Source organism: Haemaphysalis longicornis, unplaced genomic scaffold, assembly GCF_048455015.1.
Source record: "Haemaphysalis longicornis isolate Haplotype H1 unplaced genomic scaffold, Haemaphysalis longicornis Haplotype H1 scaffold_3, whole genome shotgun sequence".
NCBI classification, from domain to species: Eukaryota; Metazoa; Arthropoda; class Arachnida; order Ixodida; family Ixodidae; genus Haemaphysalis; species Haemaphysalis longicornis.
The window spans coordinates 182,685,174-182,829,042 of NW_027526335.1; the positions used below are offsets into that span (position 1 = coordinate 182,685,174).

General features: G+C 47.6%; 3 protein-coding genes and 2 long non-coding RNA genes across 5 annotated transcripts in view; 3 read left to right on the forward strand and 2 right to left on the reverse strand.

Moving 5' to 3' along the window:
* Positions 1-4,855: 4,855 nt before the first annotated feature.
* Positions 4,856-7,628, reverse strand: LOC144173608 (uncharacterized). The gene is made up of 3 exons (XR_013323333.1): positions 7,470-7,628; positions 5,862-5,970; positions 4,856-5,353 (listed from the first exon to the last, which is right to left on the reverse strand). It is a non-coding gene; the product is annotated as an uncharacterized LOC144173608 (long non-coding RNA).
* Positions 7,629-37,110: 29,482 nt separating this feature from the next.
* LOC144175859 (lysine-specific histone demethylase 2-like) lies at positions 37,111-83,490 on the forward strand. The gene is given in 19 exon segments (XM_077704881.1): positions 37,111-37,423; positions 38,426-38,650; positions 41,565-41,654; positions 41,741-41,975; positions 44,183-44,224; positions 45,748-45,892; positions 48,288-48,359; positions 49,489-49,613; positions 50,116-50,358; positions 51,703-51,887; positions 62,204-62,394; positions 62,991-63,049; positions 73,080-73,280; positions 74,688-74,813; positions 74,815-74,904; positions 76,555-76,695; positions 78,257-78,379; positions 80,129-80,281; positions 82,721-83,490. Coding segments are annotated over 19 exon segments (2,616 nt in total). The 5' UTR covers positions 37,111-37,376; the 3' UTR covers positions 82,844-83,490.
* Positions 83,491-96,803: 13,313 nt separating this feature from the next.
* Positions 96,804-102,016, reverse strand: LOC144175861 (biogenesis of lysosome-related organelles complex 1 subunit 5-like). Its single transcript, XM_077704884.1, has 4 exons — positions 101,887-102,016; positions 101,633-101,715; positions 99,814-100,002; positions 96,804-97,058 (listed from the first exon to the last, which is right to left on the reverse strand). The coding sequence occupies exons 1-4, from the start codon at positions 101,933-101,935 to the stop codon at positions 96,864-96,866; spliced, it is 516 nt and encodes a 171-aa protein (XP_077561010.1). The 5' UTR covers positions 101,936-102,016; the 3' UTR covers positions 96,804-96,863.
* On the forward strand, positions 101,890-110,297 carry Rps8 (ribosomal protein S8). The gene is made up of 6 exons (XM_077704883.1): positions 101,890-102,019; positions 102,587-102,693; positions 104,780-104,879; positions 105,706-105,881; positions 109,181-109,310; positions 110,146-110,297. The coding sequence occupies exons 1-6, from the start codon at positions 102,016-102,018 to the stop codon at positions 110,253-110,255; spliced, it is 627 nt and encodes a 208-aa protein (XP_077561009.1). The 5' UTR covers positions 101,890-102,015; the 3' UTR covers positions 110,256-110,297.
* Positions 110,298-136,604: 26,307 nt separating this feature from the next.
* The window catches only part of LOC144175862 (uncharacterized), a 10,130-nt gene continuing 2,865 nt past the window's right edge, over positions 136,605-143,869 (forward strand). Inside the window, exon 1 of the long non-coding RNA XR_013323705.1 lies at positions 136,605-139,079. This is a non-coding gene — a long non-coding RNA (uncharacterized LOC144175862). The remainder of the gene's footprint in view (positions 139,080-143,869) is intronic.

Here is a 143,869-nt window from a genome sequence, read left to right on the forward strand (position 1 = left end):
AAGGACCTCGAGATCGTCGTATGGTTGCTCACTGTATTCTATGATGTCGATGCGCAGGTCATGTGGAAGTAGGACTGTGGCAATGTGGTACCGCTCAGCCTGCGAGTCGATGCGCCGTAGCCGGAAGTGCGCCGTAATTTCGCGGAACCAGGCTCCGGGATGGCGGTGCTCGAAGGCTGGATAGGAGGCAGATTGAAGGTGAAGCGGCGCTCCATGCTGCCGACATCCGGGTCACCATTATGTAGGCGGCTGATGAGACGGTGCGGCAGGGCCTACATTTATTCAGAGTCGCGTGGGGACAACATGGGCCCGAGAATCGGAGAGCCCCCGTAGAGTGCGGCCAAGCAGCGGGGAGGGTATCGTGTTCTGTCTGCGTCATCATCTGCATTACTGATGATGATGGGGCGCGGACGCTGACGATGGTGATGTCGCTACACTATCATTGTCAACACACTTATCAGGCGTAGCACGCTAGGCATTTCACCCCTGCTAACATCGCCAGACATCAATAAAGATCCTTCTCTCTCTCTCTCTCTCTCCGAATCAGAATGGGAAAATGAGGGGCTCGTTGAATTAAGACAGAAATAAGGGTTGGCAGTCAAGAAAACCGGCCGGGCATTTTTTCTCGACTTTCTTTCTGTCTTTCCAAATTCGTCATCTCTTTCAATGACCTACCACATTCTCCCCCTTGCTTTCCGAGGTTTTCTTGACTGCCAACCCTTATTTCTGTCTATATATATATACCTCCCATCGAAATATACGCCGGCCTTACGTCGACTTGGGCATGCAGCGGCCATACGTCAGCCTCAACGGCGTGGGTCTAAAGCTCTAAACGGTATCCGCACCTTGACGGGCATTGAATTTGGCCTTGCTTGGCACGTTGTTGGCATCGCTGTTAAGGTACCTTAACATTTGCAATGACTGTATGCTTAACGAGGCACCGAATCATTTGGATATGCGAGGGATAATGACACGGAGAACCCCACAGAGGCTGCTGCGGAATGTTATTTACTAATTAGATGCGACAGGAAGAGGCTTGTCCACATTTTCAACATACCCATCCAAGAAGATTGGTTAGTGACGACAAGAGCTGCTGTTAGAAGCTAACGACCAATCCCCCAATCCCCATTTTCCTGCGAAGTGAGCGCATCATCCCACCATTCTCGTCCGTCCAATGAGAGAGTGAATAACAATGACGGCAGCTGTTTGCCATCGTCAAGCGCAACGACGCTTACAGCGCGCGTCGTCGGTTTCGTTTCTGGTACCGGCCTCATCACGGGGACGCGCTGTGTGTTTTGTACAGGCGCACGGTCCCCCGCTCGTCCCCCGAACAAAGTAATGCACGCATTTAAATGCCTCTACCGCGTCAAAGTGACGGCCGTCGTTTTAGAGAATTCGGCCCCGTCTGATAGAAACTTTTCAAAGCGTTCCCAAAAGGGTATATAGGAAGCCTGATCGGGAGAAGACAGGGATAACAGTAAATCGAAAATACTTGCGCCACTTAAAATTTTCGGATGACACCGACCTTTTCTGTGATACGGAGGAAGACTTCCGGGAAATGTTCAGGAATTGCGCCCAAAAGTCCCTGTCATAGGAATTAGGATATTCTAAGGCCCTTGCCCAGCTGACCAGCTCCGTCGTTGCATACCACCATCGGCTAGAGGTGAGGACCGGGACAGCCAGTGGGGATCAGGGCTACCTCGACTAGGAGATAACTACCCGCCGCGGTGGCTCAGTGGCTAAGGCGTTGCGCTGCTGAGCACGAGGTCGCGGGTTCGATTCCCGGCCGCGGCGGCCGCTTTTCTGATGGAGGCGAAAAGCAAAAACGCCCGTGTGTACGAGATTTCGGCGCACGATAAAGATCCCCAGGTGGTCAAAATTAATCCGGAGCCCTCCACTACGGCGCGCCTCATCGCCTGCGTTGCGTCGGCGCGTTAAACCCCACAATCAATCAATCAACTAGGAGATAACTCTCACCGGGCGGGCGCCCCAACATGAGCGCTTACTGCAAATGTTTATATTTTCTCTCTCTATCTCTTTCTAGGGCCCATAAGCACTCCTATTATTTAGGGAATGCGAATGAACTAGTGTTGAATTGTCGAACGGATGATCCGGCAATGTACACAGCACTATGTTGTGCTGGGGATAACATCGCGGCGTGTTTAATTCATCTTGTACAATGTATCAAACATTTTATAAGGATAGCAAGGGGGATGTAAAAGACGTAGAGATGAACAGAATTGCAATTGTAATCCCAAGAACGTGGCTTCTGTGGTGGTGGCTAAGCCTTCTCTATCAGGTCTGGTCGATCCTGTAGGCACGTGATCGATAAGGCTGTTCCCATGATGCATCGGAGGTTTGTGCAAAGAGGAATAAGCGAGGGCGTGCCCACGTTGTGTGAAACAACTTTCTTATTTCTCCTCAGAGCTTGCAATGTTCGTCCAGGTCTGGGTTCTTGCAACAGGACATTTGGAACTCGTGGAAGTGGTGAAAAAATGCCCGCCGGGTGGGATCCGAACCCCCCCGGCGGGCATTTTTTCACCACTTTCTTTCTGACTCAAAAAATTCCTAATCTGTTTCTATGACCTGCTGCATTCCCCCCTTTGCTTTCCGAGGTTTTCTTGACTGCCAACCCTTATTCTGTCTTAATTCACCGATCCCCTGATTTCCCATTTCTGATTATATATATATATATATATATATATATATATATATATATATATATATATATATATATACAGAAAGAAATGCCGGCAGTCTACAACGCCAAAGGAGGAATAGGGGAATGGTAGACTATTTTTGACCGTTAGTGAAGTTATATTTTTTTATTAATTTACGTAGAAAGAAAGAAAGAAAGAAAGAAAAACACGCGCCCAGAGTGGGGACCGAACCCACGCCTTTCGATTAGATCTCGAATGCCTCGAATCTCGAATGCATAGAGACCCTATGCCTCATTTGGCGTTGTAGTCTGCCGCCCTACCTTCAGTATTTCCTCGACGAGCCCCTCATTTCCTAACTACATTATTCTGCGAAAGCCTAGCGAGGGTCTCGGTTCTGGCAGCCTTGATGCCAAGGTAGCATAAGAGGGTTTCCCGCCAGTTACCCGCTCATGACAGGCTGTAGACGTTCGAGTCACGCCCCGGGGGTTCAAAAGAAGATCCCCTTCTCCCCGTTTAGTCAGAGTGGCGCGGGCTACCACCCTCAAGCGTCAGATACAGTTCTAGTAAATATAAATACCCCAGAAAGTGAAGGAGAACGCAGTCGCCCAGATAGCCGAAGGCATTCGAGATATAATCGAAAGGCGTGGGTTCGGTCTCCACTCTGGGCGCGTGTTTTTCTTTCTTACGTATATTTAAAGTGTTAACTTCACTAACCGTAGTAAAAAAAAAGAACCTAACAACACCCCTATGCCTCCTTTGGCGTGCACTCTAAACTTTTTTTTCCTCCCATATACTCCCTAGAGGTTCTTTTTCGCCTGTCCTCTAGTGGTTCTCCTTGTAGGAGTTTTTTTACTACATGGAACAGGGAGGTTTTGTTTACCTCCTCAAAACAGGGCGTTTTTAGGTTATAGAAAGGAGGTATTTAGGGAGTGTTAAGAAATGTTCGGGAGAATTTAAGGAGGTCAAAATGGAGTATTCTTTACTTCCTGAAGGGCGTTTTTAAGTGATGTTTATGGACTTTTTAGGCGGTTGAATAGGAGCCTATTACGCCTCCCTTTGGAAGTACTTATGTTAATTTAGGGGCGTTTTTAGGAGGTTCAAGGGAAGCATTTACTTCTTTTGAATGGAGTTTGACGAAAGCTTGGGGAGTTTTGTAGGGCTTCCGAGAGGAGGTTTTCAAGGCCACAAGGGAGAATTTCTAGTTCCCTGCGGGAGTACTGATTTCACACGGTTTTTCTCGATTTCAGGTTTATTTCAAACGAACTTTCGCAGACAAGTTTACATGGTACATGGTGTACACAAGGAGGTTCCGAAATAAATACTTATGGCGACCTCATATTAGAAATCACAAATGGTACATTGCTAAATAACACGCCAGTTAGGAATTGAAGACAGCAGTACGATGCTAGTTGAACAAACCGTAGAAACAATATTACTACAAGAACTGGAAATACGCGAAAAACAAAGATAGGCACAAACACAACCGCATGGTAAGTGAAATCATTATAGAATACTAGCGGATCGAGAACGCGTCAGTACTTATCAGAACTTATCAGTACGCATCAGCGCTCAGTACACAGTGAAAAAAATGGTTGCAGTGGTTTACAACAACAAAAAAATTCAGTAGGCGGTGAAATAAGCGAGAGCTGTGTGCTAGTTGAACAAATTGTAGAAACAATAATAATACAAGAACTGGAAATACTTGAAAAACAGATAGGCACAAACACAACCGCATGGTAAGTGAAATCATTATATAATACGAGAGGATCGAGAACGCGTCAGTATTTATCAGAACTTATCAGTACGCATTAGTACTAAGTACACAAAGTGAAGAAAAAATGGTTGCAGTGGTTTACAACAACAAAACAATTTTTCAATTTGTGGTGAAATGAGCGAGAGCTGTGCAACGATTTGATATTGAAAGGTAACAAGCATTTTGTAGGTGGTAAAGGCACAAGAGATAAATGATGTAGGAGACAGACTGCAGTGAGATGGCTATGGATAAATGAGTAATATAAAGAACGAAAAATATGCTGCGGAAAATACCAGTGCGTTTTGATACGCCAAGACAAATACGCCAAGACAAGTGACCGAGTCTGACGGGTTAATTGCAATGATATAGAACAGAATGGGTAGTATCGCGACAGCTTCTTTAGAGTGAGAATAAAAAGCCATGAAATTCGTGGTTTTCGGATAATTTTTAGTTGATTCATTTCACACCAGTTACCAATATTATTTAGATAACTGTTTCAAGTTAAATTAGTTTGTTAATATTATTGCTTCACTGAAAGATAGCTGTATTATCAGCATACAGAACGGCCCATCAAATATCCCCTTTTCAGTAAAAAAAGAAAAAAGAAAAAGTCAGAAATATAATACGGAATTCTTTTTGACTACTATCCAATGAATACAGATTGAAAACAAATATTAGTGAGCGATATTGATGCGATAAAAGTTAATTAGTTCTAAATCCTTCACACGTGGTTTGGTGCTGGCAAGGTCCAAAAAGGCATGTTCCACAAACGTTAGAGCTCTGTGTGCCTTCTTGGGATATTGAATGTTGAAAACCCAGAACGATGCAGACTACACAGTCCTCCCAGTAAAGATGATGCAGTCAAGACACGCTGGCCATCGATGTGGAGGCTAACTTCCCCGTTCACGGAATGCAGGCAGGGAGTCAGAGGAACATCTGCCTGAAAAAGCAAAAAAGAAAAAAAATGCCCCACACGTAAAATTCAAAACAGACACTATGGTTAAATGAACTTAATAATTCGGTACAGTAATAAAATTGTAAGGCCAGGTTCCCTGCGAATTCCAGTACCTAAATTATGAATGCAAAGGCTTCATAAAACCAAGTGCCAGTACATTAACCGTCGTGGCTTTTGCAGCAATAAAAAAGATATTACTTCCGCACAATATACTCGAGTACAACTTTAAATGACAGTGAAGATAAAATGCAAGTCTCTGTAGGTTGATAGATTAGTTTTTGTTTTTGACTGAAAAACACTTTGGTATTGCATGATTTTGTTAACTGCTGTCTCTTGCTTTAAGATTCCAGCTTCCATCTATTCAAGTGAATGGGCACACAGTTAAAGATGCAAACCCTTACACTGCCTCTCCCCTACCATGGTGGCTCACTTTCATAGAAAAAGTGCAGCTTTTTCGAGCTGGACGGCTGTTGCAAGCCGCGGCAATACTCACTTCTGCTGGAGGGGCCAACTTGGTTTCCGAATGCAGCCTTGCCTTGTACAGCACAGCCTATCCTGCCTCAAGATCTATGAAGTCATTCAACTCGATCATGTATCAGGATCTGCAGAAGAAAATCGTGTAAGCAAATAATGAATTCATGCCGGACAGGCACCCACTGTTTCAGTTATACTTGCAGATACCTCCGCCTATTTCCCTCCTGGTGTTACATCCAAAGCTAATTTGTTACGGCTTGTCTCATCAAGTATGGTCATCTGTCATAACACAGCTAGTCATACAGGAAAGTCCTTCACTGGGTCAGAAAACACTTTCTTTTTTTACAGTAGTGATAAACTAGGCGACTCAGTCATCCGTATTCAGACAACTTAATATTCTGTGTCACCGAGCTGACAAGCATGATTGGTGCATAAGGTCATTTGTAGCCGCAACCCTTACTACAGCTTTGTTAGCTAACGTAAACCTCGTTCATGGCACCAAATTACTTGTGATTGCATGGCAACCAAAAAAAAAACAGCTGAAATGGAAACGCTATTCTCGCAAACTTACCAACGCTGCATGCCACACACACCTGCCTTAGTTAATTTACCGTGATTGTAGAAGTTTCCCTCACGAAAAACCACAGTGCACTTTTCAGAGCTGCAAACTCCGTGTCAAAATCGAGTGTCAGATGAATCGAGTAATTTTTGTGTATGGTCTTACTATTGATTATGACAAAGTTATTACCAACAAAACAAGAGTGTGTGCATTGTTCTTCTAAAAAATGATATCCTTTTTTATGCCCGGCAGACTTGTGTCATGCTACGGCAAACTCGGTTCTCTTCCATAAGGGCATGAATTTGTGTTTATTACGTGGCCGTAGCTAGCGACTGACGGGCCCTGATTGTATACAGACCCCTCATTATCATCCGAAAGGGAATAAAAACATTTCGGTTTCCAACCACGTCGCCGTCGTGGTCCACACTATATGCATTTAATCGTTCGATAGGCTCATAGCATCTTTTACGCATGTCACCATTTCCTTAATAGGGTACGCTGTTAGATGTGAAGAGTCGACTCAAGCGAGCAAACAACCCCACCGAATCTACAGGGCACAGTTTTCGAAGGGGGTGGCCGTCTGATCTGCGGCTTTCGCCGACCAGAGCGCTAAGAATGAGTCACAGCCTTGAACGAAAACAACACAAAGACTTATATTTGGACAGGCAAGCCATCAGGAGCGTTAACAAATAGATATTACAAAGTAGAGCAGTTAACTAAAAAGAACACGAGCAGTTCGATGCATATGAGAGACAGAGTCCCACAATATTCACCGACGTGGCCCGACGATGCACCGCTGTCGGAGGCGATTCGGCTACCTGAGTAACCGTCACGTTGCTTTGAAACGACTCCGCGCGCGACAAACGATTTCATCTCGAATGCCCTGTTACAAACCGGCCTACAAAAGAATGCGAATGCATACCCCAAAAGCCACAAACAAGTACAATAAAACGAGTGTGCGCTTTTTTCTTTGCCCGTGCGTGTACGTGCTGTGTGCGGCACGGGTACTTCGCAGTTAACCCTATCCAAACGTTTGACAAACGCATCGACTCATAACAGACCACTTACCAGCGAGCGGTCCACAGCTGTCGCCGTATCCAAATGCTGTTAGCGGCCGTTCCTCGTGTGACAGGGGCACATAAAAATCTTTCCACCAAATGGCACTACTAGTCCTTCTCAAATAAGAAAAAACGATGGCCCAAGGCGAGGCTTGAAGCTCCGGCCGCACCGAGCGACCGAGCCACCGTCCGCGCTGCGTTGATAGCACGGAGGTTGTTTACATCCGGGCAGCAAGTCGTGCCGCCAGGGCAAGTTGAGTCGCTGCAGTCGGGTGCGTTGGCGCGCTGGCACGAGAATTTCAATCGTCTATATATGCGCAAGCAAGCGAAGCAGATGAGCATTGCAATTGTTTGCAACGGCGAGAACTGTCTCTTTGTTATCAGCAGAGTTTGACAACACCTATCGCCAAAATAAACAGATTGAAACAACACGGTGCGCTGTCTGCCTGTGATCGCGCTGGCTGAAGCATCTATACGGGTATACGTACGGTATCGGTTTTGTAGCTGCATGCAACCGTCGCGTCCTGCTTTCTCATTCAAATTAGCATTAGTCCACGGTTGAAGTGCTGATACACGGAAACAACAGAAGACTAACATGGCGACCGCCCGCTTGAGATGATTATCCCAGATGGGGAGTTTATTTTGGACGTGGTACTATACAAGGAACCGAACGCCATCTCACAAATGGTGTTAAGTGGTTCTAAATCCTCCCTTTTGCCACACGGATGGGCAACGGTACTACCATGGAGGTTCGTCCACATTTTTAGACCATGCCTAGGGAGTACATTTTTTGCTATAAGTACTTTTCAGGGCACATTACTTGATTAAAACTCCATTTCCGCCTAGTTTGCGTTTACAGTGTGGTAGACTGCCGCCCTACCTTCAGTATATATATATATATATATATATATATATATATATATATATATATATATATATATATATATATATAGAGAGAGAGAGAGAGAGAGAGAGAGAGAGAGACAGAATAAGGGTTGGCAGTCAAGAAAACCTCGGAAAGCAAAGGGGAGCTTGTGGTGGGTTATAGAAACAGATGCAGATGAAGAATTTTTTTATTCGGAAAGAAAGTGGTGAAAAAATGCCCGCCAGGTAGGATCCGAACGATATATATATATATATATATATATATATATATATATATATATATATATATATATATATATATATATATATATATATATAAGCGGGGGTTCCAGGGCAGATGATACAAGTATACAAGATCATACAAGTGATGATACAAGTATCTGTATCATCACTTCGATCCCCTCTGCCCTGGAACCCCCGCTTTTGTTTCTCAGCCTGGCGCATGCATTGCTGACGCACGCTCACTGATCGACTTTATCCCTGCCTCTGCCACTACAGTTTTTCTGCATGTTGGTACTAATGATCTCAGCTCTACTTCCGCTGAACATGCTTTCTCTGACTACCGCTCACTGACTGACCTCATTCTGGAATCTCGACCGAACATTTCCACTATTAACGCCAGTCTCATTCTTCCCTGCTCCGCTAACCGCCGCCGCGACTACCGCATCTCTCGCTTCGCTCGCTGCTGCAACGAAAAGGCACGCCGTTTCAACTCACTTCTCCGCGAATTTTGCCGCCACTCACGCTTTGTCCGCTTGCTTCGTCGATCATGGCTTTGAGAACCTTCCAGCCTGCCGAGTACTCGCTGCGGACGGCTTACACCCGAGCTTCGAGGGTGTGGCCTTGCTGGCCGGCCACATTCGTGCACTCTGCTTCATGCAACAGCGCTGCAATCCTCTGGGCTGGCGCGACTTCGCATGCACCGCCGACCCAGTTGCAGCCCCGGCTATATTGCCAAATGACAGCGACTTTCCACCACTGCCTCCAATTCTATCCAGTGTAAGGACCCCGGAGCAGTGTCGTGCCAGCAGCCCACCGCCACCGCCCCCCAGATCCAACCACGGCGCCCCGGGCGAGCGCCAGCGCCCCAACCCCGAAGTCCGCGGAGGAGCGTCGCGCCAGCGACATGCCATCCCCTACTGGCAAACCTGCAGCGGCCACAACGCCCCGAGGGAACGCTCGCGGCGACACCAAGAAGCTCCCTGACCGGCGCCGCACCAAACGCATGCCACGCCCAACCTCCGCATCTTCAGCGACCGCCGAGCCCACGAAAACCAACAGCAGCGCGTCCGCCGGACCTTCCGGGGTCCAAAATCCAGCCCTCCGTGCCACATGCCCTTACAACCTTCGAAAGAATCGGCATAGCAGCAACTGACTACAACACAAAAAAACAGGTAACGCGGCCTCCTTCCCCGTTTCAAGACAGTTTTTAACGCTAAGAAAAATCACCGAAAAGCGCATACGTTCCGAATTGCACGTTTCCGCTCTTGCACAGTACTTGACTGCCGCAGTCGCTCCTAGGGGTCTTAGGATTAGAATAAAACCTGCTACGACCGAACTCTCCCCGTCCAACATGAATAAGTGGAAACAGGTACTCGATAAAGCATCTTTACAATTAACTGAAATAATCCTCAATCACTACGAAACTACGGCCCATTCTCTCCGAAAGAAAGAGGAACTACTTAGTCAGGAACTAAGCAAAAGAGAGTTGAACCTTTTAAGCAACTACGAATCTAAGACGGCCTCCGCCATATCCCGAACAAAAGACCGAACTTTTAACCGAGATAAGATATCTAACACTGGCCACATGCGTAAGTACCTAACAAGCTCCGGCACTAGTAACTGCCCGAACTCTGACAATACGGCCGATAATGTCACTACGACTGTAATAAATGCTTCGACTACTGCACCCCAAACAGTTCAGTTAAACCCCTGTACTAATATTTTTCCATCGCCTGCCATCACAAAAGAAAACCTTACCGGGAATGTAATGAACCTTTCAAGTATAACCCTCTCCCCAGCTCAGATGAACGTCTTGTCAAAGGGCCTAAACTTTTGCCCGGCTACTGGTGGTTTTGATGAATTTCAACTTTTTAAGGACTTAGATAACTTCGCCAGAAACATGAGGCTACAAGAATGCTTCTACAATCACCCCGCGACGGAAGAAGTCCGCAGAACCCTACCTAGCTATAAGCACTGGACCCCTCCCACACAGCGTGATAGTTGCCTCGACATGTACATCAAAGCTGTCCAACGCGATGTGCGAAAAGCATACCAAACACAAATTTCTTTCCACCACAACATGACTACCAACGAAAAGAAAGCCCTAGAGGAACTCGCAAGCTGTCCCGACATAATTATTAAACCTGCCGACAAGGGAGGCGCAATCGTAATCCTTGACAAAACCGACTATGTTAACGAGGCCAATAAGCAACTATCAGTATCGACGTTCTATAAAGCACTACCCAATGATCCCACTCACGATTATAAGCAAATTGTCAGAGATAAACTTGCTGAGCTTGTTAAAAATAAAACAATAAATGAAACCACGGCTCGTTCCCTGATCCCCTTAAGCCCAGTAGCCGGTAAATTCTATAGAATTTACCGGCTACTGGGCTTCTTCTTCTTCTCCCCAAAGATTCACAAGGTGAACAACCCAGGGCGCCCCATTGTTTCTGGCATTGGCACTGTTACCGAAAACCTCTCGCGCTATGTGGATAATCTCATTTGCGACATTCCGCCCAGCTTTCCCTCCTTCATTAAGGATACCAATGACTTTCTCTCAGACATCTCAAAAATTGAAATTCCTGATAACTGCCTTCTAGTCACCCTTGATGTTGCGTCACTGTATACTAACATCCCCCATGAAGATGGCATCGCCGCTCTATCCCTTGCGTATGAGCAGTCATCGTGCGACAAACCTATCGATTCTTCTGCTCTCCAAACATTCCTTAGGCTTATTCTTGAACTTAACAATTTTGAGTTCGACGGAATTCATTACGTGCAAGTCAGCGGAACGTCAATGGGAACTCGAATCGGACCTAACTACGCTAATATCTTTATGGCTCACCTCGAATCAAACTTTCTTGACACCCAAAATTTAAAGCCAATGTACTATAAAAGGTATATTGATGACATATTCATGATCTGGCAACACGGTGAGGCGGAGCTCCTCACCTTCATTGAGGCATTTAACCTAGCCCATCCTAGTATTTCCCTTGCTCATTCCTATTCGGAACACAGTGTAAACTTTCTGGACGTCACCGTTACTACCTTCCAAGGTCGGCTTCAAACTAAACTGTATAGAAAACCGACAGACACGCGGCAGTATTTGCACTTCCGAAGTAGCCATGTCAGACACTGCAAGACAGCAATACCTTACAGCCAAGCCCACCGATTTAGGAGAATTTGCTCAAACCAAGCCGACTTTGACTCAAACTGTCGAGAACTCAAGACCGCCCTCCTGAATAAAAAATACCCGGAAAAAGTTATCGACGACGCTATTGTGCGAGCCAACCAATTAGACCGTAACGAAATCTGTAAGAAAAAAGCCCCCAACGGGAACCCTCAAACTAACTTAGTTTTAACCCACTCATCCTCCGCTCCAAGAGTGTCAACCGTGCTAAAAAAACATCACAATATCCTAATGCAAAGTGACCGCTTAAAAAGCATATTCCCCGAACCACCACGCTTTGTCTACCGGCGTAATAAGAATTTAGGTGACTTTCTTACTAACTCTCGTATCAACCGACCGGCAACTAGTGGCTGCATGCCCTGCAATAAACCCCGATGTAAAGTATGCCCACACATGACCACTACACAGCGCGCCACCAGCACGGCTTCAGACTACTACGTAAATATAAAAGGTAACTTTAACTGTGACTCCGCTAATGTCGTATATCTTCTAGAGTGCACTGTTTGTAGGCAACAATACATCGGCCAAACTGAAACGCCCTTCCGAATACGGTTCAATAATCACCGCTCTCATGCAAAAAGCTGCCCTTATTTGCCCCTGTCAAGACAGGTGAACAGTCCCGGGCATGCATTTGAACATCTTAAACGATTTTAGAATCCGCCTTCAAAACGCACCACGACCGCGAGGTTCGGGAATCTTATCTCATTTATAAGTTTGGGTCAGCCACACTTTGAATTAATGAAAGTTACGGAAAACTAACGTGCTTATCCCTCGATTAAAATTAGCGGCTTCATAATTTTTATAACTATGTTCATTATTCCTACCCTCGAATTTCCCATCAGAATTCGCAGAAACTCTCCTAATACAGCAGCTTTATTAGCCTAATGCAGCTCAACAATGCCATTTGTCCTGGGGAAGGAGGCCTCGTTCCCACCACCACTTAAGAATGTTTAACTCTTTGTGATCTATTCATGTTTAACCTTTTGTGACCCTACCTATTTCCTGTTCCATTGCTAGCTTCTGTGAAATGCTCTTTTGTGCCCCCTATCTATTCTCTTCATCCGCGGGGGGCACACCCTTCTTCGCTTCCCCCCGAACCAGTCTCCCCAGCCACTGAATACCTTACTGTATACTCTTCCCTTTCTTTTCAAACCGCGGTTGTCCAGTTTCCCCCATTGTCTGAACTTGCAGCCCGCGCGGCATACGTTGACCCGTCATGGTGCAACCTTGAACGCTGCATTGTTAACACGACCCCTTTTTCTCTCTCTCGCTCCCCCCCCCCTTTTTTTTTTCTTTTTTTTTTTTTAACATAGGCGTAGCCTGACTGTATGCACACTCTCCATTTCCGAAACATTTTCCGCTCCTTCTCACAGTTTTATGCAAACCTATATAAGAAATGTGTTCGAAATGTTTGCGACAGCAAAATCATGTAACTTTACTCTGATGAAGGCAAGTCCCGTTGCCGCTACGTAAGTAAACATTGTTTGTTAATAGAGAGTTTTAGCATAGCGGCTCCCGTACGCTACGCTAAAGTTAGCGGGTAGCGGGACCGGACTGCGCATGCGCGCGCGGGGAGTGCGAGGAGGTTGCCCCTCAGCGGAGGGAAAGAGTGGGCATGGCGAAGGCAGGCCGCGCGGAACTAATCCACCCCACCGTGACGAATTTGCTCTCCCCAGTCGCGCCCCGCTACCCGCCGCCGTAGCGTTAGCGGACGGAGCACGCTATGCTAAAACTCTCTATTGTTCTTGGTGTGTATCCGACTCTTTACTTATACTATTTCTGCGCGCTTTGTGAGTTTATCATTCTCTATTTATATATATATATATATATATATATATATATATATATATATATATATATATATATATATATATATATATATATATATATATATATATATATATATAGCGAATCAGAAATGGGAAAATGACGGGCTCAGTGAATGAAGACAGAATAAGGGTTGCCAGTCAAGAAAACCTCGGAAAGCAAAGGGGGGAATGCGTTGGGTTATAGAAACTGCATTTTACTAGCTAAAAATAGACGCGGACGAAGAAGAAGTACACAGGACACTCGCTAGACTACAACTGAAATTTTACATAGCGTCCGTGAAACAAAGAAAGATAACATATCACCACGACCTGCCTCTACACATCCCCACACACGCCAACCTATGTGTCACACATGCGCCCTCGTAGGTAGCATATCTCCTTATCTGTAAGAGCGATTGAAGGGGTGCTGACACAATTAACTCCTTCCCTGTAGATCTGAAATGCCTCGTTAATCTCGCGACTAGTTTGGTCACGTCCAGATCCTACAACACGTGTTTTATCGAACGCCGGCGTACAATCAGGGCACCGCCTGCAATGATCGGCCAGATGGCCTCCCGCCGCAAGCGACGAAACTGCTGCACGGTGCTCTCTCAGCCTGTCGTTTAAACACCGCCCCGTCTGTCCCACGTAGCATTTTCCACAGGACAGCGGAATGCGGTAGATGACACCTTCTTTGCAGGTTACAAACCTGGTGCCATGTTTTTTGGTGCAGGCTTGGCGTGGCTTCTCGTTTACGGCGGGGCACATCCTCATCAGCTTGCCAGGCGCGGTGGCCAGCACTTCCACGCCGCATTTTTAAGTGCGAATGCACTTTATAAGCGACCCCAAACCTTCCACCGGCGGCGGCGGCGGCGGCGGCGGCGTCCGCAGTCCTCCTCTCTATATAAAAAAAAAACAGCATCTGGCGCCAGGTTTCGATCCGAGGACTTTGAGGCCGCAGCGCGACGCCCTACCGACTAAGCCACGGACGCGACGCTGATGTCAGTGTTAGTAACGCGCCTTATATCTTTAACGCATTCAAACTACGTCGTCAGCGGCGTGCGTTGGCGACTCAGCGGCGTTATAGCGGCTTGATAACTGCGTGGTGTACACGTGATACTACAAACCCGATGGAAGAGATGGAAGAGAAGGCGGCGAGGCGGTGGGCTGCGGGGGCCGAGCGCAAGCGCCGCAAGCGGGCCGACAACCGTGCATTCGCACTTTCACATTCTCCCCCTCGGGGAAGTGCGGGGGAATTTTTTCCCCACTTTTTTCAGGCGGTGCGTGAGCTGATGTACGTATGGCACGGCTACGCGTCGCAACCTCTCCCGGTTGGCGTCTTCTTCCCTTAAAGGGCCCTTACCGGCTTTAACCTCCTTGATGAGGCTTTCTGCGACCGAAGCCACCAACTCCAAGCCGGTCTGGTGCGATAACCACTACGCTACCGGCGGATCTGTTTCCCCACCACTTTCTCGGGTATTCATGTTAAGGTATTTTTTGTTTCCTGCACTTGGGCGGCCAGCGCCACTCGGACCACTCGGGGTGAAGGGGACCTTCTTTTTAACCCCCGGGCCATGACTCGGGTGTCTACGACATGTCGAGAGTGGTCGACCAGCGTCGAACCCTCTTAAGCTACCTTTGGCACCCAGACTGCCAGAACAGAGGCCCTCGCTAGGCACGTAGCGAATCAGAAATGGGAAAATGAGTGGCTCAGTGAATTAAGACAGAATAAGGATTGGCAGTCAAGAAAACCTCGGAAAGCAAAGGGGGGAATGCGTTGGGTTATAGAAAGATATGAAGAATTTTTTGAGTCAGAAATAAAGTGGTGAAAAATGCCCGCCGGGTGGGATCCGAATCCACGACTTCCAGAATACCGGTCTGGTGCGATAACCACTACGCTACCGGCGGATCTGTTTCCCCACCACCTTCTAAGGTATTTATGTTTAGGTATTTTTTGTTTCCTGCACTTGCTCCCCTTTGCTCTCGGAGGTTTTCTTGACTGCCAACCCTTATTTCTGTCTTATTTTCAACGAGCCCCTCATTTCCTATTCTGATTCACTATATGTATATATATATATATATATATATATATATATATATATATATATATATATAGTGAGTGAGAGAGAGAGAGAGAGAGGGATTTGTAAAAGATTTGCTCCTGCTTGTGATTGTTTGATTGTTACGTATTTCTGGGTGAAGCAGTCTATGATGTCTGCAGCCTTAGCCGTCACCACAGTCGCCGGTGTCGAGTCATTGTAGCTTTCGGCGTCGGCGTAAACGGAGTTTATGTGGCTTTGGTACATTTTACGGAGTAAAGTCTTCGTGGCTGCTGCTTTAAAATGGGTTATTGGAATTATACCTTTAATTCATTAGACGTACTAAAAGTATTTTCCTAGTCTTCTTAATATCCCATCTATGAATTTTTTTTAAAAAATCACGATGAATGTGATCTATGAAGTCTTATTTGTAGAAATAAAGCGAAATTGATGACAAACGGAGTTCTACCCGCCGCGGTTGCTCAGTGGCTGAGGCGTTGCGCTGCTGAGCGCAAGGACGCCAGTTTGACCCGGTACGCGGTGGACGCTTTTGAGAGGGAAAAAAATTAACAGTGGTTTAGCTCGGCTATGTCAGGATATGCTTAGCGTGTGTTGTAAATTGTATTTGAACATCGCGCTGAACTGTCACGTGGTTGGAATGAGCCGCGCAAAAGAGAGGGCGATGAAGAGGATCTGTACGTGCAGCACGCAGTGCGTGCAGTGCTTTTACTTTGTCTTTTGGAAAGGAAGACGCCGGGTAGCGAGCAATGTTCTGGGCGCCGTGTGACGTCACTTCTCCTTGCGCATGCGCAGGACGGCTCTCCAGGAGCCACGCGAAACTGCTCATTCGGGCGCTCGTAAAAGATCATTCGAAACATTAGGGCGTGCCTAAAAGATGTCCAGGTAGTCGAAATTAATCCGCAGCCCTCCACTACGGCGCGCCTCATAGCACAGGCGTAGCTCCGGCGGGTTAAACCCCCTGATGTCGTGTGGCTGGTTTTTGCGGCACAAATAATTACAGAGCTAACGTTTGCTCAGGGCCACAGTACATGCGAAGCTTATATACAGACGGGGATATACAGACGGGGATAAACTTACAAGCCAATGAGGGGGAAAGTTAAAACTTCAAAATATGCGGTAGTGTGGTCCAGTGTACTGAAAGTATTCATCAGATATCTCGTTTCGTATAAAGAGGTAAGACTCACGTGTCGCGAACTGGGTCTGGCAGATCTACAAGTGATTATACATGCACGTCATTCGACTACTGTCATAAAGCATGCCAAGCAGTAACATAACTACGTCCTCCTGAGACCCTGCGGATATCCAGGTCTCCGCAGGGTATCCGCAGGAGGAGGGTATCCTCCTGAACAAACGGTGACACCTGTCCAATCTAAATGGGATACTAACAGCGGGATATTTTCAGCCAGTCTTATTGTTAAAACCCTATACCGTCAAAACTCGACATAACGAAACCCAATCTTGCGAATTTCCCGATCCAACGAACAAATTCAGATCTCCTCCTGAATGCCTATACGGCTCAATGCTTTCATGAACTCGGACTAACGAAATAGATCCAGCGCCATTCCCGATTAACGAGGTACCTGCATTTCGAGAAACAAGCACATTTAAAAAACGAGCAATTTCGAATGTGCTTCTCCCGAATGCCACGAAGATTATTGTTATTGCGTCACGTCGTCGTCAACTGCCCGCCGGCTTCGTGGCGTCCCCTGCTGAGGCTGTTTCAATTGTTCCACAAGCCCTCAACACGAGCAAGAAGAAGAGAGTAGCCGGGGAATGAAAGGATAGAGGAGAGTGTTAGCTAAGGAGATAAGTTGAATTCCAAAGGCAGATCCGGAGCACTTTCGGAGCAACTTTTCTGCTCTGTCTGGAGCAGGCGCGTTCCAATGGCAGATCGGGAGCAACAAAATCCTGTTCCAAGGGTAGATGGGGAGCGCCGTCACAGCCGAGATCGCTCCGTGGAGCAAGAAAAGTTGCTCCGCCGAAATCGGCGGAGTCGGCCGGAACTCACTAGGGCGCTTACTTTTGCCGCGTGACGTCGCGACGTCGCCAACGTCGCCGCCATCTGCGCTTCCCCAGCTTCCCGCCAGTGCTCGCCTTCTCTGCCTCCTCCACCCGCTCAGCGCGAGATGAACGTGCCCGCGAGAACCAGACGATTTCGGGAGGGCGCAACGCAAAGAATGCTGGGGATTTCCTGTTCTGGTCACAGTTCGGCACTTTGCTCCGGCGGGAGCGGCTGCGTTCCAAAGCCAGCTTCGGAGTACCAGCTCTTCGAGGAGTCGGCGCGCTCCGAGCTCAATGACCGCTCAGGATCTGCCATTAGAACTCAACATAGGGAAAGAGAGAGGAAATAATAAAAGATGCGTGCATCCCAGATGAGCTAAAGCATATCATCATCATGGCGCTGACGCGGGCGGTACGCTTATCACTACGTAATTGCAGGGGTCGCTTACTAATCGTGGCTAACTTACGCCACAGTCGGTTTAAAATGGCTATAAGGTGGCATAAAAATGGCGATAATAAAACGGCAATAAGGTGCCCGCTCGCCGTTTTTGCACTGGTGAAGAGCTTTTCAAAAAAAATTGGGGGGGGGGGGGGGCATTACATTATGGTTTTCTTGACGCTGAATACGAAAAAATGTTTATTTTATGTGCAAATACACCCAAACCATCTTTTTTCGTCAAAACAAACGACCCCTGCCCGCGGGTGCGGTGAGAGCCCTGGCTGCCTTTCGCGATTGGCTGGCGGCAGATGACGTCCTATTCGGAAGTGCCGGCGCTGCGGTGACCGCTCGGCCTGAAGATCTCATTCTGTTCCCTTTCAGATACGGGCCAGAAGTTCCTCGGATGAATGGAGGGCTCACACAATATTTCCTTAGAATAGGAGAGCCTGAGGGAAGTATAAACGCAACAGGTTCGCTCGCGGCGAGCTTTAGAAAGGGGTTCTCTCCCACGACTCATGGCCGACTTGTTTCTTGGGTGCAGGGAAGTTGTGCAGATATTGATTTGCCGCTTTCACCACCAGCGCTGGTCACGATTCCTAGCACAATTTTTCAACCCACCATCATTCCCATCCTCGAATGTGGAACTTTGTTTTTTACATTTGGACAGGCGGCAACAAGCTTTGTGCAGCGGCCTGCGATGCGCACAGGCAGCGCGGCCGTCGCCGGTCTCCGCGAGTGCCGGGTCGCTGCTCGGCCGGTCAGCGGAACGTGGCATTGCTGCACATGACCTATCAAGAAGATTGCAAGAACACCCGCCTACTTCAAAAACTGGACTCATCCACTGCTCAGATAACGAGAATGATCCGCAGAGTATCGACTCAAAAGTATGGCATGAAAGAACAAGATACGATAAAGCTCGTTCAAGCATTTATAATTTCACGCCTCGCATACGTAACTCCCTACACGATCCTCCAAGCAGCAGACAAACAAAAAGCTCAACACCCTTATTAGGAAAGCTTACAAACAAGCCTTGGCCTTCCCACCGACAACGTCCACCGAACGTATTGCAGCACTAGGGATACACAACACCATAGAAGAAATCGTGGAAGCCCATCTCACGGCGCAGCAAGTCCGGCTCGGCCTCACGTGCACCGGTCGATCAGTGCTGACCTCTTTAAAGCTTAACGCTCTCACGGAGACGGAAGATGCGGGCATAGTCCCTCTAGAAATCAGGACAAGACTGAAACTTCACCCCTTGCCGAAGAATATGCATCCCGAACACCATCAAGCACGAAGAGCGGCTAGGGCAGAAGCTCTTCAACGTCAATACGGAAAATCCGAGGAGGTGGTATACACTGACGCCGCGGACTATGCCCGGTATAAAGTAAAAGCTGCGGTAACCGCCACACCCCACTATCTCCCCAGTAGCTTAACATTACGGAAGGCAACAACGCTGCAAGCAGAAGAGACGGTAATTGCCCTCGCAATCGCCCAAACCCGAGCATCCACCATCATCACGGACTGCCAAGCCGCATACAGAAATTATGCGGCAGGAAGAATTTCCACAATCGCTCTCGGCATCATCCTTCAACACCCACCTCGGATAAACATAAGAATAATCTGGACCCTATGCAGCCCACTCTTCTCTCTGCGGAAACCAGGCGGCGCACGCCTTCGCTCGAGATTTGGTCAGCCAAGCACCGTTAGAAGAAGATGAAAAGGCAGTATACCCCCTTCTCACGTACAGGCGGCCACAGAATAAACCGGACCAAGCGAGCGGCGCGCGAAAACTATCGGCGCGACACCTTCCGGCCCAGCGCCTGCTGTCGAGATAGCGGAGGACGCATGCGCGACCCTCCCTATAGTTTGTGCATATCACTTTCCTTGATTTCGGCTGCAGCACTTCGTTTCTGTCGAATGCGACGCGCGGCGGCGCCTTGCGCGGCGCGCCTACCGAGCGGGCGTGATGCTTGGCAAGAGCCGGCAGCGTGCGCCATGCGCTCATGCCGCGTAACTGTGCGTTCATCCGTTCATCTGAATGTTCGTTCGCCGCTCTTTTTATCATTTTATTGATTGGAAGGAAACTGGCGTTAAAGAAAGGCTGCGATAAAGATTCACACATGACTGAACCAGTGCTGGTCGTTATGCGACAAACACAAAGTTGATAGCAAGAACTGAAAACAGCGATGGCTTGTTTGTTCGCTTCGTAAAAATAGACCGAAATACACAACTGTCGGTGTGAGTGAATTGCTATCGAAAAGCAATGAGGCGTTTCGTTCCATGTCACCCATTGGATAGGGATAGCTACGAAGCGTATAAAGCACGTAACCCGTCCTGCATGGCCATATTCCTGAAGAATGCCGTCCCGCGTCCCCATCCAGCAACGAAGGCACATCGTGCGACTTTTCATCGAAGAGACTACTCAGCAAGAAATTTGCCACCTAACCGGGAGGTCTAGGACTTCTGTAAGCCGCATTATTCAAGCTTACCGCTATGATCAGGGCAGACTCATTGACGCAGAGCGCAGCGGGCGGCCTAAAGTCACCAGTGAGGAGCAGGAACTACTGATTGTCGCAGCCGCTGTGGCAGATCCCTTCCTGTCTGCAAAAGAAATTCGACAGGAGATGTCCTTGAATGTCTCTTGCGAGACAATTCGAAGACGACTGAAGGAGGCGGGACTCGGGAGTTGCGTGGCAGCGCAGAAACCACACCTGACGGACTGCCAGAGGCTGGAAAGTCTGGAGTTCGCCCGGGCGGTGGATCAGTGGACAACGGACGAGTGGAAGGGAGTTATATTCACAAACGAATCGACTTTCTCCACTCGCTGGGATCAACAGCGGCGTGTTTGGCGTCCGATGAGCTGCAGGTACGAAACTGAACTGTGAAACGTAGCTGGTAATGTGCATTCTAGACGATACATAAACTACTACAGTGTAAGAGGTCAAATAGGGAGCACGGTTTAATGTGACAATTGCTGCGCATTCCTTTGGGTGTCCCAAGTGCAACGCTAAGCGTAATTGTTAAGGCTAGCAATGCATAACTTCCTGTTAATAACTATATTTCGGAGCAACTGATATATAATGTGCATGTAAATTTTATTCACCTGGGTTCATTTGAAACGTTTTAATCGTAGTTTTATAAGCACCGTTTGTGAAGCGTTTCTTGTCGCTGTTTTTTTACGAAACACTTCAGGTAACCCGTATCGGCTAACAGGGAATTTTGTAATTCGCACTGTGGAAAGCGGATGAAATTGATGCATAGTTTTTACAGTATACTGTTCGCCTACATGGCAGTAGGGGTGCAGCCTCCCGCTAAAAAATGTGCCAGTAATTTCAATCGATATAAACTATCAAACACGCGAATGTCCTTTTATTGATTTATCTTGTTTACCCTCCGAATATCTTTGGAGATATCTTTCCTGAATGTCTTTCTGTATTTAGAATACGAGTTCGCTTTATTCACTTTTCAGATACCAACCCGGCTACATCCAAAGCGTACTTTCCAGTGGGAGGCGCAATGAGTGCGGACAACTGGGGCCCCTCGTCAGACATTCAATGCTTCCCAGTACTGTAACATAATTTCGACAAGTCTGCTCCCCTACGTCCTGGACGGCCCGTTCATGGACGGGTGTTTCATCCTGCAACAGGACCGAAGCCCTGTCCACACAGCACGAGCCGTGAGATCACTGCTCGAGGACCACGCGGTGCGACAGCTGCGGTGGCCTCCGTGCTGGGCAGACCTAAATCCGATAGAAAATGCGGGGGGGATAATGAAGATGAATCCTGGTAAACGAAATGACTGCGGTCGCGCGGCGGACGAGTTGTGGTAGGCAGTGGAAGCTGAATGGGGACGCCTGCGCTCCCGCCCCGAAATCATAAAGTCGTTGATGAGTCGCTCCCCCCACGCATTCGTGAAGTTATCGAAAACAACGGAAACGTCACACACAATTAATCAGGGGAACCACTCGGACAATCACCGATGTTTTCTTTTGTTTTGTTTTTTTGTTCCGAACCGAATAAACCTTCGCTGTATTCAGTTCTTGCTATCAACTGTGTTCGTCGCATAATGACCAGCACTGGTTCTGTCATGTGTGAATCTTTATCGCAGCCTTTCTTGAACGCCAGTTTCCTTCCAATCAATAAAATGATAAAAAGAGCGGCGAACGAACATTCAGATGAACGGATGAACGCACAGTTACGCGGCATGAGCGCATGGCGCACGCTGCCGGCTCTTGCCAAGCATCACGCCCGCTCGGTAGGCGCGCCGCGCAAGGCGCCGCCGCGCGTCGCATTCGACAGGAACGAAGTGCTGCAGCCGACATCAAGGAAACTGACATGCACAAACTATAGGGAGGGACACGCATGCACCCTCCGCTATCTCGACAGCAGGCGCTGGTCCGCAAGGTGTCGCACAGATAGTTATCGCGCGCCGCTCGCTTGGTCCGGTTTATTCTGTGGACGCCTGTACAAGGACATCACACAGCATTACCGGCTTGGCCGAATGCGATACCCTCCAGTTTCTGAGCAACTAACCAGGCCCCAACAGACTGCACTTCGTCAACTCCAGACGAACACGTACCCACACCCTACGAGGCTGCACGCTATACACCCTACCCTCTATGATCCCCTGTGCAGACACTGCGGCGTCCCTGCCACGCTTTATCACATGGTATGGGAATGCCAAGTTAACCCCCCCCCCCCCCCATTGACCCCATCCCAAACCCCTCCCGAGAGCAGTGAGAGAGAGAACTCGCTAGCTCTTGCCCCAGCAGACAGCTGCAGCTGATCGAACGGGCGAAGACGGCGGGTTGCTCCAATGGTGCCCTGGACTGAGGGCTCCACCCACAAGGCTTTTCGAAGCAATAAAAGTTGTACTCCTCCTTCTCCTCCTCCTCCTCCTCCTCCTCCTGCACCCGAACGTTGGTCGCCCCCCAAAAGGTAGAGGAACCCAAGTGCAGCACGCTGGTCCCCGACGCCTTCCCCAACAGCTCCAGCCGACTCAGGTGCACGGATCGCCGCTGATGTTGGGAACTTTAGGCTTAGCACCAAGGGAGATAGTTGGTCGCTGCTATCTCTCTACAATGGCGAATGACTATCCTTAACACAGTTTTTCACCACACCATCATCCCCTTTCTCGCATGTGGAACCTTATTCCTACGTTGATAGTCATTCTAGCGAATGGTGCTCATTCTCGCGCGCAGGTAACGCCATCCATCGGCCTCTCGACGCATCTCGTGCTCGGGCAGGTTCGTTTGCTGCCGTCGACGAGCCTCCGCTACCGGTCGGCGCTCCGCATCGCGATACAAATTCGATCACCTCTTTCGAAATCACCTTGGACGACAATCCCTAGCACAATTTTTCACCACACTATCATCCTCTCTTGCACGTTCATTTGCTTTTCGCCACGGCCTTGATTCTGGACGGCAGCGAAGAGCGGTCGCTGCCGCGGCATGCGTGGTGCGAGCCGTTTCGTGCGCCGTACGGGCATGTACGACCGTCGAGTGTGCGGAGCGCTTCCGCGCGCAGAAAACGCTTCATGTTTTCAGCTTGCTTGATTTCTTCTTAAAAGCTAGCTATTCAGCTAAGCTGTCGTCACAGCCAACAACGTTGATCGGGAAAACGAGCAAGAAGTTCGGGAAGCCCAGAGCGCTGTGTTCCCACAAATTTTCTAATTCCCTTATAATAATGGATCAGGAATTTGGGGTACCTCCGTATTTGTTTGAGCCAGTCGCTTCGCGTATGAAGCACAGAACACCCGACGACATGGTCGGCCCCGCGACTACTCGTAAAGGCAACGCAGTAGCCACCGGTGCTCGGGTAGGAAATCTCTGGTATCTAGGAGTCAATCACACAGTAGCATCACGGTTAAAAATCGACTCGCAAGCAACTCTACACAATAAAGATTAATGAACTGCAGATTACACGCCTGCTTAATTCGGAACTTCGTCCAGAAAACTGGGACACAGCGAAGCGGCGGCGCACGTCGCTGGCCGTCTTCCGAATATGACGCTACTTCCGGTCGCTGCCTCGGTTTTTCGCTCTTCCGTCGATGCGGGAGGGAGCCGTGGGCGGGGCGTAGGGTCAACTTTAACGACGAATGCCGCTGTCCCCAAGCTAAAAATGACGAAAAAAAACTTTACAGGCATAAACTGACCAGTGCAATAACTGTGAAAAGTAGAGTTTTGCCCGGTTTTAAGAGCGCTTCAGTACCATTCTCCCGTCTGTCTTGGCTGTCAGCTGCGCGTACTAATCCCTATGATATCTGAGCATAGTTGCATCGTTTCCATTTTGTTTTTGTTGCTGTGACGTAAGGCGGGTTATTTGAACCCGAATATGATCCTCAACGCGCTTCCACATGTAATTTAAACATGCCCCATTGTTTCAATTCGCTCACGTGACTTCAGCCGGTTAACTGATTAAAACAATTAATCGCGACTAGCGCATTAATCTATTAGTCGGTAGGTTAATTGATCGATCGTCCTCCCTACCACCGGGTAAAAACAGGGAGCCTTCCCTGTGCTTCGATGCAGAGACATCGCCACAGGTGGTGATGGTTGCAGAGCAGCAAATGGCTTCGGCGATGACAAGACCCGGTCGCGTCGTCACGCGTGCGCAACGGCACCATTGAGCAAGGGCGTCCTGGAGGGTCTTTTTTTTCTACAGCGAGGCTGTATATTTCTAATGCTCCTAGTTCTCAATCCGACGAAGGCGCTTTAATCGCCACCGCCCTTTACCTCCTCCTCGCCACCACTGATGCCTCTTTCACAAGTATAGCGCGATCGGCTGAAAGCGGCGCCAGCGCCGTTAACAGCTGTTGCACTTGCAACTCGCTTTGGGACGGCGTGTGGTTCACTCCGGGGAAGAAGAGCGGGAATGGAAGGCTCGCCGACCTGCACAGAAGATCTAATGGGCGCGAAAACAACGGAAGGCCACTGCCGTTGGCGCCTCAAGTTCCACCTCGTCGAGTAGCTGCGAATCCCTCGCGGATAAAGAGCAACTTGCTCGCTTGGAACGCCGACGTGAGCCACTAACGATAATATTGTCACGGAACTCTTGACATTTCACATGGCAATGCACTGGATCACCTGGTGGTCAATTCATCGAACACTTTATCTACGGGTACGTGCCGCATCAGTGGGTCGCGCAAGGCAAGCCGAAGCGAAGACGAGGAGGTCGTTCAGAGGCAGACTGGCAAGAGCTGCGCTGGATTCCTCGACTTTAGACTACTTGCATTGGACTGACTCTTTGAGAATAGATTGCTTTTATGCATAGAGTGTAAATAGTTCGCATCTGCCTCGTAACAATATATAAATTAACTGTAGCAAAAACCCACCATAGCGAAGGCATCTTTTGTGTTTACTTCTTTAATGACTCCTGGAGTGACGTTTCGGCCGGTGTTCCCGTCCGGCTTGAAGAGCTCCCGGCCCGGATTTTGGCCGGCGTCTTTGGTGTCGAAGCACGTGCGCATCACCGGTTGCTCCTTTATGCTTGCATATGTGTGTGTGTGTGCGGGGGAGGGGGGGGGGTATCTTGTACGCGCAGGCTGGCTTCACGTACTCACCGTTGACCAGTGGCGTAGCCAGGGGGGGGCTGACCGGGCTCAAGCCCCCCCCGAAATTTTTCCGGCCAGCGCCGTGCTGCCTGGTACGTCGCCTGTGAACAAAGGGGCATAACCTTCGGACGTGCTACTATTAAAAACATTCACCACTGAATGCCTGTCCTGACGCATTGGTGCTTACACAAAACGAAGCACCCAGGTCAGGATAATTGCGGAGGGGTGCAGCTCCAAAAGCGATGGCGCCTTCGGGTAAGCTCAGCAGCCTCAGCCCACGGGACGCCAAAGGCGTGCGTTGTGTCCCTTTGTGTTTGGCATGTCGCCCCACAGAGAATAATTGCCCGGCTGAGTCGTTCTCAGCAGAGTAGATTGACTCGTCACGGTATGGCCGGGGAAGCATGGAGTGCGCAAAAAAAGAGGGACCGCCGGTCATTGATGGGTGAAGACTGGCACGATGAAGGCCCGAAAGGGAAAAGACGATCTTTGTATGCGTAAGCAGAACCACGTGTAAACGGTGGTGGTTCTGAAGAAAACGATGGATATGCGTATTGGGCGAAACGTCTGCTTTAGCTGGATGACTGCCGGGGGGGGGGTGGGGGGGGGGGGGGGAGCAGAGGGCCTTTGTGGGTGAGGCGCACAGCAAAGTATGCCCCTCTTCTGCACGTCACCCCTTCATTCTTTTTCACGTTTCTGTGGAGCCCGGGAGGGTGTTGGCGTGGGATAATTGCGCGCACTGCATGGATCCTCTCCTGAAAGCGGTGTTCCAGACAGACATTTTCTCCTCCGCGATTAGGCAGATTCGTTCGGCGGTATTTTTCGCTAACCTAGGAAACTGGGGAACACCCACTTGACAAAAAGGGCGCGCTGCCCCCAAAGCGGGTTTACATGAATACGACAGCAGCGTATCGCATTGGTTCGGCGAATCCGGCGCGGCTTTATTGTAAGCGCGAAGGCGCGACAGTCACCAGCCCTACCACGGGCAGACGGCGGTCGCGACAGTAACCAATACCCGATGGCCATCTTCGACCTCGGTCACAACTAAAGCCCCTCCATTGCGTCCACGGCCGCTTTTTGCCTGGGCGGCGGCTGGCCAGAGCTGTGTATAGTCAGGGGCCTGAGTCACAACAACGCCGACATGAGAGAACGGTGCAAGGGCAGAAGCGCCCTGGCTTTGGGAAGCTCACACTCGAAGTGCCATGCAACACACAAAAGAGGCCGCAACTGTAAGTAATTTTCTTCCCTTGACCCCTGATTTATGCTTGCGTGATCACTGACTTGCATGATCACTGTATATTTAATATTTAATAAATTGCTTCCTAATATTTACACGACGTCACAGTACCTTTATGTCTGCAAGCGAAAAAAATTATATCTACTTTTATTTCTAATGCAATTTTTGCGTTTGAATTGGTTGTTGAAAGGAGCGCCAGCTATGAACCGGGTAGGTACCTTTGAAAGAGGGAAAATGTAAATTCTACTCATATAAATGCTTAACTATCCTATGATGCACAAAGTTGACGAGGGTTACTCAAAGCGTATCGGGACAGCGTTAAGTTACCGCTGTCTATGAAGTACATGAAGAGTTAAAAATATATTTGTGTTCTCTGCAACTTCATCTACATTCACGCAACTCAATGTGAGGTAGGCGCTGTCGCATGGTGTGCCCGTTATCGGAACTTTTGTTGCCGCGTTTCACACTGACGCGCGCATTCACTGCTACACCCAATTTTAAAATCATCTTAACAGTGTGCGCAAGTGAAGGACCTTCGTACTGGTGGCGAAGAAACCAACGTGCCTTTCTAGTAGAATTTTCCTTCAGCTCTTTCTGGCCTTTTTTTTTTTTTTTTTAAAGTTTTGTGGGCTCAAGAGTATCGTTCTTTCAATGCTCAAACGATTTGGCATGATGAACGAATGTCGTAATTAAAAAAAACAGGCTACAAACCACAGGCCCTCTCAAGAACACCAGTACACTTCCGCCCCCCGCCCCACATACGGGTGCGCGCTGAAGTGATTTTGCCGGGATCCACTACTGTTATACGTCCTAAAATATCGCATGAAGTAAATTTCGAGCAAAACTTAAGTAACCCAAATGACCGATGAATTATCACTGCAAACAAATTTGCAATTTTTTGCCAATGTATTGTGTCGTAGCCTGAAACCATGCTTCAATTTGAACATCACGGTCGCTGTACCACAATAACTGTACCATTAGTGCCCATTTCATGCTGAAATACTGTAGTCTGTGGCATTTATCTACGGAGGGCCATGCCATTACGCATGTTTTCTTGGTGCTGCGGGCAACAAAATGCTGACTCATTTCGAGCATCGACCCAAGCCTGAAGGTCATGTGCAGCTTCCCACTGCACCCTGTTTTCTGGTGGACCAAGGAGCGTCCCAACATAATAATATATTTCAATTTCCCGAGTCGCTAACGAAAACCGCAAGATTCCTGTGCGTCCTCCAATGCTGTTTTATCGTTTACCTTTAAAACCGCCAGTGTGTGCTCGGCTCAACAATGGCAGCGCACACGTCCACTAAACAGTATGTCCTTTCATTAATATTTGAAACCAGAATGGTAGGACCTCATTATAATTCTTTCCTGAGATCTCACGACAAAATTCCAAATGCAGCAAGGTTTTGCTCAACTTGCACGCCTAACCGCAAGAGTATGGTCAAACAACGCCGTCTTTGCGTTAATATTTGTTCTTGATGAATTTAAAGTTCGTTATTGCATTGAATAGTGAACTTTGCAGTGATTTGCTCTACCTCATCCAAGAGTGGTACTTACACCTAAAGGGGATTGCCGCCCCACAAAAGTTGCTGAATAGTACACTCCTTCAGGCAGACTGTAGGGAATTTACGCACGAAGAATTGAAAACTTGACAGAGAATAATGCAAGTATTTCAGAACACCAAGGCCGAGCTTTTTACAACAGAGTCGACATTTGGGCGTACCGAAACATTAACCAGATTGGCGATGTTACAAAGCACCAGCTTCTCATATCTACCTGGCGTCCTTAGAAGCTATGAGGTGGACTGCGTCATAGAATCAAAACAGAAGCCGAAATTTCAATTGACATGGCTTGACAGTACCGATGGCTGAATTATTCCGCTTTGCGTGAGGGCTAGGTAATCCTACCATGTTCGTGTATAATTTTCGCCGTTAACAGCGCAGTTCTCGCGCGTGATGTCTGTGTAACGCTTCTTGTATGCATAATTCATAGCCTGTCGTTTTTTTTTTCTGAAGATAAAACCTGCGCTACATATAACGTAAGTGCATAGACTCGGTGTATTCTGCACAAACTTTGCTTCATTGGCCTTACACTGGAAGATTCTGTACGGGCGCAGAAGGCTTATAATCAAAACAATTTCTGCATTTAAACATCAACTAAATAAAAAGATCTCAATTTTATGGCCTACGTATACTTCGGATGTCACAGACAGCATACTGCACATGTTGAAATAAAGCAAGTAATCACGTGAAACTGTGACCATTTAGTGCAATGCCTGCACAATGTGCCCGTGCGTGCAATGTACGTCCCGTATCACGGGCGCAGATTTGCACCACGCGGTCTGCGGATTTTCGCCCAGTTTACAACTTCACCTGGCACAAATACAATCACAATCAACACCAGTATCATGAGGGAACCTTAAAGGGCCTATTTGAAGACAAAATACAACCTAGTTCAATTTAATAGCACTGGTAACTCGCACAGCTCCATTCCAATCACAGACGTTTTTTCAATCGAAGCAATGCAATGTCATAAATTTTCAAATTGTGCGCTGCAGTGAAGTAATATGGGCAGGAGTTATGTATATAGGCCAGCACTAAAACGTAGTTATGAGTATGTTAACTGCACGTTAGAATTCAAATGATAAGATCAATGGAGGCCCCTCTACAATCGCGCAATGTTCCTTGGCGGTGACTTAGGTCGTTGGGCCAATCGTACATACAAGATACTGTGATGTCATAGTGAAATCGCCGCCGGGAAGTGGGCGGGGATTCGCCACTGCTTCAAATGTTTAATTGACTGATTGATGGATTGTAGGGTTTAACGCGCCGTAGTGGAGGGGCTCCTGATTAATTTTGACCACCTGGGGATCTTTAACGTGCGCCGAAATCTTGTACATACGGGCGTTTTTGCTTTTCACCTTCATCAGAAAAGCGGTCGCTGCGCCCGGGAATCGAACCCGCGTCCTCTTGCTCTGCAGCAGAACGCCCAATGTTTAATTTATTATGTCGATTATTCCTTTGATTAGTTTGAGATAGAACTGGTATCGTTGTTATTGGGACAAGACAGTCTTTTTAATGAACGATAGTCTTTTTAATGAACCCAACATGTATTTTATCTTCGTAGCCTTCAAGGGCGCTTGCAAACTGCCGCGCTGTTTTTTTTTTTCTTTCGGTGGGGGGGGGGGGGGGGGGCGATCGAGAACAACCTTAGCCCCCCCCCGAATAAAAATCCTGGCTACGCGCCTGCCGTTGACTGCCCTCTTGTGCTGGGAGGAGATTTCAACGTGTAAGTAAGCGCAAATTGAACAAGGACGAACGAAGTGAACGGGACACGGCGCTACTATCAACTCATTTTAGTTTCACTATGATGTCCGATTTTATACCGGAAGATACACAGCTAACGAAAGAAAGGAGGAAAGGGGGAGGAGCACAAGCAAGTACAAAAAACAAAAAAAGTGAAGGATGACATTTCAAACGGTCGCGTTACAAATGCACTTTTGCACGGTAAAATCTAATGATTTGATAAGTATTGCAGTTCTTTCTTTGTCAATGCTAAAGAAGCTGTGCTGACGCAGTCGTCTTTTAAGGAAACTATCTGGTGGGCCTCAATGATCTCTCGTGTCAACTGATCCTCGTGTCGAGCTACAACCCTAGTCTTATCAGTTGACACGAGCCTTATCCGTTGACCTAGTCTTATCAGTTGACACGAGAGATCATCGAGGCCCACCAGATAGTTTCCTTAAAAGACAACTGTGTTAGCACAGCTTCTTTAGCATTGACAAAGAAAGAACTGCAATACTTATCAAATCATTAGATTTTACCGTGCAAAAGTGCATTTGTAACGCGACCGTTTGAAATGTCATCCTTCACTTTTTTTGTTTTTTGTACTTGCTTGTGCTCCTCCCCCTTTCCTCCTTTCTTTCGTTAGCTGTGTATCTTCCGGTGTAAAATCGGACATCATAGTGAAACTAAAATGAGTTGATAGTAGCGCCGTGTCCCGTTCACTTCGTTCGTCCTTGTTCAATTTGCGCTTACTTACACGATGAATGACCAACTCGCCCAAGAAACCACTCTGATGGAGATTTCAACGTTGGCGTCTCACGGCCCGATGCGACTTGACTGCTTCCCTCCGTGGTCGAGCGGTTTGGGTTGGTGCGTTACACAGACAGTAAGATGCCTAAGACGCGCAAAGGAAACCGATAGCCCCATGTTTGTCCCCTAGAGTAAAAGTTTCAATCAGCTAATTAGCTAGCAAGTACACTCAATCGCAAATTACAAACAAACGTGTTTTGCTTCGTCCATTCCTTGCGCTGCACCCAGCTTCGCTGATCATTCTTCACGGAGTGGAAGGGTACAGTTTTTTTTTTTTTTAGCTCCGGCAAACATTCCATAAGTGCATTTGCTACACCATAGGCCGGTTGAATGAAGGGTAATTTGCAATGTGTAATTTTAAACACCAATTCCATTAAAACGGAAATGCTGCTTCACGTTGGAAAAAATTGCAGGGGGTTACGGACCACCATTTTTTCGAATAAGGCAAAGTCACACGCTGTCTTAATGGTCCTACGACCGGGTTTTACTGCAACTGTTCTCCGTGAGACTCCCATGTTTATTTCTGTTTTGTAACAAAAATAAAAGCTTCGTTCAACGAACGAACGGAAGTTTAAGTGAGCCAAACTTTTACGAAATCCCCGGTTTTAAACATTCTTGTGTAACAAAATTGCTTGAGTGAGGTTTGTCTTAAACGTTCTCCGGTGTCTCGAAGTTCTTTTCACTTGTTGCTGTCAAGTTGTCAAGCTGTCAAGTTGCCCCGACATAAGATTTGAAAAGGTGAAGCTTCGAAGTTGGACTCATTCCTTGCTCGAAATAAGGAAGACAAACATGTGTTCTCTTGCTCTGTGCGGTACTTTGCAGCAAAAGTAAACAGTGCGGGAATTTATGATCGCACATTGAACGTCCTTCACTGCAATCGATACGTCCGGTGGACGGTGGTCGTACAGGGCCTACAATGCTCGTGCAGTAACTGGTCCATGAAGTCCGTGCTAGCCTTTGTTTTGATGTCAGTCTAGCTTCCTAGCACTTCATAAAGCGTAAATATTTTGTAATGAGGTTAGTTTTGTCCTCTTTCTGGGATTTAACCTAACTTTGGCTCCGTTTGGTTGTGAGGTAACTCCAATTTTGCCGCGGGGCCGAACGTCATGGCAGTCAGCCAATGACAGCTGCGGTGCGGCGGCACGCGATGCATCGCGTTTTCTCAAGCACTCACACAGCCAACATGGCGCCTCTCACTGCCGCTGTTTTCGCGCGGAACCCCGCATCAGCCATGGAAATGCATTCGCTATGAAGAAACCGGCCTTAGTACGTACTCATGCACACTCATTTCTCTGAGCACGGCTTTCTTTAACGCGCGTCCTCGTTGATGCGATGTGATCGGCGGGGCAGAAAAGCGAACTTCACTCCGTTTTCACTCCGTCCGCGCGTTTTGTGTCCAGCGGGGCCCTGTCGTTCCCACGGTTACCTAGCTTATCCTTTCCGTACGGACGGACTAAAAAACGCACGGCCAGCTTTTACGCGACGCTTTCGAAAGAGACCTCGCGGAGAGCTCCGGGCGCGAACGCAGCGTCAAGTGTCAAAAATGCAAGAACAACGTTGTGGCGACTCGTGCGAACGCCAGGCGTCTTGTTTTTGTGTGTTTTTGTCGCAAACATGGCCTGTCAAAAGCGTGCCGCGATTTTTTTTCCCTCGCTTTTTCTGCTCTCTACCAGCTTTCTCCTCGTTCCCGCTGTTTTTTGTTCATTAATTATTTCGTAGCTTGGTTGATTCTTCTGGTCAGCGTACGATCACCGAGCGGTTTGGCTGTATCGGTTGGCTTGTCTGCCGTGCATACATTAAGGGGAGGGAGGGGGGGGGGGTTGCAGATTTATTCACATTTTCTTTTTCTTGTTTGCTACGCTGAGTTGGCTGGCGCTCTACTTTTCTTCTTTCGCCTGACGAGATATCGAAGCGGCGCGTTCGTCGCCCGTCGTCGCAGGGTGGTCGGAGGGGAAGAAGACTGCGCAAGCGCCGCACGCTGCTTTTGTTTTGTGCCCCGTCGCCGCCGCTCACTATGATCTCTATGATGCGGACGGCTAGGAGCTGTCTGCGAACGCCAACTTCGCACGCACAAGACGCAATACAGGTTCGCGCCTCCTCCCGTCGCCTGGCTCGCGCCTCTGGGATGGTAACATCGCCTAATGCCGCGAGGCCGGCATCCCAGCAGTTTTTATTTTCATTTTTTTGGGGGAGAGGCGTCCTGAATGTCTGCGGTGACTGACATGCCGGTGTGCCTGCAGTCCATATTCACCCGGCGATTTTCAGCTTCCTTTTAGTGAATTTCTTTGTTAGGGCTGAGCGGACCTGCCCGCGCACGTGTTTACACAGGGTAGTGGGGAATGCGTGTGAGCCGTTGTTTTCTTACTCCTGTTTTTTACTTTCGCGCCATTCGGCATAAGCTTACGTTTTTTGCCAGTTTTAGAGACTAAAAGCGGCGTTTTGGTAAATAATAGCTGCACACAAATTTGGACATGTGTCATGGAGCTCACAAATCACCTGAAGGGTTAATCAAGCCCAGCATTGCAGTATGCTGTTAGGACTAGAAGGCTGCAATTGAGGTATGTTCTTTGGAAATGTGTTTGTGGATCTTTTGTCTAGACCTACATCATGTAGGTCTAGTGACAGCTATCATGTAGTGTCGTCAGCCGACAATGGTAACTGCGACGGGCGAAAAGAACAACAGAGCATGATCTCATGTTAATGCTTCAGCCAAGCTAATATCGTTCAATCTAAGGTCGAATAGCCGAATTGGGGTATAGTGTTCTTTGCCGGTGCGTGATTTGCTTGAAAACGGTGTTTTACACAAGAGTGGAAGATTGGGCAAGTTGGTGCGGATTTAACACAGTGCAAAGGACGACAAAACGCAGTAGCGGGGAACATACAAGACAGGTGCCATCTAACAACTGAAATTTTCTAAATCTGGACTGATAAATCATCGCTGTACAGCCACGAAAGCAATCACTGTTGAAGAACACACACTGCTACAAGGCTATCAAATTATTGTCAAGATGTGACACCCTATCATCCGTGTGTAGTGCACGACCTTTGAAAATGATTGTTTTGGTGCAAGCGCAATAGGGAACTACAGTTTTACGTTACTTGGCACGCGTATTGCGCCTTCTCCGCCTCTACATTTTGCCATCTTTTTGTTGTATTTAAACTTTTTTTTCGGTGGAGGGTGTTGAAAATGCAAACCTTGTGCTAGACAACAACTGCAGTTTTATGGCTCACGGCGCAATAAACAAAGGAGACTCATTAGCCCTCTTTGTTCTCCGCGTATGCGCTACAGAATTCAGCTTACCCTTTTGGGTACACAGTCGTTTCATTGCGAAGCCTTACTGGTTGGCCACTCGCTCAGGATATGCCTTTTTTTCTCTTTTTCTTTTTCTTTTTTCCGTTTCCGGTTGCCTTTACAATCTCCCATTTCATTCTGTCCAAGAAATGTCTGAGCAATGTGTTGAGGCAAAATTTTTTGCCAAAACCCATGTCTTGCAAATGAATCAATGCTGTACTTCCTCTCAAAGTGTGCGGGTAGCCTGGTTGCTTTGTCATCACATGCAAGTGCTTCCTTTTTAGCTATGTGATGAAACTAACCGGATAAACTAACCCCGTTTCGTGGCCACACAAGCGAGGAATTCAAAGTTTCGTGTAGGTGCTCGAAAAAGGAATAACCAGCAGCTTTACATATGAAACAGGGTTTTGAGTGTGTGCCACAGGTGCGTTTTGGTCACTTTAGACTGAAGCAGCCTGCGGTGTTGAAATCGTGGGAAGCAATAAGCATGCCTAAGCGGTGTATTTGTGGCATTAAAACCAGTAGGCGCACAACGCCAGCTGTTACAATTCTATTGTTAGAAATACTGGGCTGAACGTACCCTGCGCCTCTTACAACGGCACGCTAATGACCTATCTCAACTGCTGGCAAAGTTTAGTCTAGGTGTTTGGCGCAGATGTTCTATTTAAAGATGGAATCTTTTTAACGTGTTGTTCTTGCCCGCCATGCAAGCCTCAATGAGCACACCGTTATCAGTCAGGTGGTCTTTGTCTAGCGGGGTGAGGAACCGAGCTCTTCTTATGTACGTTTACAACCACTCAAAGCTTGTGTAGTCAATTGAAAATTTTAGTTTTTATTTTGTAATAACTCGTCAATCTGAATTCGCCTATGACCTATTTTTTGCAATATAAGACAAATGAGAGGAAAGTTCGGACATTGAAATAACCAGAAATTGGCCTGGTTTGCCTGAAATGGCCATAGGATGTCATACTTTGAGTTTGTGTGAGTCCCATTTCATAGCACGGTGACAACTCCTGCTATTGGGGTCACCAATGCTGCTGATAACCTTATGATGCCACCACGAATCAATATCATCGTACGAAATTCTTTGCCCAAACCCTCACAGATAACTAGAGTGAAGCTTGTTATCGCGATTCACTATATGCTATGTTTCTTTAAAAAAAAGCTTCCTATTAAGGCAAGTGGGAGACAACAGTACAGCTTGTCACGCCCACCTGTCTTATTTATTTGTTGCCATTGATGGCAAACCAAGCCTAAGATGTCATCTGCATCTCAAATTCGGGGTATGCCGGTAGTATTGTTATTTTGTTTTTCAACTAAAAATAGGCTGTCCTTTGTTTGTTTTTAGCACTTTGGGGTTCATGGGCAAATGGGAAAGAAAAGGTTTTGTGGATTCCTTCTATGTACCTGCACAAATTATGACCCCTAATTGGCGGTGCTGACTCAGACGCTCTGGACAGATTCTAGTACTTTGCAAACCTTTTAACACCCCAGACCTCATGTGCGGAAAATCCAAATTTTCATGCAGTGGTATCGCATCACTGCATGCAAGCCGAAGGTGGAAGTTTACGAGCCACAGTGCTTGTCACTTGGGTTTGAACGGCAACGCAGAATTTAGAGAGAAATGTTCGTGTAATTTGTGAGAAATTGGCTTAGTAGCCAAAGCCGACAAGTTTCATGACTGTGGTAATATAGGCACTACTGCAGGGTATTTTAAGTCTACACCCTGGAGTACAATTCTTTAGCTCTTATTCCTGGCTGAATTGTGTAGTTTTTTTTATTTGCTGGAATGTTTGAGCTGTGGTTGCAGGTTCCCATTGCTGTGACACGAATTGTCATCGTGATTTTCTCGAGGAAAACTGTACAAGGGAGGAGCAACTTTTGGGTTAACATTTTGTGGCAAAATGGAAAAGCGCCTAATTGGCTGTAAAAACATGCATCAGTGTGTACTGTAAGCATTAGCTTAGTTGGGCCATTGCTGACTTGGGGGCCACAGGGCTGAGCCTGTAGCCCTTAGCGCCTGAGTATGCCTTCTCCATCTGCCCAACTGGTACTATTGAATCTCTGGGCCACCATAACATTTCCAGCATTTCTGTTGCATCAGTTGCATTTTTGTGCCAGTTTGCATATTTAGGGAGCAAGAGGGGGATTGGCAATTGTTGAAGGGGATTGGCAGGTGTTTGTGTGGAGGTGATGTCCTGATACACCCACCAACAAACTTACAGCCACTTTATGTATAGAGCATTTCATTGTGGCTAAGGCGTTTCTGTGCACAAGCTTGTGGGTCTTTTTTTTTTCTTTTCTTTTCTTTTTTTTAGTTTCTACTGGGATGATCGTATTTCTTTCGTGGGTCTGCAATGAGGGGTGTGGAAGAAAGAAAAAAAAAAACTGGAAAATAAACGTTCCACTACAGCACACTTACAAGCTTGCCATACATTGTCCTGTTACAAGCAGATACCGCTGCAGCATACTATAAAGCCTACAGTTTGTGATGCTGTTCCGATTGTGTACAAGTTATTCTTAAACATGAAATTGCGAGAACGTGGTTTTAACAGTGCAAACCAGGTGGCCTGAGGTTGCCTGTTGGTGTGGCTGCTTCGTCATTGCTGTGGTGGGCACGAGGTCAGAGCTTTTGTTTGCTGCCACAAGCTGTTTTTCCAAAGGTAGGCAGGGAATGAAAATGTCAGTGTGTGTGTGCGATTTTGGCGAGTGTTCAATGAACCCCAGGTAGTGGAAATTAATTTGTAGGCCCCCCACTACATTTCATTCCGTTGCCCGGGAAGGGCTATGGCACGCGAGAGGTTTGTTTAAGTAGATGGGAGAGTAAAGACCGCTCTTAAAGCTTTTTTTTTTTTTTTTTGGTAATATTGCAGCGAGAGAAAGTGCACTGAGTCGTTCCATTCGGAGGACCTGTAGAATCAGCGGTGTTTCTTTAGAGGAGAAGCAAGTGCTTTCTCCACCGAGGATGTTGGCCGGTTCACAACGAGATAATACGTCCTTTGCTTAGATTGCACTGCTCTGGCTCTGGCTTATCTCGATGGGCACATCGTGTTCTCGTGCGAGCAACAAAAACGTAACACACTCATTTCTTCCGGAGGAGTTGCTTTGGGACGATGAGAAGCCACGTTGGCTCTTTGAATGAAGCCGTTCGTCGTGCTGATACAATGCAGTGTTTTTGTCTTTCGGTGAGTTTACCGTAAGCTGTTGTCTGAACTATGTGATTGAGCTGGGGCTGTAATTCACCGTGGCGTTGTGAGCCAAGTGTCCGCATGTCGGCAGTAAAGGTAAATAAGGACATTTGCGCATGTTCCGTCGAAAAGTGGTTTGAGAAAGCCACATTGGCCTCGTTAACAGCTGTCGCTAAGCAATCGCAGTGATGCAGCATGTAATTTTAGGTATGGTGTGCTTCTTGTGTGTGTATTCCTCATTGTGTTTCTTCTGGCATGTTTTTCAGGGGAATTATTGTTTATTGGTTTACATTTCATTTTTTCTCTGGGAAAGGGAAGGAAGGGGACAAGTTCAAACCCAACTTGTTTAAGCTTTGGCACATTAAGGTAGAAAGAAATAGAGGCTCGTAAACCTTTCAACCATTGATGGGACGAGAATTTCTGGCTAACAGCGAAGCCTGCACACACAGTTAAAGACACAAAAATACACGAAGCGAGTTGATAGAATAGCAGGCTTAGCTTTAAAAATGTGCCATTGTAGGCCACAGTATCGCTTTGTCATGCAAGAAAATGACGAAGATGTAGCAACCTGTGGCGTTGGCACGGCACGTTTTTTATGCTCCGTAGCTCACGCGGGTGTTAACCCTGAAGACAGGGGAAGGGATTTTCGGTAGAGTTTTGCAGCCCAGGTTACTGAGCTGGCAGTGTGGGCTTGCTGCACTGAACATCAATTCTGTACAGCCAAGCTATTCTATTCTATTCTATTCTATTCTAAGCATTCTATCGCTGCTCGAAGGCATGCTGACAGTACCCGTAGTGTTGTTTTTGTGCCTCGGGGGTTCGTGGTTGAGGAAAGTGCGAACTATCAGCAGGGACAGGATAAGCATACGATGACAAAAAGTGCTTTGGCGGTCATTGTCTCTTGTCCATGTCGATAGTTGGTGCGTTCCTCAATTGTGATGTCATACGAACAGAGCCAAAGTAGCCACACAAAGCTCAAGAGAAGGATCGTGCTCGCAGGTGGGCGGAGGTGCGTGCTGAGGTGAGCGGCAGGATGCCCAAGCGGTCGTCGCGGCCGGGCAAGGGGGGCGAGGAGGTGGTGCAGAGGGCCTCCCCCCGGGTGGCCAAGCGGCAGCTGCTCGGGGAGCGGCTGGCCGACAACGACAGCCACACGGTCGTGCGCAAGTGCGAGAAGGTCAGCTGCCAGGAGACACGCCCCAGCTGCTTCGCCCGGACCTCCAAGAGGTGGGTGCACCACGGGGGAGGGGACTGTCTCTGTCGCTGCTGTGGACGACATAGTGTCGGTCGCGAGAGTGTCCAGTGTCCGCCGGAATGCCCGAGACACCTTGCTTCCACCTCCCATTGTCGGGGGGGGGCTTTGTAGTCTTGTCACTTGAGACGCTTTGCTTTGCAATTCGCCTGAACGCTTTTGAGTGGCTTTCTTTCTGTCTCTAACGCGTTATGCCGCTGTTCATTGCTGCTGCAATGTAATGGGAGAGCCGATGGCGATGGCGAATTTCACTTTTCTTCCATGCCCTTAATCTGCGATGAACTGGCATGGAGGACGAGCTCTCAGTAGTGCCGGGAAGGGGTCGTGAAGAGGTTTTCAAACTGTGTTGTGTGGGTACTTGTAACTGTGGAACCTTGATAAACAAAACAATGCATACCCGTTTCGTTGCCCGATATTGGCAAATAGGGAAATAAACACAGTTATGGTTTCATCTAGGCTTTCCTCCTCAACTTGTGAAGTGACGTCTTGGTATGAACCCAACCACAGTTCCCCCTCGCCTGCGCGACATCTTGGCATACAGGGGGCTTGCAAAGGGTCAGATAAAGCTACAACATGGGCGCCAGGATGGAACTCGCCCTGCAACTGAGCGGGAGATGTCTGATCTCTGATAGGACTGATTAATATTGGTCGAACTTTTGAAACAACATGGGCGAGTGGCACAGGCACTTAGAAGTGGCCAGTATTTACAGTATACTGGGTGTTTGGAAACTGTTTACGCTGTTTCGCACGAGTCTAAGCTGTCGTTCTGCTAGCCGGTATTCTTGCACAAGCTTGCCGACGTCTGTCTCGTGTAGTCTGTAGTGCAAGTTGCGCGACAGGGAAACTTCTGACGTTGTGACATAAACGACCAAAAGCTTAAAATGAGAATTTACTACATAAACATGTTTATTGAACGAACTTAGAGTACCATTTCCGGTCTATAAGTCACACCTTTGTATAAGTCGCACCCCCCTCAAAATGAGTTTTTCCAAAAAAAAAAAAACGTATATAAGTCGCACCGTTGTATAAGACGCACTTGTTAATTAGGTAAACTCATAGTGAATCAGATTGTTAGAAAGTGCGGCGAAAGTACATGGTTGTGGTGGCCGCCGCCTATTAACGCATCCCCCTGTAAGCAGGGCTAGACAAGGGCATATAACATCCAAGTCTGGACATAACTAACTTCTCAAAAATGGTTTATAGATACACACAGATGGCATGTACTTACGGACGGCGTTTAGGCAAAACCATCGAAGTCTTTTTCCTCAGACTCGCTAACAAATAATTCAGTATCTTCAGTGGGAGTTCCACCGGTGCATCACTGTCGTCCTCCGACTCTCTGATGTCTTCTTTGCCAACATCGTAACCACTCGTGGACCGGATTACTCCGGCCTTTATCAACCCGGCTACAACTGTTTTTGTAGAAATGGAGCCCGAAGAGTCGGAGACCCATTTGGCCACCTCTCCAAACATCGCCCGTCTCTTGTGTGCTGTCGTAAATCAGCACAATAAAGGTGTCATGGCGGACGGAAATGGCGCGAAAATCAAAACTTATCTCCAAGCTGTCATTTTAAAAATTAGCAGCACGTTTACCTCCTTCAGAGTAACTGTCTGTAATAATTCATGAGCTGCATTTGGTTTTTGCAGCCCAGTTTGATGTTACTTTGAATTTATTCTGAACTGTAGTTACTGCGCATGGCCTAAAGTGGCGCGTGGTTGTCGCAGGCCATTATCATTCTTTTTGACTAGAAAAAGCTGCAAATTCTTTGGTGCAAGGTCCCGAAGCGACATATGGGCTATGAGAAATGCCGTACCGGTGGACTTGGGATTGATTTACACCATAGAGATGTGTCTCAATGTGCGCTGGCCACGCGCGGCCACCGCGAACCAGATTTATTCCATACATAAGTCGCACCGGTGGATAAGACGCACCAACGAAAATTTCAGAAATAAACCGCGACTTATACACCGGAAAATACGGTAGTCCGAACTTAAAACCAACCAGTCATTTACTCATCAAGTGCAAAAATAGCTAGCAAGACTGAGTGATACAATGCCAAGTCCCACCATCACGCAGTTCGACTGCATTCCTGTCCCTTCCAATAAACAATGCAGTTAACGTTGTTTTCGGGCCCCTTTGGCTTACTGCAGAACCGTTCAACATTAAGCTAGCAGCCAAAGCTCTGGGTTGGTTAGAATTTCCAGAGTTCCGGGTTACAAATGCAAAGCGGCCTTTGTGCCGCAGTTTTCTGTTTTGTGGGAGACAATCCCCCTTTTTTTTTTCATCTCATCACAAAATTGCACTGACACAAACTTCATGCAGTAGCAATTGCTGCTTGAATGTTATTAGAGTTATTAATGTTTGCACATCATTGAATGACAGAGATCCAGATGTGCATTGAATAGCCTTGTGCATTTTCCCCTGGCTAGTCTCTAGCAAGCGGCACTATGCGAGGAGGGCACTTGCTTTCCTTAAATTAACATTTTTTTCTGTTCCGTGCCTTGATCTGGGACGACTGCTCTCGCAGACAATGCTGCATGTGACAAATATTAATTACTGATTTTTCTCAATAGCTGAAAATGGGGATAGGGATGTTTGTTCTTTGTTGCCACCTTGTACTGCTGAGCACGAGGTTGCGGGTTTGATTCCCGGCTGCGGCAGCCGCTTTTTTGGTGGCGATGAAAAGTGAAATACCTCTGTGTTCGACATTTCGGCGCGTGTAAAGAACCCCAGGTGGTCAAAATTAATCCGAAGTCCTCCACTACGGCGCCTCATTGCCTTTGTAGCGTCGGCACGTTAAGCCCCACAACCAATCAAATCAATTTTTTGTTGCCCCACTTGTGTGAGCACGCCAACATTCCGGCCTGCACCGACTGCGCTCCGTGCAGGTGCTGTGGGGATGGCTACACCTCGCGGTGGTACCACCTGTCATCGGGCGAGCACTTCTGCAACGAGTGCTTCGAGTACTACTACCGCACGTAAGCCCGTGTACCGTCCTCCGTAGAGGGAGTTGGGTAGGGAGACTTTCTTGGCACGGGATGATGACCTTTGACCCCTGGTGCAGTTCCAAGCCGGGCTTTGGCGAGTACAGCCGGTGGCGGGAGCACTGGTCCCAGAACGCGCGTTCGGACGCCTCGCTGCGCCTGTTCATGGCCGACCAGGTGCTGCCTTTCTGGGCCCAGTGCGGCCGCTGCCGCAAGTGGCGACGCCTGCCCAAGGGGGACGACCTGACGCCGGACTTTGTCGACTCCTTCACCTGCCACGACATTCCCTCCTACGACGACGGCGGCAGCGGCACGGTGAGCGGGCTGGCGGAATCGGAACGTCACTCTTTGTGAGGAACGGCGTGCGCCCTAACGGCACACTAATTGGAGGAACACAAAATGCAGATGATTTAACGCCCATTCCAATAACACCAGTATTTTAAATGTTTCCATAATCATTGTTGTGAAAAAAAAACATTAATTAGAGTTTTTGTCAAGTTTTCGAAGAACATGGTTAAAAAGGAGTTGTGTATAGCAAACCACCGATGGTAGAAAAATTTCAGATATATATTTTGTAGGGAAACATTTCAAAGAACACGTCCTAGAAAAAATGTCGTCTTGCTCAGAACAGTTTGTCAGGTATGAAAAAAATTTTAGCACACGCGGTGCCCGTGCCATTTGGCGAAGCCCAACCTCCATTTGAAAATGTGCAATTTTTGAGTGGTTCCATGGAAAAAATCTGGCAATTTGACATTATCAGAGGCACCAGTTTGTCCCCACGTGACGTAAAACATCTTGTCAATGACTGGCTTTGCATTTACGGCCAGCACAGTATTCGGGACAAGCACGCGATACGAAAAAATATGCATGGAGTTGAGAACGAAACTCTGGGGTTGGTGCTTGTTGACGTTCACTGTTAGTTATCTCTCAAAACATAAACTTGGGGTTTATGACTCTATGACTCGCTGTTGTAGCCTTGCTTGCAGGAATGAGGTGCGACGCACTAGAATCGTGCCTAGCAAACTTTGGACGAGTAGTTATTGTGCTATAAAAAAGATCAGCACAACGAGCCTCCTCCATTGCAGCGCCACCTAACGTTTTTGGAATGAAACAGTACAAAAACTTATCGGAGACTCCGTCCGAATAGACAGCTCAACTGTGGAGTAACACTAGACCCCCGGAGATACCCTCGTATGGAAACGAAACTGGAAGGCGAACAGCTGGCAGTGTGTAAGGCCGGTTTGAAGAGCTGTCCTCGTCGAAACAGATATCTGGTGACTGGGTGTTTGTTATCTTTTGACTTGCATCGGACATTCTTATCAGGGAAATCGGGTTAGGGTTAGGATCAGTCGCGGACGCTCAAGGTGCAATGGCAAGTAGGCTTGAAGTTATCTAGTAACACCAAATATGAATTTGGCAATGCAGAAACGAAACCGAAACTTGTAAACTGTTTGTGAGTGGTTCTGTGGGAAGTAGAACTGCAACACAGCGAGAACAACGTGTGAAAGGCAATAAAACTGCCTAAAATCATAAAGTAGCTTTGCAAAAAGGCACTGCTTGATACTTTCAGCCGATTTCAGGGATTGTTACTCTCAGAGTGCAAACCTGACGATTGCAAATCATTTTTTTATTGACCATCCGTGCCCTGATAACAAAGAACAAACACTGATGCAGAGTAATTATGAGCGGCATGCATTCCTCGTTGGTAGCAGTGACACACGATGACCACGCCCCTTTTCCACACCCAGGTGATGCAAACGCGTGTCAAAAACCATGTTTGTTGCAGAAGTAAAACAAAACTGATTTTTAAAGGGCATTTTCTGAGCTAACCCCAAATAGCTTTACTTGTACCATAAACGCCTGAAACGCTATCACAAGGGGCTCCCAAGGTATTGTTCAAATTGAATAGGCGCTGTAACGAAAGAGCTAAGCATGGAGTACCTCTGGGTGGTACATAACCCACCTTCAAGTTTCTGCATGTGGGGCCACGGCACAGATTTTACAAAATGAAACACACTTATCCGTGACTGGGTACCCAGGCTACCCACATTCCAAAGGGGGAGTGAGAGCCACTTGGCGGCAAATCGTTTGTTGTTAAGCGAGAACAAGTGGTTGATATTATGCACAAGTTTCACAAGCTGCTTTGCGGATGAGTAATTTGTTTAACAATTTATTAGGAGAATTCTCGGTGGAGGTGAAAAGCAAGAACGCCCTGTGTTCGAGGTTTCGGCGGTCAAAATTAATCTCTGGGTGGTTAAGATTAATTTGGAGCCCTCCGCTGCGGCGTGCCTAATCGCCTGTGAAGTGCTGGCACATTAAACCTCATAATCAATCCATTTTCTTCAGTGAGAATGTGCAGCAGCAAAAATAGCGCCTGTTTTCTTGGGTCCAGCTGTTGCCAAGTCTATGTGTGGACCTATGTGTAACAGTAATACTAATTCCATAATACAAATGGAATTAGTATTACTGACTTTCTTTTTGTGTGTGTGGTTTTCATTCGCGGTGTTTTTTCCATGTTTCAGGAAGACACTAAGACAGACGAATGCTCTGTGCCGGAGGACCCCGTGAGTGACATTCTTTTGCCCTGTTCCTTTTCTTACTCTATTAAAGTAATTACGAGAGGAGGCATGGAATCGTTGTGTATAGGTGGCACATTACTTTCTGTGTTGACTTTGTAGCGGCAGCAACAAAATTGGAATGTGTCTTTACGTCAGCTTAGCTCACTCTCGCTTTGGCAAGCCTTCATCAAATGTTTTCAGGAAACGTAGGACTCTTGAGATCTGCTGTAGTGGGTGCAGCCAAGAAAATTTTGAGGTGTTCTTGATTACCAAAGTGGGGCAGTTTGTGCATTGACATACCACCATTTGCTGGTTAGGTGGCGACAGTGAGGGGCAGTTGTGAGTTGGCGTTGGTGTGTTTCCACTTCCCTGTTTGTTCCCGGTCTCTGTGCCATTCTTCCTAAGAGTATTCCAGTAGGGCCACATTGTAGCAAACCTGGTGGGCGCAAAAAATTGGGTGTAGCGTGCGAATGCAGATTTCGCGTGCCTTGTTTCTTAATTGCGACGTAGCTTGTGTCTGTAAAAAATGGCTTCACCATCCATTCCTAAAGAAAGCTGAGAGAAGTGCGAAGGCTTTCTAACATCAAAACTGCGTCAAAAGTGCGTCGAAACATTCGCTAGAATTGCGTCCAATCGATCATCAAACCTTCAAGACCCAAATCGCAAACGAAGAACTAAGTAAATGCATCTATGAACGATCTAAATGTATATTGATATCTGGTTTATGAGGTAGTAAAGGTATACCATTGCGCTCCTTCAAGGAGCCATTAAGAGAAAATACAACTTCGTTTAATTTGAAAGAACTAGGATTCAGTATCTCACTCAGCTCGATTACAGCCACAAAAGATGTTTTTTTAACAAAAAAAAAAAAAGCAAGAAGTATTTAAAACTTTCAAATTTTGCGCCACAGTGACGTGTTATGAGCACGAATGACGTCATACGGGCCAACAATAAAACAATTTTCAGTGCGTTAACTGAACGTTAGCATTCAAGTGATGCGGTCAAATGGAAGTAGAGGCCCCATTACAGACGTCCAGTCATGTGTCGTCACGACAGGTCAGTTAGGCGGCCGCCAATCACACGAACAAGTTTCCGTGACGTCATAGAAAAGTTGCGGGAAATTGGCTAGGGGGTCACGACTGCTGCACACGTTTTCTTCAATATCTCCGTTATTTGTTCGAAGATTGCGATGATAGTGGTATCATTGTTATCGGGACTAAGCAGTCTTTCTAATAAACCCAACTTGTATTTTGTTTTCATGGCTCCTTTCATGATCAATGCATGTATTCTATCTAGAGCCGTTCATGTTTTACTATTTTTGTAAGCACTGGAGCATCTACAACACTGAGTGTGAAACCCATTCAGGCACAGGAACACAATGAACTGCGGGGCGGTGTGTTTGGGTTTTGAACACATAACGCAGCAGAAATGGGGGGAAAAAAAAAAAGAAAAGAAAGAAAAGATGAATATTTTCATTTACAATGATGGACTCTCGTACTAAGAAACACTGGGGGGACCCTCCTTTCCAGAATGCAGCAGCAGCCATGAAGCCCGAATGGATCTGCACGCTGACGCAGCCGCCTTTCCTGATCCGCTCGCCAGCCCAGCAGTTTCTGTCGGACTACTTTGCCGATGGAGTGGGCCTCAGCCCCTCTGCGGACGGCTGTGCTGAGGGTGAGTTGTCCGCCTGCCCGGAGTTGTTTTTGAGGCTGGCTGTAAGGCGGCTTCCCAGGGTGCGTTGATGGACCCCAAAAAGCTCACTGAAGTTGACGGCGTGGGCTTGAAAAATCGAAAGGCTGTTTAGGAATTGGGGACAAATTAGTAGACTAATGCATTATCTGACATCGTTGCCTCGTTTACTTGTGCCAGGTCCAGGTGCATAAAAAATTGTTGTGCATTTGGGACCGTTTGTAGGGTTTGTGTCAAAATGCGTGACAAGGCATGGGAGCAGGCAGTGTGGCCTCAATTCGCACTGGGTTTGCACTCGCTTGCTTGACAGGCGAAACATTGGGTTAAACCGAAGCCTAGGAACTTAGAGTTCTCGTGAGAGCTTGAAGAGCGACTTCTCTTGTAGCGCATTCAGTTTTCGATGACGTGCGGCGGAAGGCTTAACTATGAGTACTCGAGCCCATCATTCCAGGCCAGCTTAAACTAGATCTTTGTGAACCCACTCAAGAAGGACTGGTGGCCTGACCTGGGCCTGTGCCAGATCCTTGAAGGGACACTAAAGGCTGAATGAAATTTTGTTTTAACTGAAAGATCATATGTTTCGTAGCTCTCTCAGCTTTTGTTCGACAAGAAACGATGCATTATTTGCTGAGAACTGGCATATCTCTCACCTGCTTCCCTTTCGTTTCACAAACTGGGAAGCTAACCGCAGGCAGCACCGGTGTGGTCTAGAGCATAAACGCTGGCAACGGTAGCTTTTACGTCTCCGGGCCTCAGCGAACTACGACAACGTTTCGTGGGCCGAGGGGGCTGGCTTGGACGTTTATGATTTTTCACCAACGGAATGAGAAACGCTTTTAAATGCTCGAGCGGTCGGTGTGCCTGCCTACTCCGGATTCCCGGACCCCATCCAGCCTGCTCCCAGCAGTTCCTCTTTTCAAATCAACAAGCGCCATTTCAAATATCAAGGGTGGTGTCCCGGGTTCCGGGCTTCCGCCGTTTTAGGAAGGTGCCTTCGTTTCACCTTGTCTGGCAAACGCAGCCATCCCATATTATCTTCTCTCGCACGGCACGAGCCCATCGTCTAATAAACACTCTTCACGGCAGACATGTCGGCAGTCGTTGCCTGCGCTCCCCGTGAGACATAACAAGCACAGAGCGACGCGTGCTTTACAGATTATCAACAGCAGCTCTAGGCGAACAGGCTGATTTGTCACCTAACCACTCGCTGTAAATTCAATTCACGGGCGATTATGTTTGAAACGGGCGCATGTTTCCAGTAGCAACATTTTAAATAAAGTGTTACCCCTCCTTCGTGCACAGAGAATGGGAGATTGGAAGCTTGGGCCATTTGCCAATTCTAATGAAGGCTCTTTAGGTGTTTCCTGTCGGGTATATTGCTTGCAGAAGCTTGGGTGCTCACCGTTGTAGGTTACTGGCTTCGCTAATTGCGCACCGATGCTTTTCAAAAACGAAACTGAAAGCATGATGGCTGACTGATTAGTGAGGGGAGCAGCCTGCCTCGCAGTGCATGAAAGCTGTAGTCTGTGTGTTTTAGATAATATGAGGTCATGGGAAGCTTTGGTTTATGTTTATTTCATGTGCTCAAGCACTTAGCAACTGTTTATTTCAGGAAAAATCTGTAGGTGCTTTTTCCAATGAGCTCTCGCCATTCACCACCTTCTTTGTGATGTCACAAACTATAGTACCCAAATGCGTACGGGGTGTTGTCTCCTGTTTTCATGTTTCTGGCATTTTATGCCTTATTAAACAACTTGTAGCTACGAGAGTGGTGTGTTTAGATTCTCGGCACCGTAATCCATCGATACAGGCCAACCTGTATCCACACTTTAGTGCCCCTTGAAAGTGCGGCGCAGCTGTTGGGGTGATAGAATGGACCTGAAGAAGCCGTGTGCACAAAAGTGTTCAACGGCAACACATTTCATGAAACAGCACGGAGTACGTGTAGTCTCGCAACTAATGGGACTCTGTGATTTGTGAAAACTGGCTGCTGTGATTTTTTTTTTTTTTCAGGCGTGTTAAAAAAAAAAGTTCCTTATAGTGTGTTCAACCTTTCGAGGTCGTACAGGGGATTATTTGGTGCATGATGCGTATGCCGCCAAGGGGGAGGCAAATTACCAGTGACGCTGCCGTACGAGGGATAGTTGACAGCCATCCTTTGTTAGCACTTGTTAGAGCTCTGTGTCCACTTTATATTGTTTCTCTCGCAGCGTATGAGTCACAGAATGTTTTTTTTTTTTTTTTTTTTTCCGTACTACATCAGTGCTCCACTTTTTCGGGTCCTCCCTTTCTTTTTTACATATTCACTAAAGGCTGCCTTCTCCATTTCACTCTCTGTCTGACGCCAACTTTTCTATGCCTGTTCTGTCCCCACGTGCAGGCCACGAGAAGCCAGCGCGGCAACAGAATGGCACCAGCAAGAGCAACACCACCGACTGCTACCTCGAGCCAGGTATGGCATCTGTCGTGTGCGTCACTGGGTTGTTGTCTCTGGCCCAGGCTGCACCGCACATGGCCTTGTTCTCTCCGTGTGTCTTACTGGCCTTTTTCACGTACCCGGCCAATTCTTTCGACTAGTAGGGAAGTGAACGATAGCCTGAATAACACAACAGTCTCACAATGGAAGGTGTGATATCCAGCTAGTCCGAAAAATTGGCTAGTGGCTATGTTAAGGTGTGAGTTGCATGCATGAATGCATGTGCATTTGCCCACGCTTAAATGTTGGTTTCTACACTGCACGCCGCATTGACAGCTCGCAAATTGAAAAACAAAACAAAAATATCCTGCCGCAGTGAAGTTCTCAAGCCCTGTTTTAAAAACAAAGGTAGGAGAAGATGATGAGCCTACACAAGTTGTCGTAGCATGAGACCATTTCAGTAATAGTAATGCGCTGTGTTACATGCATTTTTGCGTTCGGTGCATAATTATGGTACACAGTTTGTACCTGGCTCCACCGTTGAGGGTCGAGGGGTTGAGGTGTAACTTTCTAGTTGTGGGGAATGCTAGAATAAGTGAGAAAAAAAAATGGCCAAGGCATGTTAGCAGTGCAGATGAAAATGCATTGTCAGCTTTGGGATATGACGGTGGAGCAGATGACATTATTGCAGAGTTGAGTCCACCTTGTTCAGGTGCAGAGCCAGCAAAAATATGCCCTGGCCTAGCCCTTCTTGCTTGTTGAAATCAGCTGCCGGGGGCACCTTGTTGCCTCGTGCGCTCTCAGACGAGCGGTTGTTTTCAACTTGTTTGCCCTTGTTTGAGGTGTGCTGGCTTGTCATTTTGCCACCTGGAGATGCGTAACAGCTCTGGTTCTGCATTTCTCAGGTTTGGTAAACCTGCTTGTGCGAGCACGATGTTGGAGAGTGGCTTGGAGGCGTTGCCTTTTGTGTTAAGCCTCCCAGCCGTTACCGTCAATGCTGTCCAGTCCAAATAAAGGGGGCAGTAGTGGGGTCATGTCCAAACATCTGGATGGGAAAAGGAAAGCCTGTAGGTTATCGCTCTCGTGTAACAGTGGTGGGAACAACCCTAATGTAGAGTGCCCTGTAGAATGACGATGTCTATTTCCCCCCTTGCCTCGCCTACAGAGCGGCTGACGCAGCTGCTGCAGCCCTTCTACCGGCCCGGGGAGCAGGGCAAGGCCCTCTGCTTCCACCCCGACATCATGGAGACGTACGAGATGGACGCCTTCCCCGAGTACGCCCGCGAACAGGCACGTGTAGTCACTTCTCTTTTTCTCCAAGGGGCATTGTGCGGGATGACCAGAGTGTGCACAGGGCAGTTATACGAGCAGTAAATGGGAAAGTTGGGCGAGTTCGTGGTTATGCACTGGTGAACTAACTAGTGCAAATGTTGGGCAGAAACATTCAAGAGAGGACTGCACAGGTGCTGTATTGTTGGTCCTCTCATATGAATTTTTATCTGTGCTGGTTCACCAAGTATGCAAGTCAGCACTGATTTTGTGCCTGGCTGGTTGGGTGAGATGCCAAGTGGGCGTCGTACTTCACAGGCTGAGCTGAGTTCTTGTACGTGTACGGTACAGTAGCTACGGTACCGTACCGTACGTATTGTACATGTAGCTACCGTACGTACCGTACGGTAGCTACGAGGGACAGAAGGAAGGAACAATGGCTGCCAACACTTTCCCCGTGTTTCCCCGTGGTCGTCCTTCGGTGGTGACACTCTTCTGTCCCCCCTCCCCCTTGGCCGCACAGGTGATGTACCTGGGCGTGCGCAATGTGGTGCTCTCCCTGTGGGCCCTGCGGCCACAGGCGTGGCTGGACCTGCCGTGGGTGTCGCGCCACCTGCTCTGCCGAGGCCTGGTGCGCATCCGCTGCCTGCTCGAGGCCCAGAGGGTGCTGCGCTTCTTCACCGCCCGCGGGCTCATCAACCACGGCGCCCTGCCCCTCGCCCGGCCCTCTGCCCTGCCGCCGCCGCTGCCGGCCTCCTGCCGACAGGTATGCTGGGCGGGGGAGAGGTGGAATCTCGGTTTACAAGGGTGCCAGTAGCACTTTCAGGGTGAGGAGAGGTCGGTTGCCTTGCACTGGCTGTATCGTCCCTCTCTCCCCACCTCAGTTTTGCTTTTAGTGACCTTCTGAAACTGCATCACCATTTGAGCGACCACCTTTTCATGCTGGCTCAACAGCTGCCTTTCTTTATCCTCTATTGCTCCATGCAAAACAGGTGTGGATCCAATTTGCTATTTATGGCATGTGGTCTGATTGGCGGTGTGACGTGCATTACCTATTTGGCGTACCCATGACCACACTGTACAGCCATGGGGTTTCGTACTGACATGGGCTAAAGGGAAATCTGGCACTCTAATTGCACACCACCAATGAGATGTGGAAAGTGTTCCACACTTACTTGGCCTGGCCTGCGTGTTAGCTTCTCTGAGCTTGCGATTGGCACTTTTTTTTTTCCTTGTCTATTTATCCCAAGTGGCTCGCTAGTAGTATGCCATTGTTAGTTCACTGCTTCAGCCCACAACGATTATTGACCTACTTTGGGGTGAGGTATGGTATTGTTTCTGGCCTCATATTTTGTGGCTATTGTAACGCCATGATCACCACAAAATTTATTGCTTTAATGAAGATTGGATGGGTTGGTACGTTTTAAAAATGAACCAGTGCAGAAAGGACACAACACGCAAGAAGGATAACGAAAAGACAGCGTTGTGTCTGCTTGTTCTCTCTTTCTTGTGTTTTGTTGTCACTGTTTATTGCTTTATTGCATTGACTGTAGCTGTGACAACACGTTGAAATTGGGAGGCCATCCCATTGGTGAGTCAAATAGGAACTGTCTCCACATTCTCTTGCATCTCAATGGCTGAGGTGTCATGCTGCTGAGACACAAGGATGGGGGCTCGATCCCAGTTGCAGTGGCTGCTTGTCAGATGGAGGCAAAACGTGGAAACGCTAGTGTGTTGAGATTTTGGCGCATGCTTAAGATTCCTGGCTGGTGGGAATTAATCTGGAGCCGTCCTCCACTAGGGCGCACCTCAGGTGTAGCGTTATGGCATTGAACACCACAATCAATCACAAATAGGGGGACAGTGCAACAGAGACAAAAACACAAGAAGAAGGTGACGATCACGAGAGCTCGTGGTTGTCACCTTCTTCTTGTGTTTTTGTCTCTGTTGCACTGTCCCCCTATTTGTGATCATGCACCAACTTTCCCAAGCCTTAACCCTTACAATCAATCAGTCAAGTTAGAAAAGGAGGGGGAGGTGTAGAGAGAGGCACGGATGCTGGCTGCCTGCGCAAGCTCTAGCCTAAGCCGTTGTCCCCTTGTGCTCGCAGAGGAAGGTGCTGGTGGTGGGAGCGGGCCCGGCGGGCCTGTCAGCGGCACGCCACCTGCGCCGGCTGGGCCTGCAGGTGACCGTGCTGGAGGCCTCCGACCGCCTGGGGGGCAGGGTGCATGACGACACCTCCCTGGGCGTCTGCCTCGGCATGGGCGCTCACATCGTCACGGGCGTCACCAACAGGTGAGCAAGGGGAAGGGGTGCTGCCGATGCTGCGAGGAGGGAAATTAATGTGCCTTTACAATGCTTATGTTTGCGTGTATACATTGCAAGTGATATAGCTGTGTGCACTGTAAGACTTCCGTAGTTTCCCTCATCCCACGAGTTATTCCAAACTTCATCCACTTCACCTGTACAGGGTCGTCATCATCTTGTGTGTGCCAGTAAGAGATCCACAACCATTGTGGCATGCATCTCGCAGTGTGTGTATGTGCGGGTGCATGCGTGCGTGTGCGCGCGCAGGTGCCATGGTTTCCACTTTTATTGCTCTTAGTAGTCTTTTCTAAGAAGGCCAATTACTCACAGAACAAAGTCGTAGTGAGTGACTTTGTTGACGATGCAATGGTGTCCAATAGTTGACTAGTCGCACCAGAATTAAGCTCTTCATTCAGAATAATGAATGTTCATAGTAGAGTACTGTTAATCCTATGGAGCATCAGTTTGGTAGACAGTTCGTGCGCAAGTAACTGTAGGATCTTAAACCCCCCTGCAGTTTTTGAACTTTTTATCGTCACTTTTTGTTCTCATTTGAAGAATTGTAGTTTGGAATTTTCCCAGCCTACTGGTGCCATCGTTGTATTGTGCCATTTGGCAGACGCTTACACATCACTTGCGCAATGCTGTTGCTTGTCAGGGATTGCAACAGCCGAAACTGAGGGCAAAACTAAACGGGGATTTATTTAGGCAAACTTGTGCCTCTAATACTGAAAGAAAAATGGGAGCCACCAAGAAAGGTGTTCTCATGCGAAGCACCACACAGCCAAAATCAGCATTCTCTAGAACGTGCCGTTCCGGGAACTCTTCTTCGTGGCGCCACTTCATAGCAGGCACTCTTGCAACAATACAGTGAAACTTCAGTTGAAAGAACTTCAGGGGACCAAGGAAGAGGCTTGTTTGCTAAAACCTCGCTTGTCTCAAATCTGTGCAGCAGTGTATTGTAGAAGGTCAAAGTGAACTTGCGATATTTAAATGAAAATAGCAACAATTATTGGCAGTCACTTGCATTATTTCGCAGAATCTGCATTTTATGTTCTACTGTGCTGACGAACTAACCACATGTCACCCTTGAGTATGATTATAGAACAATAGCATTTTGAAAAGGTTGAAATTTTCTACAGTTTGCCGTTATTAAGGGGGGACGCGGGTCTTAGAATGGTCCAAAATCGCGAAAATACGCATTTTGGGAAAAACACATTTTTGAAGTCTTTATACCTTCAAGCACCTACTCTAAAAGTTTCACCGCTGAATTTGATCGGGAATAATCTCAAAAACGACTTTGAAAACGCAGCGGGAGCCGCAAAACGCCGAAAACCGGGCTAAAAAAGCTTGAACTTCGCGCGCGCGCCACACTCGAAGCAGACTGCCGGCGGTTGCCATCTTGGGCTCGCTTTGTAGCTGATTTCTTTGTGCGTATTTTGCGCCATCTCAAAATGGCGTCGCATGGGGAGAACGAGCCACGGCCGGACTGGAGCAGCGGCGAGCGCGCACTTTCATACGGCCTGCGCACCCAAGAAGGAACCAATACAGCAGATTCTTTACTGTGGGGGCGCTTCGAACCAACCCTCTGCCCTTCCAACCCGCCTTTCTGTTAGTCGACGCATCGCTTCTGGCCGAGCGCAGCTGTGTGTTTTTGACAGTGCGCTTCGCTGCCGGCGGGACGCTCAGCCCGACCGGAGCGTGAATAGCAGAATCACGTTTAGCTAAGCGATAACCCTATCTCCCTCGACGGGAAATCATTCGCGTCACTGGTCGTGCCCTGTACGTGTGCAAACCAAAACATCATCCGAAAGGAAAAATAAGAAATGATATTTCAGTCACGGAAAGTCAACGTTACTAGATTATTTTCAGTTGTAAAACTGGGCGGCGCTGCCCGGAACCGCCACCGATCCTTCTCTCTGTGGCGCTGCAGTCGCAACCGGCTCGGCAGCCGGGGCGCTCGCAGGCGGTTTCGCTTATGCTTCTCCCTTCGCGTTCCTAGTTCAGCGCCCGGCGCGTACGTTTCTTGTGCGTGCGCGGGCGCTTGGGTAGGCGCACACATCTGGTAATTATTACATTCTCGGAAGCAAATAGCTACAATGAACAGCAGACACAATGACATTTTTTTCGCCCCTTGTGTGGTTCTTCCGGGTCCTTTTTTTGCCGAAGAGCAGTACTCGCAGTAGCCGGCGCATTCAGTGCCGCGGTCTCCGGCGTTTCTTGTTCGCGCGGTCTTTCTCAGTAGTGTTGAATGCGCGATGCCGTTCGAGTGGCACGTTTAGTGATTTGCCAGCGACTGTATTCCATTGATGTGGGCCTCTGCATGTGAAGCTGATGCAGACAATGCCGACCTGCTTTATTCCCGGGTGTACCAGTGGCTACAGCAGCAACAATTAAGAGCAACATGGACAGGCACTTCTTCTCGTCTTCCAAAAATGCGACGCTTCGCTCGCTATGAATTAAGGCCATCCCGCGTGCGGGTAAGGAAAAGGATCTAGTTGGCGGTCAGATACAAAGGAAGGAACAGCGCACATTTTAACGAAGAAGCATTGTGGTGTGTAACTCTGTCCGTCCTTCGTTAAAATGTGCGCTGTTCGAATTCCTTTGTAGCGGATAAGAAGCTTTCGACAAAGTCCAAAGTGTGCGATTGCCATTTTCACGAACAGGACATCGACAAATGGTTCGTACATGCAATGACGTTCTCTCTGAGGAATTCTCTGCGCGCGTCATCAAATCGTATTTGGTGACGTGCATTTCTATTCCAGATTCCTTCAGCGAGAATGTGCCTTGAATGTGCAGGTTAAGTCGGCGCACAACGCGCTAAGCTACTGCAAGCACGCTGGCAATTAAAGTTGTAGAGTTCGATTTAAATGAAAAAAAAAAACCTTGCATACATGTATCTATTTATTACTTTTTTTCTGTTAACATGCTTTGGTATTTTGTAGCCATATTCACCGTAAGCAAAAAAGATGAGTTGATTTCTAAATAAAAATGCTTGCATGTTTCTATTCATTAATTTGTTTCTCTTAACGAGCCATAATCACCTTAAGCAAAAACGATGTGGAGTTGATTGCAAATAAAAAAAAACGTTGCATATATTTTTCTACTTTGTGTCTGCCGTAAAGTGTGTACTGTAAAAACCAATAAATTGCTGCAAAGAACTTTATGCTTATTGACATGTAAGCTGGTTTAACTTCGTCAGTTAAATGACTCAATAATTCTTTCAATTAGAGATATTTCGCATTTGCGGAAACGTCGCTTCTTAGTGACGTACTTTTGGTAAAGCTAACTGTTGTCAGGGCAAAACATGGAAAAGATACTATTCTAAAAAGGACGTCGATAAAATTAGGAAGTTTCGTCTTCGAGTGGCCTTAATTACTAGAGCCACAAAGTGACGTAGCTCCAATTGATGGTGACCTTGCTTCTAATTGGCTGGAAATAAAATGAGCGGTTTCATGATTTTTTTATAAAATTCGGAAGAGTCAATCAAAATAAGCTTTAACGGAGGCTTATTCTACGCTACCAGCTCGCTGCAGACCGTTCACGCTCGTGGTTGGCTGCCAGCGAGCAGCCGACGCAAGCGCGCGCAAACTACGATGCGCTTCGGCTGACCTGTTGAAGAAAGCAAAACAATGAGCCGTAACTAACGGCTTTTACGCCCCACATTAAGCGATCCTGAGCAGCTACTGGAAAGTACTCTGGCCTAGATGTAGTCTGGACGCGGATAACTTGGCGGGTAGCGGGTAGTCTTTAATATTATCGCGCGCTAACGTCATGAAAAGGCCGAAGAGGCATTGGGAGAGGCGCCGTTGCACCCGACGAGCAGCGGCCGGGTAGAGCAAAATGCGGCGGTCCCGCCCTCTCGCGGCACGCCGAGAAACGGAGACACCGGCGATGCACGGCGCATGGGGAGAGTTTTACAACTGAACCTATCTAGTAACGTTGCGGAAAGTGCCGTGTTTATTTGCCTGTCTCACCATTTTCATATAATACAGTCGCTGATAAGATATGAAGACCTCGCATATTTTTTGTCATGCGCCCCACGTTGAAATGTTTCTTTCAAATGTTTGATTCGGCGCTTCCGAATGATAATGTTAGGCTGTTTGACCCTAATAGACCGAAAATTCAGAAGGGGGTAAGGAATCAACTATTTTAAGAACGCCCATGTAAATTAACACTGGCAGGTATCACCTGTAGCCACGGCAGGGCTAGGGCAGCGGCAAATCCGCGCACACCGCTCCTCTACCCCGCCCGTGCTGTGGGTCAACTGGCGAGGGTTGGTCCGAAGCGCCACGAACTAGCGGCGGTGAAAGGTGGGAACTATTCGCCGCGAGCTCGACATGTAGGTGGCGACACCGTCGCGCTGCTAGTGTGGATGCTCCGCTGAGCGGCCCGTAAGAATGCACACTGTGGGCGCGCTTCGTGCTTTTTTCTCGCAGTATGTGCCCACGAAAGGCGCAAACAAGAGTGGTATGCTGTAGTTCGGTTCCTCAACGTTCAATGTATAGCATGGAAGCGGCAGTCAGTTTTCATTATAACGGCAAAAAAAGCGACGGCTCATCGGGAATCTCAGAATTGCCGTAATTGTGACAATGAACTTGTACGCTGTGGCTCGTAGCAACCTCGATCTTTCCAGACTATGGCTTTGAGCCTTCAATAAAAGCATAAATAGAAACAAATCAGTAATCCTCGATCTCTGAAACTGAGTTTACAACGGCAATCTCAATCGCTTTCACTGGTAGCATGACGCATTCTTGCATTTGTGGGATGCCCTGAAATGGTAACACTACTTAACTGCCCCGAAATTCTTTCTAAGAGCTTACGATATTTTTTGTGTGTTCAGAAGGCAACATAAAATTACTGAATTTTGATCAGCGCAGAGATATAAATGTAACCAACGGGTCTTTTAAATTAAATTTTAGCGACTCTGAAGGAAGGTTTGATGAATAACGGTTTCAGATCACTTATTTACGGCTTTCGTCGCGGGTGAACTTGCGAATTGAATTATCAACGCACACAGTACAATCAACATCTCATGTTTAGCTAGGTTTTAGCAAAGTGACAAGCAGGTTTACAGTGTGCAAACCAAGCTTCTGGGATCTCACAGTGAGCACAAGTTTTCTGTTACGGCTGCTCTTTTGACCATTTGCGTTCCTTTTAAAATCTAACAGGTGCCTGCAACAGCGACATGTGTTTGCATTCTTGCGTATAACGTCGCTTGCGAACCCTAAACATGGCAATAAATGATCGAAGTTGCGCTGTTGCAGATGTAGTAAAACATTTCCTTTTTATTTCTCGTTGCGAATCAGCGCAACGGGTTCCCGGTAACTACTTTGTTTTGCAAACTGAATATCGCCTTTGTCTTGGCATTTAATTCTTGAGGATTGGTTATAAAATGAAATTCTGTGCATTTCCTTTTTTTTTCGGGAAGAGGGGGGAAGGGGGTCCTGCCAACGTTGCAAGAGCAGAGAGAAGAGAACGCATGTAACGCGAAAAGCCAAACTATGGTTATCAGTATTACTTACAATGGAAACTACACTAGGCGTTGTGTTCTGTAGCGGTGAAACAGCAGTACTTTAACACGTATTTTCAAAATTAATTAAGCCCCCTTTGGTCCGAGATTGTCCAGGAATTGTGGCTCGCCTTTTTCAAAAATGTATTGAAAGCAAGCATTGTGGGAAAAAATTTAAAAAAAATCAACGAGTCAAGGCACACGCTCCTCACACATGTGGGCAACAACGTACATTATATTACACGTTTTCTCCTCTTTCTTTAAACTTAGGTCCACCTTAAGAGGTTAAGACGTGACCATATTAGGCATTTGGTTATGCTGAATGAGAATTCTGGACAAAGTGATTCATGTCGGATTTGAAAATGATATATATGAAAATGACACACGAAATGCCACACGACAGACGCAAACTCACAACTGCTTAATTTTACCGAAAAATCCCCCCTAAATACTCTTGCGCATTCATAGAAACGTATTTTAAATAATACGTAAAATTAGCAACTCGATACAGTTGAATAAATGTTTATTCCTCCTCCGCAGTATAAACAACGACTGTCCAAAAATGGTATTTATTTTGGAAAAGGTACAGGAAGGACACGATCACACAGGCGCTTGCTGGTGTAAAATACGTGTCCGGTAATGTATGGGCGATAGCTTAGGGGTCGTGTGCAGTGTAAATGTTTTTGTTTGTTTCTTCTTTCTATAAGGACACAGCGCAGTTTTACAAGGGTGTGGAATTTGCACGCGTATGCACAGGTCTTGTCGCTTCTTACCCTTTAAATAATCACCACGCCACCTTCAATAAGCACCCTTCGACGTTCCCGAAACGGCAGACGACTGCACTCAGCAATAGGAAAAGTGCAATGTGTGTAAGCAATGTTCACACTCAAGCGGTGACCACGGCGAAGATGTTTCGTGGAATTAAGCCAGCGCATTAACCCTCAACGGCCACTGATTATTGCGTTTCTAGAGGAAATGCGCAAGCAGAGGTAACTATGTCATTGCTTACTGCCAAACGAGCACACATATTGGTTGTTTTGTCGTGTGCAGCACGCGTCTTGCGCCGCACGCAATGTGAAAAAGCAGACGACGCGAGAGCGCCATCCACACTAGGAGCGGTTCGTCCCGCCGCCGCCAGGGGCCGACTCTGTTCGCGCTCGGGGCGAATACCCGAAGCGCAGGCCGTATGAAACTGCGCGCCCGCCGCTCCTCCAGCCCGGCCGTGAACGAGCGTTACCGCCGATTTCCTGAAGGTCGTTTCGGAGCCGCTGATTGGCAGGAGCACGCGCGCTCGAGTCGAGCCCCCCGTTCCGCGTCTCTGATTGGCCGGCGCCGTTGAGCCGCCTTTTTTTTTTTTTTTTTTTTTTTTTTTTTTTTTTTTTTTTTTTTTTGCAGGCGCGCGTTCGCTTTCGCAGTATTTTCAATTCGGGTGCGTTTTCTGTGCCGTTAGTGACTGCGATTCTGTCACAACGTCTTTATGTCTCGCGCCGCAATGCCTGGAGACCTTTACCTCAAGGAACTACGCGCTGCAAGCGTACGAAAACACGATGGAAGACGCCGTAGACGGCGGTGCCGAGATCGCCTGTCACGTACGAACCTGGTCCGAGAAGTGCCGCGTGGAAACGTCCAGATTTAGTTAGCTGTTGTGCTTTGGTTATATTTGTGGGGAAAAAAAAAAGTCCGCAGCACAATATGTTTGTGCTTTTCTGTAGTTTGCATCGACGTTGAAGGAAGTGCAAAGAAGGAACTACCGTACGTGAAGGTTCAGCAAAAAATGCAGTTTTCCAGCGCTGTTTACAAAAGTTTTTCATTACTTGCATAGAGCCTTCCTGGTTATTTTTGGGGTACGGTCGCATACTTTGTTTTTTTTTTTCTTTAGGAACAGAGTGACATGGCGATTTTTATATTGGGCCATGCTGTAGCAAGAGTTAGAAACTAGATTTTCCTTTCTTAGTTTGCAACGTCATGCTCTGCCTTACTGAGTGTTTCACTATCAGGCTTTTGACCTAGGATGATAAGACTGGTATCATTTAATTTGCAATAAATAGATCTAGCAGGTGATGCTGTTTGTATGATGCTGTTTGTATCACTCTGGTATCCATCGCCAAATCGAAGTCCACCTGCAGCTCTACAGTTTATTTTGTGAGGTCACACTCTTCCTTGCGTGGTGTTTCCTTATCTTACACTTTAGCCAGGATAACAAGACTGGTATAATTTAATTTGTATTGAATTGGTCTAGCAGCTGATGCTATTTGTATCACTGAAGCATTGGTCACCAAAGTGCATTTCACCTACAGCCTTGCTGTAGGTTTCAGATGCATAGCAGGCCAATCTCTAGTTCTGGGTGGCTGCTGTGCTTTAGTCTCAGTGGTAGCACAAAAATAACAGCAGCACATGGTATTTGTGCCTTTCTGTATTCTGTAAAGACACTGAAAGAAAAGGTGAATGAGGATATACAGTTTCTGAAGTGTAACAGTAGAAAATTTAATTTTCCTTCGCAATTTGTACGGTATTCGTGCGAATTTATGTCAATCTTTCTAGAGGTATTTTTGTGTTACAGTCACATAGTTGGCATGCTTTTCTTCGTGAAGAATAGAGCTACAAAATGATGCTATTTATATTGTTGTAGCTATGCTGTTGCAAAAGTTACCGTGATCTAAAACTTCAAATGCATTTTTCTCAGTTTCTTTTTTTGCAAGACCAAGCTCTGCCTTACGGGGGTTTTTGTAATGTTGCTCTTAGGCTAGGATGACAAGACTGGTACCATTGTATTCGTACTGAATTGATCTAGGGGGTGATGCTATTTTTATTGCTCTGTCATTGTTTACCTATTTGCAAAAATTAATAAAAATGAGGCAATTTTATACGAATTGTTGATATCAAATGTTCACCTCTTTCATGCTTTGCAAAAGTCTTCGAAATGAATAAAAATAGCATAGCCCCCCAGAGTAGACCTTTGGCATTAAGTCCGTATAAATCATCATTGAGTTTGCTAAAGCGAAATTGCTCTAAACCCCCGTAAGAAATGCCTCAAAAAATAAATTTCAAAGTGTTGTATTTCTTGAACAAATGAAGCTATGTTAAAACTAATTACATATTTGAAATCAGTGTAAAAAACTGCTTAAGACTGCCAATTTTCATCTAGCTGGCACTAATAATAAAAAACATTGTCTAAAGACCCACCTCCCCCCTTAAGCAGCACGAGAAACTAAAGATGCAGTCGTTTGTTTGTTCGGCTGAGAGACTCGCTGTGGGTGCAGTACCATACTGACGGGGGATTTTAGAACAGTTTGTTTTTGTAGATCAGGGGAAGTTTTTCTATATCCCCCTAGTGTATTGGTTTCCTCTATTTGTCATTTTCACTTATTTATTAATCAAACGTGTTGTATTCCTTTGTCCATTTCACATTTTGTGTTTGCAAGTACTTGCAGCTTTTTTTCTCTTCTGTCACTTTTTTCCACCTCACACAATTACTGCATGAAAACGCAATTCCACACACACAAAAAGAAATTGTCCTCTCCTCTCCACACTTAAATTGTTCCTTATAGCTGAGGTGTTCATCTTCAAAAACACTCTTCATTTGTAATACAGGGGTGAGACAGCTGCGCAATATGCGCAGTTTTTATACAAATTTGTTTTCCTGCGCCAGGCGGCTCCAAAAGCTTGGAAATTGCAAAAATTGCGCCAAACTGCTCCAAAAAACAGTCTGTGAGCGAAGGATTTTAACGCTCCCGTTAGTTTCAGTGGGGAAAAATGCTTACTGACGGCATAATTTTCCAGCACCCCCAAGGTAATGCTGTTTGTAAAGGTTTAATTGATTGATTATCCAATAAAAACCTGCATAAAGTTAACCCCGAAATAGTTCTTTCGAAAATCACAATGTCGGGTTGCACTTGTTCTATTCTGTGCGGTTTTTGAAGTTTTCCCATTGAAAACCATTGCAGAGTCCTCAAAAAAAAGAAATACTATTGTTTACTGGGGCAACAAATTAATTGCTCAAGTTGATGGAAAAATGGCAATTTTCGGAGCACTGTATCTCCGGAACGACATTACTGGGTGAGGTGAAGAATGGAAAACATTGCCGCTGGGCGAAGCAGTTGCTTGTGGTTTAGGCTAATTCACTCTAGTTCAGGCAGAGCGCTCTTAGCCGATCGTAGTGAACGTCCACCTTGGCAATTGAAATGGGAAAGCTGGTGGGGTGGACGACTGTCACCTCGCTTTGTGCAACTTTTGCCGGGGCTCTACACTTGTGCATAAAGCCGAGTCTGGGATTTCAAAAATAATAATTTCGGCATTCGCATGATAACAAAACTGTGTTACGATTGCTTGGTTTTTCAATTCGATATTTTCAGCAGCACTCCATGCTATCTATGCATGGAGCCTAATAATTTAGACATGGTTTGTAAAAAGGTAGTGCAGTTCATACCTTGCGATACTCTGGTAGAAAAAACTTTATTGAAAGGCTGTTTAAGTGTTATGTACGTTCAAAGTGGATTAAAAAGTGCACCCCCTCCCCCCGAGTTGCCAAAAATTTGATTTTTTTGTTCTCTTAAGGTGGCATAATAAATGTCATTCTTCTGCTCCAAATCTAGGTTCTTCTGCTTCAAAATCGAGATTTCGCTATTCCAAAAACTGCTGCGAAATCTGATTCAGCTGTCTTACCCCTGTTAACATTAAACGGGATGTTTGCTCTCCTCTGCTGGCTACACCCATGATAAACTGCTAGAACAGTTTGTTTGAGTCGAACCATGGCTACAGTCGCCCTCTCCTTCTCTCCCTTGTTCCAACGCAGCCCGCTGACGACGCTGTGCCTGCAGACGGGCCGGGGCATGCGGCTGGTGCGCGACCACTGCGACCTGTACACCACGGCGGGCCAGATGGTGTCCCCCGAGTGCGACCACCGGGTGGAGTTTCACTTCAACGCCATGCTGGACGCCGTGGCCCAGTGGCGCCTCGGGGAGACCAAGGACGCCTGCCTCTTCGGTGGGTCTGGCTGGCTACGCCTGTGTGCGTGTAGTCACCAGGCTAGCCGCCCCTACGGTCTACATTATCGCTTGTTTGCTGTTAAAGCGGTTGGCACTAATAGCGTGTCTTCTTTCCTCTTTGGGGAGCTTTTATAAGAGTCAAGGGACGCTGGTCACAGCACCTTGCCCCCTCTGTGAAGCCTAGATGCAAAATCGCCTCTTTTTGGCTCACAGTCTTGCTTGCCTTTGCTTGCACTGGCACATTTTTTCTCAGGGGTGTCTAGCTTGCCATCGCCTAAACTGTGCCAAGAGAATTCATGTGGTTGCGGTTGTCGTGTGACCGCAAACGGAATGTGTGAACAAAGGCGCTGGCCTTGGCCGAGTGGTAGCCAGTGCAAAGGCTGTGTTGCACTTTGCACTGGTTGAGCAGAGTGTCTGTTTACAAGCCACAGAGGGAAATGGCCAAGTAGCCTAGAGGAACTCTTGTGACATAATCTAAATTTATTAAACTCGACACAGCTTGTTAGGTCTGCTGTGCTTTTCTTTTCTGTTTTCTTTCTCCTCTGTTGTGCAGTGTACGTGTGCTTATGGTGAACCTGTTTGCTTTCTTTGCAGACAAGTTGATGGATATGCATCAGGGGTTCATTGAAGAGACAAGTCTGACATTCAGTGAGGTAAGCCGCGTTCTCAATTTTTCTTTCCATTTTTCCCCCCCTTTTCTTTATAACACTTGACTTTGCAAAGGAAGGCTTACCGCAGCAAAGACAAGGATGAGAGACGAGCTCCTGCTGCCACTTGCCGTAGGTGTGATAAACCTACAGTTGTGAAACAACTTGCCTTGCAAGTTTTGCTCAAGTCAGGCTTATTCTTAGGACAGTTCTGCTCAAAGCACACTTAGGACAGAGGCGTTGCACCGCTAGTGCCTCTGTCCTATTAAAACCATTTTTTTCCATGGCGTTTAAACCTAATTCTGCTTGGCGCTTGTTCTTGGCACTTAAAGTTGTAAACATAGTTCACCTCGATTATTTGAATACAAACCATCAGGTTTCCATTTGGTCTGATTCACATTGGTGTCGAGAATGCACTGATGTGATAGCTGCGCCGATTGCGCCTAACTGCGCTGAGAGGTCAATCCTGCTAAATCCTGCTACAAGGACTCTGATTTCGAGCAATCTGCGCCAATCTTGCGCCAAAGCTTCGTTTTGCCGAGCTTCCGCGATGTGGCGTGCTCTTTACGCCACGAGCGTTGAAAATGAGCACGCTGCACATGCCACAGGCGCACTGACACTGACACAGAACACCCATATGTGCGCTGCGCGCGGCACAGCCGGCGGCGGCTTCGGCCGCGAAGTGGCGTGGGGATCTCAAGCGACTGCGTCTAACAGCTCTCTAAAATGCTGCTCAAGGCACACACGAAGTTGCTTGTGTGGTAAAGGAACTTATAATTGGGGCGAAAACGGTACTATAAACCATCATCCGCGCCGCTAGTGAAAGCACCTATGCAATATCTGCCATGGTAGTAAGCCTAAACATCTGTCTGAGCCAGCTGGCTGTCTCGACCGCTTCGAAACTTCCGCCATGAGGCGCGCGCCTCCCCATTGGGCCAACTCGTCAAGTTTTTCCCACTGTCGCGCGCATCGCGCGTTAGTTTCTTGCTGAGGTAGGTGCCGCGGGCGCAATATCGTCACTGCGGGCGTGAAAATATAACGCTTGCAATGCCGAGGCGCACGAATCGCGTGTAAAAACGCGCCATGCGGTTCACGCTTTACTATCTACTTTGCAATAAAGCTTGGCAAGTTAGCACAGGACCGGGATAATTGGAGATTAATGCGAGGGGCCTTTGCCCTGCAGTGGGCGCAGATAGGCTGGTGATGATGATGATGAAAGCTTGGCAGGAGTTCACGTGACTAACTCCGAGGGTCGAGATGGAGAGGGCATTGCAAGGGTAGCTTGCGGGAAAGGGGAAAGGGACGAAAGTTCAAGATGGCTTAATTGGGAATTGGCTGTAAGCCGGTTCATTGAACAGTTTTGAGCTTCGAAGAAAGTGATCTTGCCTGACTCAACATGTCGTTTAGGAGGAACGCTACAGGAACGCTTCAGGAAAGCATTTTATGATAAAACTTCCTTTGCAAAGCTACTCGTCGTGAAAAATGTGGTCGACATTTTCATTTTTTGTCTTCATTTGTATTCGTTGCAAATAAGTTAGCCGTTGGTGCACCTACTCAATGATCATCATAGGTGACCCTCTTTCACAAGCTGGGCGGGCGCTTCATGAAGACAGTCTTATCGCTCAAAAAAGCAGAGAGTTCAAAAGCAAACCTAGTCCCCTGCGAATTGGAAAGCCAGTGTAGAAGTCGAGAGAGAACATGTAGCATGCTAGGGAACCCGGAGAGAAAGACATTTAGGCTGGACGCTAGAAGCTTTTGCATAAAATGCACTGTCGCGTGTCACTGTGTTTCGTTCATTATGGTTTTACGAAACGTTCTGTAGCCTACCGATTGGAATGCTACCCCGATGGTCATTTTTTAAATAAAACTTCAAGTTCTCTTATCATCTGTTAGCTCATGCAGTGAATGCATGTACACACTCGCACGAACTCTTTCGGTGATTAAGTCTTGAGGCATTTCATAATCACTGCTAAAAGACATTTGTGCGGCAGAAACACGTCTGCACCGAAGGCATTTTACTTGTTTAAGGGGAGACGCGGGCCTTAGAATCCCAAAATTTGGCCAAAAAATCGGTTTTTCGAAATTGTCATTTTCGGATTTGCAAAATATTCAGACTCAGGAGTACGTATTTGAGCCATAATATCAATTCAGAGCACCGACGACCGCTAAAATTGGCCAAGATTCGACGTGAAAATAGCATCTTTTCGACGACTCGCCGCTCGGGTTCTACGCGCGCCACGGCGTCCATCTTGGTCTCATTCGAAAGTGCGTCTTTTCGTTTTCAATTCCCCGCCACAACCGCTCTGTTTCTTCCGTTGGTTGCGAGTAAAATCGGGGTAGAAAAGAGACGGAACGCGCCGCCCAATTGGCTACTGACTGCGCGTGACCGCAGGGCGCAACCTCATTGGCTGGGCGCCGCGGGTCGTCTGCTCGGCACTCTCATCGCAGTGCAACGGCTCATGTATTCGTCTATGCGAGGACCGGCAAAAGCCCCGCATGGCGTAAAAATAAAGTAAATATGTCTATCGATAACTGAAAGGAAGAACTAGCAGTATTAAAAGCGCCTGGAGTACGATTTTCTGCGTGTCTGACGACGACTTATTGCGAGAACGGCGCCGAGACGGAGGTAGGCTTAGTGCCCCCGCGGGCTGCCGAGACGATAGCGTTAGCGATATGATTACGCGGGCGGGTGCACTAAGGTGCGTCTATCTTTCGATCAGCAGCAAATAGAAAGAAAAGAAATGATAAAGTGGAGGATGCCGCATGCCGACGTCGCAAGGGAAGTGTGTACATTCTGTTATCAACGATGCCGCGGCGGGTCGACCCGCACTCCGGCGCGCGCTTCCTCGTCGGCAGGTTACCATATAAATGAGTGATTTGGGACGTATAAATGCTCCCACTGAGCACAATGTGCGTTGGTGACGTGATATACGAGTAGGTTAAACTGAAAACGTAATATCCCACCTAGCCAAGCGCATGCACGTTACAGAACAGTGGGGTCCATTCCGTTACCAGCCCCTTCACTGCAACTCATTTCACGCGATGTAAATCCGATTTTATTGCTACAAATGAAGCAGTAACATAACAGAATGAACGTTTACAACTGTGGTGCACGATCGGCACCTCAGCCTTGGTCGCCAAAAAGTGACGGCGCGCTGCCAACAGCGTAAAAATTGAAGCAACGTTCTGGCTTTGCTTTTGTTCAGTTTTTCTGCCAAGTGCCATCTGTATACAGAGGATTTCATAATTTTCCCATCAACTGATTTCAGCATACTTGGTATGCTCATGTTGAGCGAAAAGCGAACTACACTCTAAATTGTTTCTTTTTTTCATATGCTCAATAGATAAAACTTTCACTTGTAGTAAAACTTCAACTGCGATTTTCTCAGCTTCCCTTTTTTTGCATATGTGCCTAGCCTTACAGAGATTTTCAGGTTTTTTTTTTTTTCTAAGGATTTCTAAAAGGTTACACCGTTGAATTCGGGATGAAATGAACTGCATGCTGAAGCTATTTTAATTGGCTCAATGTGCCTCAAATAAATGGTGTAAGTAATAATTAGACCTCGTTAAGTTTTCAGAAAACTGTACTTGGCATAATTAGACTAATTCTATCCAATCAACTATCTTTACAGGAATATAAATAGCTTCAGCATGCATGGCAGGTCTTAAGCTACACATCCATACCATTTATTTTTAAAATTTTTGAATAAAAAGCCCCTTTACGGCCCGTAAGAAATTACTTAATTAGGCTCCAGTATTTTTTTCATAACTCAAAAAGCACTTATGCCACATGAAAACTAATTACATATTTGCAATGAGGAAAACAAAACACATATGCACAGTGATTTTCATTATCATAGACCAATTAATAAAAAAGTTCATTTCAAGACCCACGTCTCCCCTTAAAAGGGCCCCTGAGATGGGGGTTTTTGGGGGGTCGATGGTATCGGAGCGCAACGGCTATTTCTTGAACTAATCGTGACGTGTTTGTGCGCTCTTGATTTAATCAATTTTTTACGAGCGTAAAAACATCAGAAAGCTACAAAAAACATCTTTTGTGTGTGGGTGCTTTTACACAGTCACACATATTTGTTTTATACCGGAGTGTAACGCACTTACACACCGGGCCAAACCGGGCTTGACGCTCCTCCGTTCTCGGCGGAAGGATACAGTGAGCGCAGGAGCAACGACGCTTGCAGCCAGCGTGATCGCTCAGCGCTCCGTGTCTGGTGTTAGTATCATCAGTTTTCTTTGCATTTGCTTTCTTGGACGCTGTACCCGAAAGGATTCTTTGCACCATCTGTGTTTCGAGCGTAGCCTCGACGTTTCAGAGGTAACGAACGGCGCGCCAAGGGAGCGCCGCGCCGACGACGAAGGAGCAGCTCCGCACGCAGCGCTTGGACGACGCCGGGCACTGCTCGTGATCACGAGGCGCACGCTCAAGTGCGCTCACGCGGGCTGAATAAATCAGTTCAAGCCCAAACGCTGTCGCAGCTGATTCTCTGCGGCGGTCGCGACAAGGGCAAGAGCATGCGCATCCCGTAACGACAACTCCTGCCAAAGAGTTTCATTTCATTGCTTCCCATCAAGTCATGATCGCAGAAAGTGTGGTTTGCTGCACCGGCCTTCTGAATGAACCTGTTGCCTAGTGTCCTTGGCGCGCTTTACCGTTTACCGTGTTAAATGAAGCAAGAGTAGCCGTTTGCCGCTGAAAACGAAAGGATTGCACTCTGCGGTTTCTGCATTCCGGCTTACCGGCTCTGCCGAGTAGCGACATCTGGCAAATTTGTCGCAAAGCAAATAACACAAACGTTTGTTGCCCAGAACTGTTCGCTTACGCTTGAAATGGCTTGAATCTTAGACGTCTTAGATTGAACTCTCACAATACAATAATTTTTTTTTAAAAGAGCCGTATACCGTATTTACTCGCGTAATCCTCGCACTCGCGTAATCCTCGCACCCCTAATGTGAGCCACCAAAACTTGGATTTTTTGGTTCCTCGCATAATCCTCGCACCCCCAACTTTGCAGCGGCGAAAGTTGCCCGCTCGCGAAACCCGCATGGTGCACGCACTCTCCAACGCGCGCCCTCCCCCGCCGCCTCTCCGTTCGGCGGAGAGCGCTGTGTACCCAAGGCCATCCAGGCGCCCTAACACGCTACTCGCACTGTACTTGAGCCGGTTTCGCGTGCGCGCAACTAGACTAGTCGCCATGGGGAAGAGCGCCAGCTACACTGCCGCTTTCAAATTGAAAGCGATAGAGTACGCGATCGAACACGGCAACCGCGCCGCAGGCAGGCACTTCGGTGTCACCGACTTCTACGTGCGTTACTGTCGAGCTTCACAAGTAGGGCACGCACATGACGACGAGATAGGGCGCGCGCCAGAAAGCAAAGGCGGCAATTTCATGATCGCTGATCGACGGAATACTGTTTACGTTGTAAATTATAAAATAAAAAGAAATAGCTGCTGTTGGCAACACTGAGCTTACATATACAAAAAACGACCGCTAGATTTAGCGGGATTGGCAGAAGGCAAATTGACAACACTGTGCACCGCATTTTTTTTCCCCGCATAATTCTCGCACCCCTAACTTCGCATTGACTTTTCCGAAAAAAAAGTGCGAGGATTATGCGAGTAAATACGGTACTTCTACTGTAGAGCTTAAAAAATCGAAAACATGACGTTGACGCCGCCATCTAGTGGGAATAATTAGGACCAAGTATTGCATTAACCAGAATTCTCGCCACCGCTAAATATTTCGATATAAAATGAGTAAGATATATTGTAATGATTCCGCAGTTACCTATATTACCTTGCCCAAGACGATTTTGAAAGCATAAAAGAGCTATGCTAGTTCATAAAGGCATCTGAACCATTGGAAGCGTGGGAAGCTGGAGTAGGGGCGGAAATTTTGCTCGCTCATTCGAAAAAAAATTGTCATTTGTCGTGCTACTGATCATCATTTAGCAAGAATGTAGTAAACAACATCAACTAAAATTGCTTGCATGAAGCGCAGAGCACAGCGAATTTGCTGTGCCGTAAAGTTCCGGAAGAACGCCCACCCAAATTTAAGTACAGTGATATCAAGTGAAAAATACGAGATGGGCGAAATTTCGGGTCAAGCGCGGAAAGGACGAATAAGTGACCGCATCTACACATGAAGAGATGATTCGGGTTTGTTTTGTTCACTCATCGGCACTAAAGCCACGGATTTTACGGGGTGGGCGCGCGTCTTTCAGTAAATTGAATATTTCACCCGTAAAAGGGGGTGGGCGATATGTTTCGGGGGAGGGCGTTCACTCGGAACTTTCCGGTAATCTAATCAAAACGCGAGCGTACATTTCACCGGCGCAGGGGGCTCGCTACTACAGTCGGTAGAAATTCTAGCCTCTGTATCGCTATGTAGCGACGGTAAAAATAAGTTACCGTTAACGGAAACTTTCGCGCATGCAAGGTCGACTTCCGCAATCACCAGTATCTCCTGCTCAAAGTCCGTAAAGACTGCAAACGTAGCTTAAAAAAAAAAAAAGGACGTCGTCGTCTCATGTGCGACCCACTCGCTGAAGTAACCATGGTAACGACGACGCTCTAAACCAAACCGCCGCCGTCAAAAATCGCGGACATTCCGGCGGCCAACCATGAAATGAGTGCTTCGCCTCGGACGAGGTCGGACTATGTCGTCATCGCAAGCCGCCGAGCCCACAAATAGTTCTGTCTCGTCGGGGTAATAACTTCTGTTAGCGTGAGCGAATATGCTTACTATTTTTGGACTTGTTTCTACAAGAACTATGGAGTAGATTTCTGACACAAACAAAAACACTTTGAAATCCATCTCAGGCCCCCTTTAAACATTTCTGTGTGCCCAGGATGCTGCTCTTGGGGCTCGTCTCGCTTGTTTTGCTCCCCTTCTAGCAAAATTTCTCAAATCATAATGCTCGTTGTGGCTGCTCCAAAAGCTGATTTTGCTGCTCCAAAAGCTGCTCCAAAATTATTCGACCCAATCACATCACTGAGAATGTAATTTCGAGAAGTGCTGGATATTGTTAGTCCAAGAGCAATGAGTGCTGACAAATCATTGCTCCTTGGGATCATTGTCATTGGTCATGTGGGGAGCACGCTACGTTTATCAACGTCTTGAAGAAAGATTACGAGGGGAGTGTAAATTTGAACCTCAGTACAACGAACCTCAACTATATGAAACTTGTCATTGAACAAATTTTTTATTTCCCTAAAGGCGTCCCGAAAGGCATTTTGGGCACACTAAATGAACAGGCGCAATTGTTAGGTTGGGTGGTCAACAACATCTGTGCCAAGTATAAGTTTTTTACGTGCAGCAAAGTTTGTCACCCCTTTCCTGCGTGAAGATACAAGCGATGCCGTACATGTACGTCATTGACCGTTTTGAAAGTGTTTGCCGATGCCGTACATGTACGGCCGTGACCCTCAAAGGGTTAAAATGTCTCTTTGAGATGCCGCCGGCAGGAATACCACAACACTGCAAAACAAGGCGCCCCACCGTTGGGGCGACATGTGAAATGGTGAATTTTGGCTTAACTGTGTGTGGCATGTGAAAGAGAACAAGACTCATATGATCGTCCCTGTGTGGCTGATAAAACATTCCTAACCAATGCATTTATGATCACACCCGCCACGGTGGTTCAGTGGCTAAGGCGTTGTGCTGCTGAGCACGAGGTCACGGGTTCGATTCCCGGCTGCGGCAGCCACTTTTCTGATTGAGGCAAAAAGCGAAAACGCCCGTGTGTACGAGATTTCGGCGTACATTAAAGATCCCCAGGTGGTCTAAATTAACCCGTAGCCCTCCACTGCGGCGCGCCTCATCGCCTGCGTTGCGGCGGCGCGTTATACCCTACAATCAATCAATCAAATAAATCATTCATGATCATGAGTTCTCTACCACTTAAACTCAACCACCTCAATGTGCAGTCAGCGGAGCGCGAAACCAGAAATGGTTGGAGACGTCACCTCTGAGGAGCAAAGCATCATAGGAGGGAATGATAGCATGCCGTCAACAGCAAGGAGAATGGGGAGAAGGGAGAAAAACGCACTGTGGCGATAATAATGTGCGGTTTAATTTCTCAGTTAACACATCATTTTAACAAAATTCTTGAAGGAGGTGATTACTTTCTTTGTTTAGTTATGTGTACACTCTTTGCCAAAATTCTCTAGGCCAATCCTAAGCCTTCTGGACCTCAAAGGAATCAGAGAATTAGCTTTACCTTTGAAAGTGACAAAATTATTTTATGACGGTAAGAAAGAAAGGTGTTTTCTCTATCTTTCCGGCATAAAACGTTTCACCCTCACGCAGGGCGTAAACTTGTGCTTTTTTTTTTTCCGGCCTGTGCACCTACGGCATGGCCTTGAAAGTTTTGAATAAGACTGTACATCCATGTATCAGCGTAGGGTATTTTGGATCCCTGTAAAGTTTCCCCCCTTTGAAAGCTTTTCCTTTTTCTATACTTTAACGAAGTATCTTTCTACCGCACTCTTCATTTAGCGAGGTCCTCTCGCATTGCACGTGTCAGAAGTGTTCTTCAGAAGCAGTCAGTGTACGCTATGTAGGTAAGGTGTATTTACGTGGACAAATGAGGAAGTCTGCGCTAATAGCAGGAGCTTCAAAGGTTTCGGGAGCAGAGGAAGGGTATGGCTGGCCTGCAAAAAGAGTTTTAGGGTTAACATGGCATCAGATGTTTAGTGGCCGTTTTCATCAGCGTCATGGGTAGAAATTTCTAGCACATTTCTTGTCCATGATATCAGCTCCTTTCTTACATATGGAACAGTCCCGTTCTTGAGAGCAGTGACACGCTGCCTGCGTCACTTCGGGATCCATTCTAAGCATACTCTTGTGAGCCAAGACTAGGTCTCAGTCCAAACAATACTTTCAGTCTGCTGTATTGGCTGCCAAAACTGTGTGTTGCTGAAAAACCCCTGGTTGCTTGGCTTTAGAGAGTCTTGCACTCCTGTGCTTCTGAAGCTCTCTTTGCACACAGTGATTTCATTTGTGGGAAGCTCAGTCTTCTTAATAGTGCTCAGTTTCTATTTTGCAACCTGCTTTCGGGCTAGTGGAGGAGGAGGAATAAACGTCTTTTTATAAAGCCCTGGGAAAGAGTCCTCGTTCCAGGACCCCTTGAGACCATCCAGCTTCTTGGGCTCTCCTCACCAGTGAATGAGCTTTTGGTTTAGAGTTTGAGCTTTTTACATTTTGTGTCTAATTGATTGATTGTAGTGTTTAACGCGCCGACGCAACGCAGGCGATGAGGCGCGCCATAGTGGAGGGCTCCGGATTAATTTTGACCACCTGGGGATCTTTAACGTGCGCCGAAATCTCGTACACACGGGCGTTTTTGCTTTTCGCCTCCATCAGAAAAGCGGCCGCCGCGGCCGGGAATCGAACCCACGACCTCGTGCTCAGCAGCGCAACGCCTTAGCCACTGAGCCACCGCGGCGGGTGTTTTTTTTTTGTGTCTATATACCGCGCATGATGCCAGGGTGTAAGGTCTGTGCAAACAATGCTTCGTGTACAAAGTTTCAAAACAAAGCGAGTAGTTTCAAGTTGGGGTGAGTGCCTTTCGCCAGTATGAAAGGTGAAGTTTACAATTTCTCTCTTATGCATCAGTAACTACCGTATGTATTCGATTATGAGGCGGTCACGATTGTAAGGAGAGGGTGAGGTTTGGATAGTCAAAAGAAAAAGAATTTCCACATATATATATATATTGTTAGCTTTAAATATAAGGCGGGGTATGAGTTTAAGACTACGGATTTCAGAAAAAAACCACCTTATAATCGAATAAATAACGGTAGTTTGCTGGGGAAAAAAGGCTCACGAAGAAACCATTGTAATATTTTTTTTTTGCTCTCAAACAAGCGTAATTCTGCTGCTTCCGGCTTTATTGGTGGTATTGTGTTGTGTGTGGAGGAGCTACAGTTGACTGACCACGCACCCGCCCCGTGTTCTGCTTGACGCGTCGTCCCTTCCTCTTTTGCCTCCCCCCGTGTGATGCGACAACGGTGCAGGAGGAGCAGAACGTGCTGCAGTTCCACGTGGGCAACCTGGAGTACGCGTGCGGGGCCCCCCTGCGGGAGGTGTCGGCCCTGCAGTGGGACCAGAACGAGCGCTTCCCCCAGTTCAGCGGACAGCACGCCCTCGTGCCCGACGGCTTCGCCTGCCTCCTGCGGGCGCTCGCCGAGGGCCTCGACGTGCGCTACAACCACCGGGTGAGGGGGCACCTCCTTCCCTCCTTCAGACGTGGTGGGGGAGGGGGGGCTTGGGAAGAGATTACGGGCACACACACCACATACTCTTTGAAGTACCCTAGTAATGTCTCCACCAGGGGCGGTATTCTCGTGTTTGCCCGTTTTGAAAATGTCCGTTCTATTGCAACGTACTTCCAGAGTTGGCGGGCTGTTGGGTTGGCTTTTGCACAACTGTTCTTGTAAACACAGTTTAAACGACTAAACCTATTTTAAACGATCTTTTATGCGTTTATTGTTCCGCCAGCGAACCAACAAGTCGTAGAAAAATCGTCTGCTCCGGGAAGCCGCGGCTCTACGCGCTGGCTCCGCCATGCTTGCATGGTGTCATATCCAAGTGTTCGCTTTTAGCCAATCAAGCCTTGCTCACAATGGACACTCTGAAACAGACACAATACGGACAAAACATGAGAATACCGCCCCAGAAAGGCACGCTAGAAGTAAGCATACAAGTAGAGCGGTGCAGTCTGCCAAAACGTGTGATTGGCATTCAACTGATCTCTCTGCTTTCTGGCACTGCCATTACCACCCATCAGCATGAGCAGAGGGCGCTGGTGGCAGTAATTTGGCAGGGTGTGGTGATGATCGTGCAAGGGGATGAAAAATTCAAATTCTTGATGGATAATGGGGGAAGGGAATAGAGGAACAACTCAGGAACACTAGCGCTTGTCCTGTGTTCTCTCTTCATCCCATTCTCTCGGGGACTGAGGGATGTTCCACAACCATTACCAGCTTTCTCGTAGGGACACATTGACCAGGAAGTGAGCATTACGGCAATGTGAGCTTTACGTGAGTAAATACGGCATACTGAGAGTTAGGAAGCAGCACTTAGCGTTCCGTTGTGGAAGAATTCCAACGGACCCTCTGCAGTGGCTCAGTGGCTAGGGTATTGGGCTGCAGAGCCCAAGTTTTCAGGTTCTATCTTGGCCGCAGTGGCCGCATTTCTGATGGGCAGAAAAACAAAAACGCCCGTGCGCTGAGATTTCAGTGCACGTTAAACAACCCCAGGGGTTTCAAATGAATCCAGCGCCTCCCACCACAACGTGCCGCACATCCTAAATATAGCCTCAACGCTTCACACCCTACATCATGTGCCTGCGAATGTGATGCTGATTCTACTGGTGACTCCGCTCTTGGTCAGCACAAGCAGGTGACTCTGTTGGCAGTAAGTTTTGGGGGGTGCGGTGGTTATGCGAGCAAAAATAAAAGAATTTCTGACTTTCCATGGCTGATGAGGGAGGGTGCAAGCATTGTGTGAGTAAATGCAGTACACCAAAAGTCAAACGGAGCCCCCCGCGTGAAGCAGCATCCCGTTCTGGAAGGATTCCAACAGGAGGCGCCTGCCCTGACGGCCCCGTTTCCGTTGCGCAGGTGACCGCCATCGACTACGACCCGGAGGAGGGCGGCCACGAAGGAGGCGTGCGGGTGTTTGCCAAGTGCAGCACGGAGGAGAAGCTGCTGGCGGACTTTGTGCTGGTCACGGTTCCGCTGGCGCTGCTTGCAGCGCCGCGAGATCCACTTCTCCCCGCCCCTGCCCCAGAACAAGCTGGACGCCCTGCAGCAGCTCGGCGCAGGCATCATCGAGAAGGTACTGTGCCGTCTCACCCACTTGGAGAATCCTGCCCAAACAGCCGCTTGTGCTCCGGAAGGGAGCTTCCCTTGGAATCACCCTCTCCTTCATAGTGTCTAGTTTTAACGTGAGATCATAACAGTTTCGTGAACGTGGAAAAATCAATTGTTTTGGGATGTTCCTCTTTTTTTTTTGGGGGGGGGGGGGGGGGGGGGGCATAGAAAATGACTGATGCTGAAGTGTCAGATACGACATGGTAGAGAAAGAATAGGGCTTTCTAACAGTAATAATTTCAAACAACAGATTTATTACAAATTTTATTTTAAAAATATCAAAACAAAAAAGTAACAAAAATAAAAAATATTGATGATAACCTCAATGCTACTTTGCATACTGTAGACATAAAAATAATGTGAAATATACACCTTGAAGATTACATGCTTATTGGATAATACTGCAAATAGGCGCAGTGTAAGTACACAAGTTATTTATATACAAAACTATAAATATAAACAACGAACAGCCGCGCGCTGGTCTGGAATGCTGCGCCAAGGTCAACTCCGGGCCGTTTTCGTAAAGGAAACTTGGCTATCTGTGCACATGGCGCCAAGTGGTCTCACTTGAACGAAGTCGACACCCTGCAGATGGGAGCTGTGGCCTTTAGAACAGGGCCGTATATGTTTACAAAAACGTGTGCCCATGATAGAGTGACTGGAAAAGAAAGTGAAACTCAGCGGTGCACACCTGTTGATGGTCCGGGGGCGACTCGACGCACTTTTGCTGTCCATACTAAAGTCTGACGAATTGAAGTCGTCTTCTGTGTCTGTGCTGCTACCATCGTGCTCAAATTCAAGTTCAGATACATCGGAATCAGTCGAAGTTTGCCGCTTTTGCGAAGCGGCAGCAAGCAGCGGCAACTCCGTGTGAGCTCGTCTCCCCGTCGGTGAAGGACATTTAAAAATCCCCCCTGCGGTGCAAAAACTAAACTCAAAAGCGAAACTGATAAAATACTTCCTCCTTTACCATTTGGATGGCATTAGTGGTCCAGAAGCGCTCGGAGAGCGCCAAAATTTGAACTTGTATTCATTGATAGCGTACTATCAATGGGAATAGGCGCGGTAACGATAGTGTTAAGTGCCCCATTGTGCGAGAAACTGCCGTTGGCGTTGTCCAGTACAGAAAATGGCCACAGCTTTGAGGAGTTAATGATGTTGATGGTTGTGTGGCATGCCGTCCAGTCAGGTAGCGTAATACACAGGTCCTTGACCAGGTCAAAAAAGAGAAAAAGGACACTTCAGGAGCACTATAACTCCCTTGTTCACTATGCATTGTTAGGAACTTGTCCTGGCTCACTTGTCTTCTGTCCACTCCAAAGCGCTGCCCCGTCTCGGAGGGAGGTTTGGCGGTCGCTTTGCTGCCAGTGCTGCTTTGTTCTCACATTTTCAAAAAAAAAAAAAACCTTTTGGCCTTCATACGAGTGAGTACGCCAGTCTCGCATGAGCTGTTCACAACACTTGCTGTACCCTGAGAGCTACATGGAATGAAGCCCCGCAGCGGAGTTTGTCACTCACCCACGTGCTACCTTCTTTTCTTTTGTGAATTTTGCCTGCGGGCGTGACAAGCAGTCCTCCTTGCTCCCTCCTCCTCCTCCCCCCCATTCCCCGACAGGTGGCCCTGAAGTTCTCGCAGCCGTTCTGGTCCGGCCAGGTGACGTCGGCCGACTTCTTCGGCCACGTGCCGGCCTCGCCCGAGCAGCGGGGCCTCTTTAGTGTCTTCTTTGACCTCAGTCCCCGGGTACAGGTGAAAAAGGTGGGTGCCACATGGTTCCCACGATAGTTGGCAATCTACAGTTCAATAGCCGGTGTCGGCTGGTCAGTGACAAGGACAGGGCAAGGGAGACTAGTCTTCCGAATGTACTTTGCTCGTTTAAAAATGTTTAAAATCAGGCTGAAAAACTTCTGTGCTTCAGGTGTGCACTCAAAAATCATGGACAGAGTATACTTTTCACACTTCTCGGGGCCTTTCTAAGCATTCTGCTGTGAACTTCGTGTGTGTGTGTGTGGTGTGTGTGTGTGTTATATGCATGAGCGTACCGTAAAAACCCGCGTATAATACGGACCTGCGTATAATACGAGGTGTAATTCGGGGACATCAAAATCAGAAAAAAAATTTTCATCCGCATATAATGCGAGGTAAAGAGCACAGAAAACATTTATTTGCACTGCAGTTACCGTTCAGTCATTGTCAGTTTTCGCTGGCACTGTCTCCCGACGTCCGTTCAGTCATCGTCAGGTTCGCTGCCGCTGTCTCCTGAAGTCGCCTTGTCGGAAATGTCTTCCCACAGAAAGTGGTCCTCAGTGCCATCAAGGGCGTTCGAGATGCCGCATTTCTTAAAAGAGCGACTGACGAGCTCCTCTGGGATGCTGGCCCACGCATCCGCGATCCAGCCACAAAGCACCGCCGGAGAAGCCCGCGTCAGCCATCCGGTAGCTGTCACTTACGGGTCTCCTGACCTCATCCACTCTTAGTAGCAGGACCTGATGCAGTCTTTGAAAGGCTTGTTGATGCAAATGTCTAGCTGGGATGTCATTCCTCCTGGAATGACAATGAGTTAAGTGCGGGGTTCGCGCAACAACTTCTTCATGGAATCGGCCAGGTGGCAGCGAAAGGCATCCAACACGAGCACTGACGGGAGCCCCCAACAGTGCTCCAGGCCGCCGACACCACACAGACTTTATCCAGTCAAGCACCAGTTGCTTTCTCCACCCGCGAATGCTACCTTCGGTGACGCCGAACTGCCGTCCTGCGGCGCAATTCCTGATGGTCTCGGCACTTTTCTTTTAATTGCAGCCGAATACTGCCTTCATGCACCCGACATCGTGATAGACTTGCGGTGAACGTGCCGATCCTTCGCGTGGTCAAAACAATCAAAATGGCGCCGGCTGAGAGAACTTAGAGAAGCAGCAGCCAGCTAACGCCACCGCAAGACATCGCACCCTCCGCTGAAACCGAAACCGAAAGTGCAAAGTTTCGGCTGAAAACTTTGGGATCCACATATAATACGAGGCACAAATTTTACATAGTAAAATTTGGAAAAAAACCTCGTATTATACGCGGGTTTTTACGGTATATTGTGTGCCCAAGGTGTCGCATTGTGCCCTCTGCCTTTCATCTCACTTTGGCAGTTGTTCTGTTTGCTGCTGGACCACAGCTCACTCATTCAGATTCATTTACTTGTGAGCAGTTTTATTCTCTATTGTTACCTATGGTGTCAATGCAGACTATGGTGTGTCAGCAGACCGACATAAGGCGGGTAGGAAGTGGCTCCTTAATAAGCCATCCTACTCTCCTGGGCGTGGTTGCATTGCAGAACCCGACTTATGTGCTCATGACGTACGTGAGCGGGGATGCCATCAAGCTGATCGCGGACAAGACAGACGACCAGGTGGTCCACATGTGCATGCAGGTTCTGCGAGGGATCTTCCGAGATCAGGTCAGTGCACCCTTTTTCGGCTGATCGTGCGTGGGGTGAGGTGTCAGTTACTGGTTGTGGGAACTGCCCTTGGCTGAATGCTGCGAGCAGCGTACAAAACACCTGTGCAATAATCTATGTCCCAGTGCATGTTGAAGAAAATGCTCTTCGTTTTACGGTCAGCAAGAACAGAGAAGACTACAAGGGAAAACATGTTGTCACGTGTTTTGTTGTTGCATCACATGCCAGGCAAGAAATTAAAAGGCACTGGTCCTGAGCACTAAAGTTTTGCAAAAAGAAAAAATTTGATTTTCTGCAAAACGTTTTATTTATTTTATTTATTTTTTCTAATATAATCACAAGTCTATCAAACCCCTCTATGGGCCTAAGTGAAGATACCTGAAAAATGTTAGTGCTGTGTCAAGTATTTGCTGCTCAAGCTGTCACACACTAAAATCGTTTTAATGCCAGTTTTTATTTTTTTATTTTTTCAATGTTCTAGCCTTTTGTGTTCTATGTTCTGGCTTATGTTCTAGAAACAGCACAACATGTTAATAACTCAAAAACCTAAAACACAAAGGTGAAAACTGAGTGCATTTGCGCTGAGCATGGTAAAATGCACTGGTTTGCAAAAAGCTCAACCTTTTGGTTCAAGAATAAAAGTGCCCAATGTTTCAGATGTGGATTCTGTCAGATGACCAGATAACGTGGACATTCTTCACTAGAGCTGTCCAGTAACGTAGCTGTCCTTTTTTTGGTAGGCGGGCTTATACTTTTAGACCACTCAATATGCGGGCATTTTTGCAGCCCCGTGGGGTCTGAAAAATCGGTCGACGACTCTGACAGAAATAGCCCCAAGACCAGGGTCTCCTGTAAAAGGTGTAATGTACACTGTTGTTGTGGAAAGCCAGAGATAGAAGACCAGCCCAGTCGAGAGCAAGAGTTGAAGTGCTTATTTAGTGACGTTAGAAAGTTGTGGTGGGCCTAGGTAGATGGGGCCAGCTGGAGCACTCTGGATAAATGGCGGAACTTCCGGTAGATGGTGGTATACGGAGAGTGGCGAGATGCATGTTAATACACATGCATAACATAAGGCACACAGAAAATAATTTATCTGAGCTTTAATTGGGGCTCCATTCTGCAGTTTTCTCACCTAATTCATTATAAATTGAGTATTTTGTGGAAATCGAGGGCCTTAGTTAATTTGCAGTCTGCGGGCTACAGCTTTGCCGTGCGGCGTTTGTGGCCACAACACCAGCTACCATAGTGATGGCACGTCAGTTTGCAATGTGCTTTCATGCTGTCGAAGCCACTGAAATTTTTATTTTCGCCTGTTTTGTATTTCATGTCAACTTTTTGTACATTCACGCTCAGGCTGTGTTAGCAAGTTTTTTGCAAACATGTTAGCAACGTTCTAAATTTTAGCTGTTGACTTGCCAGTTTGTCACAATAGCCGACATCAGTGGGCCGTCAATGAGTATGGTGCAAGGAGAACAGCCATTTCAAATGCACTTTTCTAGTTTAAAATTGTTTGAAATTGGCCGGAAAGACTTCTGTGCTTTAAGTACGCACTTTGAAATTATGTGCAAAATATACTTTCCAGGCATTTCAAGGCACCTTTTAATTAAGCACTTGCTCTTGACGTGTGTGTGCATGCTCATGAGAAAGGGCGTGTGTGTTATGTGTGTGCATGCATGAGTGCACACTTTTCAAAAGGTTGGCGTGCCCCAAGGTGACGTCTTGTGCCCTGTGCTCTTCGTCTCAATGCAGAAGGTTCCGGATCCGGTGGGCTTCCTGGTGACGCACTGGCGGGACAGCCCGTATGCGCGCATGGTGTACAGTTACGTGCGGTGCGGAGGCACAGGTGATGCGTACAGCACGCTTGCCGAGCCCCTGGCCGACCGAGTGTTCTTTGCTGGAGAGGTGGGTGCACTGACATGCCTGATAATGTTTTGATGCGATTTGCTGCAGAGGACATCGGTGCCACTCATTTTGCTGCTAGACTGGGAAGGGATGTTACGTGTACGAATTTGGTAACTTGTGCTATGCCGTAGTAGAACATGCCACACGGAGAGACCAACACACAAAGCGTTTTACGAATGTGTTTTGTGTCAAGATGCTGTTAGCATTTAATCACAGTGGCAGCGTTGCAAACTTGACCAGTCACTCTCACTGTTACAAGCCTCTCTCTCTCTCTCTCTCTCTCTCTCTCTCTCTCTCTCTCTCTCTCTCTCTCTCTCTCTCTCTCTCTCTCTCTCTCTCTCTCTCTCTCTCTCTCTCTCTCTCTCTCTCTCCCCTTCGTCTTCTTCTTCTTTTTTTTTATTTATTATTATTATTTTAGGGGCCGAGATTGCAGTCAGTAAAACGCAAAACCCAGGAAAATCAACAAGTTAACCAGATGCCTGTGCCACACACTCGTGTTCACCGCCCTATGAGCAGACGTTCTTTTCAGAATTGTTAGAGCTTTCTCGGACGGACTTCATTCTTCAGCACTGCAGTCATTAAATTGCATGCACTGAAATCAGTTATCAGATCGACTGCGCCAGTCACATGGCACACAAAGTTGAGACGAGAAGCAGGAATTTGTGGTTTGTCCACATTGAGCTCGTGATGGAAATACTCTACCAGTGCAGTGGTCCCTGAAAAAGAAAAAGCCAGCTCCCTGACCTCAGTATTTCACTGGCAGCTGGATCCTTCGCTTTTGTGTCCTTGAAGGCCTTCACCAATGTCTGCAAGACAGACTGACATGCATGAAAAATTCCAATCTGAGATTTTTGCTCGATGCTTTCCTTTGCCAGGACAAGTGATAGAACGAGATGGCTTTGGAATTTTGTGGTGCTTCGACCTTAGTGGCTGGTAAAAGAAGCTTTTGAAAGCTTCTTTGAATGTCCTACCATTGGGGCACCTGGCACAGCAACACCCAGTGAAGATATGCCATGTCCTCGTAAATCTTTTTCCATTTGTAGAGGTATTCTGTTCCGTAGAGGTCGTGTACAATGCCAAAGAACTCATCTTCCTTAAGGTTGCCCATTTGAAGGAGCTCGTGTAGACGGTGCCTGTCGTCAAGCGTAAAAACTCGTCATTTCCAAGCATTGTTACCTGGACCTTTACAAACATGGCCCCCATTTCGTTGTGCAGTCGTTGAGGTGTGCTTTGATCAGTGCTGAGCATTCTTCTTGCGCGAGAAAATATCAGCGAATACCCGGAAACATTTCCCAAATGTGTCCTGTGTGCTGGCCCTAGCAAATGGGGAACCCATTTGCCTTCACCAAAGCTCTGGTGTGTTCCATGCACGTAGCCTGGTGGAATTCTTTCAGCTGCTCAAACCTTTGTTTGCATAACATGAAGCGCTCCATGTCGAAGGGCAGGCAATGTATCACTGAGCGAAGACAGTGGCTCACAGTGCAGGTACGGCGAGTGATGCCGACAACATCCCTGCCAACGGTTATTTTGGAGCTTCCCTCTTTGCCTGTTGTTGTGCCCTAATCTTCTCACACGACCTAAGTTTGTGTTCATTTGTTCACGGTACTTCTCAATACCTGTACAGAGATACGGTGTCTGGGATTTAGGTGTTTCGCCAGGGAGGTAGGAAAGCTGGAGCAGTTTAGTTTCTACTCTGGTTTCAATACTGAAGTACTTCGCTAGCGCAAGAAACAACTTTTGGTACTTTCTATCAGATTGAGGTTTTAAGTGCAATGCACTTCTTAAGCGACCCTGAACCTGCGTCCACCGGCGATGTCCGCATCACATACCCACGTGGGGGATTGGCCAGGAATCTCCTCGTCTTCCTTGGCAACGGGGGAGATGGGCGCGCGCTGCCTGGCCGCTGACATGGCACATACCCACGTGGGGGATTGGCCAGGAATCGGGCGTGAGAAGGGCTAATGCACCCGCTTAAATGCATCTTTCTTTCTTTGTAGTTGTGTGTGTGTGTGTGATCTCTCTTTCGCGAACATTACCGAACCGCGCAAATTCAACTCGTGCATTCGCACTTTCACATTCTTCCCCTCGGGGAAATGCGGGGAATTTTTTAGATATTCGCACAGTCATAGTATAAAGAACAATCTCATTTTGATTTCTTCACTGTGGGTCTCAGTCTCCTGACAACTTGCATACGAAAGGGGCACAGGCCATACATACTTGCAAAGTAAGTGCAACAGTCATTTGTTTTGACATCATTGTTGCTTCAAACCTCCTACATATACGATGAAACAAAGTGCTTTGCTGCCATTTGGATAAGCTCTGTGGATATTGCTAGAGGAGTGTTAGGGAGACTAGGGAAACTTGTGAATGGGAAATGGGGGGGAAGTAATGTTTGAAATGACGGCTTGTGAACCACCAGACTGGCCTCTCCATACCCAGGGCACAAGCCGGATGTTCCCACAGACGGTGAGCGGGGCATACATGAGCGGCCTCCGCGAAGCCTGGAACATCCTGCGCCGTCTGCCGCTGGGCCACGAACCCGACCTGCTGCTAGACGTCTGAACGGCTGCTGCTTAGAAGACGGCTTCGGAGCCGGCTACGACGTCTCTCGCCGTCACAACTTCCAGGCCCCCCCCCCCCCTGTGTCTTTCGTGAGGGGTGGAGTGGGCTCTTCTGGGACGTAGCGCTTCAGTTCATCTTCCCGGGGGTTAGCTTGGTGCGTACCACAAAGCGCGGAACTGTGATTGTGTGTCGTGAAAGCGAAACGCGAGTATGCCTGAAAGCTGGGCTCTGAATGTGTAAGGCTTCGACAAACTCCTCAGTGTCCATAATGCGTCCAGACCCTCGCCCCCTTCTCTTTGGCTTCATGTCAACAACTTAGCGCATTACGAGCGACGACCATTGCGAAAAAATCACAATGGCCGAATTTGTCGGGAGAGCTTTTAATCTTACTTTGTGTGAGCTGAAACCCCCGAAATCTTCTGTCGCTTATTTGGAGTTGTGGCAACTCTCTTGTGTGTGCGGCGACGCCGTTTCTGTTGGTGTCGAGAGCTGAGATAGGCTTTTTGAATTGAAAGGGAGAAAAGGGAAAATGTAAGATGGTGTCGTGATTTTGGCAGTTGTGTGCCAAAGAAGAAATGCAGCCGCAGTTAGTGCAGCCCAAACTTTGAGCAGGGAACGTACAGTGCAAAACGGTTGCAGAAAAAGAATGATGTATATTAATCCCCAGCCCAGGTACGAATTATTGATCGTAGTTGTATACACGTTACATGCTAATTTTTTAAAATTTGAATTCGTTTGTTTTTCGATAATGAATCCGTCTAGTTTCAGCTTGGTGTAATTAGATTGTGTGCGTATATAAATGTGCAGTTACTGGTTGGATATTTGAAGCATGGTATGTAGCAGCGAGAACAGCACCAAATTTGCCGAGTAATGGTGATTAAGGGGGGACACTGGTCTTAAAACAACTTCTTTTATTTTCAAGTAAACTCTGTGAAACTTGTCAGTCTTGCTGCTTTTTTCCCACTGATTTCAAATATGCCAGTATTTTTTCAGTTGGTCAATTAGTTCCCAAGATAATTAGAGATAATTAGCCATTTTTGCCCCCACAATTAACAAAACAGTGTTGGTCACAAAACTGTAATCTTTATATTTTCCAATACTATGAACCCTGCTGAATGCAATAATGGAAGCAGTTTTTTGATGCACCGCTTGGAATTAATTTTACGGCTCATTAAACTTCGGTAGCACCAGTGGCAAGGAACCATTTTCAGTACCCATTTCAAACACCGAAGTTTAATGAGCTGTAAAATTAGTTCCAAGCGATGCATCAAAAAACTGCTTCTATTATTGCATTCAGCAGGGTTCATAGTAATGGAAAATATAAAGATTACAGTTTTGTGACCAACACTGTTTTGTTAATTGTGGGGCCAAAAATGGCTAATTATCTCTAATTATCTTGGGAACTAATTGACCAACTGAAAAAATACTGGCATATTTGAAATCAGTGGGAAAAAAGCAGCAAGACTGACAAGTTTCACAGAGTTCACTTGAAAATTAAAAGAAGTTGTTTTAAGACCAGTGTCCCCCCTTAACACCATTAGTTTTTTTTTTTTTTTTTTTTTTCTGTTTAACTGCGTTGTTTTTCTTCAACTGCGTTCCTTTTCTGCAAAACGTGCAACATAAAATCACTCATTAAAAAATCCCATCTTGCTAAATGAAAAGTGATTGTTTGTTGTTCCTGAACACCTTTACGCTAGCAACGAGCACCATGCTAAGCCCAACTGGCATGAGGCAGAAAGTTTCTGCATGCTGCCTGCGGCAGTCAGAATAATATCTCGAGTATAGCTGTTTCTCTCGCTTTCCCCCATGTGTTTGTTCTCAATCATTTTCTGTTGTACGTTGATTCTCTTTGCACTTTGAAAAGAAGCAGAGTATCTGTTTCTTGGAACAGCACAGTTTATTTAATTGTTAATACGAGATGCTGCTTAACAAACCTTCCTGGAAAACATCTCGTGGAAACTTAATTTTCGTGTCCATGTTTGTGAGCGCGTAAGAATGTAGCTGCCACGAAAAGTGAAAGCGTGATTTTTTTGAAGAAAAGCTTGTCTCCCTGCATTGGTGGCTTCTTGCAGGAAGTTTCAGTTGTAGTAAAAATTTGTTTTTGGGAAGAATGTCATTTTTCTTACAATCAGGCATTGCCAATGTAGCTTCCTTTGAAAGCAGTACGGTTGCACATGCCTCATTTTTTTTTTTATAGAGATTGTTTTGGCAGTCACCGTTTCGATGCGGAATATCTGCCCTGCTAGAGGCTTAATGTAGGCAATTGTGAATTTTTAACTTGACCTTTTGTTCATTGAGTTCTTTCCAGAATAAAGAAAGAAAAAGTGCCAGTTGTGAGTTGGTAAATGACCTGGAGTTTTCAAAAAAAAAAAGTGGGGATAGAGTGCACCCCTGTGCGCCTTGGACAAATGAAATCTGAACACGAAAATATGAACTAGAACACGCGAAATCAAAAAATATTGTTCGTGGAGGTCAAATAACGGCAGGCTATTAGTGTATTTGGAAAGTCACATTTCCCAACTTCGTTGCGACAAAAAGATCACGTTATTTGTGTGTTCTGGTTCGTATTTTCGTGATCACGTTTCATTCGTCTATGACCACACATTCTTTACTTTGCTGGCTAGTAGACTTAACTTTCCTGGCAGTGGAACAGCAGCTACCTGGTAGAGAACGTTAAAATGGCGGCCTTTTGCTATTCGCCGCCTGGTTTGCTGGCGAAGGGCATGAAAGGCAGTCACTGGCGACATTTTACCATACGGGTCAACGTATTGTTAGTGTCGAGAGCAGCACCCTAGGGCAACAGAACGAACAGCTCAACCATCTAGACAGCTTCGAAAGGTGATTGACAATTCAAGAAGCTAAAGTACCTCGCAGCAAACCAAGAAGAGATAAGCGGCTTGCAGCCTTGCTGTTTATTGCTTGATGCACATTCGCGTGGCCATCATGATCTTCCACATTCAAAAGCCTGATCAAATACCCTTGGACGCCTGTCTTTTTATTGCTGTTAACACTGCTATCGCCTTTGTCTTCAGCTTCCCGATTGCATTATTTGGCCACCTACATCAATTCATCTCGATTCAGACCCCCCTCTTCTTCTTCTTCTTCTTTTTTAAATGTGCAGGTCGTAATACTTTTGCTCCAGGCCAACCCTACCTTGGGGTGCCATTATTTTATGTGTATAAATTCATTTTTACAAACCTCTTAGAAACATCAGTTTTCTTCCTTTCGAGGGGAAACAATGGAACAGGCCCACTAATCACGAGTTATCTTTGTCCATTATCGCCGCTGTAAATGTTTTTTTTTTTCTTTTTTTTTTTTTTTCTTTCTCCCTCTGTTGGGAAGAAAGGCATTCAACAAGTAGCCTAGAATACTCGACCGGCTCTGTGTACATAGGCCATCGTTGACTTCCATGAAGCGTGTTGTGTGCTTGTATTCGCATGCATTTGCAGATATGGCTCGGGAAGGGAGCAGAGATGTTAATGGCTTTTTCGAGGAAATGAGTGCTGGGTTTTGGAACCTGTTGGACTTACATCATAGGTGCAGCTCATACAAGAATTTCAGGAGGTTTGCGGGTGCCAAGGCTGACCTGTAAATATTAGCTGGCACTAAGTGTTTTTTTTTTTGTTTTTTTTTTTTTTTTTTTCTGCTTTGTCTGTTGTACGGATTGTACATAAGCAGGCTAGCAGTGACACTTCATTGCATTAGGAAATGCTTGTGATGAAACGGCATATTTTTCTGTGTTTTAGTAGTGTCTGCTGTGTAATGTTGACCTGTTTTCTCAGCATTCAATTGTAGCTAGTTATGCTAGTTACTGATGTTCAGATCGTTTCTTGCTTTTGTGATCCTGTGAGTGCAAAAGTAGCTGTCGTACGTCTTTTTCTCTTTGTTTTGTATTGCCTTTGTTCCAGTTTGCCTGCCTGTTGGAAATGCTGTCATTGAAGGAGATATTATTGCTCTTTCGCGGCCAGAGATTTTGCTAAATTAGGTGAAATGTGCTGGTTTTTGAATATTGTGTTGCTCACAGTTGCAGTACCAGCTGTCTACTTTGTTCAATTTTTCTTCTGTGCCACCAGTTTTTAAAAAATTGGCATCTTCGAAAACAGGCGGGGGAAAAAAAGTGGTTTTTGCAAAGTGTCTGGTGAAATGGTTCTCCCACCCAAAAGTCTGGTAGATTGATGTTCGGAGGGGGCATTTTGTTTAAGCGTGTAGTACATGTAGAATTGTCCTTGTAGGTGTTTCAGTGATGAAAATAGAGAGAAAAGGACACAATTCTGTCCGCTTGTGCCACACGAATTAGCCCCGTCTCCGTTTTTCTCTTGGTTATGCTGCAGCATCAGCGTGCGCGTGCATGTATCAAGACGTTTCAGAGTCACTTGTTGATTCCCCAAGCTCCAGCCTGCAGTCTAAATGACCGCACATCGTCCATGCTAGGAGCCCTGTGTTGGCTTAAATGCTGCCGCAAAGACAATTAGCACAGCCCTTTTGCGAATGCTTAGAAAATAGCTCTTCTTTGTTGGTGAAATGTTGCTGTGCCGATTGTTCTTTTTTTTTTTTTTCCCAATTTTCCTGCCACTTGATGTGTAAAATGGACATCCTTAATTGTGCTGTAAATAAATAAACCTTGCCGAGCAACTGCAGGCGCCAGTGATCTTTTTTCCCTCACTGCCCAAACCTTCCTCAAAGGTTTCGCATGTGCAGTTGAGAAAAGTTTTCCGGAGGTCACCTACAAACCCCCAACGAGTTTGAGCTAAGGGTGACTTTTTGAGACTGCTGTGGAAGACAAATTGCACAAGGTGAATTTTGGAGCGAAGCTTTCGTTGCCTCACTGATGGCGACGGCACGTGAAAACGCACTGTAGGAAAGCCAACTTAACGCAATCGGAGGGCACGTGATCAGGATTGGTTTCCACAAAGCCGCATTAAGTGCCTCAAAGGGAAAAAAAAAACACTTCCCATGGTCGGAATCGAACCTGGGTCCCTCTCAGTATGAAGCTGACATCTATCCTATTGCACCATTTGGCACGGTCAGAACATAACTTGTACGCAACACTAAAGAATCACGTATGGAACATAAAATTAATCAATACTGGACGTCCCATTGTGCTGTCCATGACGTCATTCATTTGTTTTCCTTTACAAAAGTGTGCCCTTAGTAACCTCAAGCGCAGTTTACGAACATGCAAAACCAACTGGCCTAATTCCTTACCTTAGGCAACTTTAGTGTGCACCAAACCCTTGACACGGCCAGGATGCTGTTCAATTGAACCCACGCTCTTGGGCTCAGCAGCACAATGCCTTAGCCACTGCACCACTTTGTGGGGTAGGAAGTGCAGTTCAACACAATTTACTAACAGCTGCCATACTAATTCAGCCTATGTTCCAATTCTAGTATAGCATCACCGTTTTTTTTTTTTTTTTTTTTTTATTCCTTTTGGGGGGGTGCTTCAGAAACGGTATGCACATATATATTCTTGTTGGTAATGGTGGCAAAATATATGCTAAATGGTAACACAACACATTTATTTACCTAGAAAACGTTGCTGGTATTGAAAGACAGCAATGGTTATATTTCGTCATAGCAGGATGTGTCCAGTGGAGCCACAATCTTGGTGGTAGCATTTTTGTTTTTGTTTTTTTCCAAGGCAGCAGATGTATCTTCAATCTTCTGTGACACGTGTAGGCACGTTTAGATAAGCTCGCGTATCTTGCCTTCTTTTCTTCTAACCAAAACAATTTTACTGTGCAAGCCCAGTGCTCCACTACATACCTTGGGCATTTTAGGAGCCAAGTCGAATAACCTCTAGCCAACGGGACTGTTACATCAACTGGACGACAGATAAGTCACTGTTGACAGCGTACATGTACACACTTCAAATAAAAACCAATTGTAGTGATGCAATTGACAACTAAATACTTGTGTCCGGTTGAATCTACCAGTTTACCATTTAGGGTTCATTCTCACCTGTGGCCTTGTAAGCTTCGACATTATTGCCAGAACAGCTGTGCCTATTTTACCAATGATTCATTCATTGGTTGATTGTGGGATTTAACATTCCGATGATACACAGGCAATGAGGAGCGCCATAGTGGAGGGCTCCGGATTTATTTTGAACATATCAATCCTTAACGTGTGCCCAAATCTGGAACACACAGGCATTTTCACTTTTCGCCTCTATCATGTAAGTCATCTTACCAATGAACACAACAGAGACAGCCATGAGTACGGATGCTTCAGCTATGAAGATAGCAGTACACATTTTTCAATTAATTTACCGGATTGAATTATAAATGGGTAGGTCGGGAAGATAAGTTTAAGGGGGGACGCGGGGATCAGATGGCGAAAAGTGACCAAAAAATCGTTTTTTCGGAAGTCACATTTTCGGATTGCACGTTTTATATTCTATGCGTCTGCAAAGTTTCCCCGTCGAAAACGATCGCGAAGTGCCAAAGAAAAATATTTACGTCAGCTGAGGTGACAAATTATTTCCGCAAAATGACGAAAAAACGGCAATTTTCGCAGCGCTGTATCTCCGGAACGACGGTACCGGGCGCCGCCATCTTGGTCGCGTTAGATTGGCAGAGTCTTCAACTTCCGATTTCCTGTCGCTGCTTTCATTGTCGCTCATTCACAAACGCACAAACGGCGGAAAATGAGAGACGGTGAAACGAAGCAACCGATAGAATCTAACACGCGATTGGCTCTCCGGCCGCGTTAGCTAAGACGGCTCTCCGGATTGGGTGCCGCCTTGGCCACAACAAGATGGCCGCCGGGCGTTTCGGCTGACGCGCAGTTCGCACGCACTCCGTGTCGCTCGGTTTCGCGGTCGGCTCGGTTCCCGTTCAGTGGTTTCATGCTTTGCGATTCCGTACAGTGACGCTATCGTTATCGCGGCGATAATGCTTGAGATCGTGCGCCAGATAGGGAAGTGCGCGGCTCGAAAGACGCATCGAAAACGTGCCCGCGACATCGCCGTGGTGCGTCCTTGAGTGGGAAACTCGGTGCGTCCGTGTACAATTGGTGTTCGTGAAGTGAACTTTTGGACGCATTGCCGTGTTATAAAACGCTTAGTTATTGCTGTGTTTTACAGCGAGCTCGCGAGCTTCAGGAATGGAATGACCGGCTCACCAGAAGTTGCGGCGCGCGCTGCATTGGCGCGACGTATTCGGGCAGCGGCCGATAGCGGGATCGGTTGCTATTGCGCGCGAGTAGTAATAATTGATGTACGCAAAGTGTAATTTAATGGCAAAAGTAAAGTTGCTAAACATAGTAAGGTTACCTAAATTACGATCGTGGTGAACGTGCGCGTCGGGGATTGTAGAGAAAGGGGGGGGGGGGGGGGGGGTGCAATGAACCACGTTACCCGGCTTATTTGAGAAACTTTTTCCGTGGCTCTAAACTAGTTCGTACAACCAAGTCTGGGATTACACAATTATATTTTCAGTATTAAATTAATTAGAGAAGATGCCGTAATGTTACAGCGTTTAAAAAAATTTTAATGTCACTATTTTTTTCTATTTTTGCAATGTTTGCAATTATAATGTCCATTTTGCAATGCTTTTTTCGCCTGAAGAAGAGCATGGCATTCTTATAATATTAATGTTGTAATTATGTAAAACAAATGTATATTCTGCCTTCAAATAGCTCATCTTATGCGTGTGATGCCCTGATATAATTTTTGACACTGAACAGCCTCATGTACTAAGCTGTAGCTTCATCAAGGTTATGACACCCAGAAATAAGCTGAAAGTCTGCTGGCACATTAATAAAAAAAAACCATGCCTTACTCTTCATTTTGGAGACAGCTATGCATTAGGCATACATGAAGTAAAATATAGGTACCCTAGTAGCCCATAGTAAACTTTTTGGTACACTCTGCGTAAAACTGGTGCTTCTGCCATCTAAAGGCCTACACATAGAAACCTCCAATGAGCCAGGAAGGCATCCCAGATGCACCAAATCAAAGGGCAAAGGTATGCGAGGTTGTCCCCAAGCAACGACAGCAAGGACTATGCTGCTGGTGCAGTTTGAAAATTGTGACATCATCGTAAACTTTAAGAGCCGTTTTCTCAAAAGTGCATTTTACGAGTTCTTCGTTGCTCGTGGAAAGGATAGCGTGGCAATCACTGGGCAGATTTTGACCCTGTCTGTTTTATTTCGATCCTTGAAGAGTTCTGCAGGGCGAGACAGTCTTGGATTTTCATTTTAGGGCCTCGTTATTTTTTAATGTGGAATTTATGGCTAGGTCAATTATGTCCTATAGGTTACAAGTGAAATTATTCTTTTCTGTAAAAAAAATGAAGGGTTTAAAAAAATTTTGAAGACTGTCTTGCCCTGTAGTGTTCTTTTGACTATAATTGAGAAGTATTCAGAACTTCCTAGCATGTGTCAATACCTTGCTAGGCTTTTCACGAGCGGGCAACATGTAAACCTCTGTAACACAAGAACTACTGAAGGTATCATCATGAAATTTTAAATTTCACCATTTGGAGTGCTTTCCAATGTGCTTGCCGAATTTCATCACTCTACGCCAAAAAACAAAAAAGTTCACTCCGATCCCCACGTCCCCCCTTAAGGTAAGTTATTCCAGCCAATTGATGGGCGTTCCTCAATGAGAAAAGTGTGTTCAAAAGTGCCGCTTTTCTCACACCCTCCTTGCCACCAATTTAACAAGCACAGACTATGGCCACTCACTGGAAAATCCACAGGGCTAAATTTAACTGCTTGCTATATGAGCCACGTATGCAGCGCATGCGTGAACAAGCAAAAAGACAACAGTAACCATTAAATGCTGGGGAAAACAGGAAAATCAAAATTTTGAAGGGTGAAACTGCACATCAGTGCAATCCCATTACTGCAGGTGACGCAGTAGCCGCTATTTTCTGCCCCTTACTGAAGAAAAAGAATTGATAAATAGCAAAATGGTAAATTACAGAAGTCAAACTGCACAACACAGCCAGAAATAAGGCCTTGCCAAATTCACTTGTGTCCTTCAGACATTAACAGAGACAGTACAAGATAATGTAAGCTACAGGAGCTCTCGAACATTAAGTGGGACATTATAGGATTATGTGAAGTTAAAAGAATAGGAGAAGGCTTCATGGAGGTTAGCAGCAGGCATATTCTGTGTCACAGAGGGCCTCAAGAGAAGGGACAGCACAGGGTGTGATTCTTAATCTGCAAGGAAAAAGCAGGGAACATGGAGGAACTCTTCAGCATCAACTAAAGAGTAGCAGTCACTGTGATCAAACTAAACAAGCGATACAGGGTAAAAATAGCACAAGCCTATGCGCCAACAGCTAACTATGATAATGAAGTCGTAGACAGTTTTTGCAAGGCCGTCAAATAAGCCACAAAGAAGGCAACAATGCAGTTCGCAATTGTGATGGGAAACTAACGCAAAAGTAGGTGAGAAGCAAATGGAAGAAAGGTCAGTGGGAAACTTTGGAATAGGCAGTTGTAACATTTGAGGAGATACACTGGCGGGATTTGCAGAAACAACCTGAGAATAATGAACACATTCTTCCGCAAATGAAAAAATAACAAATGTCCATAAAAAAGGCCCAACAAATCAACAAAAAATGAAATTCACTTCATTTTAAGTGACAACCCTGGTGCTGTCCAAGACGTAGAGGTGCTAGGCAAGATTCGAAACAGCGATCATAGGATGGTTTGGTGCAAAGTAAGGCAAAAGAGAAAGAAGGATACTTGTGAAAAGTAAGAAACCCAAGTCAGTCAGAGACAGGATGCAGGACTTTAAAATAACTCTTCAAAACAAATTCAAGCTTCTAAACGAAGAGAACGAGGATAGTGTGGACAGGCTAAATGACAACCTAACAAGCTGGGAAGATGCGATCAAAATCTAAACAATGGGGTTTCGGTTCCAAGTTTTAGAACTAGGCATAGTCAGAGCACCGTGGTGTTGATTTCTTAATTTTATTTTAAATGTCAGACATGCTCACAACTGATTTAAAAGTCTCCCTATTTGGGGAGTTGTTGGCTTACAAATCACTGCCAGTGGCTAAACCAACATCAAACTTGGTTTGATAGGGGGGGGGGGGGGGGGGGTTCTTAGGATTAAACACTACCATTGCTGTAGTGTTTGGCAAGGCTTTAAAATTTGTGAGTTACATGTCTAGCATGCAACTGTGCGCAAAACCTTGTGCCCTTCCCCCCAAAAAAACTATGGTGCTATGCGCAGCCAAGCATTCTTGCCACTTCGAATGAACGCGCTGCACAAGGACACTGCTATGCAGTTTGAGATTTATACAGCGATACCTCTGCAGCATAGACTTATGACTAGACTTCATAGGACAAGCTATAACACACTGCTAGAAGCACTATTTAACCCTTTCACTGTCGGGTGTTTCTGGCCGTGACGCAGCCTGAGTGTCGGCTTGGTTTCCGAAATATGAGGGAAGGAACATAGTGATTTAATTGACTATGCCAGCGTCCGGAACGTAACGCGTCGAAAAAAAAAAGAGCGTGGGTGAGAAATTGCCTTTCTTCCAGATATTTTCAACTTGCCGTGCAAGCTTCCGGGACAATGACCCCCACCGTTTCAACATCAGAGCCTGACGCTGCGGAACTCGTACCCCTTCCTCAGATGAGAGACTCTCTGAATCCGAGCTCGTCTCGTATTCAGATCGGAATCAAAGAACCATCGCTTCTGCCCACAGTCGAAGGCACCGCGTGGTCAGCCATCCGAAAGTAACAGCTCGCATGGAAGGACACTTTCAGCAGCCCACACAACGCACAAAAATGAATGAGCAAAAGCCGCGATTGAGTCATGTTGCAGTCTATTGGAGAGACAACAGTGCGATGGGCTAACCTGGCGCACCGTAGCAGACACAGGAACAGAATAAAAAAAACCTAGAAACCCATTACGGATGGCACAACAACCCTTGCACCCGTAATCGCACATGTGCCGCATGGTCACTCATGTTGACAGAGTACAGTGCGCGGAGTGACCAAGCCCCCCAGCAATGAAGGGTGCGCACGGTTACTCCATGCTCTTCAATATACCCCCATAAGAGAGTTTACGAGTGAAAATAAGAGCTACTACAAAGATTCGACAGATGGCACGAGCAGTCCAGGTGCGCCCACTTTATGCTATGGCGCAAAGTTTTGAACGCACAATGGAGAACGTACCGGTATGTCAGTGACAATGTGGAGGGGAAATGCAAAAACGTACCGGTACATCAATGACAGCGAGAGGGTTAAAAAAATGGGCGGGGCAGTGATTCGAGGTTGAGACAGCGGGCAAGTGATTTTCCCTTGGATACTTAACCCACTGGCAGTAGCTGCCGATACACACCGCAAACCCTTCGCCCACCTAAACCCCCACATATTGCAGTTCATTGGAAAATAATACGTATGTAGCAGGGCTATACCGTCAATGAATTGCCCGTTTGTTGTCCCTGCAACCAGGCAACTCTCACCGTTTTTCGCTGTAAACACTGTCTTTGCTTCTTGCAGGGCAAGCTCACTTGTGGCAAAACACGTGAGCACCCCATCAATTAAGACATCTGCAAATGCAAAACTGCACACAAAACAAGTGAGGGTGCCCCCCATTTCTCCTTCAGGACAAAAGCAGCTGTCTTGGTCCAAACTTTCCACAGGGGAACATGAGTGTGTAGTGCAAGACTCCAACTGGTGATGTCTTTGGCTGGCAACAGAACAAGCAAGAGCTTACCCATACAAAGAGTGAACACTTGATTGCATATGTGCGCATCCTCTCGAATGGTAGAAACCAGTGCAGCATTTGTCACCTTTGATTGGAAAATTGGTGTTTAACTATTACAACCACGCTTGCAGGCTGATGAAAACAGGGCCTGGGAGTACTGGGAGAACCACTCGTATATTTTGCCGAGTGTACACTCATAAAATTTTCGCACCCACTTCCTCTAGACTGACACAAATTTCGTGGTGTATGGGGACGCCACTGTTAAGGCCGCATATGTCGGCACAACAGTAGGGACAAATTTTGCCAACCAGTACGAGACGAGTGCGGAAAATTGTACCAATATGGGGTACGTAACGTTCCAACAGATCAGTTACATTCACAAGTTTCAGTTTCAGGTGTGGTGCAATACAGGTTGACATCAACCACCAAAACAAAACTGGCTGATAAACACAACACGTTACGCCGCCTTTTCCTCTTGCACATGAACACTACAATACAACAAATAATGTTCAGATTCAAAAGACAAGACACTGTTTCCCTCTGTACCAGTTGTTAGGTTTGTATACGAGGCGAAAAGCAAAAACGCTCATGTGTACAAGATTTCGGCACACGATAAAGATCCCGAGGTGGTCAAAAATAATCCGGAGCCCTCCACTATGGTGCGCCTCATCACCTGCGTTGCGTTGGCACGTTAAATTCTACAATCAATCAGGATTGTATACGAAAACAGTTGAGACCTGCATCTTTGGTGCTTAAAGGAAACTGAGCATGCAAGTCGTGTGGTATTTTCTTTTTTACAACTGAAGTGAGGTTTGTTAGGCGTCAAGCAAAAATTTGTCCTTGTGAACACGTCAAGCATGTTCTTGGCACCACCAGTAATCCTAATCTTCCAAGATTAAAATCCTGCTCGTTGCAGGAAACAGTAACAGGGGAGAGACGGTTATCTGCTCCTCTTGGGGGAGTTTTTTTTTATGTTCTAATGCAGATGCACACCCAGAATTCTTTGACACATATCCTAGCAATGCTTTGAGCATTAAAACACCCCAGGTGGCAATGTACATTCTGCCTTTTTTTTTTTACAGGGAAGGACTACTGTAGATACTAAAATTTCTTCCTCACAGACCAGGTGCAGAAGGCTCACTGAGGTTGCAAGCTGGAAGGGAGGCGCCACACGGATTGGCGTGTGTTGTCATAACAATCACCCGCACCCTCCCTAGAGAGCTAGTCTGCCTGTTGCACTGATGATTACTCAATCCCTTTACAGCCATCCTGTCTCATTCGCGGCAGAATCTCACCATGGTAGTTGGAATTTTTTGCGGCAATTTTCAGTGAAACCTTCGCAAGCACACCACGTCACCACTCTCACTCACTCAAACCAGTGCCTATTAGAGTTGCCACCTTCCGCCCACCCCACCCAGGAAAAAAAAAAAAAAAAAACTGGCCCTTCGGGGTGGGTGGCATGGTATATAAAAGGTTGAATTTGTGTTGGAAAAAAGACACCATGTTTTCTTTTTTGGCATGCAATGCCATTTATTCTTGCGTTTTTGTAGAGAGAAATCAACATAACGTTTGTACTGAAAGTAATCGAGAGTTTGGTTATATCTCTGAATGTGCTGCACTGAAAAGTAACCGCATTTGCTGACTGCGGCAGCAGCATTTCGTTGTGCTGTTACTCTTTTTGGTCCTCCTCCACCTCATGGAGTGCGCTTGCCAGCGTAGTTCTCTGCCCATCTGTCTTTGCGCACCTTGTCAACACATTTACTATCGTAATTGCTGAACTGACGCTTATAAAATGCCAAAAAAGAAATAACTGCACCACGGTGGCCAAAAGACCGGCCAGTGACGGTTGGTTTTAAAAGTACGAACCGGCAAATGGTCTGCTGTCTAAAAAAACCGGTCAGGCCGGTCCATCATCAGGCAGGTGGCAACCCCAAGTGCCATCCACATCAACTGAGGCGGCAACAATGGAGGAAACCGCGACACTCCTGAATCAAGTTACGAAGCATTTCATGACTGGAAACAGCAAGCGCACTTCAACAGCACACTGACTATCCACAAACACGTTTGGTAGTGACATGTGTCCCATGTCTTGATTGGTGCTGGACAGACAACACGACAGGTCGAGGCACAAAATAGGTTAGTCACAATATCGGAAGCCCCTTTTTTTCGCTAGCTATAAAAGGTCACTGTCAAGGTGCAAAACCAGCATAAACAGCAAACACAAGGAGATGCTGGGTAGACATAGCAACACTGTCACGTCGAGCCGTATCTCGGGGGCGCACATCGACTCTCCACTGGTCCTTTGAGAATGATCTGAATGTCTGGGACGAGAGATCACTATGGTCGCGCCGTGCCCTCGCCCCTAGCCGTGGGTGGCTGGAGCTTTTCACGGACGCGGCGATAGTGGTCGATGAGCTGGCGCTCCTTCTCCTCAAAGGCCTGGTCCATCCTGGCCGCCTTGTCCTTGACGTCCTGTTCAAACTGTTGCCACTCGCACCGCCGACGCTCGCGCCGCTCCGACAGGTCGTCCGCCTGGAACCAAGGCGAGCATGGCAATGTTGACATTTGAGCATTCTCTGCAAGTTAAGGGGGGACACTAATCTTGAGGGCATTCTTGTTATTTTTTAACCCATGTGCTTGAGATTTATGCATTAAGTTTATTTTAACAAACTGAGCACAAATATGCACTCAGTTTTCATTTATGTGGTGTAAGTCCAGAGCTGTGCAACATGTTCTGCCATTCCATTTTGGGCAACTTTTTCGTTACCTACCTATGACATACTCAAATAGTTTTTATTCGTTTGTGCTCTAGAAAGACCAGGGAGCGCAACTATACCACTGCAGTAGTTTTAACATTGTTTCTCCAATTGCTGTAAGCTTATAAGTGCCAGGTCATCAATTACCCAAGTTTTCGTAAGATGAATTGCATAAAGAAATTGTCCTGGCAAAAGAAAATTCTACATCATTTTGGTTTTATTGCACAGTTCAGTTTATAAGCTTTCGAATGCAGCAAAAATGATACAAATCTGACCAGTACACCCCAAGATATTCTACCCGACAGTTGACCCCACGAAATAAAAGTTGGTCCTGAGAAAACAAGGCACGAAGTTCGGAAACATATGTGAAAATGGTCATTTAGGCAACTTCAAAGGGCAGCAGCTTTGTAAATACTTATGGTACAGCTACAATATTTTGCCGGTGCATTCTTTGGGACCTGTACACTGCAAATAAAATTAATACAGAAGATGAGTTTTTTGGCAAATTTTCGGTCCTCACGACCAGTGGTCCGTCCCCCTTAAAAGTTATGGCCGAGAGAGAAACGACACATAAAGTTACACTGATGCCAACTGCAAATGCAATTATTTTGAAAAGCACTTCAACTTTGACATTTAGCGTACCTAAACGGGTGCCAAAAAGAAAAACACGGGCAGGCGCTAAGTGTCAAAGATAGATCAATTCCGACTAGACCAGCTCACTGTGATGTTGAAATGCAAGGCAGCGCCCGAAAGCACGAATCCTGAAAATGCTTTTACGTCTGCCTTGGCATGCACCACATGATGTGTGAATTGGCAGCAGATGATGCAGAGGAAATACACAACACCCACTTTTGCTTCTGCGACAACAGCAATTCACGGGTCACAAACCTTGCTGGAAGCGAAGCGCGGCACACATTACATTTTTCCCAGACCCCTTGAAGATTGCCCTGCACGCTTCCTGCAAGCATATGAAAGAAGATGCCGTAATGATAGACCATGCCACTTGTAAAACTATATTTACTTGACCCCAGTGCGCATTTAATTCTAAAAACAGACCCGAAAAATAAGTGCACAAATTTTAAGCATAAAACATTAGGCTGTTTATGGAAGCCAGAACTGCACTTGTTATTGCAGTCAAACAGCACACCATATGGGGACACGAGAATTTGGAAGATTAAGAAAAGTTCCGCCTGTCACGCAATGGGAGTCAGTTAACCTACTACAGAGAGAAGGCATACAGCACAGCACTATGCTAGCCACTCATTTTGCTGCACCAACGCAAAGCAGGGGTGCGCTTTGCATCTCCAAGAATTTATTCATTTTTAACAGCGAAGCTGTTTAGCAAATCATAATTTTTCGTGTCCACAGTTAAAAATACCAAGCACGAGCGCGTGAGCACAGACCTTGCGGCGACCACCTGGCTGTTAGCAGAATCAAGAAAATGCCTAGCACTCGTGTGTGCATGCCTCGCGACGACTGCCCAGTGTCCCCTGCGCATGTTTGTCAAGCCAAGCATACCCACGTAGGGCGATTGGCAAAGATCCCCCCTCCTCCTCCTCCTCCTCCCCCCTGAAAGCTCCAGCGTTCGCCGCAATCATGGCAGCACTCGCTCGGAATGAGAAAGACACGTCATAGCATACCCCCAGGTGATGTCAAGTGATTAACCCTTCCAAAAAAATGAGCAAAGCTCACACTTTTAGCAAAAATGATGGAGTAAAGGTCATTGCAGAAGCGAAGGAGAAGCAAATCGGCTCCAATCGTGGACTTAAATCTTCATCATGGACGTGAAGGTTGCGCACAGTTTCGCTGCGTTCACGTCGCACGCGTTAGTTTGAGCTACCTTCATTTTTTTATCGCCACAGGGCGCACTCAGTCGGCACTACAGAAGAGCTCATGCAATCCTTTGTGCCCATGAAGATAGCATGCCTTCACCTACTGCTTGGAAGCTGTGGGAAAATGAGTGAGCACTGAGGCGTACTTCGCTTCGTGTATGTGAACGCGAAGTAGAGCCAGTAGAGCAATGCTACTACAAAGCAACAAGAGAAAAATATGATGAACGCGAAGCTTTCTTTGTGCGAAATGTCATAGTGGAAGCCTCTGCGATTTAAAGGTCAAACTGTGTGCGAGTCAACGTCAAAGCTCAACGAGCCAAAGTCCAAACTCAGACGGCAACCAAGGGATCACGAGGAAGCTTTGTGTTCAACCATCGTCGTCATTAGATGGAGGGGTACATTTTCTGTCTAATTTTGAACATCCATGCACTCCTGTCTAAATCCAAATTGCTCCAACTGTGCCGAAATAGCACAATTGGATAGACGTCGGCTTCACAACACGAAGGAACGAGATTTAACTCTGCCCACGGAAAGCGTTTCCTTTTTTTTTTTTTCACTTCACTAATGATGATTATCATCATCGCCAGAGCAAGTTGGCTCTGCTGCACTGTGTTCTGGGTGGACTACAGATGGCATCGGTGAGCAGCTGAAAGCTCCGCTTTAAAGGCTCAGCACGGGGGAAGGTGTGTCCACACCCACCGAGCTGAGCTTGTCCTCGGCCTCGAGTATGCGGTGGCACATGGAGAGGGCCACCTCGAGGTTCCCTGCGAGGCTGGAGAGCCCCTGGTCGGAGGCCCGGCACGCCCGGTCCACCTGCGTCTCCCGCACCTCCGTCACGTCCTCCAGCAGCTCGAACAGGCGCTGCACCTCCCGCTCCCGACGCTTCTCCTGCAGGGCACCACAATTCAGCACACTTGTGTGAACACGCTTCATGATGATGACGTTCTGTCACACGTGTGGAAGTGTGAAAGGCCGTGTGGAGAGGAGTTGGCACGGTTGCAGTGCGGCACCATCTACCACGAAAAACAGTGGAACCCAGCCTTGAAGATGCGTACACGAGGAGAGAATAGGACAACACACGCGCTGGGACTAGCAACAGTTTAATGAATAAAATTTCGAAGAAAGAACAAGGTCAGGGTATGCGCCGTAAAAACTACTGTAAAAAGACCAGCTGATGACGCAATTCAATATCGACTCTTTTTCAAATATTCAGCTTCTTTGCCTGATACCGTTAGTGAGGGCACACTCACACACTTATCCAAACTGTGGTTTCGCATTTGATAAGCTTCAATAAGCTCCCTCTCGCGCTCTGTGGCTCCCCTACCAATTATTTCGGTTTTGTCAAAGAGCCGATATTGAATAGCCTCATCAGCTGGTCTTTTTACAGTAGTTTTTACGGCGCATGCCCTGACCTTGTTGTTCCTTCGAAATTTCATTCATCAAACAGTTGCTAGTCCCAGCGTGTGTGTGTTGTCCTACTTTCTCCTCGTGTACGCGTCTTGAAGGCTGGGTTCCACTGTTCTTCAAAGTATATGTACCAACAAGCCCAACATCAAACTCATCTACCAGGAACTGAGAAAGGCAAGTGCTCTGGGTGCAATGTGTAATGCTGGCCGAAAAATGCTTGGGAGGGCCACAAGTTGTGAGGCAGTCCAATTGCCGACACCGCAGTGGCATGTTGGCAGCTGGTGCGTCTTTCATTGATGCCATCGACGGTTACAATTGCCTTTCCCGTCACAACCACATTGTTCCTTCTGCCCTCGCCGCAAGGCTGAAATGTGCTGCGTGCAGTTCTGCCAGAACGTGCGCCTACTCGCTCTAGAATGGCAAAGGTCTAATTAGTGTCACATAATGGCGGCGATGGGACCAGTCATAGTTGATTTTAGCTCACTTACTAGCCAGAGTCACTGTAATTATTATTAATGACTAATTAGACTGTTGCCCACTAGAATTGTCCCCTTCTCCTTCAGCGTAGTTCTCAGAGCAAAGTTAAAGGGAAGCATGTCTTATACATAACCCTAGAGAAAATGGTAGCTGTACCCAGCTGCTTCATACCAAATTCCCAGCTGGACGCTGCTGGTTCCAGATGGGGGCCCACCAGCCACCATTTCTCTATGGAAGTGATTGCCTGTGCATCTCTATCAGCCAAAGCGCAATACCGTAGCAACTGTAGTTTAGAAGGTTTCTAAGGATGCAGGTAGATACGTGGAGCTTGCTTATGAAACCCTAAAACATGGCGAAATTCGGTTTGCATTTGGGATGTAACCTGCCACAACTAAGCGTGCTGCAAATTATTTTAAGCGACCATGGTCTTCTGTACACAAAAACTGGAACACGCGGTTGTTTCTGCATTTTGCCTTTATGAGAAACACGGCCCGATTGGTCTCTCGAGCAGAATATGGGCCTCTGCACCACCCCGGCAGGTTCTTCAGCGCGAATAAGAATCGTGGTGTAGTGGTTTTGTGACGTCGGTAATGCGCGATGCCACAGAGAGGCAAGAAGCAAGGCCTGGGCTCACCTCAAATTCTTTTATGAAGAACCTCATTTCCCCTTGAAGAAACGGCTTGTGGTCAAATAGCCGTGAGTAGACCTCGGCAACATCTGCGAGTAGGCGATAAACATCGTTACACACCATTACGATAGAGGATGCACGGAGGTTGAATGACATGTTGTACAAACTGCACTAGACTGTCTTCAAGCAAAGGACGAAAAATTTATGAGGCACTAAATAGTGCACGAAATGTACGGACAAAACAGAAGTTGTTAAAATACCTTTTACAACACTCGCAGTCAAAGCAGCCGACGGCGAAACTTCCGCCATGTTTCGGATAGGTAGCGCTGCGGCAGCTATCCCGGCGGCCACCGCGCTCTATCAAGTCTCTTTCCGGTCCATTCGCCATCATGGGTAAGTTGTCTCTCTTGCTCAAGCGCGGAATCGTCGACAATCTGTTGTTGGGCGAACTTTAACCGTTTTTTCGCTAGGTAATATTAATCGAAAATGTGTGCAGTATTTATGCTGGCTATTAGTTTTTTGCTACCGAAGTCCAAAAAATTAAAATATTGCACGAAGTACCGAGTCTCGTAGCGTCGTAAGATCTAGCGCCCAGCCGCCGCACGTGTAAGTATTTCAGCAGTTTCCTCGTTTTTGTTGCGTAGCAGTTCTTTGTAGCTTTAAATTTGCTGGTAATGTTTAATCTCGGGGTCATGTTTGGGGTTGCCTCGCGATTTGTTATCGCGTGAAGTTCCTTGCAATGTTGTGGTGGTAGCGTCCGACTGCCGGCATAGCTGCCTTGTTCTGGGTTGTGCGGAGGCTAACGTGATGAACCAAAAAATACCATCTTTCGGCTGAACACTGTGCTGAGAGAAATTGTTCCTGAAGCCTTCGCACGCCCTTCGACTGGTGATCGGAGTGAGGGGCTTGCGTGTGTCGGTTGTGTGTGGTGGGTAACACGTTTGCTTCCGTGCGGCGCAGGTATCTCCCGTGACCATTGGCACAAGCGTAGGAAGACTGGCGGCAAGCGCAAGCCCCTGCGCAAGAAGCGGAAGTTCGAGCTCGGACGACCAGCGGCAAACACAAAGGCATGAACGCAACCGGCTTCTCTCGTAAACCCCGTCGAATCGAGGCTCTGTGCTAGTGCTAGGCCATGTATTTGAAAGCTCTGTTACTATCGTCGCTACAGTACGTTGCGTTGGAATATTGTCCCGCCGTTGGCACGCAGACCGCTTCGCTGCGGTATTCTGCGTTTGGGGACACGTCTAGGCGTGTCTGTGGCGCAGAGGCGATGTGTATGGAAACGCAGACGCCGCAATGCGTAGGGCAAAGAGGATGTAAAGCAGCACCAAGCGCAGGTCCTGTCTCGAAAAATTACAATGTTTCAACCTTCGGTTTTGTCTTGCAAAAGGATTGTCGCAGTTGGAGTAGTTCTTTGAAAGGGAAGTTGTGCACTCGCACAGCAGAGGAAATTTGGCCTTGGCAGGAACTTTGTTGAACATTGTGGTTTGTCTGTGGTGGGAACTGGTACTGTTTTATTATCAGACACTATCAAGTCCACTAACCAGTAGGCTAAATGTATGACAGACGTCTTGGAGTGAGGAATGCTAATGTTAGCACTATCTTTAGTGAGATGGTTTGTATGATAGCCAAGGTCTTGTTCACTCACTTCTCGGAAGTCCTGTGGGATTGTCTTAACATCTGTAGACGCAAGTTGTTTGGGAGGATGATATAGGCTTGCTGAAGTGCTCTTTGCAATTTGGGATTGTGTGCATGCCTGTGTAATACGTTGTTGCGATTTCATCCGAGCCCAGGGAGCCTGCCAGCGGCGTATCAGTCTCTCAACAGCCTTTGAAACACATTCATGTTCTTGCATGCAGTTTCTGCGTGCCGCAATTACAAAAAAAAAAAACACAATTACTGTGGGTAAACTTCAGGTCGAGTTTCTAACAAAAGGTAAAGCTGAAGAGCGATGAAGCAAGGAGAAAAATAAATGTAACACTGGCCCGACGACAAAGTATGTTCATAACTGTAGTCCGAATACTCCGAAGTTGTTAGCGTTTAGTGTATTCCCCTTTATTTACAATTGCGTTCAGGTTGATATTAACTGAGTAGTTCAGTATGTTAGCAAAGTTCTGTGGAAACATTGAAACATGGTTTGCTAACAGAAGTGCGAACTGGGAATAGATGGTGTAAGCGTGTAGAGTGAGCTCAAACAAGGAAACAAAATGGCCATTCACTTCGCCTGACTGCTGTGGTCTATGATCAAGACCAAAGCACTTTAGTAATCAAGATTTCCTGCTTCTGATGCTCCGTGCATTTTGTCACTGGGCCACGATACAATAAAAATGAAAGCTAGGGCTGCAGCGCGTACTCGTAACGGCAACACAAACTAGCAGCATTTAATGAACGTGCGCGCATAAGAGCGCAAAAGCACGGCACAGCGCAGCAGACGAGCCTGCAGTCCACTGGATAGACTTTTATTATTATCAGCTGTTGTTGAAAAGTCTGTCACCAAGTGTACTGGTTAAAACAAGAAGCCCTCACTTCAAATTTCACTTCATATGACCATTGGTCAGTGAACCTGCGAGTGGCAGAGTGCCATCACTGTCCCAGCCCTTTTGTCGATGCTGTGCAAAAGCGGCCATGCAAAGCTTTTTTCCCTAATGCCAAGTTTATCTCCGGAAGAGATTGGATGCGTCTAAGATGGGCTAAGAACAGTCGGGAATATTGGGAATACTACCTGGAAGTTGGTTTGGCCTCGTGTTGTGCAGGAGCCCTGAATGGGCAGTGTCTTCACAACAACTGGGCATTCTTTTTTCTCCCGAGACGAGGCCGAGTGCCTAAAAAATTTATTATGCAAACTGGAGGCACGACAAAATGCGGCATCATTAGCCTCTCGTCGCCACCCTGTGCGCTCTACGCGCGTCCCCCGTGTGGAGGGGGCCTCGCTTTAAGGCCAGGGGACAGCAGAGCTGGTTGTTCTACCGCAGCCCAAGTGCCCCGTGGGATTTGGGTGGTTGTAGATGAACCATACACGGTTTCTAGTCATTGTTCGTTGTGTTGTGCGCAATGTTGCTCGTCTAACAACCACTGGTTTCCCCCCCTCCCCCCCCTTTTTTTTTTTTTTTTTTTTTTTTTTTTTTTTTTTTTTTTTCCCCTCTCCTCTGCCAGCTTGGGCCCAAGCGTATCCACACAGTTCGGACCAGAGGCGGCAACAAGAAGTACCGCGCCCTCCGCCTCGACTGTGGCAACTTCTCCTGGGCATCCGAACGTGAGTTGCCCTTTTCGCTCTGTGCACATTTCAAATGTTTCGCCGTTTGCATGCCTGCTGAGTGTCAGTGCCCCTGCTACACTGCAGAGTCGCTCTTTACTCGCAAGTGCACCTAATGTAGTCAGTGTGCAGCTCGGTGGGCAGTGCAGTTTCGAAGGCCTTTAACTACGGTTTCCCCTTGGAACAGATTGCCTTAAATATCGGCGAATGGCTTTGTTTAGTACTGATACACTTCATTACCAGCCTACCACTGGTAGCATTTTGGCTGGCGTACCAACAAGTCTTTCAGCTGATCTACCATGGTTGCCAAACCAGGAATGGCCTCTCTGCTAAGAGTGGCGGCAGTTGGTCGCCAGCTTATGTGACACCTTTGCCTATAGTATACTAGTTGGTGCTGTATGCACCGAGCACTATCCACTGGGTCGCATTGGTGCTTCCATTTCGTTGGGCACCTGCTTAAGAGACTGCTGTTTGGCCTTTGTGGCCTTGAGGCAGTATTCTGGTTTTAAGAGTGGCCAGGAGTGTTTCAAGCGCTAGCCGGAATCGTGGCTACACAGTCTCCCCATCAAGCTGCTCTTTCGCATTCGCATAGGCTATGCAATCTTCAAAGAAGGCAGAGCCGTGTGGGATCGCTTGTGCTGTTACAAGGCCACGTCTGCCTGAGGGCTATCGTGATGAACTTAAAAATAACCATCTTTCGGCTGAGTGCCGTGATGAGCAACTTGTTCCTGATGAAGCCCTCAGGCACTTTTCCCTCTTGTTTGCTGCGTTGTGCCACTCTCTTCTTGTGCGAGCGCCAACCTCTCCCTCCCTCCCTCCCTCACAGACTGCACGCGCAAGACGCGTATCATCGACGTGGTGTACAATGCCAGCAACAATGAGCTGGTGCGCACCAAGACCCTGGTGAAGAACGCCATTGTGATGATCGACGCCACCCCCTTCCGCCAGTGGTACGAGGCCCACTACGCCCTGCCCCTGGGACGCAAGAAGGGCGCCAAGCTGGTGAGCCCCTGCTGCGGCCACTCTGTGCAGACAGTCTGGTTCATTAGGAGGTCTCCTCTGTCCCGATAACAGGGAGGCCAGTTTTATCGAAACCTTTGAACAAATAATGGAGGTGCAGTAGTGGCGACGCACAAACCACTTTCCAGCAATTCCGACAAGATTTATATTAATTGAAACCTTGTTTTTGCAATTGGACCCTAACAAAGGCCAATACCAAGAAGTCACCATAGCTAAAAATGTTTGAGGCAGTTCATACACATAACTCGTGTCCATTGCATCGCTATGGTGATAAATTTCAACATTCAATATTTCTTGTGCTTTTTCGGTTTACAAATGTCTTTCATAGGTGGAATTCAGCTGTTTGAGCTACCAAAGTCCAGTTCTTTCAAGTAGGACGAAGTTGTATTTTGTCTTCACGGGCCCTCTAAATGCGAAAAGAAATTAGTAGCTTATATGGGAAAAAAAATTTCCAAACCGCAAAATCGGGTGCCATACTTGTCATTGCCTTTGTGCAAAAGAAAACAGTAGGCATATTTGAGCAGGCGTGCATATTGCGAATTTTTTTATACAAAACCATTTTCCTGTGCCAAGCTGCTCCGAGAGCCAGAAAATTGTGCCAAGGCTGCTGTGGATGGCTTGAAAAGCAAGGATTTGGGCGCTCATGTCAATTTCAGTGGGAGAAAATGCTGAATTCACATGATTTTCAAAGCAGCCCCAAGGTGACTGTTTTTACTGGTTTGAGTGGTCAATAAAACAAACATGGGGATCAGATAGTGAAAAATGTCCCAGGGGTAATTTCTCAGGTTTTCACACAGCACGTGTTATATTCCGTCCGTTTCCAAGGTTTCTGTTTCTAAAGTGCCATTTAAAATTGTCAGCTGAGGCAACAAACTTAGCGCAATCTAACGAAAAAATGGCAATTTGGTTCACTGTATCTCCGGAACACCAACACCTTGCGCCTGCCGTCTTGGAATGGTTAGGTTATCCAAGCTCTCGTCTTTTGCTTTCAGGTTGCCTCTTTTGTCTCGCAAAAAAAGCGCGCCAACGGTAGAAAAAGACAGCTTCTGGAGCACCTTTCAAGTAGAAAAACTGGGCATTAGCATTAGCACACACTCCCAACTCGCCTAGAAGACGCAGCACCAACTATCCCAACATGCTGTACTTTTAAAGCGCTATTTGCTCTGGTCAGGCTAGCTGAAACGGCCTGGTGGATTGCTGGGCAGGGCACCTTGTGCGCTTTGCCATGCCAATCTTTTCCCTGGTTTAGGTTGCGCGGGAGGCAGGTTTACAGCCAGTCGTTTTGTCTGTTGCGGTACTGAACAGTGGCGTCTTTGCGATAACACTGTAGAACGTGTGCCACATTACAGGGAGCTTGCAGCTTGAAAGGTGGTTATCGAAAGCAAGTCCACTGGGTGTCTCATGAAGCGCGGTGCATGTCTATAAACTGGGGTTGTGGAGCGACATTGGACTCGTTTATAACACAGTTATTGCTGTATGACAGTGAGCTTGAGAGCAGGGAAGTGGGACGATGGAACGCGCCAAAAGTTGCGGCAGACGCTGCAGTGGTGCAAAGTGCTTGGGCGGTGCTCGACAGCGGGACCGGTTACTATTGCACACGAGTAATCATTTGTGTTTCTGGAGTGGAATTTAATGCCAAATGTGAGGCGGCTAAGCATAGCAAGATCGCTCAAATTAAAGGGACCCTGCAACACTCTTTGAACAGTGCAAGTAAACCTGCGCAACGTTTAGATTACACTGCCAGGAATACCTGAGCCAAATATTACACGTGCACGTGAAGCGGTGAGCGCGCAAATCGATGTGACAGACGCGGAAAAACAAACCGCTCTCTCTTCAGTTGTCCTCATTATGCATGGCCCGAGGGACGTCACATAGGCCATGGCTGCCCGATCGGCTGTCACTGGTCAACTTCGCGGGTAGATTATCCCATTTCCGTCGACGTCATCGCTGTGTACGAACCTCTGCTATGCCTGAACCTGTAGGCACAGTTTTGCCGTTTCTTTTGTGTTTTGAGTGCGCGTGGAGTTTGAGTGATGAGCTCAATACTTCCCTTTCAACGGGACCACTCGACTACAAACGTTTATTGCTTCAAAAACGCCCTACCAGCCCGAGCGCGCACTTGCGAGCAGGCACCCATGCCTGCTTTTTTGTGGCACCAGACCGGAAATAGGTCCCTCCGCGTTGCGGAGAAAAGGAGAAAACTACCCGGCATGGGATATATCAAAGGCCGCCGAAGAGAACGCCGCCATGTCGGATTCTTTCCTCCATGAACGCCGCGAGCCACCCCCCTCTCCGGGAGAGAGCGCGCAGCTTTCGTCGCGTTGCCCGCGGTCGAGTTGAGAGGGAACGATTATGCGCGATTTCTCATCGCGCGTAGTTTCGTTAATTGTGAACGGATTTTCATAATTCTTGCGGGAGGAGATTTCTGGGACAATAGACTTTATCCCAAAATACATTACTAGTAGTCGATGGCAAGTGTTGCAGGGTCCCTTTAAGATCGTGGGGAGCGTGCACGTCGGGAAACGGAAGGGGGGCACTGCAAGAACTGTTGCCTTGTGTGGAGAAACTTTACCAAGGCTCTACACTCGCTTGTAGATCGCAGTCGGGGATTACAAAAATAATTTCAGTGTTCAGATGGTTCAAGAAAAGAACAATAGCAGTGTTTCTTAATTTGATGTTTTTACCACCTTTTTAAGTCTTTTTTTTTTTTTTTTTTCCCCTAAGGTAGTGATACTTTGTTTACACAAACTCTCTCCAGAGGCTGTTTTAGCATGATGTTTTCAAAACTAATTAGAAAAGCATATCTCTTCCCTGTTGGTGCAAATTTGATTTTTTTTTTTTTTTTAGGCTCTCAAGAAGTCGTTAGCTGCCCCAGAATCTAGATCATGCTCCTCCAGAAACTGCTTTAATTAATACATGATGAGTAGTAGTTGTGTGCTTGTGATGAGTAATAAAAGAAATACACGTCAAACCTTTTTCTCAAAATACAAAAAAAAAGCTTGTCCTAGCCTAGATTTTCAGGGCAGCAGCAACAAAGCACAAGCAGTCATACGAGGAAAATAGAATTTACTGAAGCAGACCTTCACTGTGTTTACTGTGGGAAGAGGGTAAGGGTGGGGAAGGGCATCGTTTATACGGGGGGTTGGGGGGGGAGACCGGTCTTTCGACATCTGCTGTGAAGCAAACCGATAGGCGGCTAATTTTTCTTCCTTCACTTGCAATGACTGCAAAGGTGTGGAGGGGTGCGTCTTCTTGACTGGTGCTGCTTCTTTTCTGTGCAGGCAGACATTGAGGGCGGTGCCCTGGTGAAGAAGCGCAGCAAGAAGACTGAGAAGAAGATCAAGGAGCGCCAGAAGCTGGCCAAGGTCGACCCCCTGCTCGAGGAGCAGTTCATGACCGGCCGTGTTAAAGGTGAGGGGAGCACTCGGGTAGTGGGCCAAGCTGTGCGCCAGATTCAGCAGCTTTGCTCCAGGAGAGAGTGGCTTGAAGGAGGGTGCATGCCCGTGATGATTTCAGAACCTGACTGGGTGTGCCAGTCCCGTCCTGGCGACTGGTGCTGCCCGCTCAACGTGAGGGTTTCTCTTGTCATAGTTAATCTGAGGCTACGCACCCCCCTTCTCTGAGCTCTCTTGGCTGTCTACGAGCAAGCCATGCAGCCCTGCTTTCGATGTGTGCAGAGGGGCACCAAAGTTACGAGTTGCGCTTGCTCAAGTGTACTTTTGCTGGTTGGAGTACCACCAGGAGGTCGGGTTATCAAATGTACGGTGTCATTCGCTGATGCGAGAGCATTTTTGGTGGCCACCAAAGCACAAGAATTTTTGTGGGCGATGCTGCTGGTCACTGGATCATTATCATCTTGCTGCATGTTTCTACCGGGTAACCTATGTCTGCCAGGTGCTCTGGGCCGTTATGGTGATTATGTGTACTAGAGCACTGGGATGGCTGAACTTTCCCAAACACATGCCCAAATACCTGGAGGCTGCTGAAAGTAAAGAAAGTTGCTGTTATACTGGGTGGGGTTGCATATAGTGCCGGTTTCTCTGGCTGCCTGTTCCTCCCTGCACAAGTTAAAGTGACACCAGTGATTTCAAAAATGGCAGCAGTGGCTAGTGTGGAAAAGGCCATTAAATTGGCCCTGCTGCCATGTTGGCACCCAAGTGCAGCTCTGTTCCTAACAATGAATGGTCATGCATTTTTATGAGGCTGGTATGTTTTTAATGTAGCGTGGTGTTCTCTGCCGTTGCAGCCTGCATCTCGTCACGGCCTGGCCAGTGTGGCAGATGTGACGGCTACATCCTGGAGGGCAAGGAGCTTGAGTTCTACACCAAGAAGATCAAGTCCAAGAAGGGCAAATGAGCTGCTGCCAGTGACTGACTGTAATAAAGGGCGACATGGAGATGCCACCTGTTTGTTTTTTATTGGGTTCCTGTGTCGTGGTCTTTGCAAAGTGGGCCGCTAGCTATTGTGGCAAGCATTAGTAAGATTTCCCTCTGCAGTTTGCATACCTGCCAGGTTTTCCGGGAGACTCCCGAATTTTCATGGTTTTGTACGACCGAAACAAAAATCTCCCGAGAACACGCCCGTGTTTGGCCAAATCTTTTTCCACAGTCTGGCCGAAATGTGCGGGAGGTATACCAGACTATCCAACCCGACACCAATTGGCAACAATTATCATTGAAGGCTTAAAAAGCGTAGTTGGTCATGCGTAGACGGTGAACCTGTTCATCCCATTGTTAGTTTACTGTTTATAGAAACGCAGCGCCGCCGCCACTTTCGTTTCCGCACGAGCACGGCCGTTCTGAAGATTTAGCAAGTCTCCAATGGTGTAGCTTGTTAGTTTAGACGAAATACAAAGCAGTTCAGTTCCTGCTGTTTTGTATTGCGCTTGGCAGTACTATTTTCAGGACTTTCTGAAAAGGGCGGCGTCAGCTTCGTCGAGCATTTGAATGGTGTAGCTTGGTTGTTTGGATGAAGAAACAGTTCATTTCCTGCTTCGTTGTAAGTAAATAATAAAAAAAAATGTTTAAAGTTACCCATTCTGTTGCTACTACCTTTCCTCTTCTCGGTAAGTTCTCCCTAATGTCATCCTGGCAGGTATGAGTTCTTAACCATTGGGACACTAGGTTATAATTGGAATGCATTGTACCACTAAATTTCACTGTGCTCTGAAGCCCAACTTGTACTTGGCATTTAGTTCTGTTTCAGCAGCTGTTGCCTTTTTCTTTTTTTTTTTTTTTTCATTCTTTGAGCATCAAGGTGACAATACGGAATGTGGCTGTTCGTTTGCATTGCCCATGATGCCAGCCAAGGATGGCAGACGGATGCACAGGTCACTACTGGAGCAAAGCCCGTTGCTTAGCCCAAGGCACCCACTTGTGAGCAGTCTTGCACAACTTGTATTTGGTTCAAGTGACTTGGGAGCTGCTCTGCACCTTGGGGACACCTGTCATCAGCAATCCCCCCAAGAGACCAACTTCCCGAAGAAGAGGAAAAAGGAGACATGGAGAATGTGATGGGCAACCCCCTCAAGGAGGGGACTGGAAGAAGAGGGGCGCGTGGACAGAGGAGAGGGTGGAATGGCGACGCCTACACGGAAGCTCTAGGCACCGAACCTGGAAAGGCGCCCTGCCGGCCTCCTGAGCGCAACAACGCACCCTTGGCGGCTTCAGAGACGACCACCAGCGGGGCTACCTGGCTTGAACGCTCTGGCTGCGCACCCGAAACAAGGTCGCCACGGCACACGGGGCTACGCACCCTGGTCTCTGGCAGCGTGTCCGGCAAGCCTCTCAAGTGGTCATCGACTACGGGACCCTAGTGACTACAGCTGCAACCAGCAACGGACATCAAGTGGAAAGTGAGCGGAAGTTAACTGTGTATAGTGCTTGTGCCCCCGAACGTGTTATGCTACTGCAGTGAGGAGCGCTGTGATGTGTGGAGTCGCGCGCGTTATTAGGGCGAAGCTCCTTAAGTCACGTGTCTGTCCATCCCTTGTGTCTCGTGGTACGTGACCGCCGCATGCTTTCGGAGATGTCGCAAAAAGGGGGCCGCGTTGCACGCGCAAGAACCGGCTGCAACCGGCAGCGCAAACTCGGCACCGGGAGCGCGAGCTTGTCTGTGTTCGCCAACGGAGGCGCGAGCGCACGTGCACTGGGAGGGGGAGATCACTCAAGAGATCACGCCACGAACGCAGGCAGTCGTTCTCGGAGATCGAACGAGACGCAAGGACCTTTGCTCGTTTCCTCTCGTCTTGTTCGGGCACAAGTTCGCCCTAAATAAAAGTTCTTTCTTTACCGTTGTGTCCCATCCTACGTGACAAATTGTGGTGGAGGTGCGGGGTAGTCCTCGATGGCGCGGGGTCTTTCACCAGGGCTGGGCCTGGGAGCATTGACTCCGAAAATAAAAGTTGATTTGTACAATGCACGCACACAGTCTTACGTCTTTCTTAATGATGTAATGGGCGAACTTTCACGGGAGAGTTACGGTTACCGATGATCTCCCCCTCTCGAGCTTCGCCCCACTTATCATTCATTCCGTGGATATGGCGTGATTTTTTTTTTTTGTTGCCTATTAAACGTCTCGTTTTTTCTGCGTCAAGTTTGCCCAGCTAATTGACGTGACAACACCACAGCATTTTAATGTAGTAAAAGTATGGGGGATTCGGTGGTTCTGTTGCCTATGTGAGGTGTTCAGCCCATCTGGTTTGTCCTGTCACATTTTTTACCATGCTGTCTGAAGGGTAGCAATTTCCATTCCATGCCAGAGTGGTGCCAACAAACATTGCAGTACCTCCGGTTAAATGTACTGATTCATTGCTTAGGTGGTAGTGTTTCGCCGTTGGTAGTATTCAGAGATCTGTTTCGATATGGAATTTTGTATGAAAATGCCTTTGCAGTAATGGTGTTGACAAAGGTTGCTTTCAAATAACCCAAGGATATACGTAACCTTCATAGTCTCCTAGAATTACTACTGCAATGATGTCATACTACCAGTACTGGCTTCAAAGTAAAGATAGCTGCAAGGGCTGAGCGGCGACGGTCCAGTGTGGAACAATATCCCAGCCAAAATTCTGGTTAGACCCTGGTGGCTTTGGACTGCGGCCGCCAATCGCACCAGCCGTGGCAAACGAGCACCTTTGAAGACTAAGTGGCCTGCACTCAAAATTCCATGTTCCGCTCAAGACTGCCCCAACACCACCACTGACAAAACGTTGACCCGGTTAGTCCGTTGCCTGCAAAAAGACACTACGAGACTTCGGCCCACACGAACGCCCCTTTATGGAAGACTGGCCCAGAGAACCCTCTCAACGGACAAAAGCCCCCACACCAATGTGTACTGCAGTGACTCCAGACATTTGACACTTGCGGGTATTTGGGTCCGATAGGCTAGAGTAGTGCCATCACACGAGACACGGACAACACCCATGCTCTTGCGAAATAATGCATGGTCCAAGTTAGCGCTTACAAATAAGCCCCAGAACCCTCTGTAACAGGAGTTGACCAATTGTACTTCCCACCACAATATTCTTCAAGAGCCTTTAATCCTTATCGCCCTCCCCATCTGCCAGCCAACTACAGGGAGTCTGCTAACCTCTCCAGGCTTCACATTTCGTGGCCATAGAGTTTCTTAGTAAGTATTGTAAGAAACTCTGGGTCCATTCGATTCAGCCTGCACCTCTTGAACCAGTTCACAGCGGTGCAAAGAATTCCGCCATCGGCGGAACCAGCCCTGCACTTTTTTCGTCTGCTTCTGCACCTCCTCGGCAGGGAGTGCAGGCAAAGCCGTGAACTCGTCCTGCACCCGTCGGCACCACCGGTGAATCGAACGGCGCGGTTCAGGTGCCGCGAGCTGCACCACTGAAACGAACGGTGAAGTGCCGCACCGCCTGAACTGGTTCGCGTGGTGCAGGTGAAACGTATAGACCCTCTATGTTCGTGGCTCCTAGTGCCGTTACCTCGGACAGCTAGCCTGAAAACGCCTATACGGCGGATCTTTCCAGGCCAGCAGGAGATGAGGGTGAAATTGCCTCCATATCCTTGTCAATGTCGCGGAACTAATCAACCTCAAGATGTGAAACTGGTGAGGAAAGAAGTCGACATGAGGCGTTCGAAATTGCTGCGCAGAAGATTGTTGGGTGTAAGGCGGGGATGATTTTACAGTGCTTGGGGGAAATAACTAATGCTATCACTGGTGCTCGTGCCCCAAGAGAGTTGTAGCGGCCGTAGGCTCACTTATCAGGGAACAGTTCGGGATCTTTGTGTGGGTGCTACGGAGACGTTTTCACGTGTAAAAATCCCCAAAATTTCAATTGGCGAGTGCAGTTGCAACGTGCACAAACCAACGGCATCGAGACGCGTTATTACTAAGCAGACCACGCTCGTGAGAGCAAACATGCACGCCGGTGTTATTCGCGCGTGTCGGGCATCACAGGCTTTCGCGCACCACCCTTCCACCCCCTCACCCCTCGTTATCCCCCGTTGAATCATCCCTCTGGAGACAGATCCAAACCCATTCCCTCCCCACTGGATCAATACTCACCCACATATCGACATCCCTCTTTCCCACTCCCGCTTGTCCCCACTGCGGGGACTACGAAGACACCCCCACGCCATCTGGCACTGTCCCGCCCTGCTTCCTCTTCCCTAACCAACCCTCCCCCCCCCCCCCCCCCGACTCCTGGCTGTCTGCCCTCGCGTGCTCTGACGCCCAGTCCCAGTGCACCCTGGTCTAAAAAGCTGCGCTTCCGCGGCTCCACCGTCCGTACTAAGCCTGGCCAGGAATAAAACGTGTTTCTCTCTCTCTCTCTCTCGGGCATCCCCCATTCATGCCTGGCTACACCTACACCTCTGTGTAAACACCTGCTTGTATTAAAAGGGCCATGATGACGCAATACAACCTTGTTCAGTTTCAACTAACTAGCGTTTAGCTACATTTTGGCCGTGGAAGTTGTTTTAAACAACAAAAAAAAGGACGCTAGGAATATCAGAAACTTGCAAATTTCGCGCTACACGATATCAGCAGGGGCACATCACTCCGTGGGCGTTCGCGAAATACCAGTCCTGTGTGCTTTCGGACCGGAACTTTCCACGCAGTCCATGACGGTCCAGATAATCGAGGGCGCCGAGTGAAAAACAGTAGCACTGTGTTCACAGCATATTAGCATTCAAGTGATGAGATGGAACAGAACTAGAAGCCTTACTACAATCGCCCAGTCATGGGGTAGTGGCTTTCAGGGATTTATATAGCCCCCCCCCCCCCCCCCCAGAAAAAAATGTTCCACAACCACGAGCACCCCGCTCATGGATTTATGCACCCCCCTCCAAAAAAAATCAAAATTCTGGATCATGGACTGATAAACCCTGGTGGCTTGGGTGTGCGGCCGCACAAGGTCCTGTGGCGGTATAGAGATTTCGCCAAAAAGTGGCCGGGCGTAGCCACGTTTTTCTTCATCTGTTTTCTGTAACGCCTAAACTATTTCTCTGACGTTTGCGATAACATTAATACCATTGGTATTGGCGCAAAGCAGTCTTGCATTTTATCTTCATGACACCTTTAAAACGCCCTGTGTATCACAAGTGCACGCATACGAGCCCCACCCCGGAAATTGCGGGATGGGTGTAATTAGACGTGTGGTCACGGACCTTTCGGACTCGGAAATTGCTGACGCTTTGCGTGAGAGGGTGGATATACGATCGATCCGAAGATTAGGCCAAAAATCACAAAGCGTGCTGATTGTGTTCGCTACTGAAACTACGCCGGAACACGTCATTATAGGCTACACACGGTACCGTCGGTACCGTGTCTTCGAATACAATGAAACTCCCAGACAGTACACAAAATGCCAACGTTTCGGTCACGTGGCTGCGGCATGTACATTTTCCTTGCGCTGCGCCAGATGTGCAGATAACCATGATCGTTCTGCTTGCGGTGTTAAGGATCCTCGCTGTGCCAACTGCGCTAAGCAGCACGAGTCATCATCCCGTAACTGCCCAGTACGCCGTAAGGAGAATGATATCTCACGCGTCAAGTCGACTAAAAAAACTGATTACAAGTCAGCCAAGGCGATTGTGCAACAGCACTGCGGCACGACAACAAAAGATACGCCGAAGAGGAATATCAAAACGCCTGATGCATACACGCCCGTCGATGTCGACAAGGATTTCCCACCTTTACCTGTACGCGAGTGCGGGCAGTCGTTGAAACTCCACATGGAACCAACACCACCACAGCCTCCTCTCGAAGCCGCTAGTATGGCTGCCCCGCCAGATATGACTGTGCATTCATCACCAGATGTATCCTCGGTTGCATCCCCACCTGCAGCTCTAACCTCGCCTACAGCAAAACAAACTGCTGTTCCCACTCCCAGAGAGACTCCTAATGCCGGTCTTGCAAAATCTCCACATCGTGCATGCGTTAGAGGAGGTCAGTCAGAAACCTCCAATCAGCAAGGCTTGGGCAAACTCAGCTCCTTAATTCTCTTTATGACACAGACCATGCGTACATTCCTGGCCTCGTTTTCCTCACCAGAAGCTGAAGCCCTCATCACCCTCATAGACTCTACGGCTCGCTTCCTCACTCAGTGGCTGTAGGTGTTATGTCTCCAGCCAGTACTGCTACAGTGCAACAAATTCGCAACGCAGCCACAATTTTTCAGTGGAATGCGGGTGGGCTGCAGTCTCGACTACCAGATTTCCGGAGATTTGTAAACAAGCATCGTTTCCCTGTGATCGCAATCTCGGAATCACGCCTATCTGAAGACGTACGCCTATCAGGATACACATTACTGCGTTCCAAAACTGATGTGCCTTCAACAAGAGCACTTTTAGCTCTCAATAATGACCTCACCATTGTACACCATGAGTTGACGCCAAGTGCAGAAAACGAATACGTAGCAGCCACGGTGCAAAGCGAAGGTCTGTCTTTCACCGTCATTGCCGCCTACATACCACCTCGAAAGGCGTTAGATAGCGACCGTTTGGAGAGTATCCTTCGTGCTACGCCGCCTCCGCATATACTCACTGGTGATTTTAATGCGCATCATCCGTCATGGGGAAGCCGCAGAACAACAATTAAAGCGCAGCACTTGCTAGATATTGCTTATCAGCACGACATGACTGTACTTAATACCGGAGAACCAACTTTTTCCGTAAAGGCGTTTCAAGCGCTCTTGACGTCACCCTCGTTTCCTCTACGCTGCTTTCCAGATTAAGCTGGTCTGTGGATATTGAATCCCACGGCAGCGACCACCTCCCTACCTACATAACACTGGATGGTGTTCCGGGCAGTTATAGAAAACATGAGGTCCGATTCACAAACTGGGAGGTATTTACCACAGCAGTCCAAGAGGGCCTGAGTTCAGTGTTATCCTACGACGACTTTGTAAGCACGATGGCTCATGCGCGCAAAGCGAGCACGATGGCTTTTATATTTCCCAAGTTATTTTCTGTCGCCGACGCAGAGTTTGAAAGGCTTCGTGCCATACGCTGGCGAGCAGAAAGAAGAGCGCGTAAAACACTGGCACCTGAAGACATTCGAGAATCCAGACGAGTGCAGAAGCGCATTCAACGGTACATGGGCAAATTGGCTAAACGTGAATGGACATCTTTCTGCTCAAAGTTGGACCCCAGGAAACCACTCACTAGAATATGGAGCCTCGTCAGAAGTATTCGCACACCACCGACATGTCTCCACCCATTTAACGCAGTTTCATTACGTATCAATTCTACATTCTTAGACGTCGCTGAGATGTTCTGTGCAAAAATTGCGGCCACATCAACGTCACCTCCGTCACTTCCATTTTCGGATAACGGACGCCTATTGCATCACACGCCCCTTACGGATGCCCCGTTTACAATACCGGAACTCGTCAAGGCTTTATCTGCAGTTAACAAGTCCGCCTCCCCTGGTCCAGACGGCATAACTTATACAGCTCTGACCCATCTGGGAGAAGAGGGGAAGAGATTTCTCCTGGACATTTTCAACCAATCCTGGAGGACCGGTCGTCTGCAGCCCAGCTGGAAGACTGCTCGCATTGTGCCTATACTGAAACCAGGAAAAGATCCCTCAGACATTCAATCGTATCGACCCATTGCGCTTTTGAGCTGCGTAGGCAAGCTGATGGAAAAAATGGTGCTGCTTCGGCTAGATTGGGATCTAAGTACTAGAAATATTTACCCGCCACAAATGTCCGGTTTCCGCAAAGGCAGGAGCAGTATCGACAATGTAATCGCCCTTGCTAATTGCGTCAAGCGCGAAAAAGCACTCCGTAACACCGTTATAGCGGTGTTTTTGGACATCAAGGCTGCGTATGACTCTGTCACGCATGACGCTATCCGCTTTCAAATGCACGCATTGGGTATTGGTGGTCGGATGTACGATTGGCTATCGAATTACCTTAGCGACAGAAGCATCTTCATGACTACCTCTGATGGCGACACATCGAAGCATACCGTAACTCGTGGTGTTCCACAAGGAGGGGTACTCAGCCCAGCGCTTTTTAATATTTCCCTCATCGGCATTGAAAAATGTTTGCCACCTCATATCGCGATTTCCTTATATGCCGATGATATTTGCATATGGTGCTCCGGCCGAAATAGGCGTGTGCTTCGTGCGAGGCTTCAGCGGGGAATAGATGCTATCTCAGAATTCCTCGCAGTGCGTGGACTCCAAATCTCGGCAACAAAATCAGCAGCCATCGCTTTTACGAAACGTGATGTCACACGGTACGAGCTCACGGCAATAAGGATACCAATACCTTATGTCACAAATCATAAATTTCTCGGCGTCACATTCGACAGATTGCTGACATGGACACCCCACATTCGCAGTTTGAAAGAAAAGTTCTCGTCATTTTTCAACATCTTCCGAATGCTTTCCAGCAACAGTGGTGGCTGCACAGTTTACTCGCTTCTTCGTCTCTACGACGCTCTCTGCGAAGGTATTTTACGTTACAGCCTTCCTGCTTTGTTTCCCCTCTCAGCTGGAAATCTCAAGGCTTTGGAAAGCATGCAGGCGCGCATACTCCGGGTGTGTATCGGCGTCCCAAAAACAACATCAACCCTGGGAACGTTCATTGAATGTAGACGATTGACGCCGATAGCGCTGCGCAAACAGGAACTGCTTCGGGCATGTTTGCGTTTTGTCACGAGGCAACGTCACCATCCATTGGCTGAGACTTCTGCTTCAGTTCTGCAAGACCTTTTACCGCAACATTACGAGATCCCATCTCTGCCTTCGTACCCGCTATGGTTGCTCCCACCCATAAGCATTCACACAACCGTGCCAGGAGTGACGCGAAGAACAAATGTTCCCGCTCCAGCTCTTAAGTTTTACACTCTACAACTTCTAGACAGGAAATACATCGGCCATAAACATATATACACTGATGGCTCAGTGACAGAAGGATCTTCCACGATTGGTGTTTGGATACCTGCGTCGTGCACTACGATAACCAAAAAACTCAGTCACAGGACGTCATCAACAGTGACTGAGCTCGCCGCCATCCGTGCTGCTCTTGAATACATCACCACGCAGTCACCCAGCCAATGGGCTATCTTTACGGATTCCCGCGCGGCCCTTCAATGCCTTCAGTCTTTCCCTTCTGACCAGCTAGTCGTGGACATTCGGTTTTTACATCACCAAGCCGTGAATGCTTGCCATTTCGTCGAACTACAGTGGATACCGGCACATTGCGGGGTATCCGGTAATTCAACAGCAGACGCTGTAGCTTCCCAAGCTCACAACTGCCAAGTGCCTACTGCGGCAATACCGTTCTCTAGGAAGGATGCGGCCGCACTTGCGTGTCGTGTTGCGCGGCAGGTACAGCTTTCAATATGGGTGGATCCTTCACGTCGCTATACCCCGCTTTATTCTGTTGACCCAGAATGTACTTTCAAGTTGCCCTCTAATCTCACCAAACACGACGCAGCCGTAATACACCGCATACGCCTGAACGTCGCCTACACTCGCCTTTTTCGTTTCAAGCTTCAGCAGACCAGCTCACCCTTCTGTCCGGACTGTAACTGTCCCGAAGATATTTACCATGTCGTATGTGTGTGTAAACGATATGACGAACCAAGACGCTCCTTGACAGTGACTTTGGGCAGGCTACCCACATCGTGTCTTACGTTGACTGATGTGCTTGGCCCCTGGTCATGCGCAAAGATGGCTTCACGTGCGACGAGGGCCTTCCTAAGCTTCCTTCGCAGTTCAGGCCTAGTTCACAGACTTTAACAGTGCCGAGCATTGATTCGACATGTGCTACAGGACCGTGACCGTTACCTTTGCGCTCTCAAACTCTTAGTGGTGTCCCAGTGAACATTTCGGGGCTGTGATCACCGTGACTGCTAGGTTGGCTGTCAAAGTGTTATGATTGCTCGTGGTCGCTCCGCAGTTTTCTGAACTGTGCTCAAATTCAAAGTGAACCTTCAGCCATTGCGTGTTTACCCCTTCTTTTATTTTTAACCTGACCCTGTGATCTCATGACCACGTGTAGTCGCTCCGCGGTTGCCTGAACTCTGCTAAAATTGAAAGCGAACATTTCCCCAGTGCGTTAGAACATTTCTCTAGTGTGTTTTAACACTTCTTTTATTTTTACCTTGAACTACTGAACTCTGTCTACAGACCGCTTATCGTTTTTCTTTTTCTTTTTTCATTTGTGTCATTATTCACCTGACGTAGCATGTTAGGCTATCTGCTGGACAGACCTCGTCAGTACCATTAAACTGCGTTCTCTCTCTCTCTCCCTGTGTATCACATTTGATACGCGGTGTTTAAGAAGACAAAAAGGGGCGACAAATCGCAGAAAGCTGAGACCAAAGCCCGGAGTATCGTTTCAGGGCGCAGCCCTTTGGCGGCCGTCTATGGGTTGAGCCGCGTTGTCGGCGTAACCGAGTGAACGATGGCAAGTGAAAGAAAAAGCGAACGATGAAAGAAAGGCCCATCTCCCCGCGAGGGGGACTCGAGTAAATGCGTCGCATAGGGGGTGGGTGTATTGCGTTAACGTTTAGTGTTTGGGGAGTTGGTGGTAGTGAATGCGTTGTATCAGCAGCTTCTTGACGTAGTTTGAATGAGTCGTGGATATAAGGCGCGTTCGTAGCCTCCCTTTCTGTGTCGGCTTTGTGGCGCAGTGGGAAGAGCACCATGTACCTCGCGTTCCGCCCACAGGCACTGAGTGCGTTGTATCAGCAGCTTCTTGACGTAGTTTGAATGAGTCAAGCATATAAGGCGCGTTCGTAGCCTTTCATTCTGTGTCGGCTTTGTGGCGCAGTGGGTAGAGCACCATGTACCTTGCGTTCCGCCCGCAGGGTCGTGGGATCGAAACCAGGCGCCGGTAACTGTTATTTCTTTTTATATATTGTAGGGGGAGGCGTGCGGACCTGTTGTTGAGAGCGAGGAAGGTAGCGTGATGCGGGAGAGGAGGAGTGGGGGAGAGGGCGCACCTGGAACGGCTGTTGCGGACGCCGAAGCACGCCAACGCCGGGTGACATCGTGAGTTAAAGAAATGCTCTGCATTTAAAAGCAAAGTAGGAGAGTGTCGCGAAATTGGGAGGGGAGGGCGGTTCGCCGTGGCGGCGCGAGCCAGCACTCTACTCCCGCGAAAAATGCACCCAGTGCATCACGCCGACCGCAGAGAAGCAAGAGCCCGTGCTATCTTAAAGCACAGACATCCTGCCGTGGCATACACGGACGCGGCCCTCTATGCCGGAAGGCGGGCCCCAGTAGCAACAGTTATTACAGTCAAACCCGAATATAACGAACCCGGATAGAGCGAATTGTGCTATATATCGAACAAAAATAAATAAGTTACGAAAATACACGCGAAACATATATTCCTTATAACGAAGTTCACGTCGGATATATCGAACTCGGCGAACCTAGGATTGCCGCCGAAACGCATGTCTTACAGCGGTAATTGATATTTTCATTGGCCGCGGTTGAGACGTTGAGCCTCACATGGAGCGAGGTGACGCCGGAAACTTTCCGTAACGGAAGGAGAGTGGAAAGCCGGGCTAATTGAAAATGGTTCATCACTGCAACTCCGCACAACAAAACGGGTCCATAGAATTCTTTCGGGTATTTCCTTAGTGACGTCGACAACCGGGTTGCCGAGCCCCTCTGACGCAGACACCGTCACCGATGTCATGGCAGCTGGCGCTGCTGGAGCACCAAAGTGGCAGAGGATGTCGCAGGTGAAAGCCGTCCGCCGCTTAGTGAAGCGCTTTCGGCAGTTGATACGCTCCGCCATTATTGCTTCGATATTGGAGGACAGGGACTCGAATATGTGCTAGTTGACGCCGCCAAAATAAAAGTGAAAACAAGAGTCACCTCTTTTTTGCGAAGTAGGCAGTTGAGGCGGAAAGCAGCCTACTTGCAATAAATGGATTGTTTTGTGTATGGTAACGATATACTTTGTGTTGGTTTCCGCATGCGAGGATATGGAAGGGGGGGGGGGGGGGGGGGGGGTGTCCCGCGTACTGCGCACTCGTAACAAAAAAAACTCGTTATTGGCGAGTTTCTCTATATCGAACTATTGGATACTTCGAACTAATCGCGGCGCATATTGCAGTTCGCTATAACCGGGTTTGACTGTATACGCCAAGACCCGCCGCGGTAGCTCAGTGGCTAAAGCGTTGCGCTGCTGAGCACGTGGTCGCGGGTTCGGTTCCCGGCCGCGGCGGCCGCTTTTCTGATGGAGGCGAAAAGCAACAACGCCCGTGTGTACGAGATTTCGGCGCCCGTTAAAGATCCCCAAGTGGTCAAAATTAATCCGGAGCCCTTCACTATGGCGCGCCTCATCGCCTGCGTTGCGTCGACGCGTTAAACCATACAATCAGTCAATATTATAGGCCAAGAGCACTGCACCAGCGTATCACTGGAACGAGCCAACCCTCTACCCGCCGAGGAAGCGGCCATTGCCTGGCGCTTACCCAAACTCAAATTGAGTGACCGTAATTACCGACTCTCAACAGGCTTCTCGCAACTTTTCCTGCGGGAGAATACACAAAACTGCACTTAAAATACTGCAACGGAAGCCACTAGGAAGACCCGCCAAGATAATCTGGACGCCTGGGCACATTGGAGTCTCAGGGAACGAGATTGCCCATCTCACAGCTCGAGAATTGACCGGCCGAGCACCTGAAGACGAAGCTCTGCGTCCGCTTCCTCTAGTCTCATTTCATGAGATTACCGCGCACTATCAGGCTACAGACAAACGTACGCTCCACCGCAAAAACAACTACCCAAGGGCCACCATAGAATAATTCGTGCCCTGCAAACTAATACCTACCCCCACACTAGCAGAAACCACTATATAGCCCCCACCCTGCATCCCCGTTTGTGCCGCTTCTGTGGGGAATTCGGAACACTTTTTCATATCGTCGGTGGCTGTACACAAAGCCCACTTGACCCGCCCAAACCCTTCCACACCTATGAGCTTTGGGAGAGCGCCTTGGCCAGCTCTCGAGGTCCAGCGCAAGTTGGTGGAGAAGGCAGAAGACGCGGCCCGTGCCAATGGACTCCTGGAATGAGGAGGCCACCCTAAAGACTCTTTACTAGGAAACAATAAATATGTTTAGTCTCTCTCTCTCTCTCTCGCTCTCTGAAAGTGTGCGTTTTAGGAGGGGAGGGGGCGGTATGCTGTGGCCGCACGAGGCGCTGGACGGCGCGACACTTGGAGAAAACGGGGAGGGGGGGGGGGGGGGCGTGTCTGTGATGTGCGTTCGCTTAAGACGCAGTTCGCGGTGCCTTCCTGAGACGCACTTCGCGGCCCCCGACGGAGTGGCTTATCATCGCTGCCGTCGAGAGGACCCTCAAGGGAGTGCCGCCTGAGCGCACTGTTGCTGCGCCCAAATATCGCATTAGGGAGTATCGTAATCGCCAGACACTTTTTTTTTTATACACTGACGGGAGTTTTCTAAGTGAGTAATTCAGAAAGGTTCCGCCAGAAGTGCGCTGGCAGCTCCACAAACTCGGTCGCACGCGGGAGCTCGCGCGGTGGCGTTCAACCGGCATTTTACCCAAAAAACGGTGGCTATCGACCATCTGGCCCTGTCCTACCTTCGACAGAGCCCGTGTGCAGCTTCTAGCAATTGGCCCGGTACCTACATCCGAATCCGAACACATACGTCGCGTGCGGAAAGACCCACCAACCCTCGAAATGATTACCGAATGCGCCCTTGAGTATGGTCTCTTCAAACTGGTGTAGCAGTCTGTCCGACTCCCCTAGCGTGCACCACACGCACGCCATCTGTACGATTTAACTTTGTGTTAAAATTGAAAAAAAATTCCTGAATTGTGAACCACGTATTAACAGCGAGCCTTTGCATGAACAGTGAACTTCATGTAAACGGTGAACATCTGCTGAACTGCTCTTTCTCCTATCTTTCTATACCCCTTCCTTTTCACCTCGCTCCCCCTATAGGCATCTGGCCTCCTTACCTCAATAACGTATTTCTCTCTTTCCTTCTTTCGCCTTACATTCAGCTATTTCCTTCTCCAGAAAACACTGCACGGCCAAAATGATATCCTTGCTGTCAGTTTTGGCGCCCACCCCCACCCAATGTTTGACGTTGCTTCAAATTTCGCGTATCATATTTCATACAGTGGGTGTTCACTGACGGCGTATCGCTTTTGATACGCTTTCCAACACAGCTTTCAGCTGTAAACGTTGTAACTCTTTGCTATTCTTTTGCTTTTTTTACGTACTGAAGTTAGGAATATATTAGACCGCATCGTCACCTGCGGAGATATGTCAGCGATTTTAGTGACTTGTCGGAAAGTGACGATGATGGTTACTGTCCCTCGCCACCACTGAACCCTCCGAGACAAGCGAAGGTGAGGAAAATGTTGATGATTGCCCTGGGTCATCTATAGCTCCGTAGGCAACAAATAGTGAAAGGAATTGAAAGGAAACAGCCCATACAACAAGTGAACCAGTTTGACCGCCGGGCCAAAATTCACGTTGACGTCTCACGCCCTGCAATTGCTGGTGTGCGCAACAGTTTTCTGGGAGTGTTGACCAGAATAACTATCAGGAGTCGGTGTGAAAAAGCAACGGAACTGCAGCTTCAAATACCCCAAGCACAAACTGCAGCTGGCAAAGAGTAGCAGAAAATCCCATTGTATCATATATGATACGTTCATCATTTTTGGACTGGTTTAAAATTTCATTTTTATTTTTGTAAAAATGAAGACGCATATAATTGCCTTAGCCTTGCCCTTTCTTTATGTATACGCGGTTATACTTATCCCTGAACCTGTGTATGTTCTTAACTTCTTATTATTCCTTAAGCCATGTACAGTTCTCTTTCTTGTGTTTTGTTCTTTTCTTGTTTAATGTACTATTGTACGCGATCCACACCTTACCCAAGTTCTTCCTTATGTAATGCCCTCGGGCCTTTAAGGGTCAATAAATGAAATTAAATAAGGGTACACACGTTTCTGCAATTTTTATTTATCTGGATATAAGTTTGGGCTTTATGGGGTTAAAGGGAAGCTGAAGCACTTTCCAAAAAATTTGAGTTAGATTAACAGTTATATAGTTTCTTGCGCGTTGATTCCGAATATCACATTGAAATTTATCGTACATGAGTCCAAGTGGCATTTATCTTGCAAAAAGCGCGGCCCCGTTTGAAAGACGCGCGCTTTTCGTCTTTTGACGCCCCTGATTGGTTGCGCCCGTCATGACGTCAAAGGAGGACACCGTTCGGCCGCGCGGGTTGTCGGAAGCATTGCGAACGATCGCACGGTTGCCTTTGGGGCAATTTAGCTCGCAGTTTAATTTTCGCACATGACTGGATGTTTGTTTTATAATTTCCCGTGCTGTTGGTTCAATTATCTTGGAGCTTAAATTTGCTTTACACGACAGAGAACCCCAAAGCAGTGACTGTGACGTCGACTAGTGGGTTCCATCAAAATATTTTTGAATTAGGCAACCAGCATAGGGGGATTTTATACCTTATGTTAATATTAGGTACTGCCTTAACTGTTTATTATTATACATAAAACCATTTATGCCGAAGATTAATGGGCGTTTTATAAACAATCTACCAGCGAAAGCACGTACGTGCACTGCGCGAAAAAATAGCGTTCATGCGCTGTAAACGTATATGCGAGACACATCTTGCCGGTACACGCATAAACCAACAAGCAGACTCTGCTTCCGCATTTTCTTTGTTCGTTGTCGCCCACCCCAGCCCCGTTACTCATCCCCGTACACAGACCCACAGGCGCGCGCCATTTCGGCAGCGGCGCTACAGCGCCTCCGCGACTGCTAGCTGCACTTCGATGAGTGCCGTCTTACTGCTTCGCATGCATTTATTCTGAAAACACTGCAGCATACTAGTGCCTGCTCAGCATTATTGGCTGTAGTAGGGCTTGATTTTCGCTTGTGCGTTGCACATTCTGCTACAATATTACGGCCACCTCGTTATAATTAACAGACCAGTCGGACAAGGCAGTTGCGTTGTAGTTACGTTACTTTAGGTAACAATCACCAAACGTTTGGGATAATGAATCGTTGGCCTGTTTCAGCATTTCTAGATTTAAGCATTTACCGCGCTACTCGGACAGAGGCCGTATATTTACTCTTCGCTCCTAATTTTTTTAGTATCATCATTATATATATCACCGACTATCATTGGAGCACACTTGAGGTTCAGTGACAACAAGTGCTTGCCAGGTTATAATATGCAGCCACAAGGAATCTTGGGCAAAAAATTAGGCCCCCGCAGTCAACACAACTTATGGCATGGTGGTGGTTCGTAGTGGTGTTTTTTTTTTTTTTATTCCAGGCAAACATCACCTTATCGTGACATGTATACTTGCAAAATAAGTAATCTGGTTGTCTTGGTTCTTTTACTTTGTAGGAATACTGTTTACCACTTAGCCGGGACAGAACTTCTATCAGGATTGGCCCCTTGTTTTAGTTTCGCCAAAAAAAATGTTTTTTTGAACACTGTCCTGAGCCCATAGGGAAAGAAAACCGACGTGTTTAACGAAACAAGTATTTCCTGAACAAATGTGACTTGGTTTCTGGAATGGAACGAAACATCCCCGGCCAAAGTACAGCAGTATTCGCCATCCTTCCTAAATCTAGAATCTGATGTGAACATTCACGTCCGTCGCATCAAAAAAAAAAAAAAAACCGCATTGGAGCGGTTTACAAAGTATTTAACGTAGTGTAGTATATTCTCTGTCATCAAGCACAGCCACCTCGGCTGTCGCTTCCGTATGTTATCAAGCATCCCGGCGTGGCATTATTCTGCTTAGGAATACGGCATGATAACGTATGCCTCGTTTGGCGTTCGTGCATACTTTTTGAACACGAAAATTGTACAAATGAGTGCTATCAACCACAACAACAACAAGTATCATTCACAAGGAAACACGGCGAAAAGAGCATAGCCGAGGCGGCAGAATCCGGCCGGAAGTCCAGGTATGACGTTTTTCAGCCGGTTTTCGCCCGCGCTCTTCGGTCTTCCGGCATCGCGCGGCGAGATGGGGGCGGGGCATCGGGCCACTTTTGTTTGCTCATTGCGCCGCTTCTATTGCATGTATTGCGAAAATATTTCGTACACATGAACTATTCAATGTGTACTTGCTGCTAGTCAACTTTTCTTTTAATTCTAAAACCGCTTCACCTTCCCTTTAAGCGGTCAATGTGCTGTGGCACATTTGGTATCTTAGAGAATTGGGAAAGGTTACTGCTTACGAGATTCAGGGAAGACCGAGGGTCCCTGATTTCTGCAGAGGACCATGTGTAAACTGAGATGACCTGTCCACAGAACTGCGGGTGACTCTATGTGGCGCGATTCTAGTAGGTGTGCCGTCAGTTAGTGATGCGAGATCTCTCGCTCACGGACAAGGATCTCCCCACATGGAGCCTGATCCTGGTAGGCCAACTTTTGATGTCGAGCGCGAGCCACCACCGATGGGGAGAGGGGATCTCGTAGAACTCGTTGACGGGATGAACGAGATGACGGGTCAATGTCTGTCTGACTGTGGCGGAGGGTTGCGACTCCGGTGCCGATCCTAGCGGAGTAATCAAGGTCCGCGTCTGGGGTCCCATGACGTAGGGTAACGTTCGAACCTTTCGTTCGTCGCCCTCAGAGTCGAGGCCAGACGCGGAGACATAATCTTCGAATGTGGCGATCCACGTATTTCTCCCATTCTCCCGGATTTGTGAACACATGCTTGTAGCCCCCATGCGCCGACACGGATGACGGGAACATCTGGGTCTGACACCATGTTTGGAGGAGGAGGAGGAACAAACGTTTATTTTACATATTTAGAGCAGATGGGCGGCCGCCTTAGTCCAGGTAGCCGCGTGCTGTCGCTGCTCGGGTGGCCCGCTGGATCAGGTTTTGCAGGTCCGAGGGAGACGACCGACTCGTTCAGCAGCAGCAATGGAACTCCTTTATTCCAAACAGCATCGGAGTACGCGCTCCACGTCACGCGTTCTCGCACTTTCACTCACACGTGTCAGCAGTGATGCCAATTTAGCGGATTTTCCGCTAAATCTTGCGGATTTCATTTTATTCTGACGGGGGAAAAATTAGTCTAGCGGCTAGTGGATTTTTTGACGGGCCATTTTCATACATAGCGGATTTCTGGCGGATACCTCACGCAGTGCACCGATTCAAAATCACCCTGCAAGAAACTATTTCCGTGTCCTCTAAAAATGCAGAAATTGCTTAACTGCAGAGGTTAGGAGGGCTCCTGTTCACTTGCTCCGCCTATCTCAGACACACAAATCCGGGAGGTTTCAAAACAGCTCTGAGACAATCGAAAAAATTCAAAAACAGTGGAGCAAAATCACCCTCCTGGACTGGAAGCAAATATCGTCCACGCAGTCGTTCTGGTGTGAAGTTCACTCCTATATGGACGCCTGCGGCGAAAACCCGTTCGCCGAGCTGGCCGGATTTGCCATGGCGATGCTCGTGATGCCGTATTCAAATGCCGAAGTAGAGATGAGGTTTAGTCAGCTTAACATATAGTAAAATCCAAGATGAGGAACAAGCTGAAGCCTGAAACAACAAACGCCATCCTCGTCGTAAGAGCGGGACTGAAGTGACTCCAGAAAAGTTGTTTTGATTACAAAGTTCCCGCAACAGTTGTTAGTGCCATCGGGACATCTGCAACGTATGTGCAACCAAGTCATCTTTCTGGTCCCTCAACAAGTACCAGCAGTCCCGTGGAGATGGTGTCAGACGACGACAGCGGCGACGAAGACCTCGATGTGTTTTTCGTTGACCTGTGAGTTCTTTTTTTTTTTTCATCAGTGTGAACATTTGTAACTTTTAGCCTCTTCTATGATGAGGTTGACCAATGACGACCCCCGCACCACTGCAACCTGAAGTGTTCTGTTAGACTCCTCGGAATACTTTTATAAATTATTATTTCAGCTCTCGTAGTTTTGGGGAGCTTTTAAGAATGATAAAGGTATTTATCATACAAAATTGCACTGTTATTTTAAATAAAATAGGCCTTAGCGGAAAATTTAGCGGATATGTTTTAAAATCTAGCGGAATCTGGGGGATTTCTCATTGCATTTTAGCGGATGTCTGACGCCAAGCGATGGCAACACTGCGTGTCAGAATGGCCAACAGCCCCTACAGTCAACTGCCGCTGGTAATGACTACCGTGGGGTAGATGTTCCGCCGGCAGCTTTCGACCACTTGATGATGATGATCAACGTTACTAGTCTAGTAACGTTGGATGATGATGTGCTCAATGTTTTGGCACGTACCTGCTAAAGGGCATCGATCATTTATTCTCGATCTTTCGGGAACCCCGTGCCTCGTTTCCCCTCCCTTCTCCGTCTCGAGACCCCTACCGATGCTGGGCCTCTTCTCCTTCCCATTCTCCTGCCACCCGTATACGCTGGCGCGCATTTGCTGCGTCTCTTTCCCGCGTTTTTTTTTTTTCTTCTTGTGTTTCCCGCGCTGAAGGGCACCTCGTGCCATGGGGCCAACCAGGCGATTGCCCAAATTTAGAGGATGTTGTTCTGAACCATACTTACCGAAAGAAGAAGGAAACGTCGCAAAGGGAAAAGGATGGTGGCGATAATGAGATGACTATAAAGCGCACGACTGGACAAATGACACTGTGCGCACCAAGTCATTATCGTGCTTAAAAATAATGGACGCGATGCCTTCCACGTCTCACCTGTTTTATACAAATGTCATCATAGCAGTGTATGCGGACATGGACTCTGCACCACCGTCAGCTACACACTAATTTTTTCGTATTCAGTACACCACACGCTTACGGCTTTCGCCTCAAGACGCTTTTCACCTTGTATTCTGTTCCGAGACAGGTACACGCCCGACACTTTCTGTGCGATGCAAAAACGTTAATTAAACGTGTTGATATGCCGGCGTTAAAGAAACCAAGCCACCCTTATTTACGAAAATATTGCGTAGATTTGAGCGAAGAGGACGTTTCACAGTAAAAGAAAGAAAAACCACGCGGCCTTTCGAGAACTTTGAGATTGCAAGGCTAGAACAAAGGTCGCTCCCGCCAGAACCCAAGAATGTGCCTCCTCTGGGCTACTGAGGCCGAACAGCAGTGTTCTTTTAGAAGTCGCTCAAAACAACAGAAGCAGGGTTCGAAGTGAGCCAATAGATGGCGTTGGGTGCGTGCAGGAAGTGGCGGGCGGGTTTAGATTTTCGTCGTCTCCATTCTACCACCAAAACAACCACTATCGCCATCACCACCGCCATCGTTAAAAGCGTGGAACGTCGATGGCTGTGAGTAATTTCACTGGCGCAGCGTTTGCTTGCAGTGTGTTGAGTTTTAAAACGTCGTTCTGCACAAATATTCTGCTGTTCCGGTCGGGATAGTTTTCAGGGTGATTTAGATAAAGTGGTGGTTTATCATTTGCACTATTCTATTTGTGCTGATGTCATGGAACTGCACGCGTAGCATATCACCGTAAAATTTCCTCTCCGTGGTACCGTGTCATTAGTATAGTGGTAACGGGTGGAAACATTGTGCCCACGAAACAGTTGATGTTGAAAGTCCGAAGTTCCTAGGCTAAAAAGAACTGGTTCCCAGTACAGGCGGGTCATTTTTTTTTTTTACAGCGAAGCTGTTATAGGTTACGTTCTGACCAAAACTGTGTGCGTCGACAGGGTATGCAGAAAAAAGTCGCGTCTACAATAGAGAGTTTTATTCGTACCGTTCCTACCGGGACGCGACTGCGCCTGCGCGCGCGGGCACGGCGAGGAGATCCCCCACCGTAACGAATGCGCGGGCATTGCAAGGGCCGGCCCGCGGAACTAATTCACCCTCCCGGAACGAATGCGCAAGTGCCGAGTCGGGAAGCACGGAAGACACTGAGCATGCTGAGTGCTAAGACTCTAATGTTTAATCTTACGGCAAAAAGCCATTTTCCTGGTAAATGTTCTGTATCTCAATGTAATGTCAGCATTTTAAAAATACATCAATCTTCCCGGCCGCGGCGGCCGCTTTTCTGATGGAGGCGAAAAGCAAAAACGCCCGTGTGTACGAGATTTCGGCGCACGTTAAAGATCCCCAGGTGGTCAGAATTAATCCGGAGCCCTCCACTACGGCGCGCCTCATCGCCTGCGTTGCGTCGGTGCGTTAAACCCCACAATCAATCAATCAATACATCAATCTGAAATTGGCCACAATATAGGATGACATTATCATTACTCTCCAAGTTTTACTTGCTTGTCATTATTAATTAGTTGAGAAAGAAGTTGTAAATGTTAAATAATTCCCATCTGTCAATGATTGGCCATCTACGGAGGGAGTGTGGCTACAGAAAAGGGCTGCAACTCTTGTTTTTACCGAAATCATTCCGAAACAAATTATATTACAATTGGCCGCTAAGACGACTCGTAACATTACGCCGAGTTTCACCTACTTTTTTGTAATTACGTAGTTCATTATAGTGAAGTTGAAAATATTGAATTCTCGTCTGCTGTCAATATATGGGCTTCTATACGGGAGAGAAACAGACAGCTCCATGTTTGTCCAATGGAATTCAAACTCTAGCCCGTCCATGTGTATTTCCGCTAATTAACTAGGACGTATGCTCAATCGCAAATTACAAACAAACGTGTTTTGTGCACTTCTCGGGCTGCGCCCAGCTCCGCGGTCATTTTTATTGCAATTCCAAGAGAGGTCAGTGCCATTTCACAGTGTGCAATGTATAGCGCTGAAGTGTTTAAAAAAGCTATTCATTAGGAGAGTAGTTTCTGAGGAGACTGTGCAAAGAATATTACAACCGAAGTTGGCGCCTTTTGCTGGGATTATGGGTCTTCTCTAGAAGCCCGTCCGTATTTTAGCGCGCTGAATATTCTTGCGTTCTCATTATGAATGAATGAGAAAGATGTGCGACTTATTACCATTACAAGATTACCTTAGCTCAGAACGTGGTGTAATTTGTAGTGTCGCGTCGGCGACGGCCCCGAATGGCGGAGAGAACATACGTGCATGCGGGTTGAAGAGTCAAGCCAAAGAGTAATTTATTCAGATTGACGTCACATATATACCCTCGGGTTAGCCCCCTGGTAGTAGAACCACCGACATCAAAACCGAAACCCCGGATACTACAATTTGTTTTCATCAAGACCGTGCTGTATGGCATGCAACTACAAGACCCAAAAAAAGTGGAAACGTAGCCTGCATGGTTGTTCGGACGCGAACATCATTCAGAAATTTGTTCGTTTAAATGCCTTGCTGCATTTATGTGTGCATACTTGCATATATAAAGCCGTACTCACAAGGACCCACTTACAGTGGCAGGTTGCAAACTGAATCAGCCTTTTGGTTTAATGTGCATATATCATCTATCTTGGCCGGTTATTTGGGGTCGGCTCACGGCCGTAGATAGCACTCTCGCGGTGGCTAGATTTTACCGTTGCAAGAATCACTTGTGCCACAACAGCGTCCATGCGCACGAGAAGCACATAGCCAAAGAGCTTACCTAACTACTGGCGCTGTCCAACTGCTCAAGCATTGCTACATATTTCAGCTCGAAGGAAACCAATTGCGCACATTCGACGCAAAGCACAAGCACATAGCGCCTTTTTGGTTGTACGAAAACAAATTAAAATGGTTAAAATCGCCGCATTCGGCTGAAACCATGGTCGCATAAAAAATGAGCCAGGCATCCGCACACACGCACACACAAACACAACGTGGCTCTCACGCCCCATGCACAAAAAACGGTCCTGCGGACGAGGCCATATGGTCCACGGCACCGCCGTATATTACTGCATTGGGTGGTTTTAGCCACTTCGCGGTCCGACCAAGTCAGCCCCGCTGCCTGTTGACTGTACATCAAAAAAAGGCTCAGAAAATCAACATAGATCAACATAAAATCAACATGGACTCTGGTGAGATGAGGCCAATCAATCAACGAATCAATAATTTTTTAAATTTTAAGTCTAGCGCTACCCTTAAGGGAGGGCTGAATTCTATTGTGTTCGTTGCGGGTGTCAGGAGTCTTCCCTCGCGGTTCCTCTTTCACCAGCATTCTAATCTTTTAGTTAGCGCTACAGCCTTGGGGTCCACAGACTCTGTGTTACCTTTACACAACGTCAAAGCAAGCCAAAATGCGACAAAAATGAATGACTGAATGAAACTTAACGATTCGGGCGGCATGGTAGTCTAGTTGTGGAAGAGGAAAAAAGGGAAAGGGAGTGGGATGGCCGTCAGAGTCGTCCGGTCAGGTAACCTGCTCGTACGAACTCCCACAAGGAAAGGATCGTGTACGCTGCGTCCAAGTGAAAATAATTCCTTAAAAAATTGGCTCCAATCCACGCTGTAAAGGTCATGCGACGTCACTTGTATTCCCACACGTAGCTCTACAAAGAGCGAAATCAGAGATTCTTCACTATTTTCTATCCAAATTTCCGTCTGGCGGCGTAGTCTTGTGGTAGCGTATTGGAGTTGCGGGAGTCGGTGGTTCGAATCTTGCCGGCTGGTTTCCTTCTTTTTTTTCTGCGACTCCCTTTGAGCCGTTCGTCCATAATCATGTGTGCACGGACGCCAACGGACGGACATTGCGAGGTCCTAAGGTGCTTCGCTCCTAAAAGAGGAAGATTCTGCCAGCCGTTAGCTGGAATTCGCGGGGGTGGTGTCCTGAACGCAGCAGCGTCGGGCACGGCCTGGCTAGAGCGGCGGACGCCGCCGCTGTAGCCCAGCCCCAACGTTGGCGCCCAGCCCTGCGTAGCCCAGCCCTGCGTCGGCGGAAAGAAAACGGAGAGGACCGTCTTTCGAACGGTGATACAGCGGAACCTAGCCACCCTGATGTGCTAGCTCGGAACTACACCACCGCGCGACACAAGCGGAGACACCGAAACAATTCGGCATGTGAGCTTAGTGATTCCCATTTATACCGATTTAAACTATAGTTAGTTTAGTAAGTTTGAGAATTGGGAGAAAGCTGAGGGAACTTTTATAGAATTGCTTGGGTTTGGGCGAGTTGGTTTTCCATATCGACTTGAAATTTCAGCTTGAACAAAAAACCACAGGACTTAGGAAGGAAACAGGACAGCACTGTGTCCGTGTTTCCTTCCTAAGTCCTGTGGTTTTTTGTTCAAGCTGAAATTTCAAGTCGAACTTTTATAATTGCTATTTATCACAACCACTTGCTACTTTCGTCTTTTCTAATACTTCTTAAAACACAGCCGAATCGGTAATCACCCATTTAGAAAACGGAGTTCCATTCGTGGCAAGCAGTGCGCGAAAGGTAGCGTTTCTCTAGCGGCCAGATGGCAGTATGCATGGTCTCTACATTTTGTTTTCCCGCCCTACAAACCAATCCTTAACGTATGATTGCCGTACGACCACCTAATCCCGTTGGGTGTGGGTTACCCTGGGGGTGCTGTTGAACAAGCTAATCAAGCCGTGCGAAGGCACCGCGCAATGGACACAAAGCTGCACCGAAACAAGCCCAAACCAACCGTCGCTAAAGCAGACGACAAAGCCGTAGCGCTGACGCCGCCGGCGAGCAGGCACTTCCGCGCGGGGAACGCTGGGCAAATTCGCGGAGCCATCTCTTGTGTGCTCCGCGAGTGAAACCATTGGTGAAACCGTCCGCCCAACCTCCCTCCCCCCGCCGCCGCCTCCGACGCGTTGGGAGTTTGCTGTCCCGCACGCCACGAAAGAACCGTTGGCTGGCAGAGCTAGAAAGCTTTGCTTAACAATTCTCAACCACGGAGGAGGATAGTGATGTTATTCGTTTAGTTACATAAGGTTATTGTCTGAGATTTCGTTCATTCACTCAACCTTACAGATCCCCTCCCCCACCGGGTCACCCAAGTTGGGGAGAAAACTTCTTCGACCTTGAGGATGTCTAACTACGCGTACGACAACCCAGCAATGAACCCGCACCTCAGCGAAAAGACGGCCACTGCCGCCAACTTCGCGCCGGCGCCCATGACCAGGGAAGCCGCGGGAGACGCCACCCGTGCCTCCACGGCGATCTCGGTCGGCGTCTCGTGCCGCCGGCGCAAAGAAGCTCCCCGCAGAGGCAGCACGACCGGTGGCGGTGCGCGGAGTCCGTCGTTGGCGCCGCTAGAGGCCGGCGTTCCCCACCACTGCGACCCCGTAAAGGCCCGCGTGTGCTGGATCATTCCCCGGGCACTCTGCGTCACGGCGGCCTTCCTGTGGGCTGGCCTGGCCGCCCTGGCGCTCGGACACCAGCGAACGCTGGCCGTCGTCCTCGTCGTTACGGGCAGTTTGCTCTCGTTCGCCTGCTTGGCCCTGCTTCTCTGCGCATGCGCCCGGCGCTCACGCGTGTTCCTAGCTGCCATCCTGCTTCGCTCGGAAGACACGGACTGTGACGCGTATTGTGGCAACGGAGTCAGTGACAAGCTAATCTGATTCGCGAACTGACTGTGGTATCACTATTTATACTCGAAATTGAAAACTCTCGCACTCGCAGTCGGGACTTTTGATCGAAATCTTTACGGTATTTCGGGAAAGCCACCCACTTCGCTTTGTCACTAGTGACAATAAAAGTACTAAAGAAGCACGTTTATATGTCATGCCTGGTGGTCCTCAACGTGACAAAACGTAAGGGACAAACAGGAAACTGCAAGAAACCTGAACGAGTTTCAGTTGTGCCCTATTTTCCCCGCCTTACCTGTGGGCAGAGCGGTCCTTGGCCCAGTCAGCCGGCTAAAGCAATATCACGCCGACCCGTGGCTGAAAATGAATGATTCCGCCGGCCTTTGATGAATGATTCCGCCGAACGTGTCCGGCACGCGCAGTGGCTTTAGCAAAAAAAGAAAAAGTCTGAACGGCACCACCTCATGCCACATCCGTATAGGGGGAGAAATGGCTGGAAACGCTGATTGGTCAATGTGTGTGACGTCATTAATATATGCATGACGTCATTATTTTTTTGGCGCTAGATTTGTTTGTTTAGTTGTTGTTTCTCCCCAGAAATTTTTCCCTAGTCTTTGGTAAAGCGCTAGAATGCCTCCCTAGTCTGCCTAGTCCCCGCGCTTGGCCAAAATGGCGGAAAGCTCTTGCTTTTCAAGCGGGCTTCTTTGTGTTGAGATTGCAGAAGTTAGCTACTGAAGGGAAAATGTGTTAAAGACATGCATATCGACCGATGCAATCGTCGCTTTCACGCAAGAAGAATCTGGTTATTCATCATGGTGTGGTGTGTTGAGTTTCAGCACACTGTAGATGCCACTGCCCGCAGTAAAAAAGGTGAGGCATCCATGTGCTCTGTTATTAGTGCTCGGTTATTTTTATTTTGGCCTTCTTGTTTACTTTAAACATTCCTTTTACGTGAACTTTTGGGTCCGGTTGTTTTTCTTTTGCAGAAGGTGCACGCTCCACGTGCGTCATTCCATGAACTCAGTGTGTTCAGGGGAAAAAAAAGGGAGATAAAACAAGTTTTGACGCCAGATTTGTTCGTGGAACGATCGCATTGTATTCCATATTTTTCCTGCGTGGCGTGTGCAGGTATTGTTGCGCCTGTGCACTGAAATGACGACCGTCCCTGTGGAAATGACGATCACCCCCTTTGTCCACCCTATTCAGAGCCTCAACCTTAGCAGCAAGGCGTACTTTCTAATAACATTTCGAGACCGCTTCCAACATTCCACAAATAATAAGCGTAAGCGCTTGCCTATCGTGAAATTCCTGATAGCAGATTGAAATGTTGTGTTGACATGGGCAGTGCATGCTTTAACGGCGGCGTGAATCACGAAAAATGGGTTTAGATTGCGATGTGGTGTGGCTACGCAGCGCAAGTGTGAAGGCCCGTTCGCACTTGCGACTGGAGCGATAGAAGCGACGCGATTGCTGTCCGCGGCGACAAAAATTGGTCGAGACCAAACGAACAAGGAAAGCGGCAGAAATCTCGTCCTACCGCTCCAGTCGCAAGTGTGAACCACTTGCGACTGGAAAGAAACATATGTAGGTCATGTAATTGTCCTGTATTTCCCATGAAATACTCTGTGTTTGATGCCTAATAAAATAAGCTGTATCCAAAAGCTGAACCTAATCGGCGGGGGCTTACAGCGAATGTATGACACGCTTCTATTTTTGTGCGCCTTCGGAAAACCCTGTTGCAGTAGACTATTACTTGTGGCTTCGCCGGAATGTTTTTTGTTGTTGTTTTACTCACAGAGCCTGCCTGACAGTACATCCGCCAGGTGGTAAGTGCGAGGCTCCTACAAAATAAGGCAAGAGCAACTCGCAAGCCTTGCCTAATTACCTGGCATAGCACAAAATCTGATATGGCTGCGGCAATTCTCATTGCATCCGTGATAATCCCTTGTATAAATTTTTCGCGGCAGTTGTTTCTCGTTAGCCAACTGGGGTCCGCATACAACCTGCCAGTAAATTTCTTTTGAACCCACTCTTCCGGCATCCGTGAAAATTCCTTTTTAAAATTTCAGTCGGCTCCCGTTTGCTGTCTACAGAGATGTTTTTTCCACCAGCAAGACAGATAGATCTGCGCTGCTTTATGCACAAGCGATAAAACTATATGTTTCAATGGAGCCAGGCATACATTGCATTTTGTGATAATGTGCTCAGGCAGCCCGGACATGGGCCGCTTTAAATAAAGTTTGATCTCTCTCTCTCAGGCAAGCCGAACAACAAAGTGCATAGTGAAACTAGTAAGGCTTGAGCCTGGAGATTAGCTATGTTATGGCTAGCAAGAAATGAGCAACCGTGGGTAAATGTAACAAAAACGTTTTCAAGGAGGGACTTGCAATAATTTATGTGCACGCCGCCATTATTGCTGCTTACGAACTTCATGCCCCCATGGATGCAGCACTAACGTATCTGGTAATACTTCAGGGTCTTGGGCATCTTGCTATCAATCTTTACATCACGCTTTTTCACTCCTGTGATAGTTCTAGTGTCTCTCTTCCAAAGCTGCACGTGGTTTGCAGCGCGGTATGCAGACATTTTTGCCATGAGCTCATCAAATGTGGCAACCAATGGAAAGTACCTCGTGGCCAGTTTCCTTCATTCCTTGCGATGGAGCACGTTGGTTGTGGCATCAGTCCTTAATTGAGGTGGTGTGGTGGAGCACTGAACGAGTGCAGGTGGATGCGCAGCTACTGCAGAGGAGGCCTCCCCCTTTGGCGCGCTGCAGCCAGTCGATGTGGCACAGGGCCTGCTGCTCTACCGCCATCCCGATTGTCCACACCCCCGCCTTGGCCAGCGTCTTGTGGCACTGTGAGCTCCAAAGCAGGCACGGGCGCCTTTGCAGCAGTCACCCTCCAACTGCCACCAATTTGGTTTCGGCAAGGTGACCAGCGGCAGCGCACACATCAGCAGCCCTACAGCCAAAGGCTGTCTGTTGGGAGCAGCCACAGTCTTGGGCGGCCACCTTACTCACAGCCGAGGTGGCCATCCGGTCCTGGCACGGAGCTGCTTGGCGGCCTGGCAGAAGCCATCTCGGTGGTCCAGCATGAGCACCAGGTAGCGCACCCTGGTCTTCCACCCGAGCTGCTCGCTGTCAATTTGCAGGCATGTGACCCTGCAGCAGGCCTGGGTGTCCCAGTGAACAAGCATCGCCTCCATCTCGGTGCCCGACAGCTGCAGGCTGACATTGGCGAGCTTGGCCCGCACTGCATCCGGGGGTGCCTGCAGCTGCAGAACGACGCCTCGGCAGCCCGCCATGGGGCCTAGTGCCTACAGGGCTGCGGCTGCGGCGTACACAGACAGGTACACCCTGTGCGCCCTTCTACTGTGCAGGCCGTCTGATAGTGCCACTGTGACCATGTTGAAGAGTAAGGGGCTGACGACTGTGCCCTACAGGGTGCCCACATCCACTGGTTGAGGCACCGACAGGGCGTTGCCTACCTGCCTTTGTGCCATGAGGCCCGTCACGAACGCCTCGACGGAGCCCCGCAGCTTGTCCGCAATGCCGGCCTCCTTTATGGCCAGGGAGATGACAGGGTGCTGGAGGTTGTTGAAGGCACCCTTTATTCCCCCCCCCCCCCCCCCCCTGATAGAAAAAAAAAGCGCGGAAGTTTGCAAGCGCCCTTAACCCTTTGAGGGTCGAATTTTTTTTTAAAGAACTTTCCCTGGTGGTCAAATTAGTTTATTGCGGATTTGGAATGTACAAAATGTCTAAAGTCATGATTAAATGGTAAAAAATTATCAGGAACAGTATTTTGGGGTCAGCATCACTTAGAACTGAAAAATGTTCAATAGTATTTCAGAGTGTGGTATTCCTTGAAACACGGGTCTATGCACAGTGCCTTATTGAAGTCTGCACACATACAGCGCATGTCCGAAAATGAGCTGTCTTCTTTCGAAAAAAGGCTGTCTTCCGATTCAGATTCGGTGAAAGGAGTGAACTCAGAGTCAGAAGAGTCATCGCGGTCGGTGTCATCAGAGCGGGCAGTTCGTTGGGCCATATCGCTGCTTTGCCGTGCATCTGAAGAACTCGAAGGCAACCCAGTAAACGAGGAGAGCGAGAAAACGCCGGTGATAAACAAGCTAATAGCAGCGCCAATATAGATAGAAATCAACTTCCGCCGCCCCCACAATGGAGTCTCCGATTAGGTTACTTCAGTTCCAAGCAAGGAGGGCAAGAATACCTAGTGAGCGTGGGTAATAAACAAGATAAGAGCAGCGCCAATATAGATCGAAATCAACTTCCGCCGCCCCTGATAGCGAGCGTCGATCAAGTTTCGCGCGCCTCCGATGCGATCACGTGGCGAAACTGAAACCACGAAACGCGTTAACACGTACAGACGCCGTAACGCGCTGAAGCCAGAGAGTTCTGTTTTTCACCGCAAGAAGGTAGCACAATCAAATTTCAAACACTTCTTGTAAGTCCCAGGAGGTGGCAGCACCTCCCAGGGAGCATGCATCGTTAATATGGCGCGAAATTTCAAACGGATGCTCGAAATCGTGCCCGTACGGCAAAGACCTTGCGGGACGGAAAACCACCGCAGTACACGTACGGCAAAAACCCTCAAAGGGTTAAAGGCTATGAAGATAAAATACATGTTTGGTTCATTAAAAAGACTTTCTTGTCTCGATAACAATGATATCAGTCTTACAGCAAACTTCGAAGGAATTATCGATATATTAAATTAAACATTTGAAGCAATGGCGAATCCCCGCCCACTTTCCGGCGGCGATTTCACTATGACAGCACAGGATCTTGTTGCATGATTGGTGCCCAACGACCTAAGTCATCGCCAAGGAACATGATTGCGTGATTTTTGAGGGGCCTTCATTGATCTTATCATTTGATCTTATCACGCGCAAGAACAGCGCTGTTAAGGGCGAAAATTACATGAACCTGGCAATATTAGTCCACACGCAAAGCGGAATAATTCAGCCATCGGCATTTGTTAAGTCATGCCAGTTTAAATTTGCGCTTCTGTTTTGTGTCTCATCGGGGCGGAGAAGCTTGTGCTTTTGTAACATAATGAATCTGGTTGACATTTCTGCACAACCCAACTTAGAGTCTGCTGTAATGAGCTTGGTGTTCTCAAGTAGTTGCATTCCTAGCGGTCACGTTTTCAATGCTTCGTGCATAAATGCCCTATAATCTGCCTGAAGGCGTGTACTATCAAGCTATACCTTTTCTGGAGCAGCCACCCCCTTTAGTTACCACTCCCAGATGAGGTAGAGCAAGTCACTGCAAAGTTCGCCATTCAATGCTGTATCGAACTTTATATTTAGCAAGAAAAAATAACGCAAATACGGCGATGTCTGACCATACTCTTGCGGGCAGGCATGTTCTGTGCAAGCTGAGCAAAATATTGCTACGTTTTGAATTTTGTCGTGAGATCTGATGAAAGAGTTATAATGCGGTCCTACCATTTTGGTTTCAAACTTTAATGAAAGGACATACTTTTTTAGCTGACGCGTGCGCTGCCATTTTTCAGCCGAGTACACACTGTCGGTTTTAAAGCTAAACGATAAAAAAAGTATTTGCAGTTCATGAGCATGGGTGGTTCTGGAATGTATAGGGCGCACAGAAGTTTTGTAGTTTTCGTTGCAGACGCGGGAAATGGAAATTATGTTTGAAATCTTCTTTGTCCACCAGAAAACGGAGAATTGGGCAGCTGTGCAGAGCCAGCATGACCTTCGGGCATGGTGCGATGCCCGAAACAAGTCAGCATTTTGTTTCCCGGAGTGCACCAAGAAAACATGCGTATTGGCATGGCCCCGCATACAGAAAGACCAAAGACTACCATGCTTTAGCATGAAGCGGACAGTAATGACGCAGTTAAACTATTTCCTTGGTTGACAGCGACCGTGATGTTCAAACTAAAGCATGGTTTCAGGCTACGACAGAATAGATTGGCTAAAAATTGCAAAGTTGTTTACCGTGATACTTCCTTGGTTATTTCGGTTACTTAAGAAATGCTGACGATTGCTCAAAATGTGCTTCATGCAACATTTTAAAATGTATCAGTTGTGGATCCGGGAAGAATCACATTGGCGCGCACCCGTATGTGTGTGTGTGTGTGTGTGTGTGCGTGCGTCGAGGGGGGGGGGGGGGTGAGGGGAGGAGGCTGGCGGAGGTGTGCTGGTGCTCTTGAGAGGGCCTGTTGTATGTGGCCGTTTATTTAATTAGGAAATTCTGTTGTCATGCACGACCGATTGAGCCTTGAAAGAACGATAGTCCTGCGCCCACAGAACTTCAAAGGCCAGGAAGCATTAAAGGAAAATTACCCAGCGATGGGAGATCTCGATGTCCAGCCCCGACCTGTCGATGCAGCAAGAGCTCGTGTCCAGGGGCCAGGAGCTATTGGACTCATATGGGACTCGTGAATAGGGTTCCACCCCGTCTGACGCCTGCGAGCGTCACCTGAAATGGGCTCAGCGAAAGTTGTTTCTCTCTCTCTCTAGAGCTCTTCTTTGCCACCAGTACGAGAGTCCTTCACTTGCGCTGCGCACACTGCTATGGTTTTAAAATTGGGTGTAGCAGTGGATTGCAGCCAGAACAAATATATATTTCATTCTTCATGTACTGATGCTACGCTGTCCCGATACACTCTGAGTAATCCTCTCCAACTTCGTGCATAATAAAATATTTGGGCCTTTACAGGAGTTGAATTTACATTTTCCCTCATTAAAAGTCACCTATCCGCTCCACCGTGGGTGCATTCAATTACCAATTCAAACGCAAATACTGCATTCGGAATAAAACAAGATAGACATTTTTTAGCTCGGAGACACAAGGTACTGTGGCATCGTGTAAATATTACGAAGTGAATATTTAAATATCAAAGAATGCATAATTGATCTGCACCGCACAACTTAACGTACAATGCAACCTCCATCGTCAAAAGACATCAGTGATCATGTAAGGATTAGTGACTGGAAGAAAATGACTTACTATTCGATATCGCCGTTGTGACTCCGGCCCCTGAATATACACTGCTCTGGGCAGCCGAATATGGCCATCTGATCGTTGTTACTGTCGCTGATGATTGATTGATTGATTGATTGTAGGGTTTTAACGCGCCGACGCAACGCAGGCGATGAGGCGCGCCGTAGTGGAGGGCTCCGGATTAATTTTGACCACCTGGGGATCTTTAACGTGCGCCGAAATCTCGTACACACGGGCGTTTTTGCTTTTTGCCTCCATCAGAAAAGCGGCCGCCGCGGCCGGGAATCGAACCCGCGACCTCGTGCTCAGTAGCGCAACGCCTTAGCCACTGAGCCACCGCGGCGGGTATTGTTACTGTTACTGTCGCGACGCCGTCTGCCTGTGGCAGGGCTGGTGACCGTCGTGCCTTCACATTTAGGATAAAGTCTGGAACTGGCTCGGGGAGCCGCAGCACGCCCTTTCGTCGACCCGCTGTTTTGCAGTTTCCTAGGTTAGGGGAGAATACCGCCGAACAAATCTGCCTAATCGCGGGGGTGAAATTGACTGTCGCAACATCGCCGTCGGAAGGGGACAACACTCAGTGCGCGCAATCTGAGCCCACTCCAACAAAACCCTCCGGGCCTCGACAGAAACGTGAAAAAGGAAGAATGAAGGGCTGACGCGAGGAAGAGGGGCGTACCTTGCGGTGTGTCTCAATCGCAAAGGCCCTCTGCCCGCGCACGGCATTCATTCAGCTGGTGAAATGGGTGAAACTGCACGTTTCACCCATTACGTAGCCTATCGCATTCTTCAGTTACCTTGCACGAGTCTTGAATGTGTGCCCATGGCCACTTGATCTCCCCCTTTCTAGGAGAGGGAGCAGCCGTGATCAGCCACTGCCGCTTGCACATTGTTCTGCTTAACATACAAAGATCGTCTGTTCCCGTTCGGGCCTGCATTGTACCAGTCTTCAACCATCAATGGCCGGCGGTCCCCCTTTTTTTCCGCCGCGAGTTAGTGCGGACCGTGGTGCAGACCACTCCATGCTTCCCCGGACGAGTCAATCTCCTCTGCTGAGAACAACTCAGCCAACCAATTATTCTCGGTCTCGCCGCATGTCTCCACAAAGGGATACAACGCATGCCTTTGGCGTCCCGTGCGCTGAGCTTAC

What these genes read in the sequence shown, in the direction of transcription:
- LOC144175861 (XM_077704884.1), bottom strand. Translation starts at nt 101,935, where the DNA reads ATGGCGGAAGTTTCGCCGTCGGCTGCTTTGACTGCGAGTGTTGTAAAA. An exon ending in GACTGCGAGTGTTGTAAAAG is followed by an intron (nt 101,716 to 101,886) that starts GTATTTTAACAA and finishes GCCTACTCGCAG; the next exon opens with ATGTTGCCGAGGTCTACTCA. An exon ending in CCGAGGACAAGCTCAGCTCG is followed by an intron (nt 97,059 to 99,813) that starts GTGGGTGTGGAC and finishes CCTTGGTTCCAG; the next exon opens with GCGGACGACCTGTCGGAGCG.
- Rps8 (XM_077704883.1), top strand. An exon ending in CTTCTCCTGGGCATCCGAAC is followed by an intron (nt 104,880 to 105,705) that starts GTGAGTTGCCCT and finishes CCTCCCTCACAG; the next exon opens with ACTGCACGCGCAAGACGCGT. An exon ending in CATGACCGGCCGTGTTAAAG is followed by an intron (nt 109,311 to 110,145) that starts GTGAGGGGAGCA and finishes CTGCCGTTGCAG; the next exon opens with CCTGCATCTCGTCACGGCCT.